Raw genomic sequence first — 144,179 nt, forward strand, 5'->3', positions numbered from 1 at the left:
GAAAAGATCTCCAAACAGACTAAAGCTTTTGCATCCTGAATTTTGTTGACCGTAAGGATACTTGTAGAGATTGGGAGGCAAATCTGACCCACAAGCCAGCTACAATTTAACAGAATGGCTCATGGTTCCTGCTTTCTGATGCCATCTCATCCAAATATCCCTCAGATCCAGACAAGGAAAGGGGTTTAGGGACCTGTTCTCCCCTCTTCCCACATGTGACTGAAACACCAACATACCCAGCCATGAGACACAGAAGGAGCTACACCATCCTTTAGTGCCTCCATCTGTTCATGTGGCAAGCTCCAGCAGAAAGATGAAGTGTCTGTGTATTTGAGTAATACATGGTAAAGCCAGTGTGCATTTTGCAAAATTCTTAGATACAGCTAGAAAGGCATTATCACTAGACTTATGCTGCAGTCAAACAAGGTGTGCCACCTTAATAATTCTCATTTTATTCCTACCTTTTGGCAAAATATATTACAGTTAAACAGTTTTTTTTTGTCATTCGGTGGGATAAATAGCAAACCTTCCCTCAACACATCTACGAAACACTATATATAGATCACAAATGACTGTGCAGAATTCAGACTTGCATACACCAGAAACTAAAAATGCTCTCAGATATCAAATACACCATAGCATGGTTCTTTGCTTGTACATTCAAATATATTTACCTTAATTATATTTACAGAAGTCTAAGGCCTGCACTTGCCCTACTACATTGAAACAGGTCGTAGCCTTTTTTTTTTTAATTAAATTAATAACCAGAGAAAATTTACTAACGTGCATTGGAAATAGGAGCTCAAATTAAAGGAATGAAAAATCTCTATTACTTAATGCAGATGGAGATAAAAGCATGATGTATTAGAACAGAGATTCTAGACCAATATCTCCATTAAACGGTCTGCACTGTAACTTGGAAATGAGAAACCCTTATTGCCTTTCTGCATGAAGCATTGTACTGGAAGGAACACTGCAACAAAAAGCTTTGGACTTCCTCCATGGAAGTAAACTGCCTTAGATCAACATGCCTTGGGGATGGGAAGACTAACTCCGGAATTCTTTAAGCCAGAATTTGGAAACACTCAACTATTATTACCTGGAGAAGCTTAGTTAACCTTCCACATTTAATTACAAAGGCAAACGGCTAGAAAGATGGGTGAATAAAAAAAAAAAAAAAAAGGTAAGAAGCAAATATGATGTGCTTATTGTCTTTTATTGATCTCACTATTTACATAACCAACCAGAAAAAAAAAACTTTTCATTTCCTTCCTGAGGGAACATTTCATTTGTTTAATTTGTCCTAGAGCACAAAATGTATTTATTTATATGAAATTTACTCCTTTTGCTTTGTTTGCTTGCTTTCCAGAAGCCCTAAAAGGACAGCATCAGCTTCCAGCAAAGTTGTATCAGTTGTTGCGCCCAAGAACCTAGATGTGAGCTCAAGGTCCAGCAGTTTCAGGCGTACTCGAGTTCCTTTCTGGTATTTGCTGTGAAGAAAAGGGGAGAAGGAGAAAAAGGTAAGTTTTGTTAAGCAACAGTCTTGCATCTTCTAATCTTCTATGGCTGTTCTCCTGTCTGCAGACTGAAGTAGCAGCCCCATAAAAAACGTGTTGTAATGGAACTTAAGACTGAAATATAACACATCAGCACTAAAAGACTGAACTTTGGATACAAAAACATACTAAATTCTGAGTTTCCCCAAAACATTAGTGTTTAGTTTTACATCTTTTTAAAACCATTTACTGTCATGCATATGGTATTCTTCAAACGTTACTTGCCATTGAAACAGCTTCCAACAAAAGGAAAGTACTAGACAGACAAGTACTAGACAGAAAAGCTTTACACACTCAGAAGATTGAGAAACTGAATTGATATATGTTAATAACCCTGTGCAAGAATCTGCTGGGACACACTCTGTAGTACTGCAGAGCCAATCTTTGTTGATGTAATCCCATCCAAGGAAGAGCAGATAACACCAGATCCCAGTGAAAGGTAGTTATTGTATAGGAAACTGTTTGTGTCTTCCATAAGGATGTTTTACTGTATCATCTGGCATCATACACATGATTATCTGCTTGGCAACACGTCATTAAAGAGAAGGACAAGCCATTATTAGATCACTGGTGACACTGCTATTATCAAAGAAGCATAACGCCAGCTGACTGTTTTATATTCCCAACTCCGGGCCTCAGGCAAGATAACTTTTTTTGTCTTATGACCTCCTCCAAAGTGAGGTAGTATCTGCAAGTTTTTTACCATGTATTATTAAAAAGAAACCCCAGAATTGCTGTACAACACTTGTAACGAAACATTCTTCCTACAGCTTTGGGTTTTATTGTTCTACTCTTTTTTAATTTCTTTTGCCCTTTACGTCATACATGTAGAATCATAGAATATCTTGAGTTGGAAGGGACCCACAAGGATCATCAAGTCCAACTCCTGGCTCTACACAGGACAACCCCAAAATCAGACTCTATGTCTGAGAGTGTTGTCCAAACACTCCTTGAACTCCAGCAGGCTCGGTGCTGTGACCACCTCCCTGGGGAGCCTGTCCCAGTGCCCGACCACCCTCTGGGTGCAGAACCGTTCCCTAACCCCCAGCCTGACCCTCCCCTGTCCCAGCTCCATGCCGTCCCCTCAGGTCCTGTTGCTGTCCCCAGAGAGCAGAGCTCAGCGCCTGCCCCTCCGCTCCCCTTGTGAGGGAGCTGCAGGCCGCCATGAGGCCTCCCCTCAGCCTGCTCTGCTCTGGGCTGGACAAACCGAGGGACCAAGATGCTAGATTGACTATGTTTTTTGGTGTTTTTTTTTTCATTTTCTGACTATTCTATCTTACATTATTTTGCTTAATCCTATGTAAAATACTCAGTTATGTTATAAACAGCAAAGGAAGATCATTTGATAACTCTAAGCAAGTAGCTACACAGGATACTTCAGTGAGCGAGAGAGAGTTTCTGAAACCCAGTCCCGATTAATCCTGTGATGGTCTTCATGAATCAACACAGTGGAAATCCCAAACACTTTCTTAAAAACATGAAATTGAAAACATTTATCTGCCCAAAATATGAAGAAAAATGCTGCAGCGAAGAGTATGTCACAGGTACTAAAACCAGAGAAAAGCTTATGGGGGTTGTTAGCCCAATAGCTGGAAACAATTGGTTCTGCTCCTTTTCTGTGTTTGCATTTCAAAAGAGCACAGTTACACAACTGATGATAATAATTCATGAAAGCTGACACGTGACTTTTAAGAATAATAATACAAAGGCAAAACAAAATTAAAAGACAATGTGCAAGACATTAAATATGGAAGGCATCTGTTGGGATTTGTTAGTATTACTTAAAAGAGAAAGTTCCCCAAAGAAGTCAGGATGTTTTGACATAAGGTGAATGAAGAGGAAAGCTACTCACTGCTTCCAGCAGCCAATGCTGAAGAACCTTAAATGATACCTACTGGCTAGTGACTTTTAGCCATTTGGGCAAATGGGAGAAATATACAGAAAATTCTCTAGTGTGAATCCAAACTTTACCTTCTTTGATAGCTGCTGGCTAGCTGGGTTGCCTTAGCATGATCTTTGACATATCTTTGTCTTTGACATAGATTACCAGACTTTTCTGCCTTTATTTATGAGTGTAAGGAATGGATGGGGCATGAGAGAAGACCAATTAATATATATATATATAAATATATATATATAAATATATATATATAATATATAATATATATTTTATTTTTTTTGAGAGAAGTCAAAAGAAAAAGCAGAGAAGAAAATCTGAGAGGGAGAAATGGGCTATGGAAACAGAAAAGAGAGGGAGCAGACAGCTTGTAACAATACAAAAAGGAGGTTTAGGAAAATACGAGGGAGGGAATAAATGGTAAAGCAGGTGACAAGAAAATATTGAAAACAGTGTAAGAAAATAGACCAGAAATGAAGGAAACTGTATACAGAGGAGAGCTGCAGAAGAGAAAAAATCATTGAAAAATAAAGACTGCTATAATGCCTGAGTAACACCGAATTTAGAGCCGTAACCTACAACGTTCTGTGCTATTTTGAAAAAATGAAATGTTTTCAACCTAATAAAATTTAATACTAGAACTAGTGGGCTTGTGACAAGCATTAAAGACCAGTTGCCTCTCTCCTTCTTCCTCCCCACCTTCTACAGGAAAAACAGCTCTCCAATGATGTAAAGCAGAATGCTGCTGTGAAATCTCTCTTCAGAGTCCAACACTCTTCTATGCAATATTGAACTCAACGAGGTTTAAATGGAATTAGATGTCCTGTCTATATGTGAATATGTAGAATGGGGAAGATACTGAGTTATTTGCAACTGAAATACAAAATATTACTTTCATCACACAACAGCTCCTTTTGGGGTCTGGCTGCTTGACTATAAGGGTAAGTGTTGCCCATGTGAATAGATGAAACTATTTTTTTCTTATCAAACATCTAAAAGTGCTAGTCAGAATGAAGGAAGCCAATGAGAGAAATCTGCAAAACCTGTTCTTCTCACAATTAATAAATTAGATATAATTTAGAATTTTATATATTAGAAATAATTTAATAATAAATTATTGATCTCAGGCATGACTCCCCCCATTTGAGCATTATGAAGACTTTCTTGAAGTTTGCAGGGGACTGTGTAGTTTGCTGGGGACTTTGCTCAAGTTTCCAGACATTAGCATATATTTGTAATGCAAAATCCAAGGAATGGTATTTTTGTAGGAAGCACCACAATCTTAAATGTTGCTTCAGTAACTCAAAATGATTCCAGATAACTTTAATCATGCGTAACTCAATTACTAAAGAAAGTTTTCCAGTCACAGCACATCTGCTTACAGAGATCCTGAAGAACATCACTTTAAGGAGCTGACACAACTGCCAATTTGTGTGAATATAAACATTTGGTTTTGTGACAGATGTTCCCTAGAGCTAAAACACTTTAGAATAAACGAGAAGTGGAAGATGTAGGAAAAGTAGAAACACGAATACAACTTGCAGTGGTGGTCTATCCACCACATTTAGAGCAATATGAAATGATAGGTTGCTCTACGCATAGTAATCATGTTCTATCCACAAAGGTATTTATCCTTAAAACAGACAAAATTATCCTATGTTTAAAGCAGAGCTTTAAGCAGGACCCAGAAACAAAGCAGGCATTTTATTATTTTCAGAATGTCTTAGGAGACACAGAACACTAGTGGGAAAGGAAAGAAAGTATCTACTGCATTTTGCAAAAGGACTTGCTTTATTTTTAAATAACAATGCTGGTATTCAACATCATCCTATCTCATGACCATCAGCAGGAACCATTAACCTTCCCCCAACCCCCAAGCATGGTGTTTGTCAAGGGTGCACACACATTTCTTCTACCACTTCCTACTGGCAGGTAAGAGCACTAAACTCACTTTGAAGCAAACAAAAATAGTTTGGTTGACAAGGCGTAGAAATATTCTAAAAACTTAAAAAAATATTTTTAACTTTTAAAAATATTTTACAGGTAGAGTCAAATCTTTCTCCACTTCTACAGACCTTATTTATAAAACAGTCAGCAGAAGGGAGTAGCAGAATTGAATTCATGGAGGTAAGGCACCTGGGATAGATATTTCATTCAAACTCGATATTCTACAACATTTCTACACATAACACACATCCTCGTGAGAAAGCATTTCTCCTCTCTCCTTCCTCCTAACTGGCAATATCCCAGAGCACAGGTGGTCTCTGAATCCCCTTGCTATCAATTATGCTTTATCAACATCCTAACCACCTAGGAGCAGTAGCCCAATTTTATTGCACAGACATCCTTGAAAATATAAACAGACACTGGGACCTTGCAGCCAATTTTTTCTTTTCACTAATTCATCATTTCCTAACAAGAGCTATAATTTCTAACTCTGGGAATGCCAGTTGTGGTTGGAGGGACCCAGCCTTGGAGGTGGAAACCCAGCACTGCTGCTGCCAAGCCATGACCCCATACAGGGTCAGTAGAGATGTGGGCACCCACTGGAGCACCTGCCAGAAACTTTCGACTGAATTTAAGCCAAGGATCAATGGGCTACAAAAAGCTTTCTGTCATATGAACAATTACTCACAGGCTTCTCTCCATCTGTCCTCAAGTGGGCAAACTGCAGGGGACAATGGCACACCTCTTCTCAAGTGTCCATTTCCACAAGATGGCTTACAGCTAAGTTGGAGGCAACCCAAATAATTGTTTCAGTGCTCTTTGCATCATTTGGACTGTTGTGGAGAATTTGAGAAGACGCAAAACAAAAATCTGTTTTCTTCTTTGAACCACAAGTCTATACAGCCACACATCACCAACGTATTACAGTACGTAGGAGCACAGAGAAAACATACAGTACAGCTTTGTGAACACTACTTAAAGAAACTTTAAAAGCAAATAAAAAAAATAAAGTTCCATTAAAATTCCATTAAATGTAGGGCCTTTTATCTTTGCTTTTTTTTTTTTTTTTCCTCCTGAACATACAATAAATACAGTGTACACTTCCAAACCTAAGCAACATGGAAGCTTTCTTCTGACTGACTACATCCCTTTTATTGCCATCTGGTCTTTACCCTAATCCTTTCACTTCTGCACTGGAGCTTTACATCTCGTAAAATCTTAATAAATTAAATGAAACATCACCAAACCCACAAAACTCTACAGTCAAGATTTTCAACTTGTATTTTTTACAAAGTAAGCCATTTTAATATGTCCCCTTAAAACATATGTATAAACAACAACAACAAGAAATAAGACGATGCATTTTTACATAATGAGATTGGAAAGGGAGAATATGGAATGACATATTTCAGCTCTTGCTAACTTTCAAGAAGGCTGGGGGGAAAATGTTCATTTTTTAAATTATAAGTCATTTCAGGCTCCAGCAAAAGGTTTACCAAAGGAGTTAACTTAGAAAGCAATGAGCATGTAAAAATGAGGAGGCTATAACTAAAAATGTTTTTTGATCCTAATTATACCATTTGCTACCATGAAAATGGGACACTAGCTTTGCAGGTGTGCAATTTCACATGTCAAGGAAGCATCCTCATTACTAAATGGCATGAAGAATTTTATTCAAACTCTAAATTACAGGTGCAAACATTAAAGCGTTTTGTCAAACTATCCAATGTTTAATGCTGCATGTGATCACAAATTAGCAAGCAGTCCTTTTTCTATTAAAACTACACAAGTTATTATTTTAAAGTTCAAAGTAATAAACCTTTCATTTTTGGGGACAGTGCTTCAAAAAGAATAAAATTGCAGAAATTTTTGAGCCTCACCAGGTCTTGCCTAGTATTTCTCACTCATTTTAAAAATTCACTCACACATATCCTCTATTTCATATCATAAAAATACAGGGCTGCAGTTTTGAAAGACAAAAGGAGTATGTTAGCTTATATTCCTTCTATTTCATTACTGTTTTTCCATTTTCACTGTGTTGGTTTTTTTTTGGAACAGTAAGTGGTGAAATTCAAAGATAAATCCAGGGCATGCTACAACCATCCTCACCCACCGTTCGTTCCTCCACACCATCCATCCGACCCCTTGTAAGCCTGCCCCTCTGAAGGGAACAGGAAGGCAGCTATAAAACCTGGTTTTGCATTCCTATGCTAAGGGCATGATTAAAAGAAATTTAATTTGATTATTTTACATTTTTGCATTTTGCATCTTTTTTTTTTTTTTTTTAACATCTCCCAACACATTCTAATGATGGCTTTCCAAAACGGAAATCAAAGGAATCTCTAAATTATCTTCTACACAAAATATATTAATATAAAACACTCCAAGACAGAGCTAGAGTTGAACCACAGCGCTCCCAAAGAATGCTATAAGAAGCTTTAAAATCTTTCATTTTCATACTATCAGAACTTCAAAATGTGTTTTCAGATCTATTAGTCAAGAGGTTTTGTTTCTGTGACCTTCAAGTTCATCAAGTCCAACTACCACCTAACACTACCAAGCCCACCACTAAACCACGACCACGTCTCTCAATGCCACATCTCTTAAACTCCTCCAGGGATGGGCACTCCACCACTCCCTCGGGCAGCATGTTCCAATGCAAAAACCACCCTTTCTGTGATTTTTTTTTTTTCCTGATATCCAATTTAAACCTCCCTGGTGCAACTTGAGGCCATTTTCTTGCAACCTATCACTTGCCACCTGAGAAAAGCGACCACCACCCTCCTCACTGCAAAACAAAATTCTTGTTCAGAAATATGAATGAAACAAAAATTACCAAACTGCTTGCAAGGCAAAGGCAGCACAGTTTTACAGAGCAATTTACAGCTTGGTACAGTGGCTTGTTGGGGCAAAAAGGTCCCAAATTAGCTTCATATGTATGCACAAGGTTGCAGAAAGTGAATGTAGAGAGGTAGTATGAGCTCTGCCCTGAGCAGAGCACGAGATGGTACAATACCAATGTATAGTATCTTGCTGCCTACCTTTCCTTAAGGGCTACTAAAGACAGGACAAAGAATGCGTAGAAAACTAAATAACCACTTAGAGATCTTGACCTGTTAAGTTATTAGAAAGATTGAAGATTTCATTTACTGAAGGAAAATACTGGTATTAAAACATGCTTAAATCTATCTGGGAAAAATACATATAACTGCAGGAAACTGAGGTCAAACAAATGCAAACTAGAATCACTACTTTATCAATAATATTGATACATGGGGAATAATAAATACATGGGGAAAACAAAAATAAAAACAAGCAAAAAAACCACACAAAACAAGGAAGCTATTCAGCCCCTGATGGCTTCAGACAACGAGATGCCAAAACAAATGCTTTACATCGGTTCAGGGCAACCTGCTGAAATGTAACATCTTGTGATGCAGTGAAGTCCAGAGAGATAACCTGAGGGTCTCCTTTGGCTTAAATTCCATTCACATGTGATTCATCATCACAACAGCCAGTCATTCAAAAGAAGGATGGACTCTCAACATAGGATTTTCAAAGCATCCCTGTTTTCTTCAAATAAACATTTCACAAAAATGTTCTGAGGTTGCTGCAGATATTCCGTCTGAAAATACAACCTTTCTTCCTGTGATTCACCAGCCCACTGCCACTTCATGTGTTTGTTTTTTTTTTCCCAGTCTTTGTTTTCAATTTTCCTTGAACTAAGCGAGAAAGCATGCCCTCATTTCTACTGAACGTTTACTTTTTTGTGACACCTGATTAGTATTTTACCAGAATATTTTTGCTTCATGTGTCAGGATAAACGTGTCAAAACCATCCTTTTACAAGGGAAAAAGCTATATGCTGATGTATATACACATATACACTCTGCTAGATAAAAGGATCTCATGTTCTTGGCAACATTTACTACAATACTGTAAACCTGTATGAAACCATCAGCTCAGACAAGTCACTGTCACCTTGTGGTTTTGAACAACAGCATGTAAGTAGAGCCTGAAGCAAGCACTGTCAAATCAACAAGTGCTTTATGTACCTGAGGAAGTTCACAGGCAAACCCCATTTTGTTCTGGTCACTGCCAAGCAAAAACTTGAAGTGAACACCAGAAAAAAAAGTTTGGGGATAATAGCTAGATCCTGAGGTGTGAAAAACATTCTGGAGCACCTGCCAGTATTCCTGGCCACCAGCTCTACCTCTGCAAGGTAGAGCTTGCAGAAACATTCACAAGCACACTACAGTCACTGCAGGGTCTTGAAATTACTAGCAATTAGTATAGATAATTACCAAACAGACTGGCAAAAATAGCAGAATTTGGGGGTACCACTTATCATTAGTGGTGAAGTGTTATCTCCATTTATGCTCACGGAGCTGCCCAAAACCATGGCGCGTTGGTCAAGCCCTGAATATCTTCACCCTGTGGGACTCAAAGTTCAGGGACCTTGTCGCCCTTCCCTGGGTTTCCACTGGCTATTGAGGCACCTGGTAACCAAATGGAAACGGCACAGACATAGGTGAATGGACAAGAAAATTTCCAAGCACTGACAGCTAAAAGAAGGTAAATGCAAAGCCCGACAAAAATTATTTTGTGATTATCACGGAAAAGCCCTGAGCAAACCGCAGTGAACTGCTATTGCAATGATACCAATCATCAATGTTTTTAAAATAGCAAAACCAGTAAAAAATGCCAAATATTCACTCAGAATGGTGACAAACTTCCAAAACGTAACATGCATGCCTTTGATTCAGACAAGAACCAAAGCACACAATGTTTACAAGAACTGACAATTTTTTTCCTTGGTATTTTTTGTTACAGACTGCAAAAATGAGTTTGCATTAACTAAAATTTTTGGGGCCGGATGATTCCATTTTTAGAGCAAGAATCCAAATACTAATCTCTATTTTCAAATGCACTTCATATCACACCAAAGATGAATGCTATAACCTTTTCTCTATGGCACAGTGAGGTACGCTTTGACAAATGAAACCTGCAAAACGTGGCTCCTGTCATTTCTCAGAATGTCTATCAGATATGGATATGGCATCACAACCAGTAATTTATGCCAGTTACTTTGTCAGTCTACACTGTAAAACTTATCCTTTAACTTGAGAGCAAATGTCACTCCAAGGGAAGTGAACAAAAGAAATCCAAGTCCTTAACCCAGATTGTTTTATTTTTTCTCCTGTTTAAACTAGGCAATGAACTACTTTGATAAAAATATTGCTTCATTAGGTACAAAATGCTAAAAAATAAAGATTATGATATACTCCGACTTCTAATAGATTTACCTAGTTATACTACAAAACAGTTCAAAAAGCATAGCCCTTCATGCTTATGGGCACCAGAAGCCTGGCAAACTGCTCAGAAGATGAAAGAATAAAAAAAAAAGTACTGATGTGAAGCCTGCGCTAGCAGATACTCTTCTGTCCATCACGTTCCTAGTCCCAGCCCATTTATCCAGCGAATCTCACTCTCCTCTTGGTTTCTTACCCAATCACAGCCTTTTCTTTCACCACTACCAACTAAATTCAATCCTCTTTTTTTTTTTTCCCTGCAATTTCTCAAATCTCTCACTCAGCCAATGCCAGTCCCCTTGCACCAGCAATCCTGACAGGTCTCTCGCAGGGGATTAAAAATAGCAGGCTTTGATAATCCAGACACAGCTTTTATGAAAATTCAGACCCCACCGTTTCCCCCGCTTACTGTCTGAGTGTGTCATTACTGCATGGGAACAATGACAATGCATTTAAAAGCTTGCTGAACCTTGGTGCTCAACCCTCGAGCCTTGTACAGCTTGGAGAAGCTGTCACGCAGGAAAAGCATCAGCAAGACAGGATGATTCACGTACTGTCAGCAGGTTTTTGCAGGCACGTCTTTTAAGTCTGCTCTGATGCTCCCATCTGGGCTGATAGTAAGTACTTCCATGTCCTTTCTTTGTCTTCAAACCCCATCATAGCCATAATCTAGATTTATTCTTTTACTGGGAGAGGCTGGACGCAGGAGATGGGTGGGGAGGTTACAATGGCAGGGAGTGCTGGCATATCCAGACAGACAGAAAATGGAGCTGCTGAACAGCTGACAGAGATAGCTGAATTTCCAGCTGCACGTGAATCCAAGCAAGAGATGAGTAAGGAGCTAAAGAAGGGGGAAGGTCAGATACAAATGGCTTTGGGGTCTCTAGGAAGGGAAGATAACACACTGGGAGGAAAGAGTGGGGTCTGGAGGAGGTGCAGTTTTAGGGATACAGCTTTGGAGAATTTGGGTGAGGATTTTGGAGAATCGTGGGATGGTAACAATTGCTGTGGAAGAACTGGATGGAGTTAGCACATGGTTACCATTTATCTATCAACTACGGCCACACGCTGAGGACTGCTCCTTGCCAAAGGATTGCTGGAAAGTACCAGTCTCTCCCCTCAACCTCCCCAGTCCCATGCCTTTCCCCAGCTCTCCTTGTGGCTGTAGGTACCTGCATAATGCCCCTACCCATAACAACTGTCCTCTGTCAAAGGTCCAGTCCAACACAAAAGCTGGTCTGTAAAATGCAGCACATGCAGATCGCCCAGGCAACTGCAAGGCACTCAGAGAAGAAGGAATCAAAGATTTTAGCAATGAATATCGGACAGTATCAACAGCATGCTCAAAGTCTGACAAAGTTAGAAGCAGGTAAAACGGGATCTTGCAGGGGAAAAGCACCACTCTAACAACAGATTATAAACCTTACTGTTTTCAGGGCACACAGGTCATCTTGGAGCATCCCTGAGTGTGTAAATCTTGAATATATACCTGCATTTAAATACCAGGGAACAGGATCCACATTTAAAGGTACGTCAGACAACACTGTTAAAAGTTTCCATTACTTGTTAGTGTCCCTTTAATCTGAATGTGTGAAGAACAATCTCAGCTGCCTATGTTATGAATAAACAATACAGACTAACACAGAACAGACTTTTTGATGAAAAAGAGGTCATGGTGCTCCTGCAAAAGGGACATTTTCAGATTCCGTCAGGAACATTTCTTTGCATGCTACCACTTGCATTATTCATTCAAATGGCTTTCAAAGTTCATAAAAGCCTATTCAGAGACAACATGAAAATCTTGCTGGGGAGCTGCACCTTAAAAATACGCTGTCAGTTCAATTTTCAAGAACTCGCAAGGAAGAGTGTGAAGCATGGGGCAAAATTACTCACAAGGCTGGCTTCTCTGCAGAATGCCATCCAGCTGTCATCGTGCAAACCCTGTATTTGATTCCCTTTCTGCTAAAAGTAACAAATATTCGAGATATTAGCTGGAGATGGACAGTTTTGTAAAAGGTATATTCAGATTTATTTTTTTTAAGTGTTTCACACATTTGTGAATAGGAAAACACACAAAGAATATCTGGGAAGGACCCTGTGGGTCCAGGCAAGGAGCTGAGGTGAGGCAGCAAGCCACTGACCGGCTGTGTATGGTGATGTCAGGAGTGAGCACAGACTGCTGCAGGCAGCTTTCAGAAATACTGGAAGGAGGAAAAAGCTGTAAGGAACAGCAGGAAACAAGGTATTACCTGACATGATCAAGATATTAGAAATAACAAAGATCATCCTAACGCTGTGATGCACTCAGAATCTTCTTTAAGAACAGTAAGAAGTGGGTGTATTCAGGGCAGTAGAGCTGCACCCACTATGTGAAGACCACCTTGAAATGGACCAGTAACACCTGCCATGCGATGGTATAAGCAGAACCATCTTCCCAATCTACTTGCTTGGCTTAGGCATTCTCTAATAACCACTCACGAGTCTTCTGTCACTTATTGGTCAACAGAGAAACACCGATGAATTCTCATTAAATGCAATATACAAACATGAACTCTAGCTGGGAAAAGAAGTAACAAAATAGGCTTTTTTTTTTTTTTTTTTTTTAATAACTGTGGAAAGATCCACAGAAAATTAAATCATTTCATCTTTCTCTACACTGAGGAAATTAGAGATAGTTTAAAATACCTGGGCAAAAAGGGAAAAGTAGAGATTCTGTCATTAGAAGAACACATTGAGAAGCAAAATTATTAACGGGTATCATACAGAGTCAGATAACCTTATCCTCCATAGTAGTGCCTCCAAACTCTTCCTAGAAGCAGCTTCCTCAAGGAATTTTTCATCTACAAACCCATTTTCTTGGGCCATTCTGAAATGGAGCCATACATCATTTTCCCCATCTACCTCATTCGTGTGATCTTTCAACTGGACCTGCGTGAGCAGGCCTTTCCAACCGAAAGGTACTTACTGGGTGGGTTTAGTGCTGTCAACCAGAATGGTTGAAGTCATGACAAAATCTGAGCGTATTCCAGGAATGGAGATAAAAAAATGACGTGATGTGGACAGAAGGAACTTAATCTATACCCCAGCTGACAGGTCTGTGCCCCTCTTGCTCAGTACCACCAACAGAAGAGCTTTTGGTTGGCAATGGCATCAACTGCTCCCGATGGACGATGGAGTTCTCTGATGGGCTGTAGCACAAGCAACAATTTGAAAAGGCTATTTCCTTTTCAGTATGAAAACTCAAGCAAACACTTAATACTATTAGCTTTGTGTTTTAAAACATTTTCTTAGAACCATTACATAGAGAATCCAGAGTAGAAGTCCTAAAAATGACATAAAGAGAAGGCATGCATAGTTTTAGCTCCTCACACAATTAAAATTAAGAGCTGAAAGTACTACAGCTCTACATGTAGAGTCAGACCACTTTTGTTGGATCATCAAATCAGGCTGCTAAGACTACCAGTACATGGCTGGGACAAACCTCGTGACCACCCAAACCATGCCAACCATACCTTGTGAGACTGCTTGCCAAGGAGAGAGTGTTATTAGCCAGGCTTGGCTCAAACAATTCACTGCCCACAAAGCTACTTTAATGTACTGTCTCTACTGGAAAAAGAAAAAAAAAAAAAAAAACACACACAGTAATCCAACAATACATTGCGATACTTTCCCATCACTGCAGCAGTTCCCACCACAGGCAACACTTTGTCTCCAACAAAGAAGCCTCACATTCTGTGTCTGCAAAAAAACCTATCCATACTGTAGGGATGCCAAGAGGAACATCTGTGTGCTCAGAACTACACAAAACTGGCTTTTTGTGTGCGTGTGCGTGTGTGCGTGTGTGTGTGTGCCCGTGTGAAAGAGCCGGGGGTGGGGAGCCCGCAGACAATAGCTCGTGTGACTGCCTGGTAAGGAAATGCTCTTTCATTCCCTTCCTCCTTCCTTTAATTTATTTTTTAATCTGAACAAGGGAGTCAAACAACCACAGCAGCTATCAACTACTTCTCCAAGCCCAGGGAAAAGGGTTAAGTTTTTCCCACATTGCTGCTTTTAACCTAGACTTATTCTCCCCATAAAGGATTTCATTAACTCCTAAGCATATATTATCTAATTTTCACCAAATAATCTGAGGATTCTGGGTTCACTTTTCCACTTAGCACAAATTATTATGGCTGTAATACCGATCTCATTCATTAAATGCCAAAGTACAGATAGTATAAAATGCCTCCTAGTATACAGATGCATTCCCATAAACAGTGAAATTTAGAAAGATGAAAAAATCAAAGACAACAGAAAGTACATATAGCACTGCCTTTCTGAATGGGGGGGGGGGGCGATCATTTGGAGAGCAGCACGAGAGAATGTGAGCCAGAAACCTGCACTGTAATGAAATTAGAGTTATAAAGCAATGGAAAGCCCGGCATAAGCTGGGTCATTGTAGAATGACCCTCCATGCAGGGCAAAGACCATTGCTTACAGGTGAGCATATTTGTTTCAATAACTAGATGTTTCATCAGCTAGTTAAATAATTCAACAAATCTCTGCTGATGGGCTGAAATACACTGTTTTCTTCTTCTCTTCAGAAGTTGTGCCCCTACTGGTCCTGAGGACTTGAACTTAGACACGTTCAAGTTCCAGGTTACAAGCTAAAATAAGAAGAAAACACAAGTTTTTCAGGAGCTATGTTTACTAATGCCATATCCTCTTCTTCCTCCTGCCTGTTCAACCTGTGTGGTGCAATTTCCAAATGTGATGTCCATCAGTAACCCTGCCTCTTCCATGCCTCAACTTTAATGCCTGCATTGCCTCCTAAACTGGGAGCAAATGGCCCAGGGAATCCATTAGCAGTGACTTACCTGTTTCCCTAAATTTAACCAAGGCTCTGAAATTACAACACCCTCCTTATAGTGAAAATGGACACAGGAGATGTAAATCTGGAGTGGTGCTCAGCCTTCCAATCTGCCTCCGAAATACTCACCTGGCTGGGAATGTGTTCAAGCAGAGCAAGGGCATTTTGAGATCCTGTGGCACATCAGACAAAAAATATGTATTTTTTGCTGCTCATGGTGTGCAGGGTTGCCTCCGTGCACTTTTTCCAGAGATGAAATTGAGTTACAGGAGCTCCTACAACTCCTGTCTGTGGGCAAGCAGAGAGACCAGCTCCGTGAGCTGGGAGAGGCTTCCATGGCATTTTGCTCTGGGTTTGGGCACCAGCTCCAGCACCTCTGCTTTAGGAGAATCAGTACAAGGAGCGCTGAACTTGGCCACACAGACTGAGGTCTAGTGGGGCTCCCACGCTGTGGAAGCTGTCCCAGCACCTTTATTGTGCAGATCCTGATTACTAAACCATGCAGATCTAAACCACTTCTCTGTGGTGCCAAGTAGTTGACTCTCAATATTAGGAGCTCTGAGGGGCATGGCAAGTGCCAAGAAAGGTTTCAGTCAAAACTAGGACTCATTTAGATAAAACACAACTAAATAAGTGAATAAAGTTAGAGCATTTACTTCAGCTTAGTACTGAAAAAAAATAGTTTCACTTCTTCTACGCATGAATACGTATTACCAGGGAAAATTAAAAAATAATTTAGTATAATCTCTGTGCATATACAAACAAAGGATTTTAAATCCCATTTTACACTTCTGAGTGAAACTAATTCATTTGAATGGTTATGAAAACAAGGTAAAGGTAGTTCAAGTCAGTCTGATGTAAGAAAGATATACATACATGTTTTAGAGATTTTTCCCATTTTTCTCATTGGTATTACAAAATCCTCAACCCATTTTGACAGTGTGACGGAGCTGCACTTTGAGCAAACAGGCAGAAACACAAAATCCTAAAATATTTGCAAATCAGTGCGCAGAGTCCCCAGAAGTTTTGGTCCACATCACTGATGCGCATAAGCTTACTGATTACTGATGTGCAAAGCCAAGCTGTGGATGTGGTCTACCTAGGCTTCAGTAAGGCTTCTGACACCACCACCTCTGACAACATTCTCCTGAAGAAACTGGCTGCTGAAGGCTTGGATGGGTGTACACTGTGTTGGGTTAAAACTGGCTGGGTGACTGGGCCCAAAGAGTTGTGGTGAATGGAGTTAAACCCGGTTGGAGAAAGGCCGAACAGTAGTGGTGTCCTCCAGGTCTCAGTCCTGAGGCCAGTTCTCTTCAATCTCTTTATCAGTGATCTGGACAAGGAGATTGAATCCACCCTCGGTATGCTTGCAGATGACACCAAGTTGGGTGCAAGTTTTGATCTGCTCGACGGTAGGAAAGCTCTGCACATGGATCTGTGTAGGCTGGACCGATGGGCCGAAGCCAAATGAATGAAGTTAAACAAGGCCAAGTGCCAGGTCCTGCACCTGGGGCACAACAACCCCAGGCAATGCTCCAGGCTGGGCGAAGAGTGGCTGGAAAGCTGCCTGGTGCAAAGGGACTTGGGGGTACTTGTCAATAACTGGCTGAACATGAGCCAGCAGTGTGCTCAGGTGGCCAAGAAGGCCAACAGCATCCTGGCTTGCATAAGAAGCAGTGTGGCCAGCAGGGCTAGGGAAGTGATTGTCCCCCTGTACTCGGCTCTGGTGAGGCCGCACCTCGAGTACTGTGTTCAGTTTTGGGCCCCTCGCTACAAGAAGGACATCGAGGTGCTCAAGCATATCTTAGCGGTCTTTTCCAACCTGAATGATTCTATGATTCTGTGGGACTGCACAAACAGTTGTGCTATATGCATGCATGAGTGATTGCTGAGTTGGTGCTAAAACCTTTTTATTTTTAAACTAAGAGCAGATAGAACAAAATAAGGATGTCATATCTCACTGCTGTACATTTTACAACCAGTCCTTGGTAATATGCAAAGCATGTCACAACCTCCTTAATTCATCACTGAAGTGCCTCTGTGGTCCCTCTAGGTCCTGACCTTCTGCCAAACTGCTTCCTACTTCACAAAGTCCACACCTCCTTTGTGTGCAGTAGTTCTGCAAGGGTCTGCGCTGGATCCATCAGAAATTTATTTTCACCGCAGCTCTGAAAGATTATCTGTGAAATCATGGGAACAGACTTAAAGCCCCCTCCACTGTTTTTCTTCTCTCTGTAAGATTTCCTACCAAACATTTACTCTTATGTCCTTAAAAACATCAAAAAGATATTTCAAGACTCCAAAGATTTAACCTACAAATACACTGTATGATTTTCTACAAAACCAGGAAAAATTCTGCAGCAAACTGAAATGGAATGTGTAGATTAGCATGCTCACTTTTAGTTTATGACAAATAAGAACGAGTTTTGTATTTCAATAGGTTTTGACGTTTTTCAGGAATAGGAAGCTAGATACATCCTGCCAGTGAATTACTGCAGCCTCAGAGAGGTGGCACGCAGCAAAACAGAACGTTTTTGAAAATATTTGCAAAGAATCTTAAGCACATTCACCCATCACGCTTCCATACACTTCCCTAGGTCACGCACCCCCTTGTTTTCCATTTCTAATCTTTCAGTCTTTCTTTTCCCAAGCTACCCTGAAAACCTGCTTAACTTATCACCCTCACACTCCTAGGAGCTGCTCTCCAGAGAGCTGCCGCGGAGGCTGTGCACGCCGTGGCTCTGTAGCGGTGCATTACTGCAACCACACTGAAGGAGAAGGCTGCATTCATTTGCAATCCTTACTTTTGTCCTGCCTTGTAAATAGCAGGGATCTTGAAGTCTGAGAGGCTAGGACCTCCTGGGTGCACTAACCCAGCATAAATCCAAGCTGCTAAATCCAACCCTTCTCCCTTCACCCAACCTGCTCCTTGTGACAGCACACGCTCTCTGGCTGCCAACCAGGTCAGGGAACTGGATCAGTCTGAAAACTTATCAAAGCACAAAAAGAAAAAAAAAGTCAGTTTTCTTCTGTATCAGCTCTCTGACAGAGCCCCAAAGGCAGCATGCACAAGGGAGGTGGCAGTGCAAGCAGCTGAGGATAATGCCAACATGGATCCTACCTGCTTCTGTGCACAGCAGAAGACAATGACATAAAAATGTTTTAGACCCATCTCTCCCTCTGTCCACTGTGGAATGAGATCAAGAGGAATCAGCTGGAAAATAAGGCAAAGGACAACGGGCTTTGCAGGTCTATCGTATCAGAGGATTTTCTTTAAAGCAAATCAAAACCAATGGAGAATTCACAATTTAAAAGCCCAGAATAAAAAGGATACCTGAAATGTTAGAAACTAGTCTCGCAGTAAGGTAGCCTTTGGTTTAAATGCCAACTTTTTGCTCAAGCTTCAGTAATATTAACAAAACAAGAATTGTTTTGTCTCAATCAATGTTCAAATAAGCTCAGTCATTGGAAAGGGAGCTACTTATCACTTCCATCTATCTCTGAATTCAGAGCTTGTGCTTATATTCGTTAGCAAGAGCAGGAGAGGTCCCAAGATTGCTTCTGCACCTTTTACTTCTTAATCTTTCCTTTCTCCCTCTCGTTCAAGAATTTCAGCTCCTACTATTGCTTACATTCTCCCGGAGTACGGTAAAACACAATTAATCACGATAACAAAATGCTATTCTCATTTGTGAGTAAAGCTAATTGTAGCACAGTATTTCTTTTCCATCATCTCAGAAGGTGCCTTGCAGCTTTCCCACAGTATCGAGTTCCCGACACAAGCCAACACACACAGAGTGCCTAGGTGACAATTCATTCCAACCTAAACCACTTTTTCAAACAACCTTCTCCAAACAATGTATTATCTACATTTTAAATGGGGGGTGAAATTCTACCACTCTCTCCATAAAAAAAAAGACAGGGAGGCTTATTGTGCTCAACAAAAGATTTAAGGGAAGTATTGACAGTACCAGCAATCTGCAATACTCTTGGGGTGGAAAGAATCGTTCTAGAAATTTTCTCACACTGAGAAAAAGAAAAAAAACTACCCCTTAGCGATTTTTTCTATTAAGATGTTAATCCCATTACAATATTTTATTAACTCTGAAAAAAAGAATTTATGTCTGCATGTTAAACGATCGTGCCCACAGTAAAATGCTTAACAAGCTGATGGTGTTACAACAAGAAGGAATGATGAAAAAGGAGAAAAATAGGCATTCAGTTAGGCAGACGCAATCAAAGAGGTCAAATTAAGTTTCGCTTATACCTGGGAATAAACTCCGATTACCTGGGTGATAAAACACCCACACAGCCCAGAGCGCGATTCAGCACCACGAAGCAGGAACAGGTTGATGTTGTTACAGGACTGATCTCCAGTACCTGCTCGGCAGTCTGTCACCTGAACCTGAGAGCAGGACCCACACACAGCCTGCCTCCTTCCACACAGACTGATGATCAGCTCTGCTCCACTGCCACCATACACCTTCAGCTGAACTCTGCGTGCTTATGAAGCTAGGTGAATAACTAGAAGAAGCACAGAAGAAAGCATGCTGCTGGAGGGGAAGTTATTTAACCCCAGTACTGCTGGATGTGTACGACTGACATGCAAAAAGTTCATTTGGATGAAAACCTTAAAATATAACTTTTTGCTCAGGAATCAGTTTAATACATGAAAAGTCAAGCTATTTATTAAACTTACAGGATTTTAGCAACATACCACACCTACCACTCACTAACACAGCAAACAAACGCAAAGAATGATGTCCTTGCTTCATCAACTGCAGTAAAAATCAGAAAGAAACCGCTGTAGTTTTACAGTTCAGCTAGCACTGCAATTACTGTTAGATAGGGTTTGGAAATTCCTTGGCAGGGGACTTAGGTCTGTGTGTGCACTGGGCTAGCAGTGACCCGAGAGCAGTTTCTGCAAAGAAGAGAAGCAGCAGCAGGATTTCTGACTGTATGCTGGGGATCAGCAGCCAGGCTCACCTCTGCACAGCTGGGGCAGCAGCAACCATAACCTTACGCTGCAAATGGGACAGCTAAGGGGCTGCCCTTTGCTACGTGAACACTTGGTTCCCCGTGTTCCTGTCATGTAATAATAATACAGAGAACAGATTACGCTCCAAATAATTATTTTGGTGTTTTTCTTCCAGCTTTTTAAGGCATAACACCGGTGTTTCGCCCTTACTTAGGAAACCCGATTTGCTTTGCAGGAGAATGGACCAGGGCAGCACTCACTGCATGTTCTGGGAATGTTGTCACAGCTGGCAAGTCAAAGTCCTGCTCCTCCAACCCTTCTGAGAACCAACCAGCTTCTTGATGCAAACAGAACAATTCGTAACATTTGCATCATTTCATCCTGCAATATAAACACTCTGACTACAACCTTCATTTTGTTTTATATTCAAATAAAACAGCTTCTGAAGTAACACTCATCTGAAAATGGTATATAACACTAATATTTTAGTGGAAAAGTGTAAAAATTAATTTATGTTCGTTAAATAATTTACTAGTCAAATTCTTATTTTCTTTCCATCACCTTGTGCCTGGGATGCTGCAAAAGCAATGTTTTACACCAAGCTGTTCTGTGCAGTAATTGTGCAGGTTGAGCAGTAACCTGCAGGTAAGTAGTATTATTTCAAATACAAGTAAGCAAATTGCATCCCCAACAGCACTAAAATAATCAGTTTTCTCTGTGTAGCAGTGCAACAGTCTTAAAGATGCCATCCTCCAACACAAGCATGTGAAGCTGCTCCAATTCCAGTGGCTGGAGTCTATCGCAATAAGTGACAGAAAAAAGTTGCCTCTAAGTAAATATTTTTTCTGCAATTTCAATGTATTACCTGACTTTAAATACTTTTTATGAAATGACTAATTGATACATTCAGCGATAATAAAATACTTTCCTACAGAGGTTCCCTTTCAGGAGTAATCTGTTTTGTGCATGTGTGCACATGCAAGCCGGCAACCAGGAGAGAAACAACAGATTAAAATTAAATTATAATGTGTGTGTAGGCTTGCACCAGATACTGCTGTACAGTGGTAATACTGAATGTTCACACATTCATGTTTTTTTTTTTTTTTTTTGTTTTCTCTAACATTTTCTAGCTTAAACAGAAAAGGAGGGGGAAAAAAAAAAAAAAAAACGAAAAAAAAAAAAACCCACAAAGCTGTAAGTAGCATATTCACTCTTACTCTTCAGTGAAGAAACACTTTTCCTCAGAGCATGTAAGAGAGAAGCAGGAAATTAGGGGAGAGAACCTCAGAAGACAAATCACGAGGTTATTTGTTGTTGAATAGTGCAAGAGAATGGTGAGGCAGAAAATGCTGATTTACTCAAGTTACACTTTAGCAAAGCCTGCTACTAAATTGTTTTGGAGATAAGGTGGTGTGATTGACAGCCTCAGCTTCTTCCAACAGTTACCTGGCAAATGCAAAGGAATGAGAGCTACGAAAACGCGCAAAATGAAAATGAGGGAGTAGAACAAGTTTCGAGGTGCTTGCTTTATCAATATTTCGCCCAAATGCTTCCCCCGTCTTGCTCCTAATTATTTCATGGTCATATACAAAAGAAAATGAGCAGATTATTTTGAGATTGAGTTATTGAGTATTTCTCATCCATCCAGGTCACTTAATAAATTATTGGAAAAAAAAGCATTTTATTTGCTGTACGCATAATTATTTATTTCAGGAATTTTGTAGTGATTACTGGCACCTATCGCATTGGAAAGCTGGATTTTCTACTTTCCTTGAAGTGTCTCAGAATCAAGCCTTCTTTATTGACCAGCCACTTTTTAAATGTTTGACCAAATCAGAAGAACCAAAGCTTGGAGGAGACCTCCAGTCCTACCTTTTGCACTAAAGGAGGTCAACCCTGACAAATATTTACCTAACCTGTTTTTAAGAAACTTCTGTGAAGGAAAGGTTTTTTTTAAACAGCCCCTAGGTAAGCCCTCTCCGAGTTTCACCACCCTAACAGCTGAATTTGTTTACCTAATATCTAAGATAAGCGTCTAAGCTAATTGTCTAAACCAAGCCAACTTTTTTTCTTCTTCCTCCAGCAAAGATCAACAGATATGACAATCATTTCATATACTGGAAATGTTTCAAATACATGCACGGAATATTTTCATACAGAAATATTAATAAAAAAATAATTAAATACAAATACCTTAGGTATTTAGATATTAACAGTTCCTTTAATACTTTGCTAATTTTGGTATTTTTGACAGGAAGGAAAGCTGTAAGGAAGTTAACGTGGGGAAGACAAACTTTCAAAAGCTGAAGATTAAATCTACGGTTCTCCAATATTACCACTTCCATCCCTTCAATATACATTAAAGTTTGGTTCAAGATCAGTGGTTCTACTGCTATAGGAAGCATACCATAGAGCAGAAAATAGAAGCTAACTTTTCTAAATCCCAGCTCAGTTTTCTAATTCCCTTCCTCCCTTGAGAAAATCGGCAATATTACTAGCTGTTAGTCCTGGCTCCAGCAGAAATCACCCTGTGCAAACTCTGTTATCCAACACAAAAATGTATTTGATTCCCTCAGCACAGAACTGCTGACTGGCACGTTAATAAAAGGACTGTGAAATGCAAAACATTCTTATTCATTCTTATCCAGAAGAAATAAACCAAAAAGAAGTCTAGAAATCACCATTTTTTCCTGACTTACTATCCATCCATCCTTCTTCCCTGGGCTGAAGGAAATGAGTTTCTGCTGTCACAGCTCAGGTCTGGGAGAACAGGCAGCAGGGGCTAAAAGGTACTGAAAATACTGAGTGCTCTCTGGGGATGACGATGGCTCAGAGAACCCGATGCATTCAAAGATCCTCACCAGAAGCACCTCTCAAATCTCTGTGCGTGTCCAAACACTTAGCATCTGAGCCTGGTCGTATCAAGCAAGTAGCACCGGGCACCTTGCTGAAGCAGGGCAGGATAACAACGTGGCAAAAAAAAACCACAAAGCAACGTATTTCCGGAAAAGTTTGAAACATTTCTATAATACAGAATGTAAAATAAATAGCAGACTCGAGGAAAAATGATGATGGATAATTCAATTCCAAGCATTCAAAATCTGACAATTTTGAGCAACCAGAAACAGGGATTACAAAATAAAGCGTATGTGGCACTTAGGTAGCATCACCATCGGTTTTGCCTACGTAGTATAAACAGATGTATTCATTTAGCAATTGCTTGCTAATATTGAACTGCACTGAAGAATTGCTTTGCTATGGGAACAACTGCCCCACATCAAAAGAACCTCATTTGTACATCAAAGTAGAAATTATGCTCAATCATAATGCCAAATAATGTCTCTTTGTATTGCCACCTAGAAAACAACATTGGACAAACTTAATTTTTGGCCTGAAGACTTTTGAAAGGAGAAATCTTCACTGTAGCCGAAGAAATGAAAGAACACTTTCGCTCTGCATATTACAAATATCGTTGGAAAGAAGGGAAACTATTTTCAACTGTACTGTGCGAGGGCGTGAAAAAGAGGAAGACTACTTCTTACACGTACTCCAAAACCTCGCAGCAACATCAAAGGAAAGCATGCCACGTTTCTCCAAGAGGTGTTTGTTTATGCTCCTAGAGCAGCTCACGGTGCGTAGGCCTCCGGGGCACAAGGAGGAATACACTTCCATCAGCACCAAGATGCTCTCAGGCTTTCCTATTCACCCTTCAAACACCTTTATTCCACTAGACTTATGTTGAAGCTAGCAATAGACTCAAGAAGTGCACGCTGCTGTGCCACTGAAGTCCGATTTGCCCTCTCACAAAAAATATTAAATACCTTCTTGCTCACTTTCTCTCTGCTGCTTTCCTCTTTCAAGAACAACGCTGGTGTTTCTCTGCAGAGTTTTGCTACTTCACTCAGTGCCGGCCACAAAATGAGGTAGCTTGGTGGTGGGCTTTGTCATTTACCAACGATGGCACAGTTTGGTCACACACAGCACTTCCAGGCCTTTCACTAATCCCTCTTCTTTTCTTCTAAGCCCTTGAGAATTTGACAGGAGGAAGTTTCATACAGACAAGGCCTTCCAAAACCAGTCTGCTGCTGATGACCAGATCAAACACAGCAGAATGGAGCTTTCACTTGTCACAGGCTGCACATACTGCACTGCAAGCTTTCATTCTTCTTCTGTAAGTAAGGGCAGAAGTGAAAGCTCCAGGTTCAAATCCATTTGGGCCTTCACACCCCGCAGATGTGCATTTAACAAAGAGCCACATGTTACAAGCAAGGGTGGCAAGGAGCTACTTTCCATTTCACCTCTATGTGTATGAGAATGGCAAGAAACATTTTTTTTTTGTGAATAAACCCTAACACTAACTGTAAAATTAAAAGATGGTGTTACAAGATTCTAAATTTACTACAAAACTTCAATGCAATTGGCTAAAATTAAGCAATAAAAACATTTCTGCCTAGAAAGAAAAAAAAAAAAACAAGTCACTCAGTGACTTTGTCACCAGCATAAACCTGTTTAATGCAGAAGGAAAAATGGTAGGGAACTTCAGTGTACTCAATTACTTCCATTAATTGTTTATACTTCCTAATGAAATCAAACAGTTTCGCAGCCCTGAGCAATATAGCTTAGAGATGAAAAAGCAGGCCATACCCTCCTTGTTTTGAAGTCTCCCTGCCCTTATTAGCTGCTGCTGGTAGGAAACACCCTTCCTCCAGCTGTAGGGACAGTCGAGCAGCTGCCTTAATAACCAATGCCAACTCTACATATTCATACATAAAAGCAGCTGCCTGCCTGCCCATGCAGCTGAAGGAAAAGTGCTGGAGGCGCAGGCCAGTATCTAATACTGGCACTGATTGCAAAGGCAGCTGCTGGGCTCGTACAGCTGCAGGAAGAGTGCTAGGTATCAAAGTGAGGGGAGAAATGGAAGATGGAATGGCTGGAGCTGTGTAATCATAATTCCCAGAATTTATAATAGATACTTGCATCCTTAATCTCTGATCCCTAGCTGCCCATTTGTGAATCAGGGATAAATATGACTCTCTGCTCACCAGATCCTGAAAAAATGAATTCATTTGTGACTGTGAAGCATATCAGGATAGTGATATCATGCTGATGCCAGGAAGAAATAGGGGATTCTATCCTTGCAAACTATTCCAAGCACAGGAAAGCATAATGAGCAATAAGCAGGACACTTGTTACAGCATAGCTGTTCGTTACATAAATAACGTTCATTCTATGCACTAAACAGCATTAGAGACTTAAATAAATGTAAGATGAAAATAAACCATGGATAGGCAACCTAAGCATTCTTCTACTTGTGAGTGCTAGACAGATTCTGTAAACAGTTACGAGGATCTTCCCCTTTTGGTTGTTTTTCAAGTACACATTTGTTCATGAGAAAGGAGTGCATGAATACACAACACATACGTACCAGGGAAACGTGCCTTGGTTTCCCTGTTCTGACTCAGAGGACATATGGAATAGTCTATAATTCACAACATAAATACTGTAGGCAGTTTGTCGTGCTGCATTTGGAAAAAAGGCATCTCCAGTGATACTCTGCAACTGATGACAAACACCGAACAAGCCATATTCTCCTAAACTAGTAGAGAAATTGCATTGAATTCCTATCTCCAGGGACTTTCACATCCCCTTCCTTGTTGAAAGGGCACCTACAGGGTTAGCAGAACTGACAAGACTCCTGGGGAAAAAGCATGACGAGGTATGTGGAAATGAAAAAGAGATGGAGGTGTCCCAGAACCCCAGGATACGCTGGAGTTAACTTCATTCAGTGTACAGGGCACAAGGAAGGGACAAACCACAGGACAAGCATCAGAACTGGAGGCAAATCATTACATTTGCTTTACAATTTCTATAGGTTTTTGGTAAAGTTTAAAGATCAAATATTGAAAGCAGTATAATAAGAAAGTGATCAAAACTACTTAGCAGACACTTTGTGTCCCAGCCTTGGCTATCTTTTAAACATTATTCCTCAATTTTGCTACACGGTGATTATGAGCACGCCCGCTCTGTAGGCTGCAGCTACAAACAACTCGTGACAGCTTGGTGATGCATCACGTAAGCTGCTTTGGCTCCTCTTGTTATCTGTTGACAGCAGTCTCTTCAGGTCAAGTCCCATACGAGGTGATGGGTTTCTCTCCAGTGCTGACACCACAGCACTTGGGGATGTGCTATCACTGAGCAACGCCGTATTTCATACAAAACATTCCCTTGCCTACATCCCACTCAGGAATAATATTACTGCAGATAAACTGGCACTGATAATATAAACGCTAACAGCTGCATATGAGATGCTAGCAAGCAGATAACCATGCTCACGTGTAGCCGCTGTATAAATACTGCGTGGTCAATTCCACCAAGAAGCACTCCCCATCCAAACCTCTCAAGGAACAGAGGCCAGAGAAAACCAGCACATGGCATACCCAAAGAAGTTCATGTGGGCTTTTGTTGTTTCAATATCCTGCAGTCTCATCTTTTGCCCTCTCTGCCCCTCATCCCCTAACTGATATAATTTGTTACATTGCACAAAATGTACGTATAAACGACTGGTGCCATTAGGTATGCCAGCCTGCAGTGCGCTGTTTTAATACCAAATACATTTTAACACTGGTATCAAATTGGCTGCACGTATCAGGATAGCTCTTCACTGTGCTGCTGGCAGCATTCTCCTGTACTGAACTGAAACACACAGTAAACGAAACACTCACCCTTCTCATTATGGGCCCAATTATACACAAAACTCCGGCTGGTAATTGGTGCAGCCTACTCAATTTGCTGTCATTCACACAACACTGCTAACAAATGGGAGTACATCAGTGTTTGCCATGGTGCGTTTTTATCAATACCCTATACACAAGGGTAAAATTAATTCCCTACTTATAATGTTATCTTCCACTGTTCTATTAGTCAATAACTTTCTTGCCTCCTCTCTAAGACTCTACTAAGTAAAGAAATTCTTGTAATTTCTTCTCCAAATAACGAAGGCATTTCCTTCTTTCTGGAATACGTTGGTTGTGTTTAAAACCAATGTATACTGAAATAGTAGAGGAAATGAAGAAAAAAAAATCAAAATATGACCTCCCCATGAAACACCAAAAAAATGTAGATGAGAAAAGGTATGGTAAGCTACACAGACTAAAAGAGAACATCAGTGGTGTCTTCTCTGAGCTGAACACCAGGCTCTTATTATGACAGCCAACATGCACCAGCACTATGGAAGGGTCCATCATTTGCCCAAAATCACCATGAAGGATCTGGAGACTCTAAGTGTAATTAAGGGCTTTCTTCACTCTTCACTTTAGTTAGGCTTAGACAAAAAAAAAAAAAAAAAAGCTAGTCTGTCAGGCTGCCAAGTGAAGTACTCTCTGCTTTCCTACAGAAAGTGTTGAAGACTCTCCATACGATTCCTGCCAGGCAGGTACTGGACTGTCACATCTACAATATCTGAGGCACAACAGGAGGAGTGGCTGATAGGGAACTGGAGGACACACAGGATATGGAAGAAATAAGAACAAAAATCTGCCGCTCATCTCTGAAACAATGACTACCAGCAGAATATGCAGTCCTAAAACTTTAAGGTTTTACCATGTACACAGCCTGGGAGAACAGTTTCGACTTTCTCCATTTTGTTTTCCTGGGGACTGTGGACCATATGCAGAATTGCTACCTTAGCATCCAGCAACGCTTGTTGCTTATGCAAAACACCAGTGAGCGTATCACTCTAGCATGTGACTGAGGCATGACAAGGTAATCACCCACTTTTATGCAGCACTCAATATCAAAACATTATATGAACTTATCAGAATTTGTTCTTACAGATCTCAAGCAAGCCAAACACAAATTTAAATACTAATGAAAACATCAGTGTTAAGGTCTTCTTCTCATGATCAAGCAGAGGAGAAGAATCCTGCCTACACTGTCCGTTGCAGCACAGCTCTGCAAAGCCAAACAAGCAGAGAGGGGGATGCTGCACTAGCTACAATTCCCTCTTCCATGTGACTGCCAAAAACAGGCCCTGAGAAGCCATAGCAACACTTGTGCCATTTATCAAGTGTTCTTTTTAATTATAATGTGAATCACCAAATTTTAGCCAGGAAAAATACCTTCTCCTGGTTAAAACACAAAAATAATAAATTCAGTTATTCTAGCTCCTGCCAAGAGAGACTCTAGTCATGGGTACCTTACAGTTTCCAGGCTTTATTTTTTTCTTTCATAGAACAGGAAACATAGTTTATTAAAGCAGCAGGATGGTGAGAAACATATTTCATTAATATCTACAACATTGCTCTTGAGGAATCCCAAGATGGCTACAGAAATTAGCAATTCGATATCACAACTTGAAATACATTTAGAGTATGATAGAAATACATCTTATTGATGGTTATTCATACAAACTAGGATATGTATGTGTAACAGACCGTTTCCCCAATAATGTTATCAGTTCTCCATGTGAACCTACAATCTCAAGTAAGAAGAGGCATTGTATTTAACAGTGATGCAAAAAAACAGGCAAGATGGTGCAATTCCTGCTCTGAGAAGCCTATAATTTTATTTTTTAATAAAAGAGTAATCAAGCTTAAAACAGAAGGATGGAAGGATAAGTGAAGATGAGAAACAGGCATCACGTTACTTAGGAGAAATGTTAAAAAATACAGATCTTGATAATTTGGAACTATTTTAAACAAAATAAATACAGTGCAAGATTCGTTGTATGGATTATCCATATCATGAGGAGGTTGTGATCCAAATGGTAAAAAAAAAAAAAAAAAAAGAACAACAACAAAAAAAAACATTACTATGAAAAACAGCCAAAATAAGACAGATAGAAAAAAAAAAGGTCAAAGAGACAAGGATACAGAAAACTAAACAATTTTTTTTGCAGCCATGGTAGCTGGCACGTTTCCTTGAGGTTCCTATAACCGTGCATCCAACATCAGGTACTTCTGGGTGGGCTGATGCGGCCTAGGCACCCAGCAGGCCTCATGGTAGACCAGCTGGCTCTCCTGAGCCTCCTTTTCTAATCTCCCCATGGGGAAATGCCTTTGGCAAGGAGCACCAGTCTCTGGGGGTTTGTTGGTGAGGAACTGGTGGCTGCAGGTAAGTCTCCTGCATGACTGTGCAATGGGACGAGAGTCACCACGTCTCACATCTCGCCCGGCCTGCCCTGCTCCCACCACAGGCCTTGCCTTTGAGCAAGTGAAAAGGTTTTTACGCTTCAAATGCAGTGTGTTTTCTTCCAGAAAGCCCACAAACAAAGGAGGGGATGTCTATACGTTTGGTGCGGTTTTAAAAGCCATTCAGAAAGTAATTGGGTTTTCAGGAAATATTTCAGGGTGCGGCGGAGTCACGATTTACAGTGAGCCGCCGCCGGTCCCAGAGGAGGAGAGGAGGGAGCTAATGCTTTTATCTATAATGAACTCGCCAGACTCGGCTTCTGCTAGCAGCGAGACCAGGGAGGCAGGCGAGCTTTCCTCACACAACGGTACTTGTGTCTTCCCCAGGCTCCTCAAGTTCCTATCAGCTCCCAGTCGGTGGCAGAGAACAACAGCCTATTTGTTCACTTAAGCATACTTTTTCATTAAAGAAGAAATTTTGATTTCGGAGGCCGTCTCAGAAATGATTATATGAAACAAAAGCATCTCTTTAGTTTGGGATTACTACCTATGAAAAATTTAAATTACCCTTCCACATGCCAAAACCGTACAGAATATGATAACACCAGATACAGCAGTTGGAGCACAATTCAAATCATCAAAATTAAATCTACATCCATTAAAATGGCACAAGTTTGCTGCAGACTTTAATCTCAAATTAGCTGAATTATAAAAAAAAAAAAAAAAAAAGTACTGAAATACACAATCACGAGATCAGAATCAAAGCGTATAAACCTATGTAAGAAATTATTCATATTTTGGATGCCACCCTTCAGCAGCCCCCCTAATGCATCTTCTCCAGTTCCAACATATGTCTGTGTCTCTGCCTGAGATAATTTCTGATAGCGGGCGAACTAATTAAACATTCTTCAGAAGCCACAGAGCTGAAGTCAGAGCGCGGTGACTAACCACTGCAGCTGTCAGGAGAGGCAGCGCGGGTTCCCATCCTAATCCTGCCCTGACCTCTGCGCCGAGCCTGAGAACCTGTCAGAAAGGTGCTCTCACAGCACAAGACAGCGAGCAGCAGCTGCGTGTGCTCAGCAGGCTGCAGACGGGTTTTCTGGGGGCCTTTTTTTGCCTTTTTTTTTGTTTTGTTTTAAACTGTCACTCGGCATACACGTAGCACGACGCTCACACGTGCACATCCTCGCTCCTGTTGAGCAGGAACTGCCAAGCTCAGCTCTCCATGAGCTCAAAAGCTGCTCAAGCCCAGATGTAGGTGAAAGCCAAGGACCCTAATCAAAATACACAGGCAGAACACTTGCATCCACCTCACCTTCTGTGCTTCACAGGCCTCATGTATTTAAAGGTGTTTCCAAATCCAATTACTTGTAGGTATTTGACAATCTTTATCCTTTTATTTAATTAACAAAAGCATTAAGCTTTTTTTTTTTTCATGGGAAAATAAAGAAAATGAATTAGAAAAGTACATGAATAGTGAAAGAAAACAGGAAAAAAGCTAGTTTAATTGTGCTAAAGGAGTCACTAAAACATAACTATGTGGCAGAGTATCTAAGCCATCTTTAATTGGAGAGTGTGAATTTTATTTTTAAGTACAAAGTGGAGTGGAGAGAGAAAGCAAAAATTTTTATTTATTTATTTTTTTATTCTAACTGAGATGCAAGGCATACTTAAGTATAATAGTAACTCACAGCAAAAGTGAGCCAACACAGCAGGAAGTCCTGTAAAATGCCTTTGAATTCGGCATTCCTTCAGACCAACCAACCTCAGCAATTTCAAGTAGGCATGGCCTGTCCATGGAGGCTCAAATTCCTAAATTTACTGGAGGACAGCTATGTCTGTTTGCAGACCAGCAATGGCTGTGGTCTATTGCTATCATACGCTGGCCACCAAGCTGATTCTCTGATCCCTGGTGAGCTCCTCAGAGCAGCCTGATTTTCTAAGAGAGGAATAAACAGGAATCCAAATGTGATCACTGCTCCCAGAAAGCTAATTCTGAAACCAGGAGGCTGGAAAACGCTGTGTGTTTCTTTGGTTTGAGTTACTAGAACACAATTTACAAAATTGCTCAGCATACTAAACAGCTTTATCAGTCTTACTTACAGTTCGCTGCAGGACCTAGTACCATGCACTGCAGAGACCTAACCTCACCAAAAGTATCCAAAAATTGACTTTGCTATCATGATCCCATCTTGCATCACCAATTAAACAACTTGTCAAGTTTCCCTCAGATCAATCCTTGCATATATAAGGGAATAGTGAACAACCCTAAAGGGATTTCAGTCCAACTTTGCCGATTTGACCTGTGTGTTTCCCTGATTCTGTACCAGTAGGACATTTCCCAGTTGGAAAAATCGGTATTTATGTCAGTGAAGAAAAACGTCTCTGTCACAGTTACAAAAGTCACACCTGCACTAAGCTCTCTCATAAAATGTAAAAGAATATATATTGATAGCCATAACTGGATATAGGGGAAAAAAAAGTCATGTCATGACTGATACATAAACATATTTTTATGACTTTTTCTTGCTGACTTTTTCTGAAGTAATTTTTAGACACACAGATTTCTTACTGTTTCTCAAAGGTGCCACTGCTTTGATGACAAAAAGGTTAGATATCCTCTAAAATGTGGGAATTGAGGATAATACTTTGAATTCCACCTTCTCCTCCCTCTCCCATGAGCAGCCTTTTCCTTGTAATTTCTGGGACTCCCAATTTCAAACCAGCCAAAGACTCAATTTACCATCTTTCAGGGTTACAGGAGAGAGCTATCAGGCTCTTAGACAGCATCATCATAGCTTCTCTGGCCATCAAGTTATTTGGGGGGAAACAACATTCACAAGTTCCTCAATAAAACAAGTTACCATGAGGACGTGAAACCCACCATTCGAACAGCACACTAACTTATAAAGCACAGCACTGCACCCCAAAATCTTTGACTCTTGGACTTAAGAGGTGTTTCAAGATTCTGGGCTTGGATATACTAAAGATCATCTAGTGGGCAAATTTCTGTTATTTAAGGTATTTTTGCAGAGGAAACACATGGAGTTATTTACTTCCAAATGCAAATTTAGGTCTCTGAGGCACAGACTGTCTCCTGAGGCCTCTCCAGACACATGACAAGAGTGCCTCCTCAAGCAAGAATCACCCCAGGCACACCCTTTTGTTTCAAACACAAACTGCATTACTTCAGCTGGGGCTCCCTCTGTGAAGCAAACTGCACCGAAATATGAATTGAAATCTGCAAAAACAGAATTCCATATGAAATATTACCCCTGGGAACAGGAAACAGAAACAAAGGGTGGATTGCATGTGACAGATGCTAGTCACGCCTCTTACTGCATTGCTGGAATGTGCATGAGTGTGCAGCGACGGGTGCAGGAGATGGGACCTACCCAGGAAAAAATCCCACTGTCCTTGAAATACAGAAGGATGTGGGCAAAACTTTGCTTTTAATACTCAGAGTGCAGTTGGGATCGTTAGGCCATATTACTTATCCAATATTCAAAACTACGGAAACCTTACTGGGATAGGTTTGTGTACTGTGAGTGGCTGAGCCCCTGAATGTTGATGAAACATGGGGCACACTGCTATCAATGGTCCATAAAATACTTACTATAGCTCTGTGTAAAAAGTTCTAGACTTGGGAGCAAAAGTGAGCACAGGTGACCTCTGTTAAATAAAGAAATGCTCTTGCCATAAATGAAAATCCTGAGTAAGTATGCAGACTATTTGTTTCCAACTAAGCATTTTTAACAGCCCCATTATTAACTAAATTACAAGCTGCCTTTCTTATGTATCAAAATTTTGACTTTTTTTTCTTAAACTTAGAAGTTGCCTGATTTACTGATATGAATATTGGAGAAAAATTTTATACTTTTGCCAGCACTTGCCACATAGTTCACGATATATAATTCATTATATATAATTAATACTTTATCGTGATTAAAGTCAGCTAGAAGATAAACTTCAGTGAAATTAAAATTTGTACCTTCAAATCAAGAAAGAAAGAATACCAGAATCCGAGATACTCTGTGAAGGAAATGATTGATTGATAAAATGACATATCTGCTATACTGCCAGCTGGACCAGGTGTTTGTCTTCACAAAGAGGCCACACCACTGTTCACATAAATATAATCATTTGTCAATTTATAGCTGACAGGTGCCTATTTCAAGCCCCGTTAAAACAAAAGCATTCTTAGTTGCTTCTTAACAGAAATTGTTCTGTCAGCTGCAGAATGCAAAAAGCTAAAATAAACTATTCAGGTAGGTGCTAGCCACACTGCTAGATTGCATGTCACCAGCATTAATTGTCAGTTTGACCAGTCAGAAAGTTTTGAGTAGATTTGATATTTCAAGGGGGAAAATAACTGAGGATTTCTGTGAGGAGGCTAGGGGAAAGTATCTGAGGGTTTTTCTTTACAAAGTTTAATCTTCTGAAACCTCACTTTTATTGACTAGGTAATTATATTTTTATCTCCTTTCCTCGTCAAACAATAGCAACTTCTTATTTCATAGCCACACAGAAACAGAGTAGTGTTCTTGTTCTCCATCTGCTGGCACCACAGCAGCAGTTGACCAGGATTTCCACATTACTCACAGTGCTGATAAAGCGGCAAGAAAGAGCAAGGAAACAGATGCAAAGGTTTTATCCCACACTCCTTACTATTAATATTTGATGAAGTTGTGTCTGTAATGAAATGAAAGCAGACATAACAGAACCAGAAATAATCCCAAAACTAATCAGACAGAAAATATGCAGGTGATGACCTGGGCTTTACGACGGCAAAGAATTTGCTGCTTTAATCATACTCACTTCTGAGTGAATTTACTTTAGGCTGGCAATCTGTTAGCAATGCTATTTATTTTTATTTATTACATCGTTCTTTTGATCACCACTGATTTATATAATTGATATCACATTACTGATCTCATAGCTTACATTGTGTCATACCCTGCAGTCTTTCTACTTGACCCAAGCTTTAACTTCAAATTAATCCCCTACACAGCCCCCCCCAAGAGTGGGTATCTAAGCAGTTTCTAATAATCAGCACTGGGAGCCTAAATTCTTTTTAAAAACAAACCCCAAATCTAAAGTTGTATATGTATTTTTCACCTTTGTAAGTAAATGTCCCGTGCCTGTAAGAGCAGTAAAATTAGGTCATTTCACTTGTCAGTGATCTGTAAGGTGCAGTATGATTAAATTTCCAATGGGACCAGTCCAAAGAAACGGTTTCTTCATCTTCCTCAACCAGCCCTGTACCACACAACATCGCTCAAACTCTGCACGAGAATGACCCAGTTGCAAAGGAAACGGTTGCTTTTAAAGAACATTAATAATGATTATTAACATCCTCTTAAGTCTTCACACATCTCATTTCCCACTCGCTGGATTTACCTAAAGTCCTGGTTTCCTTTCCCTTTGCCCATGAGGATAAGTACAGGGTGTATTAGGAAAGAGACACGACCTTTTCTGGATGGCACACCCACAACCCCTCCAGTTTCTGTGGGGAGTAAGAGGCAGCCCTTAACCTCCTGCCTCAGTTGTCAGTGGGAGACCTAAGAGATGATACAACTGGGATCGGATGGTTTGTTGCAAGGCTAAAAGGAGCAAAACTACAATCCTGTATCACTCCAATACAGTTTTCTTGAATTTCCAGTTTTCTGAAGGTCCCTGACCTGGAGACCATAAAAGAAGCCACTCCTGCAAAGAACACTACATTAAGTTGTCATGGTGTAAGAAGGATATCATCGCCTAGACCAATATAAGGTGGAAGACAGGAAATGAAGAAAAACATGGTTAATTTTCTCAATAAAGGAAATCATCATTGAAATCCCACAGGAATCTTACCATTGAATCATTTAGGTTGGAAAAAACCTCTAAGACCATCAAGTCCAACCATTAACCTAACACCACCAATATTAATACTGCTATTCGTATACAGTCTCCCCTCAAAATGAATAAAGAGATTGTAACATTTGCTCACAAGACTGTTTACATTAGTAAAAAGTAAAGCTAGCTGCAAAAAGGTGTGTGAGCAGCTCACGGAATAACACAAATGGGACAAGTGCAGCCCAGCGATGTCCTTGTAGAAAGCTGCACCTCTCTGGTTGAGCGATGGAGGTCCTGGTCTGGTCACGTCCACCCTCCAGGTCTGTCTGTTTCATGTGACCCTGTGGCCAGGAGACAACCCTCCTGGGCCAGCCATGCCACCCATCCCGTTGTGACATGGGCCACTACCAATGTTCTGCCCACTGTGACACGGCCACCACATCACCAGGGCTGCTGTAGCACTGAGACACGGCTGTCACCTTCCACCATTCAGGCAAGAAGAAATAGTCATATAATTAAATAATAATAGTAATAATAATATTCAACTGATAATGCTGGGGAGGGGAATTAAGTAGCTGTAGTAGCAATTTAAAGAACAGCAGCTTGGGAAAGGTTAAAGAAGAATTAAAAGCGGCAGGTCCTGTCCACTTGCCAGTTTTAAAGACTCATGCTGTTGCCTGTTGCTGGGCACTGTGGGCTTGAAGGCAAAGTTCTGGAAGAAAAATGCAAGTCAAGTTGGCTGCTGGTAATATTTCATATCTTTGGTATTAAAGACATCCGTGGGGACATTCAGTGTGAACTGTAGACTCGCATCTTTCTCTCCCTGACACGAACAAGAGATTTTTGCCAGGGACTGTCCTGTGATACACACTTCATTTGGACACTGGAACAAAACGCATCTCCTTGGTACACTGCAAACTATTACAGCCTCTTCAACTGACAGGACAAGAGGCAATGGGCACAAACTGGAACACAGGAGGCTCCCTCTGAACACCAGGAGAACTTCATTGTGAGGATGACGGAGCCCTGGCACAGGCTGCCCGGAGAGGTTGTGGGGTCTCCTCCTTGGAGATCTTCAGCAGCCACCTGGGTCTCAGGTCATGGGAAGCACCAAGTGGATAAAACTATTCGCTGCTTCTTCTAGCACAGGAATAAGTGGGCATTAAAGAAAACTGGCATGACAAGCTAAGAAAAAGTAACCCCCTTTATCACAAAGGCTATGACACTCTGTTGTAAGTTACTCTGGAGGCTAGGTAAGTTGGCAGAAGTTCAAAGAGTGTTTTGCTGGGGCATGGAAATCAGCAGAGGGTGCTGCCTTGAGCTCAGGGAGCCCCTGCAGTCACAAGCTGCTGGACCCTGAAAGGTGATTTGGGAAAGCACTGCTGCATCACTGCCTCGTCCTTAAAGCACTGCCCACTGCTGGCAACTGGGCACTACACGAGGTATTTTTGTCTTACGCAAAATACATGTTTTTACATTCTGGTTTCTGCCACCAGAAGGCTTGGGCAACCACACGGAGAGCCTCTGGGATCCCAGCTCAGCCTCCACGGAGGCTGGAGGGAGAGGGATTCAATGGGAACTGGAGTCCTCAGCCCAAAATCCCTCGCTTTAGCCTCAGTCCCATGCCCTGAAGCCATTTAAAAACAGCTTTAATACCTCAATTATTTTCAAATACCTCCAGATATGAGTCAAATTGTTATGATTTGAGGGAAGCAAAGTTTTTAAAAGCTATCCTTACATTTAAACTGCAGTACGTGAAGACCACATATCTCATTGCTTACCTGAGAGCATAACTCACTGTAAAGGAAAACACAGATGCACTGGCCACTCTCTGTTGTACAAACAAATATGAAAAGTTTTTAAAAAATCATTGGTTTAAAAAAGCTGATGCAAGAAAGTAAGTCTGGATCTAAACTGAAGGTAATTCAGAAAAGAGTTCTTCTTTTTCTTTCCAGGAATGTTATCTTACTTTAATTTTAATGAAGCTCTTTTTTGCTCGCACAGCCTCTTTCACGTGAGGTAATAAAAACCTAAGCAGTGACTGAAAATCACGTGCTCAACAAACTGTCATTGCTTTCACGTATTTATACGTATTAAAAGGCATGCAACTGGGCCAGCCCTTGTTTTAACATAATTTAATCAAAACCAACAGATCCCACAATAAAAATGTGCCTTTTCTGTCAGTGAATAGCTGTAGGACGGTTTGTCTCATCACCAGGCCTACGAAATGCTCTGAACAAAAGGACGGGCTCCGGGGTTTCTAGGGAGACTGAAGGAGGACAGGAATGATGGAAAGAAGGGAGCTCCATAAATCACCAGTGTGTAAAGGGTGGAAAAAAAAATCAACGTTGACCCTCAAAATATTTTCATTTTTGAGTTATCAGGTTAAAAGTAGATGTAGTAGATGCAGAACAGCAGGGAGCTTGAGATGTCACACTGTCCATCCTGCATCCACCTGGGGGGCCAGCTCCATCCACCTAGGGAAGCAAATTCTACGTATCCTTTCATTCAGGCAATGAACCACGCACTGTTACTGATACAGTATGGTTCTACAACCAGTTTGGCACTTATTGTGTAACTCCTGCCTTCCTAGGTTGACAAAAACGCTGATGTCAAGATTACAACGTGCATGGTTTCTCTTCTGTCCAAAACAACTGTCAAACATCCCCCTTTTATTTTAAATTTTTAAGGAAAATTAAATTCACTTAAAAAAAAAAAAATTCATAGGGACTGTTACTCATCTTTTTCCATGTTTTTGCAAGATATAATGGGATAAAGGAAATGATTTAATTTCCTAAAACAAAACAGCTATCACACAGTCAGTGACATTATACCTCTAGAAGTTTACTGACACCAATGACTAGCTGAATGAGTTTCTATTTTATTAAAAAAAATAAATTAATTAATTAAATATAGCTGGATTTACCTAACTTTTCAAACTCCAGCCTTTGTAATTTTGCTTTCCTTGCTCCAGCTATCAGATTTTAAAATCAGAAAATGCCCTGGACAGGAAAGAATTAATTTTCTTTGTGGACAGGGGCCTGCAGGCCAAGTGCTATATAAAATACTGTGCAATTACACAACAATGCTGAAGATCAAGTGTTGAATTTTCCACCTCTGAACTCACTTCCCCTTAACATTAACTGAAGTCACCCAATTACAATGTACAGCTACTACACAAAGCACAGCTCTGTGTGAGGGCCAAATCTGCCCAGCTTTCTAAGCTGTGAAGCCTCATTGAAGCTAAAACGGTGCTAAAGTTTTAAATTGTAATACAAAGAGTGTCCATCTGTGTTTGAAGTACTTGAGTTTGGTCTAGAACGATACCATGCACATTTACACCACTAGACAAATTTATTCATTTAGTCTTTGAGCTGCATATAACGCAACACAATGCACAGAGGGACCACCACATTTGGTCATAAAATACAAAACCACAAAGCATACTGCAGAAAGTACACCAGCTCTTTCCCCAGAGATGCTTGCTGATGCTAAATGCCCACACTACCTGCAGGATCTCAATTTCTACTTCATTCTTGCAAATTCTTGTGCCCCGTTTTAGCATGTCAAAGGTACGTGGAGATGGCAGAAAGATGGGTTTCTCACTCACCGTTAACTTTTACAAACCCACATAACTACAGTTCCACAAAACAAGAAACAAGCCTGATGACCACTGCAATTTAATAGTCTAGCTGATTTGTGCTCATCAGCAATTCAGCTGCCACCATCCCCTGTTCAGTTGAACTGGAAATAAAACACATAATCCAAGAAATAATATCTGAATTGAATAAATTTACATATAAATGTACAAATGCATGCGTATAATTTTCAGACGCAATAATTGTAAATCTAATAATACTCATGCAAATGGTTTCCCTACAATGCATATAATAAAATGGGTAAATCTAGTTCCCAGACATGTACATCTCAAAAGCAAATATTTTTCCAAACACTTTTCTCTTCAAGACATTTTTTAATTCAACCTCATTCATTACCATACTTCACAAGCTAAGGCTCAAATATGAACCTTTCTTTCTGGCTCATGAGAATCACAAACAAAAGAGTATTATTAAAAAGAATGACATTAACCATTTAAAATATCAGTGATATGCATGTGCTATATACCTAATTTCAAGTAATTTAGACGTGGAACTTTTCGTTGTAAATATTCATCAAGCATTCTAACAAATATATTCCAACTGTCTATCTTAATTGATCCTCAACAGTCCTTTCATAAACCAACTGCTCTCAGATAACTGGGTCAAACTGCTATTTTTACAAGCGTGTAAATAAATACAGATTTACACAGACCTGCTACATTCCTTAGAATAAACAGGCATGCATGCAAACTATCTACAATAATACATCTGAGTGTTGACTTTGCTCCTCTATTTAGATCTAAAATAATAGCACAAACATTTGGAAAAGCAGAGCAGATCATTGACTATCCAAATATTTCTCCTACAAAACAAATGCAGAAAATGTAAACACTCGCAGGGCAGAGTATAATTAGCTTGGCTGGAGCTGGATGCATTCAGGACCAGCCTGGTCAGAAGAAAACATTTTCATGCTGAAGGACACCATCCGTTTTCCTGTGTACTTTCTTAGGAAGGAATAACCCGCTTTCGCCTCCATGGGCAGGGAAGAGAGGCTTCCACTACCCATGGGTGTATGTTCCTACTGAAACACCCAAGAGCTGTGCTTATGTCTCAGAGACATAATGCAGGTGGGTCACTCCCTGTATTCCAGTCATGTACCCTGAGTGGGTGAGTCTTCACTGCCTGTTTTTTCACAAGACCCAATATTCTTCACTATCTGTGTCCACCATAAACTGAACGTGATCACCTTCTTCAAGCAGTAAGACCTAAGCTGGTGGCGTTCTCCTACACAGAGAAGGTCCCTGTGCTCTGAAGCAGCCTGCACATTGAAGGATTGCTGTGGAAACATGCCCTTTTTCTGCTCTGTGAGGTGGACTTTCTCTGCTGGAAGCTTCCAGCAAGTTCCTCTGAAATGATGCATGATCCCAAGTGAAAAGGCACACTTGTGAGGAGGTAGCATAAAACAGGAAATAACCTTCCTAGGGTCATCGTCATCTTATTCCAACAAGTTTTTACTGGTTCACCCTACAGATTAATCATACCTAACTTTTAGACTTCTCTTCATACAACCAAGATCTATGGCTTGTAAGGGCACCTGGGAGACATGCCAGGGCCAACACCAGCACCAGCACTCCGCAGCCACTCAACGGGGAACTGCAGAGCTACAAACCTGAGCAATGCTGGAGCACCAGGTTTCTGTTACGCACAAAACCCGCTGGGATTAAATGACTATTCAGTACCTAACTAATTAGAAGGGCTTCCACCCTGCTGCGACCTGCAGCAGCAACTCTGATATGATTTACTGAGTGCTACAGAGTCCCACCAAGGTGACTAGGGTCCACCTGGACTTTTAGAGACGTATAAGCATGTTTTTGATGCAATCTTGTTCCTTATTATTAAATATTAAGGCTAGTAAGGACTATTTTTCCTACTAAGGTTGTATAGATGCAATCACACCTCAGAAGGAAATGACCTTCAGACCTCCCCAGAATGGATTTTGGCACTGAATTTCCACCAACATTCAGGGAGATATGGAAGAGCCTAACTACCTTTTACACCTCTGTAAACTCCTTCAGACTTACAGTACATTTTTCCTCATTTCAAATACAGGTATGAGGCATGCTGACATTCACACAGACCCCAAGAAGAAGACTTACAATTTCTGTTCTACGCATTAAAAAAAAAAATTGGTTATATATGTGCTTTTCTACACACTTTAGAAACATAACCAGCTTGAGGAGTAGTACTTCCCCTGCTGTCTCTCTGAATATATGTCTATATACACACTGTGTTATCGGGTCAATTTTATCACAAGCCTCTCTCTTTACTTCTCATTGTAAGATCCAACAACCAAGTCCTGACACTATAAATAATTTTACTGTTTGGTTTTAAAAATAATAAGTTTGGTGTTAATTTAACCTGTACGATTCACTTGTCCATGCTGTGACAATATATGCTTAACTGGGCCAGTTTATACTATACATGTATTTTTCCCTCCAAATATTATTGTTGGACTATAAGTAAGCCGCAATCTTGGGAAAACAGTGTAAATTAATAATTCCTACAAATAAATCATCAATATTATTTTAAAAAATGTGGTAACTCCCAATTGAAAAAGCATCACCACAAATCATCACTGTTTTAAAATTCGTCTCAGCCTCAAACTTCAAATTCTCCCATTTCCCCATTTTAAGGCAAATATTCAGCTCATTCTTGACAGTATGCAACAGAGTTGCTCTGAAGTTTTAACTAACCCCTCCTTTAACTGCAGGCTGCTATGTGCAGCAAGTCGCTGAGAAAGCTACTTTCATTGACAGGTATCTCCCCCACTCCCCGCATCCCCGCATCCTTTCTTTTTAAGGATATAATGGCGAAGCTGGATGGGAAAATGCTCAGCCGCTTTGTTTCAGGTCTGGACAGCATCTTGCTTTCCCACAACAGGTAGGCACAAGCACAGACCGCTGCTGAATGCATGAGACCTTGCCAGAGGCTCCAACCACCAGTGACTGCTGCTGTCTCAGGCGCAGCGTATTTTCTGCTGCCTGTGGCTCTTTGCCAAGCTTTAATTAAGACACTTCAGCTTGTCAGAGTGTTAACCCTCTGCTGCACCTACCTCTTCTCTAGGAGAAACCGAAGCGTAAGCATCCGCCTAGAAATAGCTGAGGAAATTTCACATCACCAGTATTGTGAGGGATCCAAGCCCTCCACATTTTTACATCAATGATTCTATAAATTAAGATGAATTAACCAGATAGTGGCACTATTATTTTTATCAGTACTTCTTAAATTGAGTATGTCTAAGAGTTCATCCTGCACGGATTTGATGTGTAGTGCTCTGTTTAGTCTCCTCCAAATTAAAAAGGAAGGGTATCAAATTTTCAAGAAGTAGTAATTTCTTTAACAGAATAAAGGAGGAATCGTCTGTTGGAAGTTCTTTACTTTCTGAGCAGTATTTTGTTGCATTCTTGAAGGCTGTACAGCAGCAATTTTTTCATTAGGGAACTGAGGAACCAGAACTGCATTTCTGTATTACAAGAGACGAAATGTGAACAACATTTGCTGATCCATCAATACTATCTATTGGTCGCACGCAATGAACAACCCCCACGCTGAATGGGGGGAAGCCGTGACAATAGTCAGAGGGGGTAAAAGGAAGCTCGTGTTGAGGCTGACTGGTACCGATTGCAATCTGTATTTTCGTGTTCCAAAAGTCTGTTTAATCACTGCATCCTGCCTATATGCGGAAATCTTCCCTAATGAAAAGCAATGCAAGTCACAATGTGACTGAGAGCTGGAATAAGCTCACCTCATTCTAATAACTGGGGGGGAAAAATAGCTTCACTTGAATGTGAGATGTTTCTGCTTGCAACAAAACCAATACCGACAAGCCAACTGTTTGGATGTTTTTAAAGCTACAGAAACATAGAAAAGTTAGTTAACTGACTGACTACAAGCAGCTCGTAGAATATTACAAGACATCCATAAGGCTGGCTGGATTTAATTACTACAGGGCAATGAAACTGGATTTCACACCGTCTAAATGAGGTAATTTGTGAGCCAACCCCACTCCTCTGCTCTTACTACACGTTAGCTCCCACGTTAGGAGAAAGCGAACCATACTCCAAAGCTCCTACTCATCTGAGCTTAGTTGCACAGAATTCTTCTTTCTTTGAAGTTCTCTTCTCCAGACAGTATGTTAACAACTGCAATATCTGATTATCTGATCCTCCCCATTTCTGTGTTTCTGTAAATCAATATCTGAACTCTTCATTTTAACACATCCAGAAAACAACACTTTACATCAACACGCTCATAGCTTTGTCTCAGTATTAGATAATACATTCATTATTAAACTGAAAATAAATAAGCAACCTAGTGTTTTTTTTTTTTGTTTGTTTGTTTTTTAAGTTAGAAAAAATAATTTCAAATATTTTGTCCTATTCTAGTTTTCCACTGGGATAATCACACTTTTGAACCTGACAAAAAAAAATGTATATAAGAAAACCAGTTAACATTCAGCTTTATTGCAAGTTCACAGAACCACGAATCATTTTCTATAGGCTGTACAAAGACAAATCCTAAAAAGAGCAGTGGTGACAAATTAGCCTTAGTCTATCGGTATTTTCCATTCTTCACTTCACTACCGTACTTTTATCACTGTAACCCACAGGAGCTATTTATCAAAAAAGGGCTGTCCCACATGGTACTATTAGAACTCAAAAGGTATGCCCTCGAATGTATTTTTAGAATGGTTATTTCAGTTTCCATAAAGTTCTTTTGAACTTACAGAGGCAACATGTGCCAAGTTTACTATTGTTTTTACACATAGGTTACGATATCCCGGGGCCCTTTGTTGAAGCAAGCCAAATAATTTATGTTAGAAACCTTTATTTTCCTTATTTTCCTGCTTTGGTTCACACTTCATTCTCCTTGTGAGGAAGGTACACAAATTATGTCCATTTAGATTCTGGCTAGATACGTGCCATATACAAATTGCATATACATGCATCATATTTAGGGCTGACTTTACCAGAAAGTATACCAGTTTCAGAAAGAGTATTATTTATTTCCATTCCAACGCAAAATGAGAGATACCAATAGACAGCAATGTTGCATTGTGAATGAAGTTTCAGATAGCCTAACTTGTGTTAAACTAAAATAGAAGCAGAGACATAAAAAAATTTCATCATTAACTAATCCATTATATAAACAACCGTCTTGAAAAAATCAAGCAGAATTTTTGTAAAAGATGTAATACGTTGTTATCAGCTTTTCATTTGATACATGCTGCTACCATGAAAGATAAAGGAAAATCTGCCAAGGGTTGATCAGAGACATCTTCTTTCCCTTTTAACATTAAGTATTCCAAGAATTACCACCTCAAAGAAAAAAGAAAACAATCATTACTCATTTCAACTGAAATTCTTTACGCCTATTTCTGTTTTTAATTCTGTAAGCTACTGCTTCTCCAAGAAAATGAATTTGACCAATTAAGTCAAGAAGGATTCTTCATTTTGGGAAAACCTAAAACCCATGTGGAGGTTGTTCTCTGAGAAAAGCGGCCACGATGTTAAATGAGCATATTGCATGCAACCAGGTGACCAGCTATCTTCTGATCCTCAACCAGGCAATCAGTCTGCAGAGCGTATGTGAGAAGTTTGGATGTACAGGGCATCCAAATTTGAGTACTTGAGTTAAAACTTTGCTCAAGTTTTGCTTACTAGGAAGGGGGAACAAGAAAAACAAACAAACAAAATTAACCAGGAAGCTTTCATTCTCTGCTGGGAATTCTCATCTCAAGGTCTTGACATTTCATATCTGGAGTAAAACATTTTTTTAGTCATAAAGTATTTTAAAGAGTGTACAGCATTTACAGATTTCTATCGGATTAATCTTCAGTCTCCTTTATGGACTCTACAGATAAGACTGCTGAGGAGAACCCTTTTTTACACAGACTGCGTCCTTTAGATAAACATTCTCTGGTCTTTCCTCACAGTACAGAAAACCAGTGGATGATGAAGAGGAAATGCACTAAGTATTTTATTTAAGTAAAGAAATGGGTGAATGGTTTAGGAGACAGCTAACCTTCTAAGACTCTAGTATTTTTTATAAAGTTATAAATCTACTGGAGAATGCAAACATAACATTTTCAGCATATTTGGAAAAATTGATCTTAATGTGCTTGAAAAAAAAAAAGAATGTATATAGCCTGGGTATATCCTAGAAAAGTCCCAAGGGGCGGCTTATTCCTTTCTACCACAATGAGTACTGAACAGCCACAGAGTAACATAATTTTGCAGACTCAAGCATAATTTAACTGTCTTTTGGTAGTATATGGACTGTCTCTTTCCTTTTTCTAAGATGCTAACGCCGACTCATTTCTGGATACATTTAAATGATTTCTGCTTTTGGCTTTTCCACCATTGCTTCTTGTCTGCCATGTGAATGAATAACCAGCCCGCTGCTCAGGACCAGCAGACATGCCCTTGCAGGAGCGAGTTTCACACTCTGAGTAATTACAGCCCTCCCACACCGATGCAGGACTATAATAGACATCTGCAGCACCTGCCCTCCCTGCGCATCACATTCCACATTGCAACAGCGTTTCTGAGCCATCGCCTGCTAAGGACCTGCAGTAGGATGCAAATGCAAAGAGAAGCAGTGAATCAGTCCTTCCTGCAGGCAGTGCTCAGCTTTGACATGCCACGGAGGAATATCCCTCTCCCGTAATTTTTCTGGTGTGTTATGTAGGGAGCTCTTCCCTCCCAGCAGAAGGGGGGCGAAGGGGAGGAGAGGATGTGTCAGACCAATTTACATGCAAATACTACTACGCATCCGCTCCAAAGCGCATTAAAAGAAAGCAGTTGCCCTAAAATATGGCCAGCAACGTTTTATTACCTTTGTATGCTTTACTGCTAGGTTTTGAAATGTTGGCTAGTGATAATAAAGGCTTGTTATCTGGAAATCCTGGCAACCTGGCCTCTAAAGGCCACAGCCATTGTGAGCATCCTGGTAAGAAGAAATCAATTCGTTACCGTGGTTGGTGTTTGCAGGGCTGTTCAGCAGAGGCACTCTTGGAAAACACACTACTGAAGTATTTTGCAGACTCCTGACGTGAAACTGCACAGAGACGTAGAAGGAAGGCAGCAGAAGCACACCAGCAACGGAGACGGGCCTTCTGCCAGCCTATGTGGGGTAAGTGTCTGCCACAGTGCCCTGTCAGCCTTCCTTACAAGCGTGTTTAAGAAGAGCCCTGTGGCACAATGTCATGGAATCACAGAATGGCTTCGGTTGGAGGGGACCCATAAGAATCACCCAGTTCCCCCCCCCTGCCATGGGAAGGGACAACTCCCACCAGCCCAGGTTGCCCAAAGCCCCATCCAGCCTGGCCTTGAGCACCTCCAGGGACGGGGCAGCCACAGCTTCTCTGGGCAGCCTGTGCCAGTGCCCCACCACCCTCACAGTATAGAATTTCTTCATAATACCTAATCTAAATCTCCCCTCTTTTAGTTTAAAGCCCTTCCGCCTTGTCCTATCACTACACCCCCTGACACAGAGTCCCTTCCCTGGCTTTCTTCCAGGCCCCCTTTAGGCACTGGCAGGCTGCTGTAAAGTCACCCCAGAGCCTTCTCTTCTCCAGGCTGAACAACCCCAGCTCCCTCAGCCTGACTTCACAGGAGAGGTACTCCAGGCCTCTGATCATCCATGTGGACCTCCTCTGGACCCCCTTGAACCGGTCCATGTCCTTCTTATGCTGCAGGCCCCAGAGCTGAGCACAGTACTGCAGGCAAAGCTGTTAAGATTCATCTGCTTCATATATCCCAGTATAAAACCAAATAAGCAGGACTGAAGTCATTGCTTGCAAAAAGTGTTTCCACTTTGGAATGATTAGCACCAAGATTCAGATTTAATAAGGGTATGAGCAAAGGCTCTACCTCGTGCAGACCATGGTATCGGTAAAGTCATTCATGATACAGTCAGAGTGAAAGAAATGTTCAGCATGTTTTAAGACTTTGAATTGGTTTGAAAACAATATTATTTTTTTAAAAAAGCATTTTAAATTAAACAAATCCATGGACTTCCATGAATGGAATACCAAGAACTTGGTTCATTTTAGCATTAATAACCAAGAAGATAGTACAAGTACTTTTTCTACTGCTTTTTCAATTTTATTTTTTAAGCTCAAAATGCTGGACTCTCGTTATTACCCAATAAGAAAAAAATAAACAGTTATAGAAGAAAGACACAAAATATTAAAAAATAGTGTTGTTAATACCAGAAAATAATTAAATCCTACAAATTGAAAGTTTCATTATGTGTGAGCTCAAGATTTTTTCAAATCTGAAGCCATGACTTTTGCTCTTGGCAAATGAGTTGTGAACGAGTAACCTGAAAGATATGTGAAGACAATCACCATTATTTTAAAATAGCCCAAGAATTTTTACGTTTTATATTTACATATGGCTTTATTTAAAGTAGACACGCCTGCTTTGAACACTAGATATAAGACATGTGACTGCATTTGAGCAGGCTGGCACTGAGTACATAAAGTAGGCAAACGTTTGTGCGAGTGCCAAAGTATGCCTGCAAGCCTACCAAGAACCTGATCAATCACAATCCCGAATGGACAATTTTTAGTTCGCTTCAAAGGAGGAAAATCCTCACCTTTCAACTACTGTTAGCGCTACTGCATACCCTAGCACGGAAGTGCTCACAGATCCACAGGCTGGTAAATGAAGCAGGAACATAGAGCACAATTTTTGTAATGAAGACAAACCTTCATATCCAAGTTTGCCCTATGATGAGAGAAGAAAAAAATGGAGAAATAAACTGCTCCATCTTTTTTTTTTTTTTTTTTTCCAACAGAGTAATTCTGATTTGCTGCAAAACTCTTTTTTTTTTTTTTTTTTGCCTTTAGCTGAAATCACTGCTGAGCAAGTTAGACCTAGCCTAACCACCCCAGCTATGCAGTAGTCCTTCCCACTGGCTTCCTATAATCCACAGACTTAGCTAAACCCATCAGTGAAAATTGGCATGCACACCAGGCCAAAGCTTAGCGTACTGTTAATACATCGTGCGGAAGCAGAGCAATATTTCAAGAACCTCTGCCTTACAGCAATGTGTAACTCAAGCGAAGGAAAGACCCCAAAAGGAATATTGTTTTCTGCCGTGCATCACTGCGGCTTTGTGTCCCCCACAGCGCTGGCAGCCGTGGCCAGGCAATGCCCTGCCAAGCAGAGGCTCACCATTTGTTTACGGAGCTCTGTCTGGAGGAAGCAGAGAGCATTTCATTCTCATCTACAGGAACCCTTTCAAAGACAGCTGCCAGGAACAGCCTCGAAAGGCTTCAGGGGGAGAAAACTCTCGTAGTTAGTCGCTGAATAGACCAGACTGGTGCTGGGCGCCTGAAGAGGAGTGAGAGGGAGCAGGCTCTACCCTATCTGAAAAGTTCAAACGTTTTTAGGTAATTTCAAATATATAAAGTCATAGGAAAAAAAGGCCATGAACTCTGTAGGTGGAGGTCAGATCAGCAATCAACTTATAATTACCCTTCAGATTAAGATCTCTACATAAATATTTTAAGTTAATGAGTACAAATTATAAATAAATTAAATTCATATGCTATTAAATTCATATAGCTACACATATTTCCTTACAATGTATGGAAAAGACCTAAATAGTCTGATTGGGATTTAATGCTGTAGAGGGTTACGATGTAAGTATTTTAATTTTTAAAACTGATACTCCATTAGTCCTGGAAGATTTCAGAAGTGTCAAACACGTACGCTGTGCATTTCAATACAGACAGCCTCTGCATAGATTTATACCAACTGTGAAACTGGTTAATAAGATCTCATCTTTGGAAGAGCCCACTAATTACTGTGACAATAAAGACTAGAGCAAGAGGTTTCATAAAGAACAAACAAGCAATCCTTCATTCCTCCTTCACTCCTCCTTGTAATATCATTAATAAAGGAAAAATTGCCTAAGCTCTTTTCCACATACACTACTAACAAGAAGTCACCAAACTTTAATAAGTGAAAGGCAATTTTTCATTTCATCCAGTGGTTCTTTCTCCACCTTCAGAGACACATCTCGATTTCTTGGTTAAGTGGGTATATGACCACGCACTGTGACCAAATCACGTGCACTTCTCCATGGTATCAGAGGCTGCCAAGTCTCAACGCAGCTCATTTAAACAACATCTCCAGGATTTTTCAGAACAATTCCTTCAGGACTTAGAGGACGTGGTATGTGCTTGGGGGGTAGGGGACTAGTTACTATTTCTTACCCATGCTGGGTGGCTGGATGTTCAGTTCTTTTGATAAAAATGAATACTTGTGAAATGCTAAGCAAGGAAAATGGGAAAATTCCATAAATTCCATCTTGACAACTATCACAAGGGAAAAAGCTTCATTTCTGTTAGGAAAAAAAGTTCCATGACTATCATACTTCAGTGTCCACAAATCACAGGCGTGTTCAGCAAGTCCACAAAGCAACAACTCCTCTCGGCTGCTGCCGTTCCCAGGCTGCCGACAGCACCACGGCAGCAGTGACCACACACAGACTCCAAAATGTATTAAGACAGATTTTAACAGCTATGGAGTACTCACAGACTAGAGATACTTTTTTTCTTTTTAATAAATGAGTCTTACACTGCTTATCTTCCAGCACAGCAGCAATACCTGCCTAAGACTTTAAATTTCATCTTGAATATTTAGGAAAATCAGGTAGGCAAAAGCAGTGGTAGCAATGCTCTGTCAGAAGCTCTTTACCCGGTAATTGCATCAAGTTGAGTGTTGCTTCAGTACTTCTGCTACCTCTGCTTCCTCTATGAAAACATCTGATAAAAAAATTACAGTCCATTCCCATTCTAGTCCCACACAGATGTATTATTTTTGCCTCTAAATACATTTTTTTCTCTTTCTATTTAGACTTCCAGAACTATTTAATATTAGCAAAGAAGCTGAATCCCATACACAGTTTCAAAACACCCAACCTTAGAAGATTTACCTGTCCCACTAGGAATTTATCTGCTTTTGTGTCTAGGCTGGATAATGGCAACTAAATAGGCTGTGAAGGAGCTACATGATGCGTCAGTGGATGACGAGCATCTTTCAGGGATTCCATGCGTAGGAGTAGCTGACAAAGTTAATTTTATCAGACTTTTCAGCTTATTCCTAATGGCAGTCAACACCCACTGCTCGCTTTGATGAAACATCCCCCTTATTGCAGTTGACAACAAATACAAATGTATGACCAAAGCATCTATGGCCTGCCTGCTTTTGGTCTGGCAGGCAGATTTTCTATCAAGTTATTATCTTAGAGCTGCAGAACAGCTTAGGTTGGAAGACACCTCTGGTCCAACCCCCACTCAAGCAGGGACACCTACAGCTGCTTGCCTAGCACCACATCCAGGCAGCTTTATAACATCTCCAGAGGAGGCTCAGCAGCCTCCTAGGCAACCTGTGCCAGTGCTCCATCATCCTCACAGCACAGAAGGGCTTCCTGATGCTCAGACAGATCTTCCTGTGATCCCGTTTCAGGCTCCCTTTAGGTACTGTCATGCTGCTGTAAGGTCTCCCCAGAGCCTTCTCTTCTCCAGGTTGAATGACCCCAACTCCCTCAGCCTGTCTGCATAGGAAAGGTAAAAGATGCTCTATTGCCTTTTTAAAAATGTTGGTTTAATTAGAAATTCCTAGTCTACAGTGTTTAAGGAAAAAAAAAAAGTGATACAAACCCAAAAAGAAACTGGGAGAAAAAAACAAGAAGCCCAACTTTAATTTCATGATTTGTGGAAGGCTTAACTAATGCTGTCTGAACACCCTGAGGTTCATATATCAGCTGCAGAGCATTCCTCTAGCTGTGCTAATCCCCTTCTCAGACTCTCTGTTCCGAAGGGATGAATAATTACCACTCTTTGGTTTAGAGATATACGATAGCATTAATTTTGCAGAGTGGGATCCATACTATACGAAGCCTTGCAATTCACATTTGGCCCTAACAGTAATTAATTCAATTTCTCAACCTAGCAACTCAACAGCTTCTGTCTTTGGGCAAGTCTGCACCTCTCACCGGACTGCGCCACGAGCTAGTTGAGGCGCAGCTGGCTCCCGAACTGAAACCAAAGGCTGCAGCCGGGCAGCACTGCAGCTGAATTCATTATGCTAAGGAGAGGGTCGAGGCCTCAGTTACACCTGACCAGTTACACTGCTTCAGCAACCTGGGCTGGTTTGCCCTCGCCTGTGCTACGGGAATGCGTCAGTGTGGGCAGAAATTAAGCCACGAACATCTGGACCTTGCTCTGCTGCGTGGTGGAGCACAGCCCAGCTCCCTGCACCCCCGAGGAGTACACGACAGCTACGTACCTGGCGCGCTGCTACCTCGCCAGCTGCCAGCCTGAGACCCTCAGTCCAACGGGATGGGGAGGGCCAGGGCTTGCACCAGGAATCGCAATCTTCTGCACCTGGGATGGCTGACATTCCTAGAGCCTTATCTGGCTGTTGAGGTAATTGACATTACTACAGGTATTTCAGTCAGGCAGCGCCTCCCCACGTGCCAACAGCAAGGCTTTATCGTAGTGTGGAAAAAATAGTTTCCAAACAGATTGCATATAAAGATTTAAGTCACCTACTCTCATGGGTTTCAGAACAAAATACTAGAAACAACCTTAATAATGAGTGTATAATTCTAGTTTCTACAGTTCTTGACATCCAGTATCTGAATTAGGGCAAAAGAGAGAGTTAACCTACCTCGTCTCCTACAGACAGCACTCAAGCCTTCCAATGCAGTAGTAAGTTTCCCAAGCTTTGTTTTCTATCGTGTGTGTGTGCACGTCCACATATGAGAAAATGTGTGGCTTAACGAGTATTTACAGGCCTTGACACTGCCAAAAGAGCCCCAGGCCACCTATAGACTGCTTTGTTCTCCCAAGATGTTTTATACAGCATATTCCATCTCCATTTATCATGATGCCCTGGGAAGGCAGGGCTGGCACAAAGTTTTCACCAGTAAATGCTGCTAGTTTTTTGAGGTTTGCTTTGTGTTGCGTTTTTTTTTTTTTTGCTTGTTTGTTTGTTTCCTCCAAAGGCCATCAAATCTCATAACCCTCTGCTACTCCAAACTGATGACAGAAATGAAAAACAGAGACAAAAAAGGGATTTGCAGGACAGCATGCACTGCTGTGGCAGTAATCCTGGGTCTATGCTGATGAATTGTACGTGTGATAACCAACACCTGTCCCATGCTATTATTACATTAACCAAACCCTGGAGTATCTATCTGTGATGAAAAATTTACAGTCCAAAAAATGTTTACACGCTTTGGGCTCCAGGAACTCTGGAAGCAGAGTCTTTGTGTATTACAGAACCACAAGAAGCCAACACCTCAATTTGTGGTTGAGAATAACCACTGAAGAACGATCTACAGTGGGTGGCAAAAACAGGCACAATTGTAAAGTAACCAAGCAAATAATAAGCTATGTCCATAGGGGATAAAAATGCTATAATTTCAGCAATGCACACTGCTATAAATAAGTTAGAGGTTATTTGCCGAAGTACACAGCCTGAGTTTGCAATCACATGGCTACTCTGTGAGCATGCTTTTGAAAAGAAAGCTGAAATTGTTCAGCAGCAGACACAGTGGCACCGCATGCATTGTTTGGGCTAGGAGCAACAGCGAATTGCACTATATGGAAGCTTTGTAGAAAAGGGAGTTCGTGCCACCTCCTTGAGTTTAGCTGTCTTAAACATAAACAATAAGGCTTCCTTTTCAAGTCGCAGTAGTGGTATGTGGGAACAGGACGACAAGATCAGTCCTGCTTACCATTTCTCCCTGGAATTCGGGCAAAGTTTGTGACCGAAGGCTGGCTGGAGTGCCAAAAGCCAAGTTTGCTGATGACTGGTGCCAACCACCTTGGTCCTAAGAGAATTTCAACATGACATTCTGGTACTTTTAATCACAGCTAGAGACTGGTTTTCACAGCGTGGAGTCTGGCTGTCTGATGATGTTTTCCATAAAAGATACAACTTGGAAAAGATTCAGGAAAGCGTGTGTGAACTTCATTTTGTACTTCAGCAAGTTTGACCTGGTCGCAATTATTCAATAAGTCAAAAATAAGATGTTCTAAGACCCTTCAAAGTACAGAGGAATTTGTCCCTGCAATAAATAAGTGCTTACTCAATGGGTAGCACAGCTTTGAGGCTGACGAAGGTGAGGGTGGAGTAGGCAAGTACAAAGACTTTTTGACTTTGGGGAGTTACTTGGTGTTACAAATTTACTAGCAACATGGCACCGATGGGCTTATGGACTTAAACCATTTGAAGTTATAGTTGCAAAAGAAATCACAGTTATCCAATCTTACCAAATCCTCCTTGGCTGTTTACTTACGCCACTATGGGTTTATTGGTTTTGTTGACGCTGTTTTCAATAGGCAAGAAATGTTTTAAAAAAATCTGATCTGATGACAAAATAATAGAGCAATTTGTGTGAATGGTAAGTTCTTGCTGATTACATATAATGTTAATACGTATTTTAGTAAATCATGCAATTTCTGCTTTCATTATATATAAAAGAGCAAAAATGATTTATTAGTTTTTACAAAAGCATCATTGGAAGGAATACATGTACTGCTACAATACAGCCACCCCTAAAACATGGTAACTGCTTAAAAGCACAAAATAAAACTGCAAATTCTAACAGTTCATTTGGAAAACTCACTGGTAAAGAGGTGAGCAATAATCTATGAACCAAAAAAAAGCTTATTAACATACAATACTGAATATAATAATATAAAACTGCAATTAATGATAAATGAACCAAATTGCATATTTATAATATGCATTAGAAATCAGCATTGGAAAAAAGAATACAGAAAACAAGACTGCAAGGAGCTTAACGTACCAATACAAATAGCAGTATCAGAGCACATGAACGAGGAAATGCCATCAAAAGATTAAGGAAGGATGGAAGATAATTTAGTTCACGTAAGAGAATGGCTGCGCATTTACTTCATCTCATTATAATTTTCCTACAGTGTGCTTACTACTAGAAAAGGCTTGTGAGGAAAAGGCCGATCTGTTGGGAAAAAAAACTATAACCGAAGGAGGGAAGCAGCAAAGGAGGAAGGTACCAATTTAACACCAATGAACTATCAGCAATAAATCAAATACATAAATAGAATGAGAAAATGCTGCTAGCATAGTTGCTGTTGTCATTTTCCTCACTTAACACTGGTGGGAGTTTAAAATTTTCCTCAGCAGTCCTAGAGCCTTTTCTATGCCAACGTTACACCATGGAAATAAAAAGTAATTTTGCACATTGATTCAGTAAGGCGTGCGTTTTTTCAGTACCTTCAATATATATTAAGATTGAAAAAAACAGTACTACGTTTCTATGGGTTTTCAGTCCCTTTCAAATGCCTTGTTTTTTTCTGCATCTGCAGGAATTTGAAAATTGTACTTGCAAAAGCATCACTCTTATTGTAGCCTTCATACTGCTTGTTAGCAATTTCCTTCTTTCCCCTCGAGAATTACACACCACACATAGATGGCATTTAGCTGGCGACAGATAGTAAAAAGGAAATAGACCACTGTAAAAACAAACATGTAAAACTAAAATCAGCATTGCTGCAGCAAGACTTGCTTCCTTTATACATCACATTACTCTTTTTTTTTTTTTTTTTTTTTTTTTTTAAGCAGTAGTACCATCAACATTACAAGTTTGACGTGAAAGCTGTACGATTTGCCAAGCTGCCAGAAGGTCATGAATTTCCTGCGTCTCTTTAAATGATGCTGACCTGACGCTGCCCTCCTTTTCCTCTGGAGCATGCCTCTGTGCATCACCTTCATAGCTAGCTATGCAAAGGTTTCACTGGAGATTCCCCAGCCTTACTTTTCTTCTTCTCCATTCATTTTTCCCAACGGCCAGGATGTTTCTAGCTTCTCTCTCCCCTATCCACATGTTCATAGAGCACCTTTGTGATCGTGCACTTATGATTTCCAACAAGTGCCCCCCTTTTCTCATGTTGAAGCCTATCTCATCCTCTCTCTTCACCCCTTACAAAGGCCTGGGGTACGAACCCTCTCCTTTCCTCTCTCCATACCATTCTTACCTTCCAGACAGAAAAAGAGGGAAGTCTAACATCACTGTTTTGAAGCAGAAGAGAAGACATCATCACCCATGCTCAGTGAGACAGGGAACCTTGAGACAAGGTGCATGGAAAAGGCTCAGGTGTTCAACACCTCTTTTGTGCCAAGGTTTTCACCTTAAGGCCTACTCTCGAGTACTGTAAGGGTTAAAATGAACACTTAGAGCAAAAGAAAGGTGCACTGAAAAAGGACAGACAGCATCGCCATGCTTTATTTACAGTGTTTAAAGCAGCACTCCAGACATCTGAAACAAATCTTTACTTTCATAAAAATCTCTTCATTTTTTGGCCTAAATGCACACTGTTTTTTTATAAGGGAACCGATGACTCAAGCAGCTAGCATCGATCAGAAGGAAAGCAAATGTTTTAATTTTTAAAAAGCCCCTAATGAAGGAAAAGCCACAAAGTATTAAATAGATTAATGAAATTATGTCAACGGGAGTATCTACAAACATTAACAGAACTCAGCTATGAAAATGCTAACTCCTGCCAGTTGTCTGGTCTTTAATTTGAAAGAAAAGAGTTGGAAAGATGATGTCTTTACCACTGCCTCTCTGAACCTTCCCACAGTAATCTTGCACACAACAGTCAGGGAAACAAATGCTCAGCAGGCAAAGGGTGAATTTCCTATACAGTGGCACCTTTCCTTCTGTGAGTGCACACTGGGGGCAAGGCAGATTGCTCTGTACTGTGCTTTATGTCAGGTTCTGGCTGAAAGGGGCAGTAATTGCTCAAGAAGCATATTCACATGGAATGGCAGTGGAGTAGCTAACTCCAAACTCATGCCTAGCTTAATGCACAGTAACTTAAGCTGAACACACAAACTGGAACTAAACCAAACGTTGTCTTATTGAAATCCTCCCCCACGCAGATTCCTCTGTGCACCTTTTTGTGAAGAACTTTTTTTTTTTAATCATTTTTAAGAGCTGTTAAAGTTTTGTCTAAGTTAAGACAGCCTTAATAAATGAATTTGCTATAAAACACCCAGACTTACTCTCCTTACCCAGACTCAAAAGATACAGGATTTTTAATCGGATTCCACTCTGCCCTTATCTGTAAAATATTGTAAAAATAGAACAAAAAGAGAAGAATTTAAAATGTTTCCCAAATAAAATTCACTCTGGCAACCATTCAAACGGCATGAACATTTTGATACAGTTTACCAAAACAACATTAGGTAATGTTTTAGGATGCTCATTAAGCTGTCATGATCTAAATCGCAGCCGGCATCAAATGATTTCTTCCCTTCTCTACTATTTAAGTTTGGCAAATATGCACAGTATAAAAGGTGTCAAGTAAAATTGCCAGAGGACATACTGGAAATCCCTGCACCAGCTGCACACCCAAACCTAAAGGAAGTGTCTTTCTGATCCTATAGCCTGATAATACTGGAGTTGCTGGAGGGTTTTAAAGCAGGCTTTGAAAATAAAGCTTCATTACCCTGGCATGGAAAGGTGCAGCTTAATCCTCTCTGGAAGCTGGTCCTACAATCCTGCATTTCAGAAAATTGCTGAAAGCCTTTGTGCTTTGAATGGGAATTGGTCATTAACAGTACAGGTGCAGACCATGTATCAGGCAGTGTCAGCACAACCCCTTCCCACATTTTCTGGTTCTTAAGAATTCCATCTGATAATGGCAGCAGCAGGTTATAACAGCAACTTTTCACCATGGATTAAAGTGTTGCTCATTTGGAGATCGAAGAATGACACTTCATTTCCTCTGCATGTTAAAAGAAAGGGGAAAAAACATCATATTCTTCCTAGAGCTGAAAAGTTACTTTACCCTGGCTTTCCTAGAGACCCTTTCTGCCATTCGTACGATCTCTGCATGCTTCACAGAGTTCTGTATAATGTTGTCATAACTCAAAATTAATACAGCATTTAAACCAAAGCATAACAAGAAACGTGTATTTATTAATTAGTCTATGTTTTAAAAGTACAGCACATATTAAGTAAGACCCTGAGATCATAACGGTAATAAGTACTTTTGTCACATGAAGTAAATCCCAGACAGCAACCTGCTGTTGATATTTATAACCAAATACATCCCTGCCTGATGCCTGTGACGTTTCTCCAACAATACCTTTGGTTTCTAAGCTGATTTATGCTTACAATCTCAAAACAATCAATACTGATAAAATATGCTTTTTGCAAACCTATGAAACAGCTTTTGCAGAGACAGTGGGAAGAAAGAAAACAAGCAGCAAAAAAGTAATTCAAATGTTCATTCAGTTTAAATTCCATACCACTACTGTTTTAAGATTTCTTTTACTTACTAGCTTACCTTTTTTGTTTTTAAGGTTGAAAAATTACTTTAGAAGAGCTGACACAAAAATATATTCAGGTAGCTGCTTCAACTTTGCCAAGCTAAGGACATCTGTTTCTATAGTTACGCCTTCAGCAAAGACAGTGTTAAGGATGAAATCCTGATTGCCATGAGGCAGTAGAACTGCAGGGTCTTTCATTTGCATGTCCCAAAAAATCACAGCGGTCAGGATCAGGACTTAGCAGGTTAAGAGAACCAGGTTTTCGGAGAAGAACCTCAAGCAGGATTTTGTTTTTTTCAAGTAACTTCCAGCACTTTCAAAGATCAAAGAACATTAGATAAGAAAAAGCAAACTAAATTATAGTATCAAAGCAAATAGTCGAGTTCTGGTGAGAACTCAAAAAGCGTAAGAACTAAGAAAGTACCAACAGCACATGTTCTCATGAAGATGCCTCCTTACAGAAATGGCAAGAGAAAGGGTTTTCCCCCGCAGCAATTCTAAACTAACATTTTGGGTAAGTTACTGAATGCCTGAAGAGACAATATAGAAAAAGCAAGGATCAGCGTTAGAATACAGATACTAGAATAGCCATGCTCACAAGGCAGACTGCATAAAACTTGTATGAAGTATTTCCATATTTGAAGATTAAATCTGATTCTTTGGTCCTGAATTGATGGCCTTCTAGAAATCATCTGTTTTCTGTAGATTAATGTGCACTTCTTTCTCCTTGGCACAAACAATAAATATTTTGTGAACAAAACAGTAAACAGTCCTACTGATAACATGCCAGTAAGACACAGAGATAATGTCACTTCTGTCAGCAAGGGAATTCACAGAAATAACAGTATCAAAGTCTTATGGCAGTCACCAAAGTAAGTACAGACCTAAACACACATTGCAAATTCTACTGAGTTCTTTTCAAGTTTTGGAAGAAGGTACTGCAGCACTGTTTTGCCCCTTTTTCTGGTGATCTAAAACAGCTATACCCTTCCAAAGGGAGTAACATCTCATTTCAAGGTGCTTTAACAAGCAATGCACAAGACATTAAGCCTTCACACTTACTGAGAAGCCAGTATATGAAAAGATTATATTTGTTTTTGTAAGGCAAACTTTACTCAGGGAATCAATGAGCTTCTGTCTTTACTAAGTACACAGATCAAAGCAATTGTACAAGCAACGACATTTGCTTGCATATTCTTCCCACTACATTTTAATAAGTCATGAGATCCAAACTCAGCAGCACCTCAGTACTATCGATGATATATGCAGCTAAGATAGAAGTTTGCTGGGTTTATTTTTGATTCCACAAGTAATCTGCAAGTTTCACATTATAAATCCCCTTAGAAATGGACTGGAACAAATATGTTACATGACTCAGCACCTTATGACAAGCTAACAACAAACAACAGAACAAAAGATTGCCCACAACTGTGTTCCTTGAAAAATCCAGATAAATTTTAGGAATTTCAATTACAGAGACATAATGAATTGGAAAAAGGGTGAGATTTATTTCAATTATTTATTTCCTAATAAAAATATTTTTATTTAGAGGATTAGGTCTGTATGGCATTTAAACATTTAAGAGACCATCAACAAGTTCAGGTTCCAAGACTGAACTGATGAGAAACAGGATTTGAATCAATCTCCTACATCTCAATGAATGCTGGGGGGTCCATGGGTCCATCAGTACCAACACTGCCACAACGTTCTCGGTGTTGTGGATATTGCCTGTGCCATCAGGTGAAGTACCTACCAACTTTAGCTCCAAATCTTATCTCATTAAAAATGCCCAGACTCTTTATGTCCCTCTCTCTACTGCCACTCAAAGGCAGGGGACAGGCATGACCAAGCCTTATGTGTATCGACTTGTTTTTATCATTACGACACACAGCCAAAAAGTTTTATTGGCCTAGATGCTCTCAGGGCCAGGTTTATGCTCCCAGCGTTCAACAGAGAACTCTGAAGCACCCACTCCTACACATTTCCTTGGGCTTCACTTCCTACACCAGCACCACAGCCTGTGCTGACAGAGCAGAAACACAGCATTAGGAGCAAAAAGAGAGGAGTTAAAAGAAAACCATGGACAGACCAAAACACCTGTCTACTTGTGAGGTTTTTCAGCAAGACACATTTCATTGAAATACCTTTCTTTCCCACACTTCATCTCATTACCCCGCTATTACAGAACACCAGGACAAAGCGAGACACACAGGAGGAAGCAGGGAATGGTGGGCTTAGCACTCACCAGGTAAATAAATTGTGCTAGGGACTTAAAGACAATACGAGAAGTTGCCTGTTCCCCAAACCTGGGACAAGATAATGGGAGCTGCACCCTAAGCAAGGAGCAGCAGGAACACATGCAGCTGTGCTATCCCACAGGCAGAGACAGCTGAGAGTTACAGGTGAGAATCAGAGAGAAGACCAAGACAGAGCCATGGTGGGTATCTGCCATGGACTGTCTGATCAGCCAAATAACGTGCAAACTCCCCAGTATGTCACCTCACGTTCGTATATTTAGAATAGATAGTTCCTGCACAAGAAGGCTTACTGTCTGTACAGGACTAAAGTTCCACATTCACAAAGCTTCCAAGTATTTCAAGAAATAATGCTTGTTTTACCAACTCAGGTAATAACAATTTCCCTTTTCCTAGTGACAGAAGCCCCACCGGTCAGAAGGTGAAACCTACTGCACAAGTGGAAATGAGACAAGAGACAGGGCTTCCCTTTACGGAAATTAAAAAAAAAAAAAAAAGCAAGCTCCTTCTCACCTGCAGCTGCCGCAAAGCAACTGAGAACTGAAGAAAGCAAGACTCGATCAGTCTGCTTTCCATTCACACATCCTATGCTCTCTCACAAAGAACAGAGGTTTCTCCCATGGAATAAATACTAAGCTCATTTTACAGAGGTAGATGGATAAGGTTTACTACCTTTACTATGAAAAGCTGATGCTTCTCTTACAGTAATAACCTCTTAAACTCAGATCTCCTTATCTGTAATTGAAGCAATATTATAACTAAGTTTCTTTAACTGAAATTCTAACAATCTAGTTACTTGCACGGAACAAACTGAAGAACCTGTTAGCTTTGTTGAATCAAACACACAAAAGTGAAATCATAGACACACATAACGTCATCCTATCACAAAACTATGCAGTCCATTATCAATTTGCTGCCAACATGCACTTCAGCAGAAGAAAAATGCTGTTAACTTGTATATTCAAATGAACACAGAACAGAAAATGCCAGCAAGTTACTTCAGAACTGTAACTGGCGTTCTGTGAACAACCTACATCTCAAAGAAAAGTAACTTCCTTTGGTCTTCATGAATAATGTAGATATCAATAAAGCAAGTTTACAAAGGAATTTGCATACAAAAGAATGATTTCTGAGCTAGACAGATCTGTCTGTGATAAAATGCTGTGCAGAATGAACATATTAACTTCCCTAGTTTAAACCACACAATTCACACAAACTATGAAAGTTCAGCCCTGAAAAAAGTCAAATTGCTTAGGCTCTTCAGTTCATCATTCCCCTATTTATTTGCTTACCATACCTTTATTACTTACTTTCCATCTACTTCTGGTCTTTTGCACACACAGTGAAACTTGCCACCAAAATCTATGTAAAGGTCGTCTTCTACAATGTGGAATATTTGACCAATGGCAATTTTATCTTTGGCAGGCCCCATCTGAATCAAAGGTGAACGCCTCAGCATGGATGCAAAGGATTCCGACTTGTCTGAAGGAACCTAAAGATAAATAAAGGTACTCATTTCACAAAATATACAATTCGGAGAAGGAAATATATTAAACCTGTAACATACAGAAAGGATTATTGCAAGTAAAGAGTTTATGTATTTCACACATTTTTAGTAGTACTTCTATGGAGTCATTTGTTCTATTCTCCAAGCCAAAACATTTTACACACTGAAAGCAAAGGTTTCATTAACTCAGACAAACATACCCAGTTACATCAAAGTGAGACTCATTCTCATGTGCTTCCTCTGATACACTAAATTTGACCACTTTTTAAGACTGTCACCTTTTAAAGGGGACACACGTTTTGGAAGCAATACGTACCTGAAATCCAAAAGTGAAACCAAGTGTTTTATTGGATGGCTGGATAAACAAATTCACAAAAAAAGAGAGCACAAACACACAAAATGAGAGCCTATTAATTTTTCCCTCACCTTTAGTGGTAATTAACTGGAGAGAACAATTACTTCATGCGAGATTTCAGACTATTTTCACGCCGACATAAGAACTAAACAGAACAACACAATGAAGTAATTAATGATTTAGAGATACATTGGCTTCAAAGTAAAAAGCTCTTCTGAAAATTCACTCCACTTTACCATAAAGCCTGGAAGAAGAGAGAAGTAATATTGCTAAGGATTCTCACGGTGAATTGCTATTCTATTACAATAATCCAGTGACTAAGGATGTTCAGCACAGTATGTGATTGTGGTAAGGATACACGGGCACTCTGGATTTTATATCCAGATTTTATCTGGATATATCTGGATTTTATATATTTTGTGACCTTGCAAGTTTGTGACCTTGCAAGGCTCTGCTAGGCACACAGGAACTTGGGGCTGAATTCACAGCATGAAGTTTAACTAAACTATACTGCCCTCAACTGTAAGAAAGCAACCAGAATCTAAACTTTGTAAATAATACATGATAGATTCCTTTTATAGTTACCATGTCCTCAGAACAGAGGCTAGCATTGACTGTTCCTCCCTGGTTTTCCATGACACTGATGAACAGAACTGTGGGAAGCAATCACATCGTGGATTTTGCACCAGGACTGTGGAAATAGCACCAAGGTATTTTTTTTCTTCCTGATTTAAATAACATAATTTCAAATGGTTTAAATCAAAGTATCAAAACCATGCTTTCCTAGACCGCAGAAGAAAGATGTCTCATTTCTGCCAACCAACTATTTACCAAACATGACAGAACCGGGGGGAAACATGTCCCCATTGACTACTGCAAGCAGATGCTGGAAGGCCGTCTGCATTTCGTACCAGCAGGGAATAATGCCATCATTTTCCCTTCGCACACTTGGAAACTTTTACTCTCAGGGAAGTCAAAACAAGGAACAGTTTTGAATTCCAGATTCGCTGGAATGCACAAACAGCATGGGTTGTTCTGACATGACATAACCTCAGGAATTAAAAGCTAGAGATCTGACACCTGGTCAATTTGATGCCTCAGAACTGGGGAAGTTTAAACGTAGCATCCCAAGGACAAGGACCGAATAAAATGCCTTCTAACACACACATATGCACGTGCACGCACGCTTCACAAAAGTAAAGCTGCTGGTGATGGAGAACCACAAACAGAGCAGTAGGATTTCATAACGGAGAACTAATATCAGATAAAGCTTCAAGCACGGGAATTCATAATGCACTCTAAATTCAAATACACAAAAATTAACTGCACAGAATGCATTTCTAAGTGCTGCAAGACCAAATGCAAAACACTGGAAGCAGTAAGAGGAATATTTAAATGGGATCATGGAATCATTACGGTTGGAAAAGCCCTCCAGGATCATCTGGTCCAACCATCCCCCTACCACCAATGTCACCCACTAAACCATGTCCCCAAGCACCATGTCCAATCTTTCCTTGAACACCCCCAGCGACAGTGACTCCACCACCTCCCTGGGCAACCCATCCCAGTGCCTGACTGCTCTTTCGGAGAAGAAATGTCTCCTCATTTCCGACCTGAACCTACCCTGGTGCAACTTGTGGCCATTCCCTCTAGTCCTGTCACTAGTTACCTGTGAGAAGAGGCCGACCCCCAACTCCCCACACCTTCCTCTCAGGTAGTTGCAGAGAGCAATAAGGTCTCCCCTGAGCCTCCTCTGCTCCAGACTAAATGATGTTGAAGACAGAGAGAAAAATGCAGGACCATGAACTGGCAGAGATGCTGGCTTTTCAGAACACGGTGTTTGGAGATCATCCTTCCATTCCAAATACTTCACCTGCTCTGAGAGTAAACATCTGACAAAAATCTCTCTAGGGTCCTCCAAAAATTCCTTTCAGTCTTATTAATTTAGGATACCACTCCATAAATTGGTTAACCAATTGGTTTAAACCAAGGTGGCACTGCCATGTGTCACCCTGCCTCCACTCTCCACTCCCTCCCAGACAAAATTCCTGTCTGGGAAAGTGCCCACAAAAGTGTTTTTTTTTTTTGTTTTTTTTTTTTTTTCCAGAAGACTGGTTCCCATCAGGTCTTTTCCAATGGGATGGTGCCTGCCCACGTGCAGGACTTTGTACTTGTTGAGCTCCATGAGGTTCCTGTCAGCCCATTTCTCCAGCCTGTCCAGGCCCCTCTGGATGGCAGCACCAACTTTGATGTATCTGCCGCTCCCCTCAGTTTTGTGTCACCTGCACACTTGCTGAAGGATCCCTCTGGTCCTTCGTGGAGGTCACGGATGGAGGAGTTTAACAGGACTGGACCCAGCACTGACCCTGCTTTGTGCCACTGATCAATCACATTCACCTTATTCTTGCTGCTTTCATGCCATGACACAGGCAGCAGCTAAAGCTACCCGAGAGCTGTTGCTTGTGACATTTTAATCTCTGCGTTGTGAAGACGGGTGCATGAACATTGTACGGATTTCCTGTTTTTATCCCCTACAAATGGCCCATTTTAGTTAATAACATCCCTCTCCTTTATCTTTCTGGCAGGAAAAAAATTAGACAGAGTTCTCCCATCTGAAAGCCTGCTTGGGAAGAAATCTCTGTACACAATGCCCGAGCACTATCTTTCCACACCGACAGATGTACTCAATTCTTACTGCAACGGAGATTGAAGTCAGTGAGCTCCGAATGCTAATGTACCAGGAACCCCTTGGCCATCCTTCACTGTGGACAGTTTTCCAAGCAGCCACCACGATTTTATTTGAATTATATCACTGGTCTGCAAGTCTGCAGGTTTTTTCCATTCAGCTTCCTGCAGAGAAACCTCTCAAGAATATCATGAATATCTAATTCAAGTACACAGGAATCTTCAAAAGACTCCACTGGTTACTGCCATCAAGAACATGACTGAGGACAGCCAAGAAACAGAGAGTGAGCTAAAGCACAGCATCTTTTCCTTTGCATAACCCACAGGAGCTCTCTTATGAAAGTAACTTATCTAGATTTTTAAAGAGATTTAATGAGTACTTTCCTCCACCATTTCCAAATCTCCCTCACTGCATTCCTCACAGTGCCCCTGCAGAAAAATAGTAGGACAGTTAAGATAACAGGGCAACATACTTTATGAAACCCTCTGTACGTTTTTGATTCTCGATGAGTGCTGGCCGTACAGCTGTGATACATGCAATGCATTGATCACTCACCTAGTAGCAGAAGTTGGAGGCCACTAAAAAAGTCCAGAAGCACAAAGGGAACATTCTTCTCAAATACCTCAAGTGCAAAGACTTCTTTTTTTTTTTTCTTAAATGCCCAGCCTGTTTGATTTTCCTTCTAATTTTCTAGGGTCGAAAGTTATTCGCAAATATCTGGATGCCTTCCACTCTCTCTGGACATAGGGAAATAATAATAATAGAAAAATGTAGCTCTTTAAATAACAGAATATTCTGCAAGTTGGAAAAGCCATCATGGATTTAAGCCCCAATAAGATCCAACTGAAAGAAGCAACTCCAATGGAGGAAAGCCTATGAACCATACAAGCAGGGTGGTCCTGTCCCACCCACTGAGCAAGACATCTTTAAAACCCTCGCTGTATGTTTTAAGTTTGCTTGCAAAGACAAGTAGCACACATGTTGGAATGTGAGAGATACGGATGCGACATGAAGGAGGGAGATGGGAGATTGGTAATCAGAGGGCTACAATTAGAGGGTGAATGACAGACGAGCATCCAGCAGCATGCAAGGAATGCAACCCTCCACAACCATCAAGGTTGTCCCCGCAGCACTGTCACCCACAGCCTGCAAGGTTTTTCTGCCCAATGTTAGTTACACAAAACAAGAAAATGGAAATAATAATTTGGAACAGGGAGCTAGCGTGATGCCACAATAGCTAAAGGCACAACAGCTTGGAGATACCCAAACTTGACTGGGAAAGGCCCTGAGTCATCTGCCCCAAGTCTGTGCTGCTTGGAGCTAGGGGTCTGAACAGACAGCCTCCTGAGATCTCTTTCAACACACATTATTTTATTCAAGAACCAGACTGAGATCCTGTTATAAAGAATATTAAAATGTATTAAGCTTTCCTCTGATCAGGTATCTATTGACAAGGCACGTATTTCAACCAGCAACCTAAACAAACCCACTGCTATCTACTAGCCCAGCAAACTTTGCTTTTCCCTACACAGTAACTGCTACGAGTGTGCTGCCTTAATTAGCCATAAGCCTAAATCCCAGGAATTGTTTAACAGTTTTTGAAGGGATTACTGGGGCAACAGATCACAGTGCTTCACAGTTAATTTACTGAATTCCTCTCCAGTGTTTTTTTTACTATTTTTTAAATCAAATGAATAACCATTTCTATTTTTTGCCGAAGTGTCATCCCTTTGAAATCCACTTTGCCCAGTAAACAAGGCACAACGAGATATTCATTCAAAAATCACCAGTCTGCAGTTGTTAAAGTATTCAGACAATACGAGCAGTAATTGCAGCCTACAGTCACACAAGACTTCTGGCTTGGACACTAAGTCAAAACTTCATTTTGCACAAAAATATCACCCCGAAGCCACCAGGACTAACTCACACCGACACCATGCTGCCAACGCTTACATCAAGCAGCTAATGGCCTTCCACCCAGAAATAGATAAGTAGCATTAACAAGCAAAACTCAAGAGTTGTCCTGAACCCATCAAAGAACACGCTTTGTTTTCACCACCACTTTTTCCCTACACGCTGAAGCTTTTCTGAGAAATGAGGGTAAAGCCTCGAGAGGAGCACTGCGAGGGCTGCCGTATGGTGACAGCGACTGAACCCTCAACACACAAGCAATCGCAGCTCAAAGTTGTACAGCCCATTTCTCTGGCTGTCGCCTTCTTTTTATACATTAAACTATTTGGGCCGAATGCTTACGGTTCATTACTGAGAAGCTCAATGCTTTTTATTCTGGTCCCAGAATATAATCCTCCAGGCTTTTGGCCCCATGCCTTTCACTCATGTCAAAACAAAGGCGTGCAGCTCCGTCTCCTCTCGACCAAATAGTTCAAGTACCTTCTATACCTCCGACACCGAGCATGTTCGCCACATTGTGCCCAGCAGTAGGCGGTGATTTTAGAGCTTTCTAAAGCAAAAGCTCCGCTACTTGCATTAGCAGAAAGAAAAGCTTAGATAAAACATATTTTAAGAGTCGAAGCTGTCACTAATACTTACCGTCTCTTTCCTTTAAAATAAGTAAGTGCCCAATGTAGATTTCTTAAACACCAACTCAGTCTTGCACTTCCAGGCTGATGCCACCGCAGAGCTATCTGCCACCCTGACAGCATCCCCACGCAGCCTGCAGGGTCCTCCCAGCCTCCTCCCTCCCCAGCCTTTTTGTCTCCTGCTCCGAAGTAGCTCAGCACTTGGCAAAACACCTCTTGAGGTACAGAAAACACCACCAGTAATCGCCTCAATATAGAGCAGTCCCTGAATTATTACACATCCCACTCCCTCAAGGGAGACTGGTGCCTACTTTCCCTTTTTTACATGGCACGAGCTATAGCCCTGCATACCAGGGGTTCACAGGCTTATTATCAGCACCTACATTATCAGAAAGTAGGAGCAAAATCTTAAAAATACTTATGCTTGTTGTATGCAGTAGATGACTCGCTCCTATTTTGCGTCACTGGAAGAAATCACAAACCTGACTCCAGAGCATCACTCCGGCTTTTTCGTGAACAGCAACGCAAAGTCAGGAATTATCCCCCAGCGTAACATGCATCTTTGCCATCTCCAGTATGCCATTTGAAAAAAAAAAATACCAAGTTAGTTGCTATCCTCTTGCTCCAAACAGCATTAGTTTCAAGTAGTATTAAGGAAGACGTTTTGCATACTGCCAGCTACTCTGCAGTACTCACGCACGGAGAACACACACCATACCCATCAGCCTGATGCTCCACCAACACATCTGACTACTGTTTATAGCCTGTTTTGAAACCTGATGTTTAATTCTGCAACATTCAACAAGATAAGTACTAAAATATCAGCTATTATTAACAAAACACGTCATGGATACGGCAGGCATAGATTTACAGCATCATTAAGGCTGGAAAAGACCTCCAGATCATCTGGTCCATCACCCTACTACCAACCTCACCTGCTAAACCATGAAACTACACACACACAAAAAAAAACAGTACGATTATTCTTCATACAGCAAACTAGGTCACAAGTTTTAGCTAATATGCAAGTAATTAAACACAACTGCCAGCAAAATTCACCTGGTAAAGTTTACGAGCAGTTGAGCGGGACTCAAAGCTCGAAGTCTCCCTGACAGCATTACCAAAGCCAGCACAAATTCAAGAGGTTGCTCTTTTAAGCTCCACCGTCTGTTTTGCATTTTTTCCCCATTGTAACATATCTGGATGTCCTCTCCTGTTCGTGGTCAGAGGTTTTGTCCTGTTTAAAACAATCACACAAACAGAACAACTGAAGTTCATGCTGTTTGCCAACAGATTCGACTCACAACCCAAACTGGGCAACCGCGAAGACGTGGAAGATCTCTTCAGTTTCCTCAAAACAATAGATTTTTCCATTTTATTCTGTGAAAAGAGATAACGGCGAGCAGCTAGCACATAGCTCTTGATTCTCAAACCCCTTTATTAGCAACAACTGTAGAAAACAAACAAAAGCAAGATTTGTGTTATTTAATAAAGCCGCTGAAGGCAAACAGTGCCAAGCAGAAAAGAAGGGCCCATGATTCAAAGCAGAAATAAAAGCAGTGATTCAGGTAAAAATCCAAGATTAATGACTGCGAAGTCACAAAGGACAGCTCTGAAAGCAATCGAGGAGAGAACTGGAAACTTCTTTGCTTGAAAGCAAAAAGATCCTAATAAAAAGCTTCACATGATGCGCTTGTGTTGCAAAGACTGTTTCAATGTCCAATTTACAAAAATACTTGCCCATCAGCTTATGCTATGACAACCTGAGTTCTTTCGGGGAAGTGTTTTAGCTGTAAGGATTTTAATATATTCCAGTGTTCATCATTTCAAATCTGCAGGCAAGCTCAAGACATATCAGTGTAGCTAAAAAGCTCTATCTGGGATCACAACAGATTAGATGCCAAACATTCTTCATTCCGGCTTAAAAGTCTCCTTTGTTCTTCTGAACATGGAAATACGCTCTGGAGACACAGGGACTTGCAGATAAGGGAACAGCAGCAGTTCAGAAAGCCGAGCAATTCCTGCAGACACCACATCCACCACGCTCTGTCCATGCCTGCGCGATGACTTGAGTTCACCCTCAATGGTAGCAAAACCCCGATTAGTTTTAGAATAAACACACACGGTGTCTGTGTACGTTTTTTAAAGGCAAGTTGGTTGAAGAAAACAGGAGAGAGAAGAAAACACAATCATTTTTCAATAAAATATGGAACTACAAAACTGGTATTCAAGACGAGAGCAGTGACTGCTGAAGGCTTTTCCTCCAAAACTTTACAATTCAGAGGAAATACATCTCAGATTTTATGACCAAAAACCAAAAAGGGCAAAGGAAAACAGGTTGTTTTTTTTTTTTGTTTTTTTTTGTTTTTTTTTTTTTGCCTAGAACAGGATAAAGGAAATTGACTGCTATGTTTTCATTCTTATCTTTATTAAATCTTTATTAACTTTCAAAAACTCACATATTTAGGGCTTTAATTGTCCAGAGGTACTTCCCATCACAAACTTGAAGCTACAAGCATCCCTAAGGAACCACCAAAGAGCAAACCTTCAGTTGTTCCAACCAAAAGAGGAATATCCATACATTTTCCTCAGTAAAGAAAAAAAAATGTGGTTTTATTTCAGAAAGCAAAACAAACAAACCTCTTCAGCCAAGAAGCCTGGAAGTAAAAAGCTGAAATTAGACATTTAAGCATCCCTTGGTGAGAAGTGGTGACTAAGTGTTTTGGCAAAGAGTCATTTAAATTTTGCTGAATATACTAGGATATTTGGCAACTAATACAGTGTGCAAGTCTAATACTATTTTGTAAGGAACTCTTCATTAAAACCCTAACTTTTTTGTTTTTATTATTTTTAATACTGCAGGATGAGGCTTTAGGCAACACAGCTATGGAAGCCGGGGTATCTCCATATTCACCACTAACCTGACAGTAAAACCTGGCAGTGATCTTGCCGCACACAATGTGCAAGGAGGAGTCTCAGAGCCCCCTGTGTGCGCTGGGAGCACACACGAGCTGAAATCTCTGAGAAGACCCTCAAGCCCCCAAGGAACTACTGAGAAAGCATCACCTGCTTGGTAAGGTTTGTGAGCAGCCTGGGCAAAACATTCTGGCAATATTTTACAGCTCAGCTGTAAGCTGGAGAACTCAGAACTGCTCTCACCTATCCACTTGAAACTGGCTGAGCTGTAAGTCCTGGAAATGAAGTATGCCTTATTTTATTTCTCAATCTAGTCTTAAGTAAACCGTAATAATACTGAGAAAAAAGCCTCTAGGTAATGCCATTTGGAAGACTACTTTATGTGGATATCCAAGCTGCCTTCATAAGGCACAAAAAACTGCAAGAAATACTGGAACAAACTGAGGTTGTGTTCTTACGTGCAAGTATTATGGCTGAGACTTTTTTTTTTTTTTTATATATAAAAGTCCAAGAGTGTCTGGCTGAAACTCCAGTGCTCTATGTCAGAGTTAGACTAGATGCTCACAGTGATCTTTTCTAGCCTAAAAAAAAAATTTGTTTAATCGTCAGTTAAGATTAAACTGAATATACTTTCAACAATGCAGGTACCATTTTTCCAATCTCTCATGCAAGCAGCAAGATCTCGTGGTGTATAGCCCCAAATAAGATCTGCAAGAGCTGCAGCTGCTTCACTGACTCCCACCTCTAAGAGTTGTGACAGGCTAATACACAAAAACATGCACAAAGCTAATTTGAAATGCATGCTATGAGGAAATGACTGATTTCCACTGAAGAATACCTTCACTTTGTGCACGTTACAGTTTCTACTTGCCAACCTTTTTCAACCCCAAAAGAAAAAAGAATACCAAAAGCATCAAGCATCAATTATACTAATAGTACAGTCACATTTTGTAGCGTTATCCAAAAGGGACCAAACACGGTCATAGGAAGTTACAAGTTATTTGCTGTCATACTTGGCAAAGCTCTCTAGGTTTTGCTTTGCAATTCACTGCACACACAATTTTAAGCCAAATCCCACATACTGAAATTACATTTGGGAAAAAAAAAGTTTTAAAATTGCATTTTGATTGGCGATTGGGAAAGGACTACACTTGTATTTTTAAAATAATGAAAGATTCAGCACACACTATTTGAAAGCAGTTGATGTTGGTGTTTAATGTTCAGTCTTTACCTTCTGCTTATCTTTCCATCAAGCTCCGCATTTTGGTACTCACTGCAACGCTGACTGAAGAATATAATCTTATTTTTGCATACAGAATAACTTCTAATTAAAAGCTTTTCAAATGCGCAGAGAAGAGGCATTACATTTGTATGTCAAAATATATTTGTATATATATTGTCCTCGTAATAACGAACAATGTAATATTGTGAACTAAGCAAATTTTTAAAAGAGATGCAAATAACAATTAACCAAATACATGTAGCACTTAACCAGGAAAATACCATGGTGAACACTACCCTTCTGTCTCTCATAATTACACTTTTCAAGTAGGATCATGCAGACATCAAAAAAAAAAAAGATCACAGGAATATGATTTGTACACTGTGCATAATATGCAACAGGTTTTCCTGAGCTGGACTTTAAAAATCAAAACTTCTCTGTTGTCTGGTAAGCTCTTTACATTGCTTTCTGAAGCTTTTATCTGTCTGAAGATGGGTATTTCTTAGACTTATCATCTAGATGTAGCATGAGAACAGTTCTGTAAACTCACGAAACACACTAATTATTTCTTTTGTGAAATGACTCATTACTGATGTCTTACTCTGTGCTGCTAAATCAAATGTAGTAGCTCTGTTCATAAAAGAAATTTAAATGTTCTAATTCAAACTACCCTTGTAAGTCTTGTAAGAAATGCTGCATGCACTAGCACAGTGAGTAAAAAAACTGGAGCCTTCTGACTCCATTATGGCTACACCTGCCCCTTTCCAAAAGTGCCGATGGTATGGTCTGTTTTGCTTAAATCTGGATTTTTTTAGTATACAGAGATGTACATGACTAAAAATTGTATTTATACTTGTTTTCTGTGACTTTAAGCAACTGTGTTGAGGAGGAACAGCATAAAACAACAGAGCACATTTGGTGAGAGGAAAGCCATCACAGCTCTATTTCACAAGGAAATTAAGCATCTACAGCTGCTTTTAGTCCCTTTTTTGAAACTTCTTGTGAGGCAAAACAACTGCCCATTTATAATACCAGAAAGCAGCAAAGATACATTGCTAACACATTGTAACGCTACTGAAACCTCCAAGGTTTGCCCCCAAAATCTTATAAATCTGCTGCACTGGTTGACTCCACAGCAACTGTGTTGTAAGAAGAAGGTTCTCCAGTTATCTTCACATTTTCATTAGGTACACAGCGCAGAAATTGGAAAACAAGACTTCCATAAAGGGTTTCAAATGCAGCTTAAAAATATACTGGTTAGTAGCTGGAAGGATCACGTACTAGGAGTGCTGAGTGAAGAATGTATTTGATAACATAAAATTATATATAATTTGTTTGCAATAAACCTGCCTGTTTTTTTTGGATGTAAATAATATCTGTATGCAATTTAAACAAAGTATATCTATATTTTTCTTCAAGGATTATTTTATAGCAATTTTATAACATTGTGATTGTGTCAATATAAGGTTAAAATATGAAGCCCTCGGAGAACAAACAAATAGGTCAAAAGAAGTGAAGATCATAGCAGAGATGAAAGTTCACTGATGTTCTGCAAAAGGAGAGATGAGTCTCAATGCAGTATCTTCACCAGTAATAGGAAAAGAAGCCAACTCAAACCACTTATAGTTATCTAAATATTTTTACTGCATTTTGTTATATATGGGAAGAGATGGGAAGAAAACGTAAGAACTAGGAGGTGATTCCTATAAGGCCCTGACCATTCGTGTCCACAGCTCTTCACATTCCTCCCAGCTCTCCCCCAGCTCACATATACTCCTCCCTCGTGCCTGCACCCGCTCCTACATGAGCTAGGATCCACTCTCAAGAGCAACATTCCTCCCTGCGCACATGCTGAGCGCACCCAAAACATCCAACTCTTCAGTTCACTTCTGAAAAGAACTGAAATTCTCATCTCCGAAGAAGGGAAATGTCTAAGCCAGGGTGAGCCCGCTCCATGGGTCACATCACAAAGAGTCATACCAGACCAGCGCACGCAGTGCTAAGAGAAACTTGTGGTGCCTGAGCCCAGCACGTGCAGCTAGGCTGCTTCAGTCATCACTTAGATAGCAGTCTCAGAGCTATCTAAAGAAGTTCCAGAAGAAAACTGCAACCCGTTCCCTAAGTGCTGTGGTCTTCTTGCTGAGGAGGGAGCTCTGCACGGTGTTAAGGGCCTTGCCACACAAGTCTGTGCTCCCGAGTCCCTGCACAAAGGGGCAGCAAGCACCACACCTCTGTGTTCTGCCAAGGACTGTAATGCAAATCAGCCTTTAGAGCAGACACAGCTGAGAGGATGCTGAGAAGTTTGTGCTGTAGCCCTTGTCCTGCATTCAGCCTCAGGAAGCGTTCACCGTGCAGCAGGAGCAGGCATAACCCAAGGCTCTCAAACGCACACACAGCCAGCGCAAGCCAAGAGAAACTCACAGGTAAAGCAAACTCGTTCCAGGTCCCATAAATTCCGAGGGGCAAGTCGTGCTCTCTGCTAGTCAGCAGCGTCGAGTACTTGAACGCTGGCCAGAAGGTAATCTGCCTGAAAGAGTCACCTCTGTATTTTCTGTACAGTGCTATTACATTTGCAATCAAAACAAAAACGTTTTTAAGTTTTTTGTTAAGACTGAAAGTGCACTCCACCCACAGTTTATAGGGGCACTAAGAAACATTATGCTAAAGTGAAAAATGCCCAGAGTAACTATTTTTGTTCTCAAATAACTGCAACTTCAGTAAAACCATCTTCTAGACAATATCCTAGGTGAAAAGATAGATTAAGAAAACTATTTCCCACCAGCAATTGCACTATAAGTAATTCTGTTATTTTTTTTCCAAAACGTCCCGTGTTAGGCATTATTCCAAACTGAGGTTGAGAAGACACTGCATAAGTAGGGCAGGTACGTGTCCTTTGTAAAGAACATCCACCTACCCTTTCTAACAGGGCAGTACATTCATTTAAAACTATTGCTTTTGTGTCTCAGTTTTTAGTCTCTCGCCTTAAATATAAATAGCTAAGACAGCTCTTTATATCATCTGTTACAACACTTGTCTTCTCTTTATGACCATGGATATCTTACTTTTGAAAACAGCAACCAGAAATTTAAATATGTGGATGCCCTCAAATTCCCTAATCCTTTCAGAAAATAGCATCTGGCTGGACAAAAAAAGGACAAACATTTTTGATGGAATAATTCCTAATCTATTTCAGAAATGAGTTATGATTACGTACTGATACCAATGCCCTGAAAAGTCACCGTTTTGTAGATTTCTGATGCTTTTCTTTTGCAGAGATCAAAAACTGCTACAGAGTTCAATCTGCAGCCTGCAGATTAAACTAATTACTTTTCTCTCAGTGATCCTTGTGTTTAGGCATACACGTTAGTATACACTATTGCCTAAGGTTGCAAAATGAGGACTGTGATCCCATAAGTGAAATTTAAATTGAAACACATCCACAACAAGGATACAATTGGCTCTCTTCAGCATTTCCATACGCATAACGTGTAAGAATTCAAACAGACAGAGAAGGCACGATGCACATGCTAAACTTTGTGTATGAGAGCTGTGGCACCGAGGAGAAGCAACATGAAATCTGTACGCCTCTGCCAAGGTGAAAATATGGAAATAAAGCCTGAACGCTGCAAGGTGACACTCTCAGCGCCGCCCAGTTCAGACGCAGGCCAGCTTCTGCACGGAGCCTGTCCCCGTAAGGCCAACTTTAAAAAAATAGCCATAAAAAAGAGCGAGGTTTGCTCTGACCCTGCGCCTCCCCTGGAGCTGCCTGTGCGCGACGCGACCCCCCCCTGCCGGCCGCCGCAGGAGAGGCAGGGGCAGGGGGCCCAGACCCTCTCAGCGCCCCTCCGTCCTTCCCAAAAAAGGGGCTCCCTACCTGGATGCGCGGGTAGCACCCAAAGCATCTCCCCCACTTCTGACAGATTTCCTTACGGGGCTCCACGCAGAGGAGGAGAGCTCCAGGCTTGTCTTTTGGTTTGGTGTTCTAGGCTCGGCACTACATCATCACGAAAATGCAGAAGGAGAAAGCAGTGAGAGGTAAGCCGCCCGCTGTAGGCAAGGTTAACCGGCACGCAGGGTTCCCAGAATATTTTGCTTACCGTGCTGCTAACTTTTAATGACTTAAAGCAACATTTACGCACCTGCTCCATAGATTTCCCTACCTGAAAAATAAAACATGTTACTCTGATACATTACCAGCCAGCAGGGAACAACAGCGGGCAGCTAGGAAGCAAGGTCGGCATCACGCATTTGCTGCTGTGCCCTGAAAAGTTAAGAAGCTACCCAGGGAAAATACCATCATGCTTTTTTAGTTACCTAAAACAACTGCAAATCAGCATGTCCATTTGCCAAGTTTTCTGCCATTCACATAAAATAAACCTTTGCCTGCAAAACACCACAGCATCCCAAACACCGCGGCACCTGTGCAGCTTCAAAAGTGAGAAGAAAAAAACCCTATACATGAAACCAGTGCAGAAATGCCACTGAATCTGTGTATTTCTTCCTCTATTGAAGCAGAATCACCGAGGACCCAAATTACATCCCTGTGCTGTTACAGCTGCTGTGTCTTGCAAGAGCAGATCCCGTGGATGCACAGCACCCCGGAAAGGGACTGCAGCTGGAGCCACTGCACGCTTTCCTCAGGAGAGGAGCATGTTGCTCCCCTTGAAAGGATTTTCCCAAAATGACTTCCAATGCTTTGAGTATCTCCCATAAGTATCACAGAACTTTATGCTGTATTACCATCAAGGTTGCTCATACCTGTAGGAAGTTTATTTATCCAAAAACACACTTCCTAGCAATCAAAATAGGTTACAGTTAGTGAGACAGAGAGCTAAGAAACCTGGAAAGAGCCAACAAATAACACTGGGTGTTGGACCCCTTGTGTTCTCCTCCTGTTCCAGTATCCCACCTTGCATACTCGCTCACTCTCATCAAGCATGCTCCTTCTTCTGCATCCTCTTAAAAGAGAAGAGCCGTGAACAACCAGCGGCCACAGTGGGGCTCTCTGAGCGTTTTGCTAACTGGGCTCTGAACAGCACAGAAGCAGGCTTGTGGCAGTCTCACTTCAGCTCCTTGTCACGCTCTTAACATCCCTGTGACATCACACAGCACGGCACTGCCCTTCCTCTTCCTCACATCAGGGTAATCCAGTACAGCGTAGAAAAATCCGGAGCCGTGGTCCAGCTCTTCATTTTGCATTCCTATGCTGAAGTCCAGCTTGAATTAGGTGTTTATATTTCTACACATGATTACACATAGAAATGACACTGTGAATACCACATAACATTTCAGTTAGTTCAGTATACCTACACAAACTTGAAAGACTTTCTGTAAAGACGTTTTAAAGACTTTCTATAAATATATACAAACAGAAAAAAAAAAAAAAAAAAAAAAAAAAAAAAACCTATGTTCCTAACTTGTTACTTTAACAGGGCAAAAAAAAAATCTAACCCCTGAAGCAAAGTTTGCTATATTCTACAGCCAGGTCAGCTGGATCCACTCTTAAAATCTTTTGCAGACTTCTCCCTTGGACTGTACCTGAGCCAGCTCACAGCTTCATCCTAGCACAGCCAGCCTCATTACTAGGGATATTCAATGGAAAGCAGAATGTCACAACATAATTTGGGCTATCAGCTCCTGGATCCAGTAACTGGCATTTCTGCATTCCCTGTACTGTGTCAGTCCTGCAATGTTAACAAACAGCATTAGCCTCCATATCCTATTGGGCACACTCTAACATTATCCCAGCCACACAGAACTGGAAAAATTACAAAGCGAAGCGCAATGAGGGTGACCAGCAGTACGGAATATCTTCCACGTAAGGAAAAATCAGATATTGGGATTTTTCAGCCTGGAGGAGATATTCTGTGATATGTTAATACACATCTACTGCTTCTTCCTGTAACTAGGTGCCTGTTACTGGCCACTATCACAGCTGATACTAGGGGAAAATCAGCGTGACAAAATTCACTGCAACAACCACAGAGGGTGACTTAGCTGCTGCTCACCGTGGATCTCGCCATGCCTGTCTAAAGCACCTCTGCTTCGTGGTGGGGTAAGAGGAGAACACCAGGCGGGTAAGGGGATGCCAGCTGATTGCCCTCCTGTTGTTGGGACGCGGGGTCTGCTCTCCATCCAACCTCTGTGCTGCTGGGCCTTGCCTGGAACATCACCGCCCCCTGCCACCACTGTGACAATACCAGGGAACCAGCACCCAGGGAACGGTGGCTGTCCTCCCTCATAACTACCTGTTTAACCCCCATATTGCAACTTCTGCTGCTTTCACATGCGAGTACTTTCACGTAAGTGCTTTCCACTTATTTCTCTAAATCCTGCCCTAATATTTCTGCTGTAAGCCACTAGAGTACCATCCTCAAACGTCTTTGATCCCACCCACTGACGTTTCATCACACTTTTCACCTTCTTTCTGCCAGCTAATAAAACCCTGCACGTGGCTTTGCTGCAGACCTGCACCTCCTATGTTAAACCCATGTGTTTCCTACAGAAACAGGACACATTTTTGTGGTAGTATGTTAACGAAAAGCACGAGAACTGTCAACTTTTCTGGAGGATATTCACTACAGAAAGTGAAGGGATGAGAGGTGAGATAGGCAAATGCGAACAGGTAGATCAAAGACTCATTAGGGTTGGAGAAGCTCTCCAAGATCATCTGGTCCAACCATCCCCTACCACCAATGTCACCACTAAGCCATGTCCCCAAGCACCAGGTTCAACCTCTCCTTGAGCACCCCCAGGGACGGTGACTCCACCACCTCCCTGGGCAACCCGTCCCAGTGCCTGACTGCTCTTTTCGAGCAGAAATGTCTCCTCATTTCCAACCTGAACCTCCCCTGGCACAACTTGAGGCCATTCCCACCCCCCACACCCCCACCCCACCACCCCTGAGGCGCCCGGGCTCTACCCGCCCCCCGCCAGCAGCCCCGGTCCCGCCCCGCCGCCCAGGGGCGGCCCCTCCCCGCCCTCACCTGCCGCCCTGCCGCCGCCACGGCGCCTCCCGGCCGCCTCCCCGCCTCCTGCCGAGGGGCTGCTCCCTGCCCGGGGGGGTCCTGCCGGGGCCCGTCCTGCCTGAGGCCACCGCCGCCGCCTCCCCGCCCGGCCGCCGTCAGCAGCCAGCGCCGCGCCGCCCGCCATTGCCGCCAGCCCGGCGCCGCCATCTTGGGCCGCGTGCAGGGCGGGGCGCTGCGCCTGCGCGCGGGGGGCGGTGAGGCGGGGCGGCCGCCATCTTAGGGCGGGGAGCGGCCGCTGCGGGGCGCCCGGCACCGCCCCATGGCGGGCTGAGGGGGGCCTGGGTCCCTCAGCAGCACAGAGCCCCGCTATTTTCACATGGAAGTAAATTTATTTTCTTATTTTTAAGTGTAATCCTCTATATTAACAATACATTCCTCACACTTCTGGTTTTTAATTTATTTTTTTATTAAGCTTCTCACAAGGAACTGAGCATATATACATGACAGCTGGCATGCTAATAAAGTTGTCAGGAACTCTTTTATTTTTCTTCCACACCCCTCCACAGCAGGGGGAAGTTTCAGACTTCACACACTTGTTTCAAATCTGCTTCCAGTTCTAACCGTGGTGATAAACACATGCCCAAAGCTCTAATCTTGCCCACACCAGGTGCCAGAAACATAGAAAAGACAAGCAATTTGAAGACAACAATCCGATAAAGCAACAGGTAGAGGAACAGACCTTGCCAGAGTGCCGTGCTGCAATGTAACACTCTGCGCAGCAGAGTAAATGGGAGTAGTGGTACATCTTAAGGGGTTCAGGCCCTCAAGACCTACAGAAAAAAACAGCTATTGTAGTATGTAGTAGATCTTTTCCAGTCAGTCTACAGGGGAATGAACATTAGCATTTGACAGCAGCTCTCTCCCACTGCCCAATAGAAGAACCACTTTCATGCTCAGGCCTATTCTTACCATCCCTGCTCTGTTAGTGTCTGACACCTCTGCATCTGAATTAAGATTCGCAACTGATCAAAAGTTCAGAACAAAACGCGATATTGATCACGTTATTGTAACTGAACTAAACCAGCATTAATAGGCATCTTGCTTCCAGAGTCCTCCTAGTTAGATAAGCCAAAGACAAATCAGTAAGTTTTAGATGTCATGTGTTATACTACCAGTATCTTTTGTACAAGAACCAAGCTCTTAATACAGTACATTCCACCACATCTGTAACTGTGCTACAAGTAACTTGTTTAAAGCCTGTTGAAGTACAAGTCCTTTCTTTAGCTGGGAGTGATCCTCCTAGTCTGGTTCCCATGCAGGCAACACTTAACTGAAATAATCACAAGGGAGTAAAGTTTGGCAGCAAAAGTAGATTCAAAATGATCGAGTTGAACAGTAGTTACAGATTCAGAAGCAATTATGTATCCACAGTGTATGTACAGTATAATTAACTTCTCAGAAGAGTTTTCATTGCTGTATTTTAAAGGTTGCCTTCAAATTAGAGATAAGTCCTTTAAATGTTTGAAAGGCATAAAAATTCCCCTTCCCACACAAAACCCCAAACAATGCATTTTAGTTTCAAAAATAATTTGAACCCACAAACAAGCTTGGTATCAGTTAACCTGGTAAAATAGCTACGTGCTAAATAAAAGCACATCTGGTGGAAAGAGCGCAAAGAATGTTAGAAGTGTGCTTAGGTCTTGCTTGCAGCATCTGGCAGTGGGTAGCAGGACAGAGGCAGGAATCTCAGTGGGTCTCCTCCTGTGTCTGTTCTGCAATTGTTTCTGTGGCACTGGCATTGGCAGCAGAGTTCAAAACTTCTCCAAAGTCTCCCCCAGCAGGTTTGTTTCCTCCAACTTTAAACTAGAACATAAAGAGAGCCTCAACATAAAGGTATCTACATAAAACCAGTACCTCTGCACAAAGAAGCTTAACAACTCTTCTCAGCAGAGCAGCTTTTCCAGGACTGAGCTACCCCCACGACACTTTATATTACTTAGAAAATATTTAAATATCACGGACACACCAGCTTCCCTGTGACTTCGAGACACAAAGAATGAAAAAGAATGAAGCAGACCTAATTCTGGGGAGTGTGAAGGCTGACACACACACACACCCTCAGTTACGAACAGTACAGGTATGCCGCCTTTTAAGCCAGTTAGGCTTTGAAAGATTCAGAGTTAAAACTAGCTGCTGTGTTGTTCAGTTAGGAGCCTTGAATGGTTTTCAGTCTCACGAGCAGATCTTGAGTTCTTTCATGGAGCCTTGCAGCTATGCTACTTTCTCCAGGCAGTCTGTTCACCTTTTCACTTCTCTCTACAGAAGTTATTTTGTGGTATGGCGTGGCCATTAGTGACAATGAGCTTGCAGAAATCTAATGATTGTCTAATGCTTGTATGCTTCTCATCAAGCCCAGTGTGCCCCTGAGAACATTGGAGTCTGGATCTAGTTACATGTTTTAGTTATTTTTGAAGTTGGTGTTGTTTTAGGTGTTTTTGTTTGGTTTTGTATTTTTAGGGGGGAGGAGTAGGAAAGAACCTACTAATAGTATTAAGGCTTTTATGAGTAAATTTATTTTTACAAATACTTTCTGCAGAACTAAAGTACAAAGACCTTACATAGTTTAAAAAGAAGCAACCCAATCTGTACTCCTACATATGATACTTGTCCTTAGGAAGGCACAGAAGTAAAAGCCTAGACTGTTTTTGATATAATACTAGGTGTGTCATACTATCCACTTGTACAGGTAAGATAGCTGTTGATCCATCTAGTTATGAGCATCCTCCTGTTTTTATTCTGAAATCATTAGGCAGAGAAACCATTTACACAGTATTTCTAAAGACGTCATCTAAGCACCTTCAACAACTTACCAGCAACAAAAAAAAAAAAAAACACACAGGTTACCCAGAGCCCACTTAAGTCTTCTCCATATACACAGCTCCACAGTCACCAGGACTTCTTAGTAATGCTTACCTTTAAGTTCTCAACTTTTTCCTCAAAAGATTTGAATGTAGGAGAATTTCTAGGGACAAAAAGGAACCACAGAATTAAAAATGTATCTAGTTAGCATATAAATATCAGAAAACAAGCAAGCAGTTGCTTTTTCCAATGTCAACATGCATTTTGTTTATTTGGGGCTTTTCCTTTGTTTTTAATTGCAGCTTAAAAGAGTTTACATCTGGATCTCTATTTATAAAACTGAAGAACACTCAAGCTGCAACTTATTCACGTCAATTAGCCATTGCCAGTCTCAGCTATAGGATCCTTCATTAGAAGATGGAAGAGAGCACTAGCCATTTCCCCACACTCCCCCACCCCTCCACACACAGTGATTTCAAACAGGTTTCTGGCTTAAAGGGTTTGTTCAGAAAAGCTTTGTCATCCCTTTTGGATAGCCTACTGTATTACCGCTGAATAAAGCTTGTCAGATTTTTTTTCGCTTGTTGGAGAAAAACAACTTTAATTTAACAGGCTGTGTTTAGATAACAAAATAGTTCACAGTGACATTTTCTGCTAACGTAAGTTTGAGAGACTCCCCCTTGTTTTTTTAAGTGCTGGAGACAGCTGTGATTACAAACAGCGCGTTCTGCATATGCAGAGCGGGACAGCTCACAGTGTTCAGTGCTGAGGGCCACTGTATTTTTAATACTAGGGTCAAAAGAGTGCCTGTCACTGACACTTGCAAACTTGTGCAGTAGCTTTTACACCTTTTCTGCCTTTATGCAGAATGGAAAATGCTTGCCCTCCATGGACCAAGGCTAAAGGATTCATAGCAGACAAAATATAAGTTACATAAAAATTGAAGAAGTTTTTGTCAACAGGTTAAGCTTCCTTCCCTCCCTTTGCTTGGTGTTTGTGTCAGTCATCCACACCTAGCAGCACTCTTTCATTTAGGAAAACACACAGTGACATCTATATTTGAAACCAGATTCCCTCAGGAGATGGAGGGACACAGTGCCAAAAAAAGAATGCAAAGAGAAAAGCAAGCAAGCACTACAAGTCAACAAAAAGACTTTTTAGGAAACCACGTTTTCTATTCAGTTCTAAAAGACAGTCCTAAATCAGATGGTGAACTACTGTCTTTCAAACTTGTCAATTACATTTCTAACAGGAAGGTAAAGTGTTACAGTTCTCCAAACATCAGGAAAGTGCACTTAGTCTCATTCCAGATGTCTGATAAACATCACTGTTAAGTAGATTAAGTAGAAATAAAAAAAAAAATATCCTACATAGTCAATTTCCTGCACCAATATAAAGTCTTGTTCTTTCTTGGGTTTGTTTTGTTTTGTTTTTTTTTTTTTAATCTGTTAGTTAAATTCAGTTTTACTTGATCCCACACATGACAATACATATACCCAACAGCTGGATTATGCATACGTTACCTCATAATAGGCATGCTAATTGAATGTTGTATGGAGCGTATACTAAGTTGCCAGCATTAAGAAAAGAGAAAGCAAGAAGTTAGTCGAAATGATAGACAGCAGAAATTGGCTTAGAAAGCTGATTTCCAGACACCATCTTGGGTAAACAGCCAGTCTTATACAGTCTTAAATAAGAACTGCTTCGTTTTGCTTTTTTTTTTTTTTAATTGCTTAGCCATGCATGCATACACATACAACAGAGCAAAAGCTGCAACAATTTTTTCCTTTTTAAAAATATCCAAGTGCCATGCTCATTAGTAAGTACATATTTTTAGCTGAAGTCTGTCTGCTGGTAAGTTTTTTCAAGTGAGACATGCTGCATTTACGGTTTTGACAATATCAAGTAGAAAGCAAACAATCTGGAGTTATCAACCAACAGACCTTCCTACTCAAAGAAGGAGTCCAAAGGTCAGAGGGCTCCCACTTCAATTCAGTATAATTTATATTGATAAGCGTATAAATCCTATCTAGAGAGAGCAGTTACATCAACCTATATCCAACTTCAGACTTATCGTGGGGGCAGGGAAAAAGTCCTCGTTTCAACACTTCTGAAATTCATGGAGGATTTCTGTAACCTACCAGCGTTGCCACACTGGTACTGATTGGTGAGAACACACCTACTCCTAGAAGATGGCTGGAGGTAGGTTAAGGGGCTCCCAAATAACTTCAAAACCATCAGTTTCATACTCTGGGACATCCTTATTTACTCTTGATACAAATTAGCCTTAGTGTTAAATGTTTCTTGTCAGCTACCACAACAGTAAATTAGAAAAAAGTGACGATTTTTCATAATTGTTTGGAATATTGTTTTTTTGATAGGGTTTGATGATGTCTTTCAAGAGAATCCTTTCCACGCTTGCTGGTGTGGGGAGGAATAACAAAAAACCCTCACATTTGATGCACCTCCAAAGCTCAAATTAGTACCTCAGCACAATAGAATATACGTTCACAAAAGCAAAAGTGGTCATTGCATAGGAAGTTCTCAGAGGCTCGATGGCCAAACACAACGATAGGAAGAAAAACACACATGTAAGAAAACTTGCCTTAAGGTTGGAATCCCTTAAAGCAGATGTAGAACTCAAGATTTTGTAGGTACAGTGCACTGGGAGTCAGATTCATTAAGGCCAGCTGCTGTCCTGCTACACGTCAGTAACGTGTGGCCATGCTTTGCTCCTTTACCCTAAACCTCTTTCTGCTGTTTTTCATCTTCACTGATGGTCTGGCTTCCACAAAGTTTTTCAGAGCACACAGAAGATGACTATCTTCAGAAGCATCTTCATATTCCTTTCTCTGCTGTGGATTTCTAGTAATTCTGGTTTCACTGCTCTGCGCCAAGTTTCAGCACAGAACTATGCTGGTGCTACATAACTCTTTGTAGAGTCACGCTGAGCCACTTCCCCTTAGCCTGCAAGAAGTGCCTCAGTAGCTGAGGAAGTTTAAAGCTAAAAAGGGTGAAAGTTACCTTCTTTGTTTTTCCCCATGTTTACAATCTGCAAACCTGCTTGCACGGAAAAGCAACAAGTATGGTATATTGCAGATCTTCTAACAGGTGCCTAGAGAGCTTTAATCTCAGATCACTTAATAGAAGAACCATTTGCATTCTTGAGTTTACTTCTCATGTGATCCACTTGCACATATTCAGAATGTTTTGTGAAGTGTCACCATAATGTATAGGTTTGGCACAGAATGGTTTGGTTTGCAGGAGCACTGGGTAATCTTAAACATCACATAATTTGTTCAACGAGTGCGTTCTAAGAAGCAAGATGAAGTCTTGAGAAGCTTTACAAAGATGAGTCAATTTTTCTTTTCCCAACTGACAGAATGCCACAAAGCACTCACTCAGCTAGACCTAGAAGCAGGGCAGCTTGAAGATGAGAAGCCCTTTTTTACAACACCCAGAAGTTAAGACACTAGCTTACCTATGAAAGCAAAACCAACACAGTAAGTTCCTCCCTAATCTTCCATATAGTTTGTATTACATTAAAAGGCTTCTGGTCTATTAGAAATTATTATTTTTATAATTACTACATTGCCTCACATTTTGAGAATACAGAGCCATGACAGAGTCCCTGTCCTGAAAATATGCTTAAGAGCTCATAAGCACTAATGCCTTTTGTTAATAGTCAGGTTTTCAATTGATATGCTGACAAATGATGACATTTTGAAGTCCATGATCACATCACGTTTCCAAAGCAAAAGTTATTCTACAACCTCAAAATAGAGGAAAGATAAGGATTTCTGCTCCACGGTATGGACGCAGTGCAAGAGGAGCTAAGTGCAGAGTTATGATAGCTCAGGAAGTTTGGTGAGAGCTGCATCGTGGTACTACTGCTATTTGGCACGTAGTACTCATGTTGCCCACATGAGGATGTCTAGCTAATCAAAACATTCGTATAAAGGAGAATAAAGGTATTAAGAAAAAACTCAGAAGGGACAGAATTTGTTTACAGCACAACAAAAAGCAGAAGAAACACATAAAGAAAGCAACAGCTGCCTGACTTTGCAATACCAGTCCTCCCTGTTTCAATACTTCTCAAGTTCACAGCTCCATTAGCTAGCTGCCTTATTCCTTTTTACAACTGTCTCCAGTCCCATCGCAACAATGAACACCTGCATACGTTTGTGGCATGGAAATAATCCAATCATGTCACTACAGCTAAAAAATCCCTAAGCTAAGACAGCACAAGAGGAAGCCACAATGAAGAAACCACTTTGAAGAAAAATGCACCCCAATATTCAGTACTTGTTCAAGTATCAGACCCATAAATTCGCAGTTCTAGGAAAAGACTTTGACATCTAACGCTTCCTGAAATTCAGACTTGTGCCATCTTAAAAGTAGACACCGTTTTAGGGGTTACATAACCACAGGACCTGAATTCACTGGTTGAATCCCAGTTGAAATCCCAGTTGAACATGATCCTCATGAAAGCAAAAAATTAAGTGTTTCTAATCTCCTAAGTGCAATTAAGATCTAGTACAGCACTAATTCCCCTCCCCACCCCCCCCTTTTTTTCTTTTAAATCCATCTGCTCCTGAGTTTATATCCATACCTCGGATTTCCATTGCCATGATTTCCCCAGAGCAGCACACAGACAGTGTGACTCCCCAGGCCCTGTCACTCTTGCTCCCAGCGGCCTCATTTCTGATCATGGCCAGGTTGCTGTTGAATACTCTCTACCTTGAGCAATTAGGACGCTCTTGTTGGGTTGGATATTGAGGTATTAAGTTTTTAAGGCCAGAAGAGAGCTAGGAGTCTGCTCATCCCTGTCAAACAGAGCACTCCAACAGCAGGATGAGAACACCACAGCCTGATGGAAGGAAGGTGAACCCCGTTAGTTAAGCAAGCAGCTGAGCCCTGCATCCCAAAGGCATTTCCAGTCTCCCTCTGTCTTGCTGATGGCTAGAGATGAGATATATTGCAGATGCTCTTATCCTTGAGCAAACTGGGCTCACTGTCTGCCTCCTCTGCAGGCACAGCAGAAGGGGCTAGAGCTCCTAGCTCGTGTTCTAGCAGCCAGATCCCTACATCTCTAGAGATCCTATTACCATCTAAATGGGTACATAATGAGAGAGCACAAAGAAGATGAAGCCAGACAGAGGTGCACACAAGAGGATGAGGCAATAGACAGAAGCTGCTACACAGGAAAGTGATCTACTGAAAACTTCACAGTGAATATTTGCTTAGAGTAAGCAGATAAAAGGCAGTGCAGCAAAGGTAATTAAAATACTCCACGTCCAGAGATGCTGAAGTAATCAGGTCAAAGATAAGGACTGTTTCCATGAACATGTGAATGCACAAACTACCTCACACTGCACCTGTAGTGATTTGATTAGTCACAATGCTGAACAACTACTGTAATAGACACCAGAAAGGGAAAAAATTTACTCTCTCAAGGCACAAACACTGTACAGACAAAGGAGGAGTTCCGCATGCCATTGACCTCAAAACCATATTCCGCTTCTTTAAAAAAGAAATCCAGAGTCACTTTAACAGATTCCTTTCTTACACAAAAAAGGGAAACTATTACATATTATCAAGATTTCATGTCCTGGGACAGTTAGCAGATGAACTTGACGAAATGTCTTCTGACATTAGAAGAACTGCAGCTTTACATCAACTGACAGCAGAGAAAAAAAAATTACCTTTTACAGACACAACTCATTTAAAGCTTTTAATGGAGACAGTCTGACTACATGCTTAGTTTCAGAAACAGTTCTTGTGCCCACCTTACCTAAAGGAATGTGAAAATGCCTGTAGTCTGCACAATGCCAGAGTAAGCATTAAAGAGAGAAAGGAAGTTCTGATAAATCTGAAGCAAAATAAGTAACTGAAGCTGCACCTCAAAGTTTTTTTTTCACTAGACTTCAACAAGCAAGAAAGAGGTTAATGGCAGCACTTCAAAAATCAATGGTTGATTTTATTACGTTGCTCTCCAATGCAGCAATATTCTGTTCGAATGTGTTTTACTTGTCCAATAATTGAAAAATAAGTTTGATCCACTATTCATAACAAGTTACAAGTGGAGATAAGTTTTATATGTTCCAGCAGTAAAAATGATATAATCAAAGAATTCTAAGCATATGATTAGATTGCACCCAGGAAGAGCTTAGTTTGCACACAGTTAACAGTACATGTAATGATAGAAGTTACCATCAAACTTACCTAATTTGTATGAAAGGGCTGTGTCACTTCACACAGTCAAAATACGCTGTTACATACCAATGTTTAGGAATTAAAATAGTCTGCTAAAAGGTAATAAAATCAAGCCACTGCTGTGAGGTAGAACAGCTTACAAACAAGTAAGGCACCATAAAAGGAATTCACACACACAAAATACAAGAAGTCTTTAACTGTCTTTCAAGTGTGGCATTCCACAAGCTGAGAAAGTCAGGGAACAGAAGTGATGATGCTACTCGCATTGGGCACACAGAGGCAGACAGGGATGCTGCTATCTGCAATCCTACCAGAAAAATCGGAGTGGCAGCAGAGGTAATAGCATATGTTGTGTCTCTTGCATATATAAAACACACCCCACAGAACTCTTCCACATAGGGAGGACATACAGGCACATTTTGCAGCAAGTCACTCAGCACTCCTAAGGCATGCCAAGGGTTCTTGGTAGATTAACTTATAGAAGTGCCAAGTACGTTAACAGCATAAATTTGTTTCAGTGATCTGCTTAAATAGAAAAACGCAACTTTTTGTTAAAAACTAAAGAAACCTACTTGACATCTTCTAACTTCTTGGTTATGACTGAACCAACAGTTGAAAAAGCAGCCGAAGCCTTCTGACCAGCCTGAGACAGGGTTTCTGATGTTTTCTTGTATCTGTGTTCAAATAAAATTAAGTCTGCAGTTATTTTAACAGAACACATGAGAAACTTTTAGTGTATGTATGTTAAGTTTTATCAAACCCAGAAGCATACTTCAACTTTTGGGAAGAATGGATAAGCTACTTAAGAGACTATTTTGAATCATTGCTGTCTCTTCTGGCTACAGCATCTCTGCCACCTCAGATTTCAGATCAGATTCACCAACAGATATCTACTACTCCAGCCCCAGAACAGATGCTATCTGCTACTGTAGGGCTTCAAAAAGAGAAAACAGCACAAATACACATTAAGAAATAATGCTATTTTTGGTACCAAGCGTCTGAAGTCTTATCCATAATGGTTTTGTAAATAAACTTCATAGCACAAGATTCTGTATTAAGAGGTACATCCTCATACATTCTAGAAAGTCAGTGACTGCAGAAAATGAAGTTGACTCTATGCCTTAAAGTAGAAGTTTTTGTTTGGCTAGAATATTAACTGTGACTTTGTACTCCTCCTGCATGAGCTCAGTTTACAAAGTTTTCCACAGTAGAAAAAGATACTCTGACTTGGTACACCTTGATATCTTGGTAATGGTATCTCAGTTCTGTTAGTCAAATGTATTAGAATCTCCCATGTTATGGTTCATTCTTATTTTGCATGAGGTGGTATGACTAGCAGTGGCCTCAATGAGATAAGTCTATGAATTATTTACACAAATCTTAGTGCAACCTAACTTTGTGTTATCAACACATCGTATTTCACAGAAATAGATGATTTAGACATAAGAACTTCTTAGTTTTCATCTCAGACTACCATCATGAAGAGGTACATACGCTGCAGTTGATGTAACATCTTGCCAACTTTTGGTAATGTTCTGCTTTAGTTCCTGTAAGGAGTTAATTCCCAGCTTTCTCTTGATTTCTGCTAGGTGCTTCTCTTTGGCAGCTAGCACTTGTGAGAGTGTCTGGATTTCTTCTTCCACCTATTGCAGCAGAGATGAGAGAATCAAGTCAACAAGTGATCTACACAGCCATTTAACTACGTATATAGGAAAAAACATCTACTAGACACCAGTAATGGAAGGGATAACAGCTTTTTTTTCTTTTAGCATCGCCTCACAGTTGTTTCTAATTACTGAAGGGGAAATCAAACAGTCTACAACAACAACCAGTTAGTCAGAAATAAGCCTACTTGCAGCTAGCTCTCTTAGTATAATAGTCATAAGCAACTGGGTAGCTCTGAAAGACTGTATAGTTAGATATTACTACCTTTAGACTCCACGGGCCTACATTGAGCTTGAATATTAGTCAAACCTGGGACCACCAAGTCTGCATGCTCTTTCCACATCAGAAGAGATGCTAGCTTACAGACAGTATGAGGAAGCTCAGAGCATGTCTGTTCCACACATGAGTTTTGTCTCCTTTCTTGGCCATAAAAATTCTTCTGTAGCTGAATTCAGCCACAGGAGTGTCCTTCCCAGCGCGTGCTGGGAAGGAGTTGGAGGGGTGGGAATAGTGGCAGACTGAGTGGTTTAAAAAAAATATAACCTGTTCCACAACTAGAAGAAACTACAATGTCTGTGTACTTTCTTATTTACACATATAGTCAATTAAGTCCCTCAGAAACATGGACCAGGTCATAGTCAGAGGCTTACAGCCTACAGAATAGCACTGTAGAACTGTTTGACAGAGGCACTAAGGCAACACGTACAAAGGTAGGCATCCAAGCCTACTTTCTTCATCCAGACTGGACCACCCTACTTCAGGATATCAGGCTGCCTACTCATTTAATCCCCTTTGAGGGAATACCAATACCCTTAATGCACCTTGGGTTTGGATACCTGTATGAAGATCAGCATGACAGCTCAGCAAGACCAGATTCCCCTGCCACCTTCAACTGACCATTTCAACATGGAACAATACTCAGGACTACTAAAAACAAAGCCTGACTGAAAAGCTGTGTGTTTATTTCACAGCTAACCTTGGTATGCCTAACTTTTAAGATTAAACTAATTTCTTTTAGGACCCTAAAGGGAATAAAGTCACAGGGAGCTACAAAGGAAAGAAGTCCACTCAATGAAACTTGACTTTGATGACTTATGAAATGCATTTACCAGGCTTGAATATTTTACTGTCCCTCAACAAGTGCTACTTTAGTTGCTCTTAAAACTTCTGCTACTGTCAAGTATAGACAAGAATAGACAAGAATAGTTACACAGTTAGCAATTAGCAAAGTAGTGTACACATAGTTTACTACAAAGCATCCTTCATGAGAACAGCTTTAACCACACCATAGCAATAGAGATAACACTTGGTACTGGCTTCTAACCATGTTCTCTGACAGCTTTTTTTTCCCACCCTTAGGTGAGAAAGGGGTGGACAAGAGTTAGACATCTATAAATTCTGTTTTAAGCTCTGTTTACTACGCACTTTTAGCTTAATTCCCCGTATTTATAATTGGAGTTTCTTCCTGACATGTTCCCTTTCTCCTCACACCCCACAACACAGAAGAGTGCAGTACCCAGCTTCACTCAGAACGAATACACATAGCATTAGTTGTGTGTTCAGAGACATGGATTTTAATTCTCAAAACCAACTTAAGAACTATTTAAGAGATTTACCTTAGCAAGCTCTCTTCTTAGCTCATCCTGTTCTTCTTCTGAGAGTGTTTCTGCCATACCCACTGTAGCAGCAGCATCCTCTCCAACCTCAGGTATAGAGTCAGTTCTCAGCAGCCCTAGAGGTGAACAAACCATTAAGAGTCAAATCATTGTGCGTTTGCCAGACAACTACATGCTGACATACAGCCCTTTCATGCCAGTGTATAAATAAGACCGATGACAGGATACAAGAGACACAGTCCAAGTACTACGGCATACAGGAGACCAGAAGACATTTTACTGTTTCATTCTATCAAGTTGCAATAAAACTCAATATAATTTCAACTTCTGCTGTAGGAGGAGACTGGAAACTTGTTGAGAACGACCTTGCCCACTACTCTGATGAAAACCAAGGCTCAGAGCACATCTCAACCACAGAGCAGTTCACACACATGCTCCGCCCAGGACTTCATATGATTACTGCTCTGAATTGCCCCTGCAGCACCAACTCTGGAGACATTAGAGGTGTTTGGAACCAGCAAAGAAGGCTCGCTCCCTCCCTCCCTGCTCTCTGGATCAGAGAAAAATGTCTGTTCTCAGCAAACTGGGAACTGTCATGGCCACAAGCAAGTTCAGCACCACAAGTGGAGAACTCCTCCCCATATGCAGTGCTTGACCTTTCTGCCCCTCATAACTGGAACTGCCATGGCTAGGAAGTCACAGAGAGCCTGGAACTAGAAGTAAAATCCAGCCACAAAAGAACAGCTTAAGACAGATGAGAAGCCCAGAGAAAGTTTAAGACCAAAAGGCCTTCACTGCAGACAAGGTGGTGGAGTGCTGAGAAGGGACTGAGGAGGATGCCAGTCAGCTCTTCCACTCCTCCCCTTCCAAATCCAGAAACCAGAACTGTGCTGAACCCCTCTGTATGAATCTCAAACACCCCTATGACCCCTCCCAGCCTTTGTCTTCACACCTTCATGAAGAGGAGGGAGAACAACATTCTTTGTATCACCACGATGTGCTCAGTTTTAAGAACTCCATTTTGAACTCCAGCAGGCTTGGTGCTGCGACCACCTCCCTGGGCAGCCTGTCCCAGTGCCCGACCACCCTCTGGGTGCAGAACCTTTCCCTAACCCCCAGCCTGACCCTCCCCTGTCCCAGCTCCATGCCGTTCCCTCGGGTCCTGTCGCTGTCCCCAGAGAGCAGAGCTCAGCGCCTGCCCGTCCGCTCCCCTCGTGAGGGAGCTGCAGGCCGCCATGAGGCCTCCCCTCAGCCTGCTCTGCTCGGGGCTGAGCAAACCAAGTAATGCAACAAACAGCAAAGGATTTCCCATTTTGTATCTTTTTAGCTGATATGTAAACACAGTTCACCAAAACAAGGGAATCCTGTACTAATTTGCAAAGAAACCAATTTGCAGAGAGATTGTATGCTGGAATGGTTACAGGATCCCAGAACTAACACTCACCAAAAGGTAAAATAGCTGTATATATAGTAAAATAGAGTAAAATGAAGAGCCTAACAAATTAAACCATAGAGATTTTTTTTTCAAATGATAGTGGAGGGTGACAAACCCAGTAACTCAGGAAAAGCAGAGTTATGGGTGGATCTTCTCCAGCTATCAGCCAGCTGTTCTGTTAACAACAGCCTGGCACTGAGGCGTTTCAGGGGTACCAGGAGAACAATTGCCTCCTCTATCCTTTCACAGGGCTGGAAGCATGCATCCGTTCAGACAAGTTGAGGACACATTAGCGTTCCCTTGCTAGGCACCACAGTGATTAACCAGATCAATCCCACCCTGGTTTCAGCAGCTGTTGATGGCATTACGTGATAGCGTTTGGCTTGAGAATCCACCAACTCATTAACGAGCAATGTTACATCACTATTAATTTCCTTGTGAGGCTTGGTATCAAACAGCTACATCACAACACACCGAAAAAGCCTGGGGAAAAAAAAAAAAAAAAAGATTCTGCAAAGCTGTAATTCTATAAAATATGCTCCCAGCAGCTGTCAAATCTATAAGAAGAGATGATGACTTCTTGATAAAGTTATTAAACTAAAACAAAGCTCAATTTCCACAAATCCTCTCCCTAACGGTATGTTTTCCACCTCTATTTGTGCCCAGAACAGTAGAAGCACACCAATGTATGGCCAGAATGTAAGTGGCGAGTCAGCCGTGGAGCACAGCAATCAGGAAGCACACTGAATCCTGCATTTATGAAATCAGCACCACATTTTCCCCAGAGAATTACATCTGTCTTAAACATAAGAGAGCCTACAGGTTTCCCAATTACTTTCTGGCAGAAATCTAAAGGGGGACACAGAGGGTTCAAGTCTAATGCCCAAACAAAACATAGCACTTCAACCCAAAATACGGAAGGATTACAGCTCATGTCCCACAGCCAGATCACTTATTTATACACCAACACATTTCCTTGTTGTAACACCAAGCCATTAGGAATGCCTTAACTTTGTCTAATTGCTACTTATGCTATTATATATGCCCAAAAGAAGGAAGAAAATCAAACTGCACTTTTCCCTGATGCACTGTCATCCTCAGCAAACTGTCCTCTTCCTGACAGCAGGTTTCAAGTTAGGTTAGCAATCCCTTTAAGGGCTACAGACCTCACCACTTCAAACCCAAATTTGAGATGCTTTTCAAGCACCAAAGAGCACACTGCCTACAGAGCATTAGCACATCCTGCTGAGAGGCTGCTCAATCTGGTTAGGAAGGGTCATCTGGATTATCTCACCAAAAATAGATCAAATGAACTCAGGGGCAGAAAAACAGGCTGGATTGCCTCCCACATCATAAGCTTGCATTTGGGGAATATCCTTTGCCTTTGGAAAAGTGGTGTTTCAAGGCAGTTTCTGCTGCTTCTTGCAGCACAACGCTGAACTTGAGGTTCAACACTAAGCAGCATGGGAAAGATCTCACCTCGCCTCCCCATTTACAGATGGTTTGGGAAGATAGGAAGTCACTGCTAATCAAATGCCTCCACACCTCACCTAGCTCATCTCGTCACACCTTCCCTTCTTGCTTTCTGTCCCCCTCCCACATGATACTCCTCTTTCAGTCCCATCTGAAGCATGCAGACACCTGACACCCGCGCTCTCACCCCACTACTGTTCACCTCTGCCCTGGCATTATTCCCACTCTCACGTCACTACTTGCAGGACATGGTGCACCTGCAAGGCAGTGCTTGGCCTCTGTTCTTATTTCAGTGCCTTACTTCTCTTTAGAGTTGCAAAGCACTTAAAACTCAGTCATTGGATAACCTGCTGTAACCAAGTTTAGTGTGAGCATTTCAAATCTCTTCAGCAGAGGGGAAATTCTGCAGAGAGAATCCAGTAGCTGGAAGTAGTTAGCCTGTATTGGGAAAACTTACCTAGTTTTAAGGACAGTTTTTAGGTGTCTGCTTTTCTAAGACTGAGAAATTATCCCAACAGTTGATTAGATCTAGTTAAATGAACCAAATAAAGACATTAAGAACTCAGTTTGTCAGGTCTCTGCAGATCACAAGCAGTCAAAGAAATAAGACTTAAAGCCCACGTTCCTCTTACGGGGCAGATGAAGCATTCGGTTCTCACTCAGGTTTTGGTCTGTGCTTTGCTGTTTTCAAAGCGAGTTTGTTACCCATCTTGACCTGAAGTTCCTACCACTTCCTGGCTCGAAGGCAAGATTAGCAACACACACCAGCCATTTCAGGAAGCACTGGTCACTTCAGATGAGCAACCTCTTGGGTGGGGAAGGGTTCGCCTTTACAAAACCTTACCTTTAGACAGACCTTCTGTGCCAAAACACTCATTGCAAGTGTCTGATGATCACTATGCAGTTGGCAAAGCTAAAGAAAAAGCTAAAGGTACTTGTTAGAGCCCAGAAGAACAAGCTGCCAGAATGATCTTAAATTTATAATATGATGTGGCTAAAAGAGGGGATTTATTTCACAACATATAAGAAAGATTGAATATGAAGTGCTTCCCCTTTCAGTGAAAAAGCCAGTCCCGTTTTTTCAGCCTCAGGAAGGGAATCTTTTGGCCTCTCCCAAAGGCCAGTCATAAAACCATTCAAAGTGAATGAAGAAGAAAACAGCAGAAGGTTGGCACATGCTGTGATGCATCGCCACTAAGTACTGAGGGCTGCTGCTTCCCCTTTCAGAGGAGGACAAGGTGCAGAGCTAGAGCTGACCGCTGCTCCTCAGCGCCCTGCAGCTCATCTGGGTCACGCAGAGGTTTGGTTTCATTCACACCCCCAGAGGTTGCAAGACTTTAAAGAACAAGCCCACAAAGAAAAAAAAAAAAAAGCCATCACATCTAACTTAGCTTTGCTTTGTCACGCTGGAAGGAGGGCTAAGCCTTCTGTTTTTCATTACTCCAGAGAATGGGGCACTGAAAAATCCTGTCCAGCAGCAAGGAACAGAGGTCACCAGCTGGGAGCTGCTCAGGGTAGGCACTAGGCACCAGCACAGGGCACCTGCTGCTGCAGCACAGCACCTAACAGCTGCTTCCTCCAGAGCATGCTAAGTGAGGAGAGCTGAGGATTTACAGGACATTTTTGTCAAGCAGCTAAGATTTTTTTTTTTTAATATATATATATATATATATACACACACACACACTCAGGCAGCAGCAGGTAGTGTAATTTCAGAGCTCCAGTCTAAGCATATAATTCCTACGCTTTCCCCCCCCCAAAAAAAAAAACAAAGTAATCTAATCAATCTAGCCTGGCTACATCAATCTTGCAGATGTTGCCCTTTTGTTCCTAATTTTTTGCTTTGTTTCCCCACAAACTGCCTTCCTACAGAGTTGATGAGTAAGATAAAGGTGGTAGATGCACACGAGATATTACCTCCATGAGATCCCAGAGCCCGCAGACCACACAGATAACAGCAGTACTTCACTTACGCTGGCCTTTCAGCCCAGCCACAGATCCCTCACACAAGCAGATCCTTTCTACAGATACTAGCCACTAAGCTTCCCACACCACGCTGTGACAAAGAGAGAGCAGGACGTTACCAGGCTTCGTCAGCGTCGGCGACCCAGGCGGAGAAAGGTTTATGCCGGGTGAGAGGTACAGGTAGTTTCTGTCCACTCCCGAGTTGAAATCGAAGGGCGACTTGTAATCCTCGGCCAGATCCATGTCAGAAAGCTCAGAGCACGTAGCCGCCCTCTGCTGCTGCCGAAGGAGGCATCCTGGCTTTCGGCAGCCACAGGGCTTCCTTCAGCTCTCGTTTCCTCACCTGGCACTCACCGTACAAAAACTCCTCCTAAAAGTCAGCCGACACCTCTCCCGTGTTTGATAGAGCCGTCCAGTGAGAAATTTCTTAACCACGCCGTAGCTTCTGCTGTTTACATGGCACTAAATTGAGTTCCTGTAAATTTATAACCGGGGCTGGACTTAAACAGACCGTGCCTTTGCCAAACAGAAGCCCGGGAGCCTTGCACTGAACGGAGAAACCTTCGCCCTTACTGCAAGAACGGCACCAAGAATTTTCAATCATTTAAATAAAAAAGGGTCAGCTGACAGCAGCCACACCAGGATATCCTTAATCTTCTAGGACACAAAAGGATTAGTAGCCGTAATCTACCCTATATACCATCTGGGGAGGACTTTTTCCTCTGATTAATGGAAAATTCTGCCTGTGTAACTCTTGTCTCTCCAGCTGTGAGTGCCAGAAACCCGGCTCTGCGAGCTCAGGAGGTGACAGAGCAGCCCTCGTCTCAAGGGCTGTGCTGGAGACACCACCCAGCTCCACGGAGGTGAAGATGTGCACTGCGGTATTTGACGGCTTCGTATCTACATATGAAGCTGTGTTTGGGGCTTTTTTCCTTCCCTTTTCTTTAAAAAAAACCCCTGTTGAGGTGCACTGCCCGTGCCCTTGGTGCGTCAGGCAGCCTTACGGCAGGAACTGGTAACGCTGTAAGGCACGGCCCTCATCCTGGTGTTTTGCCACGTGTACTATGAAGAAATCAGCAGTGATTTCCTGAACGGAGCCCTCCCAACCCCACGCCCTCACCTGGGCTCCGAGCTGCATGCAGAATTAGCCAAAAGGCAGTTCTCCTTTTCCTCCGCCACGGGAGCAGAGACAGGAGGCCACTCTGCTCAGAGCCACAGCAGCGGAGGAGCCCTGCAGCACAGCCACCTCCATGAACTCCCCAGGGCTACCAGAAGAAAGCGCACCACTTAAATTTTTAGCTTCTCACTTCCACCGCAGGAGCAGGCCTTTGGGCTAATTAAAGAGCAGCTCCTTTGGGCTGCAGACCTACTTTGGTTTCTGGCGCAGGCTGCCTGCAGGCTCCTAACAATGAGCGCACGCAAGCCCGAAACACAGCTCTGCTATTGCCTGAAACCACTCAGAAGATGACAATACAACATCCCTCTGCATTTCTGACACGTGACTGCAGCAGCGGCCAGAAATATCGTCAAGTTCACCCCAAAAAGTTCAAAGCTTTGGTGGCAGTGCCCTGCAGCCTCTCCTCGTGCAGCTCAGAGGCAGCCTGTGCCCTGTGCAGCAGCTCGGAGCACGAGGCGTACTGGAAAGCTGAATGTTTTCCACCACCAGCTCCCTGAAACAAAAGCACGAAGGGGGGTTTACCACCGGCAAGTTGACAGCCCCAGAGAATCACTCACTGGGAGCGAATCGATGTGAGCTACTTGCAACTGTCCTGACGTGCTGTTAGAGCTAAAAACATCCCTGGTGATCCATTCATGCCACCAGGAGTACCATTTCCTGGGCTAGGGCATGAATGAGAGTCAACATTGATGTTCCCCTCGCTCACAGGAAACGCCCCGTGCTGTTTTTCCAATAGATGGCATGTGGCAAAACTCGACCTGGGACTCTTCCTGTATCTCTGCTATGCAAAAGGCACTCTCACACTCTCACATCCCGTCTGGCACCTGGCTTGCTGGTCTGAGGTTACCGCCCCGGCCACCCACTGCAGCACAGACACAAGCGTGTGCCACACGTCCTCACTGCAGCCTGAGAGATGACGTCCCCCCGAGCGAGGCTCCTCCTCGGTCACCTCAGCCAGGTCACCTCCAGCCCTCCACAGCCCCAACGCTGCAGGGATTGGGATTCCCCTAAGCTATGGAAACGGCTCTCTTCTTTGGTAAGGGCCAGCCCATGACCAAAACACACCACGGCACAACCTGCCTCCCTCCCCACTCTCCAGAGGAATTTGGGGCCCACACAGCTGGCTCAAGCTGAGTTGAGGCTGCAAAGCCATGCCCTGTTAGATGTGCCTTGCCCTCCTCAATAGATAGGGAAGTCTAAAAGCACTTACTTGCTCCACAGACAGGTAGCAGTGGGGTTCTGCTCACGACCCCTGAGATTTAAACTGAAGATTTCGCTGTGGATGCTTCTGCTGCTCCAGAACTTGTACTGCTTTGTTATCCTGACTGGCTAAGGACAAATAGGTTGGCCCTTCAGGCACCTGCACCATGTTAGAAGACTGACGCGAAGGTAAATTACTTCTGTCAAGGATGCTTGAACCAATTACTGACAAGTTCAAGCGAGTATCACAGAGCGCTCAGCAAGGCATTACCACATCTCCCACCACTAATCACCCCATCATCAGTTCTGTTAGGGTCTGAGTGCTTGAAGCTTTCCCAGGTAGCTATTTAGCATTCCCAGGTAGCACAGATTGTGCTCGGGAATTATATGGGAAGAAGCACAGCTAGCAAAGCCAGAAAGGTTGAGCAAACACCACTAACCAGACATTTGCCTGCTTACTGCCAGGCGCTGCTCTTTCTTCAGGTCCCCTCTGCTCCCCAGCTCTCTAGCTGCCACCCCAGCCTGCTGCTGGCCAGCACCAATTTACACCAAGCAGCGCTGTTCACAAGAGCTAAAGAGCCACTTAAGCAGCTTAAACCAGCGTAGGCTCTGTAGCATCAGGTTGATCTTCAAAGCCTCACCACCTTACGGACATGTAAAGCCTTTCGGTGCCTGATCCAAGGCCTTAAGACTGCTCTAAGAGGAAAAGATGCCATGAGGCAATAAGACAGAAAACCAGACACTCAGCAAGCCTTAAATTGGTGCATTTATGCTCTAGTTTCCATGCTGTGCTCTCTCCCCCTTCCTTTAAAAAACAGAAGCTCTTTCAGCCCCCAAGATTTGTTAATAGTGGAGCTGTGGAGATACAGCAACAGATGAACAGTAACAATTGGGGCTCCTACAGCCCTGTTAGGGACAGCCAGCAGACCTGCAGGTGGAGGTTTAGGTGTCTGCTGTCTCCTGGCAGCACCCAATTCACCACCACCATCCTCACTAACACTTCAGCCTCCCCCCAAGGACCTCCTCTGGACCAAACCTGCACACGACAGCACTGCCCAGGAGGGCTCTCTGTACAGAGACAGCTCCCCCAACACTTTCTCAGCACTGAACTGTCCTCATTCACCCACATTAAAGAACAGATCTGTTAGAATGACCAGGTGAGATGTATTGTCCTGTAATGTGGATGCTTTGGGGTTCATGACTTCCAGGTTACTGGTGCTGCTCCTTTTTTAAGGCCACAGTCTCAGCCTGCAGCATTTCAGCCTGCTGAGGCAGATCTCAGCAAGGGCAGCAGTTCTCATCCCTCCTCCTCCTGGTCCAATTACAAACAGGCTGATTTCCTGAGATGCTGCAAAAGATTAAACCCATTAGATCCGTGCTGCAGCATATTCTGCAGCCAGACAAGATGATACCATAAGATTCGCAGCCTGTGTATCTCAGATAAAAGTCACACAGCTTCTCCACTACCTTTTGAAGCCATCTCCTCTAGCATTTAAGGTTTTTCTTAGGGAGAACTCCCTGCCTCATTGCAAAGTGCTGTGCCTCAGTGGCCAGAACAATCCCATTTGTCCATTCCAGCAGTAATGGGTGAAAAACATTTCCAGCCCACACCAAGAGCCCAGGCCAAAGGACGCTGAGTGAGCCATCAGGTAGGCACTGCATGACCTTTGGAAAAGCCAGGCCAAAATGAGAACACAGAGGAACACTTCCAAACAAGATTAACCGAGTCAAAACCCTGCCAGGTAGGTTTTAGAGGAATTTGTATTTTGTTCTTTGATTTCAGCTGCTTATCCCAGCTCCGCTGCCATTCTCTAGAGACTCTGATCCCGCGTTCAGAGACAAATGGGGAAAATGTCAGAAAAATATTGCTGAGCTGCAGCTAGATGGCACTTGGAAGAGATTAGAGAGAAAGAAGGCTGTGGCGTGGAACAGCGTTGTTTGAAAGTTTGAGCATGTAAGTTTGCAATCTAATTAAAAGCTTTACTAGAGGGCGTTTGATTGGAACGACTCGCAGCTTCCCCCAGAAGGCAGCTCTGATCTGTGCTCTGCAGCCTCCTGGCTCTTCCAGCTGCACATCGGTGCTTCTGGCTCTGGAAAGCGGCTCCGGGAACCCACAGCGCTAACCTCACAGCATCAGGTCCTGCCACAAAATGCTGCTGGGAGCGATAGAAACAAAGCAGGCTGAGTTACTGATTCATGAATCATGTGTTATGAGATTTAGAAAGGAAATTTAAAAGGCAAAGCACCGAAAAAAGCACTATTTGTAGATTTAGCAAGGCTGCTCAGCAATGCCAGCAAACACCGAGTGCTTGAGGTATGGACTGGCCCCCACAAAAACAGTTACTGGGTTTGCACCTGATTTGGCACAGCAAAGGGTGTAGATGCGCTACGAGGGACAGAAGCACAGCAGGCAGCAGTACCAGAAGCACCTCTGCAACCAAGCAGCACGCAAACAGGGCTCAGAAGCACTCCGCCAAATACTCTGTATTTACACCAAAAGGACTGCCTACATTTTGTTCACAAAATGAGCAAGCAGGCAGCTTGTTGGGCACGATACCTGACTTCAGACCTTTAACTCAGAAGTAGCTCCTGCCAAACGTGTTGGAAAGCCACTCACTTCTCCCTGAGCCCCATTCTCCAGAAGACAAGTGAGCGTCCACCTCTTGGGCAGGAAGAATGTACTGTTGTAACACAGAAAAGCTGGAAGACAAGTTACCTGTCAGTGCCACAGAATTCAACTGAAGGTACTTCTAACAGGACATTTCTGCCAGACCATGACTTCACACTTGGCTAAAGAGCCTCCTGTGAGGACATCAAAGAAACAAGACACCACACGTGCATGTTCCAGGGTAACCCAGAACCTCCAGAAGCTACAGAAGTGAACAAGAAGCCAGGCTTCTCTTATCCTTTCTTCCCAGAGCCCAAGCTTAACCCCCCAGCATGCCTCTAATAAATATGTATTAAGATGTGGAAGTGAATTTTAAAACTTACAGCCAAATCTAGCCCTTGCTGTACTCTCAAACCAAAGATATGCTCACATTCCTTGGACATCAGTTATTTTCAAATGGTTCCTCTTGAGAAGCACAAACCTTTCTGATTTCTCAAGTCAAGGCTCCTTTCAGACACACCATGCTCTTGAAGACCACAAAGCTGTACAAATGTACATTTTTTGCCAGAACTTTCCCACAGAAGTTACTGGTTGTATGGTTAAGCTGCTCTCCTGCTGCACCGTCTCCTTACTCAGTTATCCACTACAAAGATAAAGGTTTTGCCAAGCCAGCCAATGCGATAGCAAATACCAAGCTGATACACTTCCCTATTTCCTCTTCCCAGGCCTTGACTAACCAAACTTAAGATTTCATGTTGTCAAACGAGTGAAATCTGGTTGCTATTATTGCACGACACTTCCAGTTTGATGTCTACAAGCTCATTATTCACCTACCTCTCTCACCCAGTGCAGAGTTTTGGTGAGCCCACACAAACTTGAGGAAATAGGAGCTCGCCCAGGCGCACCAGCACCACGTGCCAGCACCACCTCCATGCTTTCGCACAGCAGCTCCCCGGTCCTGGGCACCTCTCTGAGAGCACCGAGTAAGTCGTGGGCTCAAATGTTTTTGCACTGCTCTTCATCTCATTGAAGAGCCGAGACAGAGCCCTGCAGCTGTGTGTGCAACAAGCCAGGAGCGATTTGCTAACAACAGGCAGCCAGTGCAGGGGGTTGTGTTAAACATAATGCAGCTCGTGCACCTACCTTTAGAGTAATACCACCACCGAGGTTCCCATTATATTAATAAGCACGCTGAGACTTGATCTGATTGATACGTCCTTGAATGACTTTTAATGCTGCCTGAGCTGAGTAAATCCTGTTAAGAGACGTTTGCTCTTCCTCCAAGTCAGAGCAGGACAGTAAATTAAATGCAATGGTTGGCCCGCAGATATCGCTGTCACATGAATCACCGGCCAGCCATAAAGCACTAAGCACTCCAGCAGCAGGAGAAGGTGAAGAAAAGGGTCGAGAAACCTTGTCCGGAGATGATTTCCTGCCAAGGGGGAAAAGCTTTCAAGGATTTCTAGATCCTGGAGGAACTCGAGCATCCCCCGCCTCCATCAGATCTGGCTTTGGGCAGGACACCACTTTCTGGCTCGGGGTGACATTGCAGGCAATTTATCTTCGCTTTTTCACAACCTAAATGGGAAACTCCTTCAGATAAGAAGAGCATTGATCTCAAGCCAAGATTTCCAAGCTGTATTTGTGTATTTATGCATGACATAATTCTGTCCCAGTCTACTCCATCTAAAGGGGAGTTCTCCTAAACACCAACATACTTGGTTAAGCTGATCTCCAGTATCCTTACTTACATTTCTAAAAGAGAAGTAGGTAGAGCAAGTTAAACCCTTTATTTTACTGAAATACGGGGGCCTCACAGTATTTGAGCAGGATCTCAGCGTCAAGGAGCAGCGAACAGCTTTACTCTCAGGGTTTGCCGGGAGGTCTGCATTTAGCATCATCACTTCCTATTGCACAAGCTCACCCATCACATGCCCCATTTCACAACTGTAAACATAAAACACATCAATTCTAACCCCCCCCAAAATACCGTCATGCTCCAGTCCACGTAATGAGTTGTCATTTAATGGATTAGTCTGGTAAACCTTTCAGCCTCTGTGTTTAAGGAGTGGTCTAGCTAATAATACCCTGCACAGTGTCACACCAGGTTTGGTAGCTCTGCCATGGGCACAGAAGGTGCTCCAGATCTAACTGTTAATAACGCAACTCCTTAAATTTCCACCTGATATCTAATCTAAGCCTCCCCTCTTTTAGTTTAAAGCCATTCCCCCGTCCTATCACTCCACCCCCTGACACAAAGTCCCTCCCCAGCTTTCCTGCAGGCCCCCTGTAGGCACTGGCAGGCCGCTGTAAGGCCTCCCCAGAGCCTTCTCTTCTCCAAGCTGAACACCCCCAGCTCCCTCAGCCTGTCTGCATAGGAGAGGTGCTCCAGCCCCTTGATCATCCTCGTGGCCCTCCTCTGGACTCACTCTAATACTTGTGTCCTTGTGCTGGGGCCCCAGAGCTGAACTCAGGGCTCCAGGTGAGGTCTCACAGGAGCAGTGCAGAGGGGGACAATCACCTCCCTCGTCCTGCTGGCCACGCTGCTTTTGATGCAGCCCAGGATGCGGTTGGCTTTCTGGGCTGCAGGCACACATTGCTGGCTCATGTTGAGCTTCTCATCCACCAGCACCCCCAAGTCCTTCTCCTCAGGGCTGCTCTCAGTCCATTCTCACCCAGCCTGTATTTGTGCTTGGGACTTTGCAGATGCAGGACCTTGCCCTTGGCCTTGTTGCACTCCGTGAGGTTCGCACAGCCCCACCTCTGGAGCCTGCCCAGGTCCCCCTGGATGACATCCCTTCCCTGCAGCCCTCCAGGGGCCTGCTCCCAGCTGTCAGCCTGCACAGGCACACTGTGACACGAGTACCTGGGGCACCTGAAGAACCAGCCAGGTCTGTCGGCTGCCATAAGCCAGAGGACAAACCCCTGAAGAACAAGAACAGACAGGTACCTGCCAGGCAGGCACTGAAGCTATCCTGGACGAAGAGAAGACAGGAACTCACTCCAGGTCACCGTGTTGGGGCTGGCTGTGTCGCAGGGGCAGCACCCCAGGCTGTGACAGAGCTCAGAGCCCCTCAGTCCCAGCCCTGAACTCTCCCCACCTTGCTCAAGACTCCCAGGGTTGTCCCAGGTGATCCTCAAGAGCATTACTTACAAAGTTTCTCCCTCAAGGTTTTTCCTCACGCAGTGAGATGAGCGTGGGCTCTGATCCCCGAGAAGCATCTGACCAAGGCACCGAACCCAGCCCCGGTCACATCCCTTTGTGCGTGGCTCAGCTTGGCAGGCTCTGACAACGCTCCGCTCCCTCTAGCTGCTACGGAAGGGAAAGCAAAACAGGAGAAAAAGTCTGCCTGGCTGCCTCCTCCAGCCGCTCCCACCGCCCACAGCAAGCTGCAAGCTGCTCCCCGGCCTCTGTGGGATATTCCCGCAGTGGGGTATTGCCACTGCCCCAAGCTGGAGACCCCACAGCTACGGGGACGTCAGAGACCTACAGTGGGAGCAGACTGGATTTCAGAGGTAACAGGGCACAGAAATCGGAACTAAGACAGATAAAGGTGTTAAATAGAGTGAATTTGAGTGTAACATGGAGCTTGCAGACCAATGAGAGAAAAGGCAAAGGGGTAAAAGGCATGTTAGCAGACACATGAAGAGGATCCTAAAGATCCTAAAGCGATGAAGAAGCCACCAAAGGGGTCACAACACTGCCAGCTTGCTCTCAACACCCCTGCCACCGCCAAGGTGACGTTACCAGCCTCAGAAGCAGGTCGAAGGGTGAGAACAACACCAGAAGGTGCAGCAACTGTGTGTGCAGATAAGAACTTTTGCTGTGTTGCTATTAATGACACCCTGTCTGTATAAGTAATCTTTCTGCAGTAACTAGATCCTAATTAATAATTATTCTTCAGCTAAAGCTTCATGGGAGCGTCAGGAATCGTCACTGCAATTGAAGTGTGCCTCCTCTTTGCCCACGGAGGTTTTAGGCACAGCACACGTGGCTCAAAGCAGGGGGACAGCTCGGAGCCCGCTGCTGGCTGCAGCTCTGCATCTTCCTTCCCACAGAGGAGCTCGGCTGGGCAGAGGTTCCTGCAGCACCTCAGGGTTTTTGATCAAAGGCCCCAGCCTCCCTGGCTGCTGCTAATCCAAACCCAGACAGGAGTGACTCTCAAGACACTCGCTGCCTTTAAGAGGAACATAAGTGGTCCCTCTGCAGCCGTAAATTGAAGCTGACAGAGGAACATTTTTGGCTGTACAGCAGCATTTCAACGTAGTGCTTAATCTCACTTAATGCTTGCTGCTTTCCCTTTCGGTCATCCTTTGTTTGACATTTTTCTGCTTACTCACTGCAGGACATCAAAAGGACAAGGGTGAACACCTCCCCTCCTCTGGTGGGAGAGCCTCCACACACAGCGCCCACGTTACCAGGACTGCAGCAGAGCTAAGAGTGGAGTAGTCACCAGTCTACCTACCAGTGACTGGAGGGGTTGTGGGTTTTTTTTCACCCTCCTTTTGAAAGCTGGTCATCAAGATCTTGGCTTTCAAGACAACTCCCTGTTCCTGCTGCCATGGAAACATCACTTCTTTGGTACAGCTGACATCCTCCCTCACCTGCACGGATGTCCAGCACTCTCTCACTGATGCTACGTGGTGAATCTCATCCCTTGACTTCACGCAAGGCTCCTCTGTGCTGCCTGGGGGGCTCCTTCCCCACGAAAATCACCTGGGCCCCTTCCTGTTAAAAGAGCAAGGGGTGAGAGGAAGAGGACACAGCCCCGAGACCTGCTGGTGAGGAGGAAGGAGCCCAGTTCAGCCCCGCACCACTGCTCTGGCCAAAAGAGGAACCTGGCAGAGGCTTGAGGCAAGGTCATCTGATGATTGCACTCACGGCGAGGGCAGCAAAGAGAGGAGGAAGGAAGGAAGACAGCCATGACTAAGGCTTTTTTCCTCTGTCCCCTATGGGCCTTACAGAGCATCCGACAGCCTCAGTCAGCTGTACCACTCTGCCACCAGGCACACGGATCCAGCAGAGCAAGGCACTCACCTCATTCACAGCCCTATGGTCCCAGTTTGCTTTGAACTGGCAGGGCCAGCCTCATCACCACCCCACCTGCTCCTCCTCCTGAAAAGGGGGTGATTACAAGTGACAGCTTCCCGTTACCCTCCGATTCCCAAATCTCTGACCCAGCAAGAACAGCTGACGCTGCTCCAGCCACCCACGCTGTGCCAAAACACAGGCAGCTGCACATGTCAGCTGCTGAAGGGCCCCTCCAACACCGTGCACTGATCCCCAGCAGCTCAGCACCTCATCCAGGCACCCGCTGAGGAGAAAAATAGGACAGAAACATCATTAAATAACCCACATAACAACACCCAGGACCCTCAGAACAAGACTTTCCCCTCCCAGAGATTTCAGGCAGCTCTGCTCCTGTTCAAGGGACCCGCTGATGTAACAGGTCTTCTGTTTTTCCCTCCTCCGTCCTGAGGACACAGCTAGAGATGCTCAGCTCAGTGAGCTAATTCCTCCTTCGCGGTTCTGACACCAGCTGTCTTATTTACTTACAAAGCCTTTGACTTTTACAACAGCAAGTTAAGAAAAACCTTACCTCCAGTACTGCAAGTACTCAGTGATAGAGAAAGCAAACACAGCAGACGAAAGAGGTGCTCCTTTGTTCGGTCGGACAATGAGGTAAGCTTTGTCCCACTGCCAGCAACCAGTTCCCTCGGCATATAAGGAACGTTAAAGTCCACTTTATCAGCCCCAGAAATGCAAGTCAAGGCTCTAGGAAAAGAAGGGCTTACGTGCTCTCTTAAGAGATCCCATGCAGTGTTTTGGGACTCGTCCTGAAAGTCCCCCAAGAACAGTACATTTTGAAAGTCCCCAGTTCACGTAAACGAAAAGCTGCTGAATATACAGCCACCTTTTATCACCAAGTCAGAGTTTCTGTATCACCAGACCATGGTTTGTGCTGTGTGTGGTCACCAGACTGCTCAGAAGCAGTCTCCTCAGTCAGAGCACCGCAAGGTGCTGCTTCTGTACTGCGGGGGCTGCTCCATCCTTGTTTTCCAGTAGTGCATGGGACCTGCGCTAACAGTATCAGAGGCAAGGCACACAGATACTCTTTTGCAGCAAAACCAGGTACATTATTTATTTTTTTTATTAAAAAAAAGAAATTAGAAACCATGCAACTTCAGTCGTTAGCCCATTCAGCTACTCAGCCCACGCAACAACAGGATTTTTGTTCATGGCACCTTGACAGAAAGCAATAGAAGGCTCGGAGCACTACGTCCCTTCAGCCTGAACTGGCAGCACTGCTTTGGTGCCTGCAATCACACAGCAAGAGACTCCAAGCACTCAAAGCCCCAGCTATCTGGAGTGATTGGCAAAGGAGTGTGCACTGAGCATCGTTTAAAGGAATGCCAGACATCCCTCTGCTGAAAATGAAGCCTCTCCAACTGAGAAAGAAATCATTCAATGATTCTGCTGCTGCTGGTCACAGGCTAGTACCTTCCTTTCCACTCTTCTCCAGCATAAGGGCTCAGTGCACAAGCTAAGCAGAGACTGCTTCTTGACACGTGCAGATGGTGGGTGGAGGAGGGAAACACAGGCAGTTTTTAACTCTTCTCTGGTTAACAGAAGCAACCCAGGATGTTCACACCAGCCCCAGGGCCAGGACTTGACAGCCTGGGGCTTAGCAAAATGCATGTCATTGGTGAGTAACGCTGCATCACCAGATGGGATTTCCAGCACAAGCACTCCAGCTTGCCAGAAATAAAGCCTCTGAGGGCTGGCCAGCAGAGCACGACCAGCCACTAACTGAACAGGCACAAGCGTGGTGCCTTCCTTAGGTTTTTCTCCTTGTACCTGCAGGTCTTCACCTCGCCTGAAAGAGGAAATAGCATATTCATCCCCTAAAATGAGGCAGCAGAGGGTGTTTTACCATGGATGCTTCATGGCAGGTTTGTCACACCAGATACACCGCTTCGTTACACAGCCTGGGGTGCAGCACCCTCCTACCCAGGGCTGGATTTCAAACCACAATGAGTTCAGTAACAGGACGAGCCCATAGGAAGTGTCAGCACTGTCTCTAAAGCTCTCGAGGAAAGCTCAATAGCTCGCTTTTCCCACTAGAAGCTGCCCAAGTCTCTGTAAGCACAACAACTAAACCTGAGAAAGCTTCAGGCACCACAGCAGCGGCCCGAAAACATCACAACAGGCCCGGACCCATCGAGGCCGGTGCTCGCTTTTTTTTTTTTTTTTTTTTTTTTTTTTTTAAAAATCAAACCATTAGGAAGGATTTACGGACCCACGGGGCCAGGCACCAGCCGTGCTCCGCGGTCCCCTTCCCCCTGCAGCCCCCGGGGGGTGCCGGCGCCAGCGGGACGTGGCAGCCGCCTCCCCCCCCCACACACCCCACCCCGGGTTCCTGGTCTGGCCGGCAGCCCCCCCGTATAAATAAGCACCCCCCCTGCCCCGGTGGGGTTTCACCGAGCAAAGGGCAGCGCCCTGCCCTGCCCGGCCCTACCTTGCTCCCGGCGGGGCTCCATGGCGGCCCGGCTCCGCCGCTCCCCGCTGCCGGTGCCGCGGAGGCGCCGCCCGCGCTGCCAGGCGGGGCGGGACGCGTCAGGGCCGGCCCCGCGCAGGTGAGGGCGGCCCCCGAGGGGGAAGGAGCCGCCATCAGCGCCCGGCCCCGGGGTTTCGAGGCCGGGCAGCGGCCGCACGGAGGTGTCGGGGGCACGGGAGCCGCTCCCAGCGCTGGGGGTGCCCGGAGGGACGCGCCCCGGGGCCGCCGCTGGGGGCTGGGGGCGCCATTTTGTGGCCCCGCCGCTGCCCCCGGCTCCCAGCCGCGCGGAGCGATGGCTTCAGCTGAAAAAAGGCTTCAAAGACCTCAGCCACGCCTCAGGGAGGCTCAGATCTGCAGAGCGAACACACACAGGGGCAGTTCTGCACATCCCTTAGTTTTAATCCAGCATTAGAAGCCCACAGGCTGGGGTTACTGGCTTGTCCAACCCAGCCCCAGTTCCTCCAGCCGCAACCCTTTTCCCTTCACCCAAGTCCTTATAAAGCATTTTTCTCCCCAGTGTGGTGTCTCGCTGTCTGTACACCTTGTCTGGTATGCGTGTAATGCAACACCAGGACTTCTGTTCCTCGACATAACTTCACACGGGGTAACAGGGCAAGAAAAACTTGCTCTAACACCATTAGCATGAACAGGCTTCATGGTATGATAACCGAACACACCGCCTCGCGCTGCTGTGGAAGCTGCCGTCCTCGGTGCTTCCACCTCCTATTTGTTATATATTTGCCAGCAAAGCACAGGCACGCTCACAGATAACGCCACGTTACTGAAATTAAGCTGTGATTTGGTTTTAGCTTCAGAGATTCCCCCATGAGACTTGCTAGCACTTAAGAACAGGCAAGCCAGTGCCTCGTGGCTACATTACAGAGAATTTAACAGCTGAGGAGAAAACAGACCACCAACTGTCCTGCCTACAATCTGAGCTCTTCCTCCTAACATAAAACATTAAGCACAGAGTTTTCATTATGTAGTCCCACAAGCAAACCGCTTTAAGAGACCATCAAGAGCATTAAGCTACCTAACACATCTCTCGCTGCACCCTTTTCAAGCCCCTGGCCTTGCCATCGATGGATGTGTTTGTTCAAAAAGATCGATGTGTGCAGCAAGTGAGCGGCAAGGCACGCACGGCGTGGCTTTGTGAATAGCCAGCTTGTCCCTGACACGCAGCATGCACAGTCACATGGCGAGGCAGAGCACAATAGAGAGTCAGGAGGTGCCAATTCAGGGGTGCCCTTGCTTCGGATAACAAACAACAGCATCAAATCCAGGTATTTTTCAGCCTACAAAGCTTCTGAGGACACGAGCTTTTGCTGGGTAAAGGAGCACTGGCTTAAATTCTGGGATATGCACAGCTGAAGCATGAGGCATTTACAGTGCTGCCATAAAAGCAAGCAAGTAGATAAAACAAAATGAAAACACAGGAATGTTTCCTTATCTCATAGCACAGCAATTTAGACACATGATTCTCACCAGAACAAGCTCATCCTGCGCATCTCAGTTAAGACTATTTCAAACAAAAGTTACTTGAAAACATTCTTTTCCCCTAAATATATGTATTTTTTTCCATGGTACTCCACGTGAAGCCCCGAGCTTCCCCACTGATCAGCTGCTGTTTCCTCCTGAGCTGTAGTCCCAGTGAAAGACCACCAACAGCACTACAATTCGCATCCCTTTACTTTGCAGCTGCTTTACTCTGGCAGCACTGAAGCATCTGCCAGGAGCCAACCTGCAGAGCAGGGAAGCTGTCAGCGTTTCTCTGCTGCTTTAGCAGCCAGGAATATTTAGCCAACACATCCCAAAGTGCAAAAGCTAGTAGCGAGGACAGCAGTACTATCCCGAGAGATGACTCTGTGCCCCTTGGCACAGCTCGCAGGAGTCACTGGCACTACACCAGTGTCTCACCCATGGCTGTCACACTGAAGAAAACCATCTGCAGCTTAGGTGTAGCCCTAATGTATGAAGTCCTGCACCAGTTTTGAGGAACTACAAGTTCACAAATCCCTGCTTTCCAGCTCACCCTGCAATTTGGCTTCCTTAGCAGCTGCAGGCCACTCAAAGTGAAGATAGAGCTACCTCTAGCATATTGGCCAAATCAAATTCCTGTCTTTTCCAGAAGGGTTTTAGTTGCAAGAAAGACACTCAGAAGCCATAGGCCATCTCCAAACACAATGACAAATTCCTTTTTACACAGTGAGGAAGCTGAATCGTTGTAACAAGCATCTGTAAGTAGTGCCTATTTAAAAAAAAATCAGTATGACTATTGCCTAAAGGCTTAGGTACAATCACAGATTATAAACAAACTCAGAAAAGACGACTGGGCCTGCACTAAAGGCTTCATTGTCTTTATGAAAAAGGGTAAGACAGAAAGGCAATGGAACCAACAGCGCACTGAGCTACTGTGCTTTGTGCAGTGACTTCTCTCTTCCTCCAGGTGGTTATAAAAGTACCAAACACACACACATATAGAAGGCAGGCCTGGAACTATCCATGTAAATACAGGACTTCAGAATATTTTGTCCTTGGTAGGATGGCGCCCATCCCATGCAAGTGTTGCTTGTATGGGAACGCAAGTAGAGCACCAGAGGCAGTTCCTGTGTCAGGGTTTCATTGCACTGCCACAGAACTGGGGCTACAGTACAAGTAACAGGCAAAGCAGCCACAAGTAAAGGTAAAGGTTTTGGAGAATTAATGCTTCCACGAAGAACCCAGGCTTAAGCAATTATTTTTCAGACTCACTCTGCACTTTGTCTCCTCTGCTGTAGTCACAGATGCAATTACCTCCAAAGAACCCATCGTCCTGCGTGCAAAGAGCTGAGTCCAGTGGTGAGCTGTACTCGTTGAGGGTGGCTGCTGTGCTCATGTATGGCCATAAACAGACATGGTTGTGCAACCAAGTGCTGAGCTGGCCGTGGCTACTGAGAGGGCTAACACATTTTAGACCTATGCCTGTGGACATAGTTGGGCAACACAGCACAGCAAGTCATCTGCTGCAGCTTGCAGAGTTCACATGACACCTTTGGTTGCCAGATTGAGGGTTCGGTGCCAGTAAATGGGAACCACAAAAGCACACAGGACACCTAGCCTAAGCAATAGAAAGTGCTAGAGAGCTGTCCTGAATGCCTCTTATTTCCAAGGCTATGTACTTCACTTGGCACCAGAAGAGCCCTCCGTTCATTCAGAGCCTTGAGTCATATGCCAGAAGCAATCTGTCTTAAGGAACATGTCCAATGTTTTTATTTCCAAACGCAGCAGAAGAGCACAGTCAGCTTGGCTCCTTTTTAAGGCAATGCCTAGAAGGATTTAATGACCTAAACCACAGGATTTTGTTAACCTAACTGAGAAGGGGAGACAAGCGCATACTGAACCATCAGGATCACAGGAAAATCAAAGCTAGATACTCAATGAACCTGTACTTTCTAGGTGGTTATCCCCTGTTATGAAGGGTAGGAAAAACAGACAAGCAAGAGGCTTTTTTTTTTTTTTTGGCCTGGTTTATCAGAAATACCCTGAAAGCACTTACTACATCAAAGCCCTGGCAGCCAACAAGGGCCATACATTGGGTCAGAAATCCTGTGCAGTATGTCCCACCTGAGGCAGTGTTAGAAATCCTCAAAAGCACAATTCCACCTTCCCAATTAGATTTGCTGTCAAAAAATGGACATTTTACATGTGAGTGCCTTTTCAGAGTCAGGTAGCAGCTGGCTAACCAAGTAAGAGAATCTGTACTTTTGACTTGTCCTGTTGAAACCCTTCAGGAGAAAATGAACCTTTCACACCTTTCAGTGTCTACAGATCAACTTAAAGATTACATCTATGTACGTATTGGCGTAGATAAGCAGGCTCCTAGTGGAATTCAGTAATGCCATAGGCTCCCATCTCACCAGAAGAGCTGTAGAGTGCTGAAAATATCTGCAGGTGACTTTTACCTCTAAGCACCTGGGTGTCTCAAAGTCCAAGGTCACTTTTGCAACTCAGAGTTAAACTCTGAATTGCTCAGATGCTTGATAAGAGACTTTTCCTGCAGTCCTAATCATTCAGGTGTTGATACAATTTGTACAGGGCTCTTAGCTGAAGACCTCAAAGTTAGGAGGTATCTCCAATGAGCTCCAAAAGTCCACCGTAGTGAAGCTTTACATTGCACCCTCACCATTGCAGCATGGCCATTTAGGTGTAGCACAATTATTTGTCCTGGAACAAAACCTGAAACACTTTTGGGAACTAAATCTTCCAGAGGACCAGGCTCCATGACACCCACCCGCATGAAACTCATTTCTTCTAACCAAACCTGCTTGGTGCATGCAACAAGATGTTAGCTGAGAACTCATACCTCTCCTCCACAGTAGGATGTGACACCCACCCTGCACAGCTGCCAGCAAGCATGTGATAAATAGACATTAGGAGAGTTCATAAAAAATAAATAAACTAATTAAAAATTAACATTAAAATCAGTTTGTGGTACCCGTGGTGCAGAGTCGCTAGAGGGAGCGTTGGAGCACCCCGCGGGTGCGGAGTTTGCCCACTGGTTATTTCGCAATTTCCTGGTGAGGGGATGGTACCTGCGTGCTTCTCTTAATGAAGACCCCAAAACTCCTAACAAGGCTTATTTTGAACACAAAAGACTCGGCATAGATGTACACACAGATACATGAATGGTACAGGCTTTACCTCATCAAAGAATGATCTGTAACTATTAGTTTGATGTTAACGTAACTTTTTAATTTCCTTTGCCAAAGTTACTAAACCTCACGCCTGTCTAGGAATATCCCATCTAGGGATAACCTTCCCACCCCCAGTCTTGAATTCCTCCTGAAAAGAGGGGAAAGCATTTCTAACTTGTCACTTCTTTGGTAGCACAGCTTCCTCTGGTAGTGTTGGTTCAATCGCAGCTCCAGGAATTCTGAGTCCTCAAGCCTCCAAGCTATCTCCAGTTACAACAAGTATATTGATCAGGGAAACACGCTATTTTTTTTTTGCCACACACGTTGTTATCTGCAACTAGCATCTTTATTAGTGCATTAAATACACTGTAGCCAAAGCTTCAGTTAAATTATATCTGTGTCAACTAACCACTGCTAATTAGTCATAAATATTCCATTGCAGAACAGGGGCTAACTGGAACATTTTCACCTTCAAAAAATTGAAACTAGGGATAAAATGAGGTCACATCTTCAGTAACTCATTATTAAGCAATTTTTAAGGCTGCAGTGCTGTACAGTTACCACGTGGTAATTAAGAAGCGGGGGACCTGGTTGCTTTTCAAACTGTAGTTAACTTCCAGCATACTCCTGTGAGATAACTAGGTAATACCAGGTCCACTTCATTACTGGCAAACCAAAAAACCAAAACACAGAGGCTTCTTTATAATTTGCTAGAAACAGACAAGAAAACAGAACCAAAAGATTTGGTTCCAAACACTGGAATACCGTTAAAAGCTTACAAGGAAGGAAAAAAGGAGTGATGACCTAATTAACTAGAACTGCTAGAAGTGGTGGGGATTTTTTTGTTTTTTTTTTTTTCCTTTTTATAGGTTTTTATAACAAGAAAAAGACTGTTTGAAAAGCCTGCTCACTTTCATAATGTAAGCCACAGAACTTCAGCCTTTACATTCATTCACTAAACATTTTTTCCTTCCTTACTTTGCAAATAAAGTCATCCCTTACAGTTCCCCAATAGCATAGCATCCAATCTTTTTAAGAGAGGCATTTTTTGAGATTCTTAGCATATGGCTGTTCTCACTGATAAAACACTTTGCTGAGCCAGCCAACATGAAGTGAAAAGATGAGCAACAAATCAGACCATAAACACCACAATTAAAGATTCATTCATCTCACGAATGTTTCACCAGCAGTGTTGTCTACTTCCTGCCACCACCACCCAGTCAGGAGGTGCTTCCACCATAGTCTCACTTAGAAATACACTTCCAACACAAGATGCACAAAAGCTGTGATTTGCGTGTGCTAGTTTCTCCTTCAGACTGCAGTGAAGGCAACTATGCTACATCTCCCACTAGTACCATCTAGCTCCTACCTGATCTCACAAAGCTCATTTTGAAACTTCACTCTTGAAACTTCCCCCAAAGTAGACAGACTGTATTTCTGATTTCAGAAAGAACAAAGCAGATCAACCAAACCTCCTCCCTTCCTTCCTTTCCCACCATTTATCTGTGTGTTCAAAACCAGCATGGAGATCACCTGATTTCTCAGTGAACCCAAACTTCCACCAGAAGGCCTCAGGAACTGGGTCAGCCACCTCCCCGTTCAGAAGCAAACGAGGTGCAGGTGTGGTTGTGCAAAGTGAGCCATCTGGCATCCCCTGCCTGAATGGCTTTCTTTTTTTTCTTTTTTTTCTCCCATCAAAGAGAAAATCTCTGCAGTTGCTGTGTTTGAAGAGACTGTGTACTTTGCGCCCGAGCTATACATCAGTGCATGTGTTAAATGCAAACATGAGGGTGTTCTTATTTGCCCATGCAATTGCTGAGGCTGCTTGCAAGTAGTGAAGCTTGCTGCATGCTTTGAGAGCCCTACAAAATCAGTCCTCACCACAGCAGCAGCTCTCCACAAATAAATGCAAACTGGGGGAATAGCTGAGAAACCTCAGAGCCTGAAACATGCCCCTACTCTCCTGGAAGAGTATTTTTGTGTTACCTGTTTGTCGTTTCCATTACTTCAGTAAATATACAATCTAAGTCTCTGATATGAATCCAACTAATAGATTTAATGTCACTAAAGATCCTGTTCCTTTCATGGCTGCAGAAGTTAACTGTCTGTAAGGTAACTTATGCAGGTTTGCATGAAAGTCATTGCAGCGTGCTGGTGTACCCACACTACAGGATGCTCATTGGAAGTGCTGAAAGATGTGTTTCCCTCTGTAATGCAGCCGTTCACATATGCATTTGGCCCTGTCTGAACTCTCGTTTGCCCTCCCTTTTGCACATGCATCAAGTCCCAGCCTTTCAATTTCTCCTCCATGCAGCCACAAGCATACTTGATCACTCCAACCCACAGTTCTTCTTATTTCCCTCATCCTCAAAGACAGCATCTCTGGGTCAGGTGTGCAGGGGCAGGACCCAGCACCCCAAACCACAGAATCACAGAATGGCCGAGGTTGGAAGGGACCTGTGAAGATCATCCAGGTGGGTTTTGAATATCTCCAGAGAAGGAGACTCCACAACCTCTCTGTGGCCTTACCAGGGCTGAGCAGAGGAGGATCACCTCCCTTGACCTGCTGGCAACACTCTTCCTACACACCCCAGCCTTCTTGGCCACCAGGGCACATTGCTGGCTCGTGGTCAGCCTGCTGTCCACCAGGACCCCCAGGTCCCTCTCTGCAGAGCTGCTCTCCAGCAGGCCACCCCCCAGCCTGTGCTGGTGCTTGGGGTTATTCCCCCCTAGGTGCGGGACCCTGCACTTACCTTTGTTGAACTTCAAGAGGTTCCTCTCAGCCCAACCCTCAGCCTGTCAAGGTCCCTCTGAATGGCAGCACAGCCCGCTGGGGTCCCAGCCACTCCTCCCAGCTTTGTGTCATCAGCAGACTGGCCGAGGCTGCTCTGTTTCATCATCACTGATTAAGTTAAATAAGACTGGACCCAGCACTGACCCCTGGGGGACACCGCTAGCCACAGGCCTCCAACTAGACTCAACCACTGAGCACAATGCCCAGAGCTTTGCCATTTTTTAATCCAGTTTAATGAAGTTATTAACCCACCCCACTGCCAATTCACCTAGGCCACATTTCACAGCTTGCCTGTGAAACCAGGCCCTGGGCCGAGCCCTGCCAGGTGGTTGCATCGTGCCCTGGGCCCACGGTGCACCTCCTGCCGCCTATTTTGCACCTCGGTAAGGGACTGCTGCCAGGGGGCAATGTTCACCTGTTGTGCAGAGCCCCGACAGCTTTGGTTGTCAGGTTTAGTCATAGGATCGTTGGTTACTTAATCGAGGGAGGTCTTTGCAGCAGCTTTATGAACCATATTTCTGTTTGCTCTGGAGGAGAGAAGCATCTGAACGGCTCTGTTGCTCAGGTGGTGGCCTCTGCCTTCCTACCATGGTGAAGAGCTGATATTTGCAGCTGTTCTCTCTGATATCTGTGGGTTTATTTCCCTTGTTGTAACAGCACACACTGGTGTCTCTAGTGTGCTTTCCACTTAATATATTATCTGCTGCTGTCGGCTTAAAACAGCCTGGGACAAAGTCCATGTTTTCTTTTCAGCTCTTCTATGCTTTATCCTCCAGCGTTTATGAAATAAATCAGTGTGTGTCTCTGTGTCTCTAGCCAATTTCAGCATTAAGAAAAAATATCACAGATAACACAAATAATTCTCCTCTTGTCTATGCCAAGATAAAGTCAGAGTCAACTGACTGGTGTGAAGCTTTCACTGCTATCAAAACAGAAAAGGGAGGAGGATCAAGCTGCCCATATAACATGTGCCTTGCAGAAATTGAAGGCATGCTGCACAGTTGTTCTCTGTACCAAACAGAGCAGCAATAAAGAGGTTTATTTAATTGTGAAAGAGCAATTAACTTTGGAAGATGTGTTCCCTGTTCCTGTGAGGAAGCTTGGTTTTGTGCAGCACGTTTCTTTCATACGGCAGTCTCCGAGTGCCTGGCAGTATTAAATATGTCAGCTGAAGACCTAAATAATAAATAAGGCCAGGGGAAGACAGACCTTTTAGCAAAGCTTCCTCTGTCCTTAAGTGGTCTTTTATTTCATATTTAAACAGCATGCACACTTCTCTCCACACCCCACTCTTCTTCCAACCCTCCCTCCTCCCCCCCCCCCCAAAAAAAAATCTTAAACTGCCTCATAATAATAATAAATACTCCACCTATTTACACTCTCCATCTGCCTACAGGAGGTGTGCACGCTTATGAGGTGTGATTACAGGTGAATGATTCCCTTGGCTTTTACTCACCTAATTGCTTGGCTTTTCTGATGCCCTTATCTGGCATAAACTGGCCCTTATCTAACATGGGGCAGCTTCTAGACTCTTCTCACTGAGGCCACCCCTGCAGCCCCCCACTACCAAAACCTTTCCCTGTAAACCCAATACACCCCCCCCCAGTGCCCCTGGAGGCTGCGTGGAGCCAGACGTGGAGCAGAGCAGGGGGAGAGGACAGCAGAGCAGTCAGCAGTCCTGAGGCCAGCAGCCAGGAGGGCATGCTTAGGTGGCTCTGGTGGGGAGAAAACAGAGGCCACAAAGCTCCAGCAGGCTTCCTCCCTTTCAAGGCTTCTCATAAGACACTTATCTTGTATTTCCTTCTTCAGAACTATAAATACTAAAGGGAATTGGGAAGAATGTGCCCTTCTGCAGCCTTAATATAACTGCATGTGCTGGAGAAGAGAACAGCACAGAGAGGCCAGCCTCATGTGCTCTCCCTAAATAGCCTCCTTCTTGTTGTCACTGCTGAAGACAGGATAAAATCTCCAATATTGTGCAAATAATTTAAAAAGGGTGTTTGATGTAATTTTGATTCTTTTCACTTCATTTTCAGATCAGGAAGCTCAAGGGAACACTCTGGTCTTGTCCTCAGACCCATCTCTGCCTCCTGGCTAGTTTTAATGACGCTGTGCTGTCCTCATCTAGATCATATCCACGTTGCAGCCAGAATTGTTTGACTCTAACCCATAAAGAAAAAGAAAAAAAGAATAAAAAAAAAAAAAAAAGGAAAAAAAATATATATAAAAAAAGAAGTTTTTTCTTAGTTATGGATTCCCTGTCCCTGGAGGTGTTCAAGGCCAGGCTGGATGGGGCCTTGGCATCCGTGCCAGTGGGTGGCATCCCATGGGATGGCAGGGAGTTGGAACCAGGTGATCTTTAAGGGCCCTTCCAACCCAAACCATTCTGTGTTTCTATGTCTCTGCTGCTGCTCCTCTTGCCCCATGTCAGGCCAGGATATGGCAGCACAATTATGGAGCCCAGCATGAGCCCCCTGCTTCCCAGCTTCACATCGTCAGCCCCTCAACCAGTCTGCGTATGCCGACATGAGGCGGGGTTTGGGCAGGGGTTCCAGCATCGTGTGCTCTCTCACAGAAAAGAGAACATTCTTTGTCTTCTGTGAGGTGCACACTGCCATCCATGTCCTGGTAATGTCCATGTAATAACACAACCGAGTCCAGGCAGAACTGGGTTCAATAAAGCAGATCAAACTGAGAGCATTTCTTCACATGAGAAATGGAGTGAAAATGGTGGCTCTAAATATTTGTTTAGCACTTGCTATTCCCACCTGGAGGGTAACACTACTCTCACACAGACTGGGAATTCCTAAATTCTGTGCCTCATGGATCCCCATGAAGTGGAGGGGTGGGTTTGAAATGCAGGGTCCCCGTTCTCACCCCACTGCTGGCCTTGCACCCTTAGGGCCCCACAAAGGCAGTCATGTAGGCAGAGAACATTTGTATACGTGCACTAGACGCTCCTGAGGATGTGACATTGTGCCACAGCTGAAAAGTACTTCTAATAAAAATATAACCCTGTCTTCAGCCTGCTGACCCTGCTGTTCACAGCACGCCCGGTGCTGTCGGGAAGCTGTCAAAGGCTGTCAGAGGTGCTGAAGGAAAGTGCCAATGCCATTTCGCTGCTCTCTGACCTCTGTAATGGGGAATATTAATACAGAGCATGAATGCATATGAAGACGGTTATAAAGATGCAGAGGTTTTTACCTTGACTGAACGGTTTAGAAAACGTGGACAGCTTTTCAGCCAGAGTCAATAGCACGGTTTATATTGACGTCAGCTTAAACAAGCTGTCTTTTCCTGTGGGTGCAGCATAAATATTGGCAAATCTGCTGTTACTCATTGGAAGTAACGAGCCGGGGAGAACCAGATTCATCCCATGACTGCACGAGGCTAATGCCATCTCACTGAGGCTTTGCATGGAGGGCAGAGACTGCCAGGATGCTGAGCAGCCAGCCTCAGGATCAGGCCCACGGCAGCGACTGGGTCAGGCATTGCCTTGGGCTGGGCTCATATGAGTGATGGGGAAGGCTGAGGGGCTGTGCTGGGGGCCACGTGAGGGCCAGCATGCTGTGAGCTTCCCAGCAGTGCTTCCTAACAAGGGAACTGGCCTCGGCTCCATTTTTCCACCCCCAAAATGAAACATTATTTTTGCCACCTTCTCCTAATCTCATTGGATAGATATTACTCCAAAGAGAACTGTATCTCATTAGTACAACTAGAATTTCTCCAAATCTTCAGCAGTCTAATTGCTGGGTGAGTTTGCAATAAAAGGAGAAAGAAAGTGTATTTTAATTTCCAGACTAAAACAGAGGGATTAGGAGAAGACAGATTGAAATAAACCAGCAGGAAGAACTTTTTAACATACTGCTCATTCTTCCTTACAGGGAGTGTGAAAACCCAGCGGGTTATTCTTATGGATTGAAGAAATCCATTTAGAGAAGCTGGTCTCTGCTTGGAAAAAAAAAAAAAAATGAAATCACAAAAATAAATGTTAATGCTTCCATTGCTCCCATTACTAAACTCAGTGTCACCTTACCTGGACTGTGTGGAGGGGTTGAAAAATGGCTGAGCACAATGATGCTGGGGTTGGATTGTAAAATCACAGAATCACAGAAAGGTTTGGGTTGGAAGGGACCATAAAGCCCACCTGGTTCCAACCCCCTGTCATGGACAGGGACACCGCCCACCAGAGCAGGTTGCCCAAAGCCCCATCCAGCCTGGCTTTGGACACCTCCAGGGATCGGACATCCACAGCTTCTCTGGGCAGCCTGAGCAGGCCTGGATTGTGTCATGATGGAAATGCACATGGAGCAGGATCTCCTTCCCTGTTTGTCTGCACAAATGGTAGAAAACCTCCAACTGATACACTTGCTTTCATTTTGTTCATTTTATGCTGTGTGCTGGCATAAATGTGTGTGGTGGGGAAGAAGATGCTCTCTGGCCCCAAAACCTGTTTTTCAAAGCTGGATTCTGGTGGGGATAAGAAACAGCAATCAAAAAGGCAACAAACACACGGAGAGCCAGAGAGGGGACAGATGGCCCAATTAGAGCACTAACCATGCTAATTTTCCAGTGCTTATCTTATTATTGAAATACTGGCAACTCAGAGGGAAGAGGTTATGTGCTGCAAATGAGATGGAGCCTGTTAGTTCTGGAGAAAAATTACGGAGTGTGCAGAACCAGCCAGGAAAATGCTGACCCGGGGGTTAGGGCTGATGCTTCGCAGGGCTCCTCGCTGCAGAGGGGCCACCTCCTGCTTCCTTCCAGGGAAGAAGTGGGAGCAGCCCACCCAGATGTGGAGGCCGGCTGCTCCGTCCTGAGCCAGAAGGCATCTGCTGTCCCTTATCTGAGGGACACTTACGGGGACCTGGACCCTGTAGTGAGCAGACTCTCAGCTGTGGTGGCCTGGAGGGATTTGGGGGCTTCTACAGGGAACAGCAGGCAGGGCCATGGGGTGTGTGGGGCAGCCTGCCCACGGGAGAGGTTCTGGCAACCACTGTCAGAGCATTGAACCTGAAAGGGTCAAATGAGCTCTCTCTGAGCCACGTAGTGATGGACATGGCTCATGCTGGAGATAAGGAGAACGGGGGATGCTTTTTCCTACTCTCATTCCACACATTCCTGAGACCTGACAAGGGGCGCCCATGGCCAGCTCCTTCACATCCCCCAGGCACCCCACAGCTGGGAGAGTCCGGGTGGGTATTTGGCCCATAGTGGATTTTTACATGAGGTAGGAGGGAACAGCAAAGTTTTAGCTGTGAATTAATACAGCTTCAACATGTTTCAGAAGTATATGTCTGAAAAGTTACAGGAAATGGTCAAGGAGAGTGCCAGCCATTCAGCTTTCAGGCATTCAGTGAGTTAGACCTGCATTTCTGGGGGCAGACTTTAAAAAATATATATAAAGAAAGAAAATGCTTACATCTATTTATTGATCTAACAGCTTTCATTCCATGTCTGGGCAAATTGCTGTGGGAAAGGAGCGGTTTGAGCTTTTCTCGTCTCAATTCCCATATACTGGTCACTGAGCAAGTTTGGTTTGTGGCAAAAAGACCTTGATGAATGAAATCTCACATTGAGAGTATGTGAAGGGACAACAGGCAAAAATGTCTGTGGAGGAAATTTTGCACGTTCACATACTCTTCACAGAGACTGTGCTGGCCCTGCATATGCCAGAATGGAAGATCGAGGTTTAATAAAAGAGAAATAATTAGCAAAATATGTGTCCTGTGTTTCTTTCTTTTCCCAGAGCAGCTGCTATTCCAGCCCATGGCAGGAGATAATAGTCATGAAGAGAGGCAAAAAGGAGAAGGAAAGCAAAGCTATCATAGGCAAAGCCATTGTAGATGCTGCTGGTGGAAAGCGGACTGAGCTGGGATGGAGGCAGATCGCATGGAAAAGGCTCCAGGGACCCAGTGCCAGGCCACCAGCTCGTCGGCTGAAGGGAGCTGAAAGAAGACATCGTGGGCACATAAATACCAGCAAGTAACAGTGTGCTCAGGGCACAGAAAAGAAGCAACTGCAGGGATCCCTCATTTTCCTTGACCTAAATAAGTGCGTGTTCATTCTTTGAATATTTTATGCTGCTCCAGCTTGTAGCATGCATTCCGCTTCTGTGCCTTGGGTTGAATGCTTGACTTCATGTGCAGTTGGTAACTGTCTCAAGAAAGATAATGTAAAAAAACAATAATAATAATAAAATAAAGGGAAAAGGATGATCCCCTAAAAGAAAAACGAGTAAAATGGGCATTTCTACCACTAGCATCCGGGGCCACAGAGGGGACGGTGAAAAATGTGCCTGCAGGGCAAAGCTCTGCACCAAGCACTCCTCTGCCCACAGCACACTGCTTTTCATTTAAAGTGCCAAGAGTTATGCAGTATGGAGCTACACTTGGTTAATTTATTGCCCCCGCTTTAATCCTGCATGTAAATCATGACAGCAGGCAAGCACATAGCAAAAGGTGTAGACTGCTCTGCCCTGGCAAGCAAACAGAGCTACAATAAGAGGTTTAAATATGAAGAAACCCTTACACATCAGTTTAAAACACTCCCACGTTTTCTACGTTAAAATGTCCCATCAGCCCAACAGCACTCCTTAAGCAACAAGGCAGAAAGTCCTGTATGCAAAACAGAGAGAGGGAAATTTTGATAAATGAACTGTTTTGAAACGAAATGTATGTTCAGTATCATATCTCCAAAAATTTCTCAGGATGAGATTTTAAAAGAGTAGTTCAGAATTAAAAGAAAGGATTTGGATGGCCACTTTTTAACCAAAAACATCAGGTCAAAAAGAGAAAGCTTTTTTCACTTTTTATTTGAACAGTTCCATGCTGTATCAGTAGCCTAGTGATGAAGCTTTTCCTTTGCTATTCCACACAAATTTGCAGAATCTGGCATCTCCATCCTGAGCTGTGAATCCTCCTGAGTTAGGTTTCTGCCATAGATCTGCTGGCACTCCCTCATGGCGGTGCCTCTTCTCGCTGACAAAGAGCCTGATGGTCTAATTTATGACCAAAACTAGGTCTAAAGCCAAATGAGACAATTAAAGCATTAATCATTTATGTTAAGCAGCTGAAACAGTTGTGTGAATTCCCTGTGAGCAGCTCCCTGTTTGACAGAGCGATATCTATGAGCCTCCATACTTCTCACGTCTCAAGCAAGAACTTTGCCTCTTGTTTCAAGCCAGGTGGATCTTCAGACAGGACAAACAGGCTCAGAAATCACTTGGAGGTCTCAGAAAACTGCTAAAATTGTTCTTTGATGTGGCTGCTTGGAGCTACTGAAACCATGGAATGGAGAGGCAGTGCGTGAATAAGTTACTGGGTCTGCAGACAGGAGGCTGCTATCACAAAATGCTGCCTTGCTGGGGAAACAGTTCCTGGACGCTTCCTCCAGTGTGTGAAGAATCCAAAGGAAAAGCTCAAACTGGCAAAACCATCTTTGTGGACAACTGGTGAGCAGAAATTTCCTGAATTTGTTAGCTTTGTAGCAGATATTTTGTCTTCCCATGGGGAAATCACCCTGCAAATCTACAAGGCTCTCCGCCTTGTTTGGGGAAGATGAAAAAGGGAGCTCCTGTAACCCAGTATGCACAAAGGAAATACTCTGCAGAGGTGCCCATCAATAAATGATGAATTGCTCTGGGCACGTCTCAGTCATACCAACCGTGCTCCTCTGGTAGGAAGATTCTGCTTCAGGGTACATCAGTGAAAGCTGCGTGCACAAAGTGTATGGGGTCCGTACAGAAAGGAGGCTGGGGGAGATAAGCAGAGAGCAACAGTGGTTATGGAGCTGGGAGGTACTCCAAAAGGGAGACAAAATCTGAGAATAACAGGGACTAAGTAAAAATTAAAATACAGGGAAGCAGGCATGATATGGGGCATCCCCTGGAATGGCTCTCACAGGAATAAGGGGAGGCTGCTGGTAGAAGAAAAATAAGAGAAAACAACCTAAGTTTGGGATTGCTCTGGTCTGTTCCTAAAGGATAGATGCAGTTGGCTCATAGAGTTTTTGCTGGTGCGTGACGGGATGCAATGCTTGTCTAGTGTCGGGCTGTGGTGATAATCATTGCTTTTGAAAGAAAAAAGGATCAATGTTTGCATCTGGTGATGGTGGTGATGATGGTGATGACGATAAGAATATAAAGAATGCTTACACCTAAGTCTAACTAATCATTCTGGGGGAGGTGGGTGAGTAGGCTACAATATAATGAGTAGACTGCAGCATAAATGGTCAAAGGTACCCGAAAAATGTAGTTTCTGGGCTTTGTGCACTGCTAGTGTGCTACCTACACAACGGTTTGACTGTCCTGAGCAATATGCTAGACTTCCCTAGCAGAATGGTTTAGAAATCAATGGCTTCATTCAAAATCTCAGTCTGGTGCTGTTAATTTACTAATCCCCTTGCGTGCTGCTGGTTGCAGGCATCGCCTCATGTCCCAACAACAGCTTCCAGCTGCGACTCAGCTGGGCTGAGAAAGGCAAAGGTGGCACTGCCAGGCGTCCCCCTGCCTGCCTCGCAGATGTTTGGAGCAATAGTAGCATCCAGCGGCCAGCCTGTTAATTACACGATCTGCGCGAGGGCAGCATCTTCCCAGCGGAAAGTGGGTGAGAGCGAGACTTGAACGCTGAGGATTGCACTGGAAGATTTCCTGGGCAGCCAGGAAAACAGGAAGACGAGGCAATTAGACCAGGATGTTTGAAATTTAGCAGATGGTAACCACAGTCAGATATCTAGGGTCGATTTTTTTACCCCTGGAATTGTGGCAAAGCTAGGAAGGAAAAGGATAGAAAAGAAAATAAAAAGAAAAAAGAAAAAGAAAGAAAAAAAAAAAAAGAAAACAAAAGAAAAATAAAATAAAATAAAATAAAATAAAATAAAATAAAATAAAATAAAATAAAATAAAATAAAATAAAATAAAATAAAATAAAAAAAGGCAGGGGAAAGAAACAGCTTTTAGGAAGCCCAAAGTTCACATCTTTGTGCTGTTCCAGCATCAGAGAGGAAGAGTCAGTCCTGGCTGCAGCTCCACAGGCGCCTGGCTGCAGGCAGAGCTCTGTCCTTCCCCAGCAAGTTGCCGTGGTCCCCCAGCACCGCCAGCCTCACTGCCTTGCACTGCTGCTCCGTGACCTCGAGGCCACAAAACCTGGTGGTTAATGGTTCTCCAAACCCTGTTAACAAGTTTGTGCTCCCGTGCAAACATTAGCTGAGGTAGAGGGGAACCCGCAGCAAGGGCTGCCTCGCTTGCTCTTCCCTTCTCCTTTTCTAAGAGGGCATCAAGGCAGAAATCTTGCAGCTTTCATGCGGAGCTGTGCTTGCCCAAAATGCCAGAGAGAGAAATTGTACCTCACCATCCTTCTTGCCATGTGTGCCTCCCCCTAAGTACCACGAAGTGGTCAGACACGAAGACATCTGCAGGGAGACACCGAGGGCAGATATGCTATTCAGATTCCTATCAGCTTTCGAAATTATTTCCTTCATCTTGCTCTGGGACATTTTCACTCCCCCCAGCAGGCAGCTGTGGACAAGGCAGGCCCCCATGCTGTGACCCTGCTAGGGCAGTAAATGACTTTGGCTGTGTCACAGGACGTGTCAGGTGTTTTCTCCAGTGGGGGAAGTGAAAACCAACAGCACGCAGCAGCCAGAGGTACCGACATTGCCACAGGGCCATGCAAACCTCTGACACATCCCCCTGCTTGTCTGGGAGCCCGAAGCCCCATAACCTCTTCTGCTGCTGATGCAGGTGAGAAGAATAAGCCCTCATGCTCTTACCCTGAGCACCCTCTCCTCACCCACAGCAAACAGTGCCACCTCCTACTGCATCACAGAGCAAAACTTGTTTGCCTGTCCTCTCCGAAGCCCAGCCTGAGAGTTGCTGGGAAAACGAGCAGCACCTGGTAGCTGTTAACAGGAAGATGCAGGCAGCAGAGCAAAGCCTGCTTCACCTCACATTTGTGCGCTGCATTCTGCATGGCACCTGGAAAAGCACAGAAGAGGGCTTTGCCACAGCAGGGACATCAAGGCTCAGTGGCTTTTCAGATGTTTTGATGCCCCTTGTGAAAAACTATCCACATGGGACACATGATACAGGATGCATATATCCCCTGGCTCATGCATACTAGGGCTGCTCTCCAAAAGCTTTGTGGATCCTGCATGGGAAGCCCAAATTGTACACAAACAAATATGTTCACAAACAAATGCAACTTCAGTACCACTGAAACTCACCTCCTAAAAGAGCAGACAGCACTAAGTGTGCAAGCACTGGTGACACACGCAGCTGTGGAAACAGAGAGGTTTCAATTACTGGACAGAAGTGATTTATACCATGATGATGGATGCTTGGGAGAGGTCTCAGAGCTGCTGAGGGCAGCTTTTTCTCTTTGGGACTGTGCAGGGATCTTGTGGCTGTAGCAGCAGAGGTCTGGAGATAAGGAGAGCTGCCTCATTCCAGGTTGCTTAGTTTCCGTGGTAACGATGATAAAACTCATGTCACATCCCACTCTGCAAAACCATGTCCCAAGGCCACTGCACAGATTTGCAAGGCCCTGGAGGCTGGGAGCCCTGCTCAGATATTTCTCTCAGGTTTCTTGGTACACTGATACATGAAGTGCCCTGGCACAAGCATCTGGTGCAAGCTGGGCCGCGCACGAGCTGCCTGCTGCGTTGCCTTGCCGTTCTTCCTGGCTGCAGCTGTGGTAGTTCTGGAGCAAATGGGACTTTGTAATTAGCAGGGTAAGGCAGGGAGGTCTAGGAGATCCTCTGGGTGAGAGCTACTCATGAAGACAGGCCAGCAGATGTTAAAAGTTGATGCTCTGAGCGCTTTCTGGCCCATTAGGCACCATATTCTGAACCAGGTAACAAACAGACAAGTGTGCTTATCGACAGCCACCAGGAGCAGGCACTTCTGAGGTGGGGTGCTGCCTCCTGCCTGCACATTGCCAGAGCCCTCTCTGAATCTGAAACACCACCTCTCCTCCCTTGTGGCTAACATCAGGTTCCCATCCTGCAAGGAGCTCCAGAGCCAGAGGGGTTTGTGGTGTCTGTGCTCTGCGACGTGCTCCTCGCTTGTACTTCACCTGCTACCAAAACAAGGCCCACAGTGAACTTAATGCAACATAGGAAAGGCTTTGCTATCAAAAGCTTTTTCGTAGAATCAGCTAGTTTGGAAAAGACCTTCATAAAATCCAGCCATCAGCCTGACCTGGTGAGTCCCACCACTAACCCATGCCCCTCAGTGCCGCATCCATCCCCGCGTGGGGCCTCCACCACCTCCCTGGGCTGCCTGGTCCGATGCTCGAGCACTCTCTCTGTGAAGAAATTCATCCCAACGTCCTTTCTAAACCCCTCCCGGAGCAACCTGAGACTGTTTTTTAGCATGATATGTTTTCAGCAGAAAGCAAAATAAATTCCTGAGATTCGTGAGGACGGCACATGAACCCTGACTTCCTCCGCTGACTTCCTGCAGCAGCTCCCAGCCCCGTCAGCCAGCACAACTCACACTTCTTCTGTCTGTAAACACGTTTCAAGGCCATTTGAGCAGAATGAGGTGTGGGCGTTCAGGCTGATCCGTTCAGCGTTTCCCAGCTGGCCCCATCCTCCTCTCTGTCCTTGAGTTTCCCAGCTATGTCTGCGATAAAGTGTGATTCCTCTCTGCTGCCTCACACCAAAGTCCCTCTCCAGGGCGGCTGGCGCTGGCTTTGGCTGGCAGCACACCTGAAAGCACTCGCACTCAAAGGGAATACTGTGGTTTATGGGTGCCGGATAATTGTTTTCACCTTCTCCGATGGAAAATTATTCCCAAACAGAGCAGCAATAAAAGCCCTTTGCCAGGTGTTCAGTCCCACAGATGTGAAGACATGCACACTGTTTGAACCTGCCTCCTCCTCTAAAATGCAAAAAGTCTTTGGCCCGGTGCAAAGTGCAGGGAAAGATAAGCCCCAGGCCTGCAGGTGGAGCAGTGGGGCCATTGCACGGTAGCATCAGAAGCTCCTAACACCTTCACATTCCTGCACACAACAAATACAGCTGCAGAACGCAGCCCTCTGAAACTAGAGGGCAGCTGCGCTTTGGTGGGGAACACGGTACAATTGCTACTAAAGAAAGAAGAGTCAGTGAAGAGAAACAGCAGCTGCAAGTATTAAAAACACTTTCCTGAATTAGATTCTTTATGTAAAAGCCTTGAAAGTAACATTTTAATTCTCCGAAGTTCAAAACCACCACCGGAGGAGTCACAGGAATGTAGCAGCAAGGCTTTGCTCCTCCTTGCCGTTCAGAGCTGTGTGTGGTGGGTCAAAGCCTCTGAGCCAGCCCCAGCTTTACATTGCTTGCAGAGCTGGTTCAGCTTGGCTGGCAGAAGGTCAAGGTCTGGCTTTCAGGGCTCGGATATGCGTGTTACCCTGCACAAAGGCATTCCTTCAAGAGAGAAAACTCTGGTGCAGAATAAGCCGCTGGCTTTTGCTTTTATGAGTAAGACACTTTGTGACTCCGTGTCTTGTTAAACACACCTGGAAGGATTTGGTACCTTTCTGTCTTTCAGTTCATGTCCCTCACAAACAAAACAAACAAACAAACAAACAAACAAAAAAAGTGCAGGGGACTTATGGCAGAGGTTGATAGGATCACGGTTGATGTAGCAAAGAAAAACAGGCAACAGCCTCCTCTTACAACACCAAAATGAAGAGGCATGAAACAAAACATTTAACAACAGCAGAACAGTTGTTCTGTTAACAACAGATAACAGCATGGAAAATGCTTCTTAGCACAAGACAGCATTAGCTGTGGAGCATCCTGTGCGTGATTAGAGGAGTTATTGGAGGAAAAAGGTATAAAGAGATATCAAATACTGTTCTGTACAAATCATCCCTTCTATCTAAGGTACCTGCTATTGTTTGGTAAGCACGTTTACTTTTCTGAAAGAAGGGATGGAGATGGGGGTTAAAAAATGACACCTTTAAAATGTTAGAAGTGCAGACCACAAACATGAGCATCCTCAACAACAGCCATTGCTCCCCGACAGCATCCAGAGAGTTTTTGCAGCTACCTGCCAGTGTACTGGCCAGTGTTATCAGCTTCTCTTGTTGGATGCCAGTCTGAATAAAAATAAATGCTGTCCTCTTATGTCATTCCACCCAAAATGGGAAAAGATGAAGCATGGTGACACGGTAGGTTACAAACACTAGGAATTCTTTGATTTTCCTTCCCTTTTTTTATTTCCTGACTGACTGAAATTTCCTAATCCCTGAAATATGAAGCTATGACTCCCTGTAGTTTAAATTCCTTAATTGTGGTTTGGGTTTCTTGGAAGAGAGAACAAGGTCCACCCCCGTGGTCGGCTCACACCCCATCCCCACCCCTCCCTGGCTTCACTGAGCCCCGGCGTTGAGAGCTAAGGTAAGTAGGGCCAGGATGTTGTAACACTTGCAACACTTGCAGGATATTTTGCCTGTCTCTTTAAAAAGAATTGCTCTAACTGCAAGTCTTTAAAATTTTATTACTCTTCATGAACCTTATGCCCTTTCCAAGGCTTGTCCGTGTTTGTTTTGTGGAGCAGCGCCGCGCTCCCTGCGAGCTGCCAGCACGCTCCTGGCTGCAGGGCGAGCTCGGGTGTCTTGTCTGCACTGCAGAGGCATCCCGACCCCAGCAAGAACGGGCCCTTACTGTACCAAATCAGATCCCAAGAGCTCACAGGCTACATTTCAAGACAACAGGTATCCTGTTACTTCAGGCCATCGTTCACACTGGTATCTCCAACAGCAGCGCTAGGCCTTAAGCATTCAAACCAGCGCTGAGGAAAGGGATGCTTGACCTTCCCATGCTTAGCTCAGGCAGCAAAATCCACTGTGCATTTTACCAGACCAGTTGTTTCAGCCACTGTCTCCGTTACCCCAGACCCAGTCCCTTGCTGGTTGGAGCTGCAGGGTGTGCAGACCCACGGCAGCTTTTCCAGCTGCCCGACGATGGTCTGTAACTCCCCTTCCAGTTTCAGAGCCTCTGCAGGCACTTGAGATTCCCAGATGCAGCAAAAGGCAGAACTTGGCGCAGGATCTATTTTTGCTCCCGTTCTTTTTCAAGAATATAATCTGTTAAATTAAATCAAACATTTCCTCCTGAATAAACAAACCACTACATATTTTCCTTTTGCTCCAAATGTACCGTTTAATTACAACAGAAGAGGGTTTGGCAGCTCCAGCTGAAGACTGCCCCTGAAGCAAACAAACAAGCGAGCAAATAAAAACCTACAGAGCTCCTCAGAAGTCTATTTTTATTTAAGGGACTGCTTTTTTCAGTCTAATTTGGCGATGAAGCTTATGTATAAGATACCAAAATAACAGAACAGAGGATAATGACTATTTTGAGGTTAGCAATACCACAGTCATAAATCACAATTTATAGCCAAAACACAGCAGGGGAGCAGCTTCAAAGAATCTGATGAAGGCCACCTCTCAACCCCCAGACTTTGAAACACCCCCAGATCAATAACTGCATTAGAAGAACGTTAGCGTTGTCTGAGAAGTCTGGTATAGTTCCAGGACCGTATTGTTTTCCCAAAGATCAGATGTAGATAAAGATGGTTTTTGCTCTAAGTAACTCTTTCAAGCCAATGATATTTGTTTTGCGTTTTTTGAATTCTGCAGAATGTGTTCCAACGTCCAATGTTTTCTTTAAAGCTCAGCTTCCAAGAATTATTTGGTTTTGAGGAATTTAAACTTTTGCTTTTCAGTAAGATTTTAGAGAAAATTCACATTTGAGAAGGCCTGAAAATGTGAAGTCCCAGCCACTAGAGTTAAAAAAATAATAATAATAATCCATTGTCAGATAAAGACCTGGTATCTCCTTTTATACATCAAGATATATGGACTGATCTTCAGGAGCAAAACTGACCGGTTTGGGGGTTCATCCATAGTATTTGAACTTAAACATCCAGTGTATTTGAACTTAAAACTCTACTAATTCTGTTTGGAAATTATTTTAAACTTTTCCAACAAAGTGATTTGGGTGAGCAATTGGCTAACGGGCAGGGCCCAAAGGGTTATGGTAAATGGAGCTGCGTCAGGCTGGCGGGCGGTCACCAGTGGGGTCCCTCAAGGCTCCATTTTAGGGCCGGTACTTTTCAATATTTTTATAAACGATCTGGATGTAGGAATAGAGGGTATTTTGAGCAAGTTTGCTGATGACACCAAACTTGGAGGAGTTGTGGACTCAAATGAGGGCGTAAAGGCCTTGCAGAGGGATCTGGATAGGTTGGAGAGCTGGGCGATCACCAACCGCATGAAGTTCAATAAGAGCAAGTGCCGTGTCCTGCACCTGGGACGGGGAAACCCTGGCTGCATGTACAGACTGGGCAATGAGACGCTGGAGAGCAGCCTAGAAGAGAGGGATCTGGGGGTCGTGGTAGACAGCAAGTTGAATATGAGCCAGCAGTGTGCCCTGGCAGCCAGGAGGGCCAACCGTGTCCTGGGGTGCATCAAGCACGGCATCGCTAGTAGGTCAAGGGAGGTGATTGTCCCGCTCTACTCTGCGCTGGTGCGGCCTCACCTCGAGTACTGTGTGCAGTTCTGGGCACCACAGTATAAAAAGGACATGAAACTGTTGGAAAGTGTCCAGAGGAGGGCTACGAAGATGGTGAAAGGCCTTGAGGGGAAGACGTACGAGGAACGGCTGAGGTCACTGGGCCTGTTCAGCCTGGAGAAGAGGAGGCTGAGGGGAGACCTCATCACAGTCTACAACTTCCTCGTAAGGGGGTGTCGAGAGGCAGGAGACCTTTTCTCCATTAACACTAGTGACAGGACCCGCGGGAACGGGGTTAAGCTGAGGCAGGGGAAATTTAGGCTGGACGTCAGGAGGGGGTTCTTCACAGAGAGGGTGGTCGCACACTGGAACAGGCTCCCCAGGGAAGTGGTCACTGCACCGAGCCTGTCTGAATTTAAGAAGAGATTGGACTGTGAACTTAGTCACATGGTCTGAACTTTTGGGTAGACCTGTGCGGTGTCAAGAGTTGGACTTGATGATCCTTAAGGGTCCCTTCCAACTCAGGATATTCTATGATTCTATGATTCTATGATTCTATGATTTAATTAAACTAACAAAACCAGGAAACAAGTTCATGAAATAATGAAGGAAAACATACAAACCACTTAAATGTGTGCTATGGAGCCCATGATATGTATCCCTAAGTGCTGAACGATGTCCAAAAGCAATAAAAATTCACTATAGGTGACAATATTCTGAGTTTTTTAATCATACTTTTTTTTGGGAAGTCTTTTTAGCAGTTTTGGCTCAGTCCTGCCCACTACTGTCTCAGCAGCTTTCTGCCCTTTTGGGGAAAAGATACCCAATCATTTCTGGCTTCAGTCAGCATCATTTTCCCAGAAAAGGTTACTTGGAGTAAAAGTCTTAAAATTATAGCAGTGGTTTCATTTAAGGTTTGGTTTGGTTTTGTTTTAATTGTTCAAACTGAATTGGTTGCATTGCACGGGTAAGACCTTTTGTTTTGTAAAATAGCCAAAAGGAACCAAAATGATGATTATGCACTCCTGATTGCATATGCAGTAGCAGAGGAGTAAAGAAGGAAATCATTTTTGTTCCAAGATGCTGAGGCAGAACTGGTATGATCAACCACAAGATAGACCAAAAGTAACACGAGCTGCTTTACAGCTCCAAACAATCAGTGCTTTAAAATGCTGGCCTTCACATGAAAGGAAAATAAGGAGAAAACAGAACCAAGATTATTTTCCTTTGAAATACTTCCAGTAAAGGTGACTCCCTAATTTTGCCTGCCAGAGATAAGAAAGTATTTAGTGAGCTAATTAACCATCCCTTCCCATGCAAACCAGCACAATGTCAGATTTCCATACCCGGCCATAAAACTCTCCTCCCAACACGGGGCACGTCCCAGCACCAGCAGCACAGGGACCCCCAGCACTGCCCAGCTGCAGAGTGGGGCAAGGGGGTGAAGAGAGGGGCTGGGGAATGGCAGCAAGTCCAAATGCATGAAGGAATTGGAGGGGAAGGTGCCATGAGGAGGAGTGTGCGCACTGGAAGGCAGTGGGTATCCTTCCAGTGTCCTGTTTGCACCTCCTTTCACCCTAAACCTGCCAATCCTTCCAACCTGACAGTAACACCCCTACATTTTGTAAAAAGTAATCATATTTATTGCAGGATTTTCAAGACTGGAAGGAAAAGCAGCTTTGGCATCCAGACTATTCCCTGGGGCTAGGTTCCTGCCTCTCCCTGCAAAGAGGTGCTAAAAAGATGATGGCACATCTGGTAACGAACTTGGGTTCAAAGGCACTTGAGCATACAGCTGTGCTTGTCCTTTTTGGTCTTTTTTTTGTTGTTGTTTTTTTTTGTTTTTTTTTTTTTTTTTTTTTTGTTTTGTTTTGTTTTTTCTCTTCTGGAAACAGAATTGCACCCTAGCTACAGCAGTGAAGCCCTAGATGTTTGTTTGCTCTTTTCCTCTTTATTAACCCAAAAGAATGCTCCTTTCCATCACTAACCATCCCATAGGCCCTTCCAAAGTGTCTTTTAATATTCTTTTAACCCTGAAAGAAATTATATGATGTTTTGTTAAAATGATATTGCTAAAAATGATACAAATTACCTATTCTAACTACCTTTTCTTTGTTTACAGGATTTTGAATAACAGATTAGAGATTTTATAAAGATGGTCCTCACCCTAGGAATAAGCGGGCTCTCACCCAAATCCCAATCTCCAGTCCAAATCCCTAATAAATACTTCCAACCACAGCAAGATCATGTTTCCAGCTTCAGCTCTGTGGCCCATTTATTCTATCAAAGCTGACACAACAGAGCACGCCTGAGAGGCTTGGGAAGTGCTGCACTGAAGTCTGATGGAGGATCAAACAGCACAAGTCTCAGAGTGAGCACAAATTCCTTCTCAAGTAGGAGTCTGCTCGTCTCGGAAGAGGTTGCTAAAAGAGCGCATGAGAAATCTGCTCCTTTCTAGCTCCTCTTGCTTGCCTGATTTATTTCTCTCTTCCATCAGCAGCATCTCAACTCCAACTATTTTTCTTCTTAACAATGTCCTGTCCTCAGGCATTTTTTTTCTAAAACCACAATGTAAGACCTTTGTGAACAACAATCCTTAGTTTCTCTGGGAAAAATTAGTGAAGATGCCGCTTAAATTATCAAAAGTGCTATTTCATTAGTGTTTCCAGTTTCCCTACTCAACTATACTGGCAAGATAATTTTCATTATCCTTGTGTAAGTCCACAGTATCTTTAGGACTAACTTCAATCCGTTTCCTTTGCCCGTGCATAGATCTGGTCTACAGTTGAGATGTTTTACCTGTTCTCTTTGGTGCCCAAGCTCTGAAGAGCTCCAGCTATACAGCCAACTGCAGGCATTAACAGTGACGTAGTCTTACTCAGTGCCTGCTGGCCAGCTTTCTCAGGAACTTGGCTGTACGTGGTTTCACCCCATAGGCAATATCTCAACGCAGCTGCAGCTTCGCAATGCTCTGTTGCCGGCGGCTCTGTTAGCTTCTAGCTCTGCAAGTACAGTCGAGCACGCTTCTATCATGTTTCTCTCTGCTTTCCCCTTCCCATCTCCCTGTGCTCCATTTCAAAGCTGTGGGAAGAGAATCCTTTAGAAGCCATCCTATACAGAGCAGTGGGTTCCCTGCAGAAATCAGAGGCAGAGGTTAACGCAGAGGTAAGTTGCAGTCCATACCTTGCTAAGCCACAGCGCACTCGGGTTTTAAAATGAGCAGTTTTGATGTGGGATGTAGTTTAAAGGTTGACTCGCTAGGCCCCAGGGCTTCCAAGCAACAAGAGAGCTGCAGTTGAATTTGAGCTGTATTTTCCATGAGAACCTCCCTACCACTTCCAGCTTTCTGAAGCTGAATAAATCCTCTCAGAAGTCCATATTTGCAGAGGCTTTTGCCTTGGCACAGTGATTTAACTTCATTTCCCAGTGTGGGTTTTATCTTCTGTTTGTTTGTGCAATTTTTTAATGGCTTGGACTTTTCAAGCGCTCGAAGTGCTGCAACAGATGGGTACAATAACATTTTTATTAGAAAGCCTTACCAATTTGCTTTCTCCTTCAGCCCTTCCCAGCTGCTGATTTCTGGTACCAGCAACTGAAATGTACATCCAGAGTGTCTTCTGCTATATGGATCAAAACAAGAGTATGGATCCCATGCATTCTGGATGGGTCAAATTCATGCCTTTGAGGGCCCACATAAAACCCCAGTAACATCCCTCTAGGTGCCTAGCTCCTATGTCAGGGCACGGTATGTGTCCACCAGTGTACCTGCTTCGTAAAGGGTGAGGACACCCAAGCTTTACAGCCTGCTTCTTTGCTTGACAGTCCCTTTACCATGAACCTTGCAGCTCATCCCTGTCATCACCATAAAGTTCCCCAGCCTCAGCTTCGGTCTTTCCCTGAAGCCTGCAAAGTGGGCGCTGGACCAGGTTACAGTGCAATGACCTGCTATTAATGACAAATGCCAAGCAGCTTCAAGCTGCTGATTTTTGCTAGAAATATTCTTCTTCAGCAGGATCCCAGGCTGGCCTGATACCACTGTGCCTTGGTTGCCAAAGAGCTGGGACAAAAGGAGAGGAAGCCCAATGATGGGTGAATTCAGCTGTTGTGGTTAATTTTGAAGAGAATCAAGGTAAATTGTCTGCAGTCCTACCTCACAGGCCCAGCTCCAAGGCGATCCTCCATGCCTCATGTATTTTAGGCCTCTCTTTGTCTTCTGCTTGTCAAAAAGCTTGCTGAGCTAATACTGTTACTTTGTCTAGACTAGGCAAGTGCCCCTTCTTGTAAGCAAGGTATTAATCAAAGAGCTATCTTGTTAGCATAGCTGCTACCAGTTCTCCAAACAAAATGAGTTGCACCAAAAAAGTACTATTTTTGTCCAAAATAACCTCCAAAATTTCAAAGTTCCTAGCCTCATTACGTTTTTCAGTTATAGTATTTCCCTACATCCCTACCAGAGCCATAATAGTGATAGCCGTCTCAATGGCAGACCCAGACTTCAGGCAAGTCTTGCTGCATCTAGCAGAATGCCTGCGAATTCTCCTCATACAGGTTTCCAATCGCTACAGTAGTGAAAGGAAGAACAGCAAGCCAGGTGAGTGCATCAAATATTTTCCTTCCTTCCTTCCTTCCTTCCTTCCTTCCTTCCTTCCTTCCTTCCTTCCTTCCTTCCTTCCTTCCTTCCTTCCTTCCTTCCTTTCTTCCTTTCTTCCTTCCTTTCTTTCTTCCTTCCTTCCTTCCTTCCTTCCTTCCTTCCTTCCTTCCTTCCTTCCTTTCTTTCTTCCTTTCTTTCTTTCTTTCTTTCTTTCTTTCTTTCTTTCTTTCTTTCTTTCTTTCTTTCTTTCTTTCTTTCTTTCTTTCTTTCTTTCTTTTTCTTTCTTTCTTTCTTTCTTTCTTTCTTTCTTTCTTTCTTTCTTTCTTTCTTTCTTTCTTTCTTTCTTTCTTTCTTTTTGACAGTCTGTGAGTCAGTCAGCATTGCACTAGAAGCTCAACTCAGATATGTGGACTTTGCTTCTGTATCTTGCTATGTGGGTTTCCACAGTAATTTTTATTACCGAAGGCAAATTCTGAAAATACTTTTCACACTATTGCCATAACTCCTTGAAAATGCATAATATTTCTGAATGCCCACAATGCCTAAAGTAGACCACAGAACAGTAAAATGAGCAAGAAGACAAAGTTAATGCTTTACTTCGCTGAGAGCTCCTAGTGAATACTCTCACACAACCATGTAACTTGTAATATTTTTCATGGTTAAGAGTAAATCATGCTTTGAATTCATTCCAATCCTTTTTCCTTTTGACAAATAACTGCTTAATTGCAACTTCTTACAAGAATACACTCATCTGTTTAGCACACATTAACGTTAAACAAATATAGGAGTGCAGAGATCCCACTCTAAAATTTCTACCTGAATGAGAACAAGTGAAAAACATTCAGCTAAAGAATATAGTAAGCCTAAGACTAAACATATGGCAACAACAGGAAATAAATTACAAGGGGGTCCACATATTCGTCAGCATCATTGTACAATGCAGCAGTGTTGTAGTAACCCTGACCCTGGCATTTGTCAAGGTTCTTGCTGCTTTGTCCCATATTCCACAGTGATGTTTGCTAGTAATGCATTAACCGAATTTACATTCCCAAAGCATGGAAACATATTTTTATTTTTTTTTTTAGTTCCTGACATTATAGACGTATCTTGAATCAACAGAGCTCACCACTTACTCAATAATTAGAAATACTGCGGAAGGCAATATCTTCACAGCAAATGACTTTACATAATTAGATAATTGCTAGGTCCCAAACATTATTCTTGCTGGTAATCCATTCTGATTCGTTTGCCATTTCTACCATATTTATCATCACATTATTGTTCCAAGGTTCTTCCTGATCCTTGGTTTTGAGCCCAGCTGTACATTTTATTGCTCACAGTTTAAAAATAAATAAGTAAATAAAAAATAGATTAAATATCAGTTGAAATGCTATGCCAAAAGAACATGTTTCAACTGCACTGTATCCGGAGGGTTTCCTGAGCACTCCTCTGTGATCTTTCCATTTTCCAGTCCTCTTGGTAAGTCAAAGAGAGTATGTAAGTGTGACTGCCCTCTCTGGGGTAATAGTAATTAGATTTTACTTCACTTCCATCCTGGCTACAAATGCATAGCACAGTGCCTCTTCGTTTTACAGCTGACATTTATTGAATATGTGTGAGAATGTTTTGAAAATAGTTTGTTATTCAGTGCTTGTGCTTTCCATGCTTCTTGGGTATTAAGGGTTGTCAGATTCAACAGCTTTTGGACAGCAGATAAAGATAGTGCTCACTGACACTCATTTTCTTCCACTCTGTTTTAATTTAAGTGTTTCATTCTTGTTAGTATTTCCAGTGAGAGTTACACCTTGGAGATGCCCTCAGGTCCTGCTGAAGGTGAGGAGAGGCAAGAGTGACCACAGAGCAGCACAGAGCTCTGTGCATACCCCTGGGGACAGGCAGACCAGCCCCAAACCACCCCTTTTCTTGGGACTTTCTGCCCAGAATTCTCATGACACACTTCCACACCTGTCATAGGTGTGTACGAAATGAGACTTTTGTACCAGTGACAGTGTCCTGTGACAAGGTGGCAAGGATCAGTGCTTGGGCCTTCAGCGTGGCATGGGGCCTTCTGTTGGCAGCAAGGCAGGACGTGCAGACGACTGCACCAGAGCTGAGTAACCCCTGATGCAGCTCCTCCTAATTACCTTTAAATAAAGCTGAAATATCTGGAGCTGAGCTACGTAAAGCTTCAGAACAGAAGAAGGCAGCTTCCACCAGCTTGGTCTAGATGACCCTGCAGGATGACTCTCTCCTTTGATACCAAAGGGGTGGCCTGAGCAGTGAAGATCATTCACCATCCCCGCTGGTTGTGCAGTAGCTGGGCTTTTAGCTAGGTTACTCAGTCAATGAAGTTACAGGAGGAAAAGGCATCTTCTCTCCCATGCCTTCAGAGTGTCAGTAGGTTTGCCAAATTGTTGTTTCATTTTTCTTCCAGGTGAATGCAGTTTCCCTTGTGTTATACACAGGCTCATGGCCTAAGTTTGTGAACGTGTGGCCATTAAAGACACCCAGAAAGGTAGGTAAAGCTTTACACTGTTGACGTTTGTTTTGGCACAGGTTCTTTCAGCCTAAATGAGACCTTTGTTTCAGCTGACAACCCAACAGAAGGCTTGCCGGTGCTTTACATGCTTGACATTTTTTGTGGCTAAACCCCATTTTACACGGCAGTGATATATCTATCATCAGGAGACTACGGAGCTTTCTTCCTTGACCTTCTACACTTCCTGTTCTCACTTTCAGAAGTAATTTCAAATGCTGCTACCTGTTATGTTCCATTTATATCCAACATGCCTCTCGTGCCATTGTTGTCACTCAAACTGGCTACCTATGAAGCTGAGAATCAAGATTTTTCTATTGCAAAGAAAGTGCATTTTAAGCTAATGTATCTCTCTTATTAATGGAAATTTCAGCATTACCCACAATATATTGCTCATTTTCCTGTCTTTATTTATTGCATGGAATATGCAAGTTGCAAGCAACTGCTCACGAAGGGATTTTCCTCCAGTGCAACTGATCATAACCTGTGACTTCTCTGGACTTCAGGTTAAGTCCGTAACTCTTTGATAAACTGTGACATAACGATCACCAACCAAGTAAGGGTGTTCAATTCACAGCCTCACAGGTCCCTATGGCTTTGCTTTCTACCAGTTTTTGAAGCAAATGGTGTCACAGCCGTGGTCATGCCACTTTCTGTCAGGAAGGGCTGAGTTCCCCCTCTCCTCCTCCTTCCTCCTACAGCAGAGATGTGAGGAGATGAGGAGACTCTCGCCCCAGGCCTGCCTGCCAGGAGCCAGGCTTGTCACCACTCGTTGTCTGCAAGTCTGATACAAATGCCCATTCACCTGAGGGATGAGAGTCTAAAGGTGACAGCTTCATTACCCAAAGACCTTCAACTGACAGGCAAGTCTGTCATTAAATACATCATTTTATTTCTTCTTCCACAGTCATTCATTTTGCCATAAATGTACCATTAGGCAAGGTATTAAAAATAGACTTAATTTATGTTATAAACAGAAGATTTATTGCTGCACATACTGGGACCTTTATGGAGCAGTGAACAACACAACCATTGTCCTTGCAAAAATGATCTGAAGGGTCAATGGGTTCCCACAGAGGACTCTGTAGGGAACAGGACCTCCATCATATGGTCTTAAATCAGTATGTTTCCTCAAAGTTTGTTTATGTGAAAGAGAAACATCATCCATGGATGCGTGTGGGGACAGGGGAGTGTCCTCTCTCATTCTCCAAGATCCCATGTCATTTGTCCTACCTCCTGGAGGCGAGCAGACTTGTTCTGTGTTGTGCCACTAGCATCCCAGCTCACGCCTGGCAGACATTCATTTGTTACCAGCTGCTCTACCCTTCTGGGCCCACACTGGCTAGGTGAGAAAAGCACAAAGCATAAAATCACCACACCAAGGTCTGGCCATAAGGGGATTGAATATGGTTGAGAAAAGTCTAGAAGGACCTGCCTTAAGACATCTATGGGAAAATGAGCATCTGGTCTAGAGAAGGACGAGCTACACCCAGGCAAACCTCCCAGGTTAAACCTGATTTATCTCACTTAAAGGTATTATATCAAGTGGTTGTGACTTTTTTTTTTTTTTTTTAATTTTCTTTGAAGCAGCTGGTGTTTTCCCAAGATAACCCACTCATGGCCAAATCAGAAGAGTTATATTTAGTGTTAAATGGAAAGTGGATAGGCAGCGATATTCCTTTAGAGCATGTTATATTATGACTAAAATATGTCAGTAACAGCTTGCTGAATCAGAAACTAAAATATCCACATATTTTACTGGAGATCATCAAGAGGGCTGTCACCCAGTATGTGGTTTGCACAGTCACCCCTGAAACAACCTGACCTGTGTGACTATATACCATGTATAGCCCAAACCAGGCTTTGGGCTGGTTTTAAACATTTTTAAACAAATACTAATTTATTTTTTTTTTGTCTGTGTTTTCTGAGTGCCAAGATCTTCATCGTTCTTCAGAGCAGTAACTTGGCACACCAAATGAACACAAGTAAAGGGCTCTTTTGCTGAGGTTTCCTTTGCCTGCGCACAATGCATTTGGGAATGTTGGTTCATGGTTGTACTGGGCAAAGACACAAAGGAAAGGGGCAAACCTGCCTCCCATGATGGGCAGGGGATAGGAAGAGAGGCTGGGGGAATGGCTGAGCAGGCACAAGCCTCGTCATGTCAGGTAGATGAAGAAGAACTGAATGGCAATAAGCCTATGCAAGTCATTGAGGTGAGCTAGCTGCCTGGTGTCAACACCAAGCACTAACATAGCCTGAATCCCTTTAGCAGCTATTTACCAGGTTACTTGGAATTCAGACATCAATACTGGAATTTTTAAGCAAGAAAAAGGTGTTTGATAGTCTCAGAGGAGGCATGAGCTCCAGATGGTTGAGTGTGCTGTTCACTGAACGATGTTCAGTACTCTAGACTGAGGTAAACTCGGGGACTGAGGTGGCTACAGTGGAAACCGTATCTTACAGCTTTTCCATGATGCCTTTGGTGTGAGGTCCCCCTGAGATACACAGGGAGCCCTCCTGGGGCAGGCACCCTAGTGCCAGCGTATACCACTGCCAGTGAAGCAACGAGGTTAATTCTGTGGGTACGAGCCCAGCTTCCTGTGCCATGAGGAACTGTAGGTGTACTGTGCGCCTGAAAATATGGACCTTCAGGTGGTATTAAAGGTCCAGACTGTGCAGACTGTCAGGGGACTTAGCCTCAAAGGCACTGCAGTGGGAGGATCATGAGGGTGCTATAAACAGGCTGAGTACAGCCCTCTGCCATGGTAGCAACCACACCATGTGAGGGCCTGCACAAATTCAGCAAGGTTACTCTTGAATGAGCTGGATTTCTGCTCCCACCCTTCTGTTGTAAAAGGCTGTTGTAAAATATGTTAGAAGTCATGCACCCTAGCAAACAAACTCAGGCAAACTGAGCAGCAGCAAAGTCTGTGCATCTCCTATATTTTGTTGAGTGTAATTTTTAGAAGGACGACACCTCCAGCGTCCTGCCTGCCCAGGGAAATATGTCATTTCCAAGGAGCTACAGGGAGGATCTTTGTCACAGAAAATTACCCTCTTGGCTTTGTTCCGAGCCTTTAAGGCTAAGATCTTCACTTACATCAAAGACACTCAGTAGAAACACACTTGCAAGGTAGCAGAATTTGGGAGAAGCAATGGGCAGAGTGTTCACTTGCTGACTCTAACAGTAGTAGAGCTGTCTCAGACATTGCTTCTTGGCTGCTTCCTGCTCACTGAAGACAAACCCAGACCTGGATGTGCAACCAGAAGCCAGGAGGTGGGCTGGTGACTTCCCAGATGTGTCTGCTCCAGGACCCTGCTCCACCTGGACTCCCATGTGTGAGGGTCAGATACAGGTTAGGGCTGATGCAGCAGGAGCCAGCTTTCCAACATACTCCTGTTGTATGACTGTTCTGTTTTGGACAGGCTGTATTCAATGGCACTGCAGGTTTATTCCTAACAGGAGCAGAAAATGATCATATGAGTAAGGTGGTCCTTGGCTGTTCAGTCATGCTTGTTTACAGGGAAGTGCATACCTGTTTATGTCCCCAAAACAACCTGGACTTGAACAGTCCACAGCTGTGTTGCTCACTCTTTCCAAGGCTGCTTTTCACCTCAGCTCTGCTTGCACAAATTTTCTGTCTCCAGGAGATCTATCTCAGGGCAACTTTCTCCATTACTTATTTCTTAATTTTCCTGGCTTCCAGCCCCTAATATACTTCAACAGCCAACCTGATTTCCTCAGCACTTGCAACCCATTCCATCAGGCCATGTTTCAGTTCCTGATGATTTTTCAGGTCATGTATTATGTAAGTTCCTACCGTTTTTATCTATCACAGCCTTAGAGGCTTTCAATCTAACTCCGAGAAATCATACACAGATTTTCCACTGTTTTAATGACATCTGTGTTATCTATCTAGAGAAGGCTATTTAATTTCAGCTTGAACTAGCCCCTGTTTGAGTAGTAAGATACACTTATAATCACTTTGCGTGGGTGGTAACTAGTAAAGGCCAGATCAAACAAGACTCAGGAGAAAGTTTACAGTGAAAAAATGTTGTGAAATAAGCAGAAGTCTGTAGTGCTGTGTACTAATTATTCTGTACTTCCTTCTCCACTGCTCTTAACATGCTGGGAGTTCAGAGAGGTTATTCCATTTTGGAACTTCAGGTGCCTAAAATGGTATTAATTGCAACCTGTTCAACTTCCATGGCTCCACCTCAGCCAGGAATTTCCTAATTTCAGAGCTTGTTTCCATTTCCTTCTGCATTTCATCCTGCCACAAACACATGAAGTGCTACCTCTGAGCATGCTGTGGCAAAGCCCAGCCTTGACAGTGGAGCTCAGCACCTACCTAAGGCTGAGGTGCCTGTGTTTGGGAAACCAGGTCCTTCAGGCCCATCCCCGCACAAGGGACACCATCTGCCATGAGCACACCTCATGCCCACAGGACAGCTCTGCACAAAGACATTCCTGCTCCTTATCCCTGGGCGCACTCCTCTGTGCAGGTGATGGCAGCTGGGCCTGGGAGAGAAGGAGCCACTGGCCAAGCTAGGTGACAGGAGCACTTTGAGACCTAAACTGCCCTCGTAACTCTGATTTTCTGAACTAAACAGAGACTTTTGGTAATGTAGGGTATTATATTACTAATCATGTACTACAGGCCTGAGGCATGGTAGCATGGATTTGCCAGAAATATGTCCTTCCATGCACTTCTCTGTTAACAGATTGCTGAGAGTTCAGCGCGTTAGTGATTACACAGCTACGGGGAAGTGAAGCAGATGCTTATTAAACTTTTTAAGATGGCCTCAAGTTGCACCAGGGGAGGTTCAGGTTGGAAATGAGGAGACATTTATTCTCAGAAAGAGCAGCCAGGCACTGGGACGGGTTGCCCAGAGGGTGGAGTCACCGCCCCTGGGGGTGTTCAAGGAAAGGTTGGACATGGTTCTTGGGGACATGGTTTAGTGGGTGATACTGGTGGTAGGGTGATGGCTGGACCAGATGATCTTGGAGGTCTTTTCCAGCCCTAATGATTCTGTGATTCTATGTTTTTCTTACCAGTCAATAAAGTGCTGATTCTCACTGTCTTTTCCATAACCAGGAGACTTGATATTCACTAATTCTCAGCCACCTGCTAATATAGGATTTACACTTTACAGAGTTTTTTAGTTGGTTGTTTTGTGGGGCTTTTTGTTTTGTTTTGTGCAGCCAGCCCTTTACAGAGAGATGTGTGTGTCTATGTGTGTGCAGTCATTTGATGATTTCTGAAGAGGCAGCTGAATGCCAGTGAAGGTGAGAGCTAGCTGTAAGCCAGGTAGGTGGGAGGCAGGAAAAAAATTTCAGTCCAAGGAGCCTGCAGTGACCTGAGGAAAGGGCACTGCCTACGTCACAAGTAATGCAGCTTGATAGGAGCAGATCTGCAGAGTGAGACAGCTCGTGCTGAAAACCTGGCACCTACGTTCTGTGCTTTCAGGGGCTTGCTGGAGTTGAGTTCTTGCCTGGATCAGTGAACCAGATACTCACTTGTGGTCTGAGCACATGAGACATGCTTGTGGAGCACACCTTGCGACTTAATTAATCTAAGAAAAATCTAGACTCCAAGCCTGCTACACCAAGTGTAGGGGACAACTGGACAATTTGTTTCAAAAGCATGTTCTTCACCTAAAACGCCAATGTATATATGGCAAAAGAATGCTTGAAATACTCAGAGAAGCAAAGTTATCCCTGGATGAAAAGAATGAAGGTAGGGGTTCACAACAAATTGCAGCTGATGGACAAAACAACAACAAGCAGCTTGCAGTTTCTTCTTTCTGCATGCCTCTGCTTCTTTCCTGGTAGACCACAAAGGAAGCCTGGGTGCTTAGCTCTGCACTCTGGACTTCACTAAAGAAGCCAGCCAGCCAGAAGTAGGATATTGCAACGCAACCTTGCAGTATCTAATAGTAAGCAATTTTGCTTTAAATTAAACATTACTTAGCCCGTATTTCAAACAGGGGAGAGCAACATTTGGCTTTCAGTTACTCTGAATGCATACAAGGCAAGGTTTATTCTATAAATATTCAAATAAATGGTATTAATTGAAATAGTTTTTCTTCCACTCTTTCTCTTTATTTCTATTTTCTATCAAAAGTTCCATTATGGATTCTGCTTTTTTTTTTTTTTTTTTTTTTTTTTTTTTTTTTCCCTGGAGGCTGTAGCCACAATAATATTGCTTGATGCAAATAGGTTGTGGTGACTGAAATTTTCGCTCTGGCGAGCATATTGCTTGGAACAGGCTGCTCCCTCCTGTGGTCCAAAAAGCTGCGAGGGGATGACTCACGCTTGACAACTGCTACTGATCTCATT

General features: G+C 43.1%; 1 protein-coding gene across 5 annotated transcripts; it reads right to left on the reverse strand.

The window, feature by feature from the left end:
• Positions 1 to 1,197: 1,197 nt before the first annotated feature.
• Positions 1,198 to 115,251, reverse strand: LOC309875067 (tumor protein D52). Of its 5 annotated transcripts, XM_082754068.1 has the most exons (7): positions 95,311 to 95,601; positions 90,319 to 90,434; positions 88,532 to 88,680; positions 87,610 to 87,711; positions 80,936 to 80,984; positions 61,079 to 61,260; positions 1,198 to 1,490 (listed from the first exon to the last, which is right to left on the reverse strand). In XM_082754068.1, exons 1-7 carry the CDS (start codon positions 95,432 to 95,434, stop codon positions 1,337 to 1,339), a joined length of 876 nt encoding a protein of 291 aa, XP_082610194.1. In that variant the 5' UTR covers positions 95,435 to 95,601; the 3' UTR covers positions 1,198 to 1,336. The 5 variants fall into 5 exon arrangements, with proteins under 5 accessions (XP_082610194.1, XP_082610192.1, XP_082610193.1 ...); XM_082754067.1 differs by lacking the exons at positions 1,198 to 1,490; positions 61,079 to 61,260; positions 95,311 to 95,601 and adding exons at positions 78,408 to 79,825; positions 115,162 to 115,251; XM_082754065.1 differs by lacking the exons at positions 1,198 to 1,490; positions 61,079 to 61,260; positions 95,311 to 95,601 and adding exons at positions 78,408 to 79,825; positions 107,697 to 107,974.
• Positions 115,252 to 144,179: the final 28,928 nt, after the last annotated feature.

This window comes from Aythya marila (assembly GCF_965140915.1).
Source record: "Aythya marila genome assembly, chromosome: 2".
Classification (NCBI taxonomy): Eukaryota; Metazoa; Chordata; class Aves; order Anseriformes; family Anatidae; genus Aythya; species Aythya marila.

Excerpts from the sequence above, each read along its gene's own strand:
- LOC309875067 (XM_082754068.1), bottom strand. The coding sequence starts at position 95,434 with ATGGATCTGGCCGAGGATTACAAGTCGCCCTTCGATTTCAACTCGGGA. Across the intron at positions 87,712-88,531 it reads GATGTTACATCAACTGCAGC|ATACAAGAAAACATCAGAAA; the intron begins GTATGTACCTCT and ends ATTTGAACACAG. Across the intron at positions 1,491-61,078 it reads AGACCAGAAGTAGATGGAAA|CAAATACCAGAAAGGAACTC; the intron begins GTAAGTAATAAA and ends TTTTCTTCACAG.